Here is a 144,179-nt window from a genome sequence, read left to right on the forward strand (position 1 = left end):
TAATATCTCCCCGGTCTCTTTCTGCCTTGGTTTCCCCATTTCTGTCGCCTCTCATGACTCTTGTATTGTGTCTGAGCAAGGGCCTCCCTCCTTTTCATGTCTTCCCTCTTTATTCCAGTCTTTACTTTGCTGCCAGAATAATCTTCTTCAACACAAGTCTCTTTCTTAAAAACTTTCAATGGCTACCCTTTACTTGGAGAAGGACATCCAGTCTCCATAGCCAAGGAGCAGATACTTTGCCTCATCGGCAGCCTTCCTTCCCACCTTTTTTCAGTGCTCCACCCCCAGGCCTTTATGGGCTGAGTGGGAGGCTTCTGAGGGAATGCAAGTAGGTTTCCAGGTAGGGGTGAGGTGGGCGGGACAATGGGGGTGGGGGTTGCACCTGGGAGAGCAGACTTGGGAGCACAAGGCTGAGGGGAGAAAGGACAGGACAGCCGGAGGCCAGAAGGAGGGCCAGGTGCAGAGAGAACAGGAAGATTAAGGCCGTGGAAGGAAAGGGTAGGAAGGAGGGAGGAGATGGGCAGAGAGGTGGCCTTGGAAGGGATGAGACAAGGCAGTGACTGAAGATCAGCTGGGTGCCGCTGGACATTCCTTTGTGCAGACTGTGACCCTCTCTCGAGACCAGGAAAACATCCCTGCGCCCACCTTCAGCTGCTTCCCTCCATGGGCCTTGTGGTCCAGCCCACTGACGGTGCAAAGCCCTTGTCTGTTCTTTCCATCCCCTGGTCCCGCCTATGGGAACATGAAGCCTTCCTCAAGCCCACCCTCCCCTGAAATACTTGATGGCAAAGCTGTATTGCTTCTCTTTAAGAGAAGTAGACGAGTCCCTGGATCTCCTCACTGCAAACAGAAAATAAACATTTGAGGAGCTGGTCTGCAAGTGGGATGGGGTCGTGGTGTTAGCCTTCAAGGATCGATGGGATGCTCTGGACCCCTCAGCTGACTTCATGAAGTGGCTCCGTTCTAGTTCTGTGCTTCTTCCAACCGGCCAGATGCGTCCTCACCTCTCCCGATCCGGTGAGACCCACTAGATTGATCTTGCCTGGTTTAAGTCAACAAGAAGGAACATAAACGTGTGTCAAGAGGGCATGTGGGTAGACACAAGTCTTTTTCATAGTCTGTTTGGGAGCGACTAGGGAAAAGACGAGGAGGCAGAGGAAGGAGAGGAGGAGGTAGGAGATGAGAGAGAAGAGATGGAGAGTCAGGTAGTGATGGAGAGAAGGGGACACACAGGGGGGAAAATGGACGAACTGGGGCTTGATGGATTTTAAACGGGAGCGATCACATCCTGCTATTTCCCTGGGGCGGGAGATCCGTTTGGAGTCAACCTGGATACTGAGGTATTTGGCTCCCGTTTAACTACTGTTCACAGCTCCCCACACGCTGGGATCCCGAATCCCTCGTCGAGACTCAAGAAGTCTGCAGGTGCCCTTTGCACAGGAGGCATGCCCGCGGTCACTGGAGAGGTGGCCTCAGGCTTGCGGCCCCAGGAACCACATCAAGAACACTTCAAAGATGGATGCAATCAAGCCACACTGCACTGGCTCCCTAGGCCACATCCTCTAACCCTCCACACGGCCTCCAGGTGGGACAATTAACGAGAAGCTTCTGCACAAGTCCTTGGCCGACGCACTGGCATTCCTGGATTAAGTAAATCAGAAATAAAGTCAATATTAATACACAAATAATGATGCAATTGCATTTGATAAGGACAGAAATGAACATTTTTATAATGCTTCGAAATGAACAATGAGCCTATTACTGTCTGTATATTATTTGAAACGGAAATGACATACACTGTTTTTACGTATCCAGTCCATTTCATGTATCTATAGGCTAAATCTCAATTTATATCAATGACTGTGACCTGTAGCTTAATAAGCTTATCATTTTTATCTGCACTGTGGCTAACGGACTGGCGGTCCGTTACAACAGCAGCCGGCAGCTTCCAGGAAAAACAGTTGATTTTCATCATCTGTGCCAAAGACAAGAGTCCTGCTTGGTTCATGGAGAAATCAATATATTCTTTGAGAGTCTCCTCTATAGACAGAAAGCCCTGCGCCTCACTCAGCATTTACTTGTTGGTAGTATTTCCTCTTCTCCAAAACGAGACTGACAATTTTGCCTAAATACATGAACATTCCATGGCCGCAGTCTCATGTCGCAGGAATAGTAAGTGAACACAAACAGTGAGTTCTCATCCATGAGACCCCTCTTGGGACTAGAGCATCATTATTGACAAAAATGATTCTGATCCTTCTCTTCACTCATCGTGCGGCCCCTCCCGCGACTCGATGCCACAACACACGCCAAATAACAGTGTGCAGTCGAGGCAGGGAGGGATGCCCAGGGTGAGGAAGGAAGTCTGGGTTCTCTAGTTGATGAATGTGGCCTTTTTGGCTTTTTTATTTTTTAATCCCTCAGATCTCAAAGTATTAAAATCAATACATGTTAAACAGTGTATGAGTTATTTGCATTTCTTTTACCTGTTTTTTTTTTTTTTTTTTTTTTTTTTTTTTTAATAAAAGCTCACCACAGATTCTGGGAATAAGGGGAGAGGAAAGTTTATCAAAGATCTTGGTATTATGATTACCAACCAGAGAAGTGCTAATATTTTTCTAGGTTGGGTGGGGAATCCGGACACAGGATATTGATGGAAAAGGGGACACGGGGCCTCAGCAAAGACAGAACCTTCCCTAGCAGCTACACATAAATGACTGAGAGCTGGTAGCATAAATGGCACACGGGGAAACCCCACGTGGGGTCAGGAAGCCGCCCTGGATGGTCAGTGGACACCTGCACACTATCCACCGCAACTGATGAAGGCAAGTGTTTGTTCGGAGCCGCACACGCGGGAGTTTCCAAGTAAATGGTCACAGCGTTTGCAGCCAAAGAAATGTTTTATCGTGAAAGTACTCTTGCCTAAAAGAACGGCGCTGTCTCCAGTCAAATCAATAGATGTGCATGCGGCCACCTACTGTGATTCTAGTAACTATTTAATGTTACTTGCTTTTCTTTGCATTTTTGTTGTCATGTTACCACGTGGTCTTGCCAGTTGGTTGCTCCATAAACCATTTTTTGCTGCCACATACGTGTGTGTGTTTGTGTGTGTGCACAACCCTGAAGAGCGGTGTGTTTTCCTTCTGCCGACCCTGCTCCTGGAGGTATGTCAACCTTCCAGAGGCATCTAGGTGAATGTTATTTCAGTTGTTATTTTGTTTCACTGATGCAGGGCTGCTTTGGGACACGAGGGGGCTACACCTGCAGATTCTGTTTCTTATCGTTGGCATACCAGAAATTCTGCAGCTTTTTCAGTCACCTTCTAAGTGATGTGCTGCCTATGCATTAGAACTACATGTTTCTGAGGCTTGGATTTAACAAACATTTTTCGAGAACCTATTCTTTCCAAACAGTCCAAGAACTGGACATCCAAAAACGGAAACGGTGCCTTCTTTAACTGCAGTCTGAAGGGAAGACCGGAGGCACACCCGTGTTATGCCCAGAATTCGTGATCCCCAAAGACCACCAGGGAGCCAAGTCTGATGCAAAAGCAAAAGAGCCTTTATTTGAGCTAGCTGGAGCTCCAATCCCCTACCCGCACCCACGCAGCGGTGAGATGCCGGGGAGAGAGAGTTTCAAAAGCACAAAGGTTTTATAGGGATCATGGCCTTAGCTGATTGGCTGGGGAAGGGTCGTGGCCTCGGCCGATTGGCTGGAGAAGGGTCGTGTCCTCAGCCGATTGGCTGGGGAAGGGTCGTGGCCTCAGCCGATTGGCTGGGGAAGGATAGAACAATGGCTGCCAAGGTGTGGTCCCAGATCAGCAATTATCAGCGTCACCTGGATCTTGTTAAAAATGCAAATGTTGGGCCTGGTGGTCACAGACCTACTAAATCAGAAACTCTAGGGGTGGGGCTCAGCGATCTGTGTTTGAACAAGTCTTCCAGGAGATTCTGATGCACCTGAACTTTAAGAACCACTGTGTCTGAGGATCTCTAACATGCTTGGCCTCAGTGTATACAGAACGTTTCTCACTGGTCACCTATTAACCATTGGCTGTGAGCCTTGGTGTGCTCTATGAATACCTCGCACCAAACACCACCCCCAGAGACTCTGATTAATTGGTTTGGGGAGGGGTAAAATGCTCCCAGGTCATTCTAAGCCTGGGCAGGGTTGAGGGCTCCTGCCTCTGGCCCCTACCTGAGAGAAGCCCTCCCTCTTCTACTCACACTTTCCACGCCTCTCACACTCCCCTTCCTCCCACCTCACACTTCGGGAGAATGCATCAATCGGTAAGTTACTTAAGGGGAGGAGGCGTGTTCTGAGGTTTGAGCAGGAACTTCTTTCTGCGGCCATGTCGGGGACATAGTCACTAGTCAGCCGGCCTAGGTCTCCTCTTTCACCGGTAGCTGCAATATTGTTGAAACACCTTCCACACCGCCTCACAGAATCCCTACAAAAACCGTAGGTAGGAGCATTGCCCTAATTTGAGAGAGGAGCAAACAAGGCTGTAGCGAGGTGAAGACGCACGAAAGGCAACGTGAAGTAATAAACACCCAGGGTTCACTTCCCTGGCTGTGAGGTCACACAAAGCAGATGGCTTTAGCCGACGCTTTTGGTTGCCCCCAGAATGGTGGGTCCCAAAAGCTGTCCGCGTTCGGATCTCAAGTGCATATCATCTTGTAAGGCAAAAGATGTGATTAAGTTAAGGATCTTGGGTTGCTCGGTTCAGCCTTGAACGTGTGGTGTTGAGGACTCAGCCGCCCTGGGTGTCCGTGGGAGGGAGCACGGCGGCCCCGGGCTTCAGGCCCCTGCCGCCGAGGCTTTGTCATGACGTCTCACACTTGAGGGGCCCAGGGTTGACCGGTTTCACGGTGATCACCTCGAGCGGGAAGGAAAGCATTATTTCCTTAGTGGTTCTCCCTCAGTCTGCCACCGACTCCTGTTTTTTGGCATCTAGTCTCTGTCGCATCTGTGCTATGGCGGGCGCTGGGAGGTGAACCCAGTGGGAATCACAGGACGTGGCTTCCATACCCCTCGTGGGTAGCAGCCCCTCACCCTTGCGCCACACAGGTGCACCCAGGAGGCCCTAAAAGACTGAATGCCTGAGTGAGAATTCCTGTTTCTGGTTCCTGGGACTAATGAGGCCCCACACCGCCCATCAGTTAAATGGGAGCCCCTGGTCAGCCCACGTGGCTGTGCGGCCCCAGTGAGATCATGCAGGTAAGGGGTACTTTCGGCTACGCAGACATACGGCCTGCGAATGTGGGGGGGTTGGCTTTTTTGGCACTGCTAAGGGGCGGACATAAAATATGCATTGTGTCCCCAAGGTTTGTGTGGAACTTTATGGAATTCTGTAGATGGTGTCTGAAAACGCTACTGAGGGAAGGAGATATCTTACCCAGTTAAAGTGTAGCCTCCGTAACTGCTTTGGTAAGAGAGGAATGTGCACGTGGCCCAGTGTTAAGAAAATTCCAAGTAGCCGACAATGTTTACCAGCAAAATACACACAAGTCTTAAAAGAACCCATCAGTGACGTGTTTGAACATGAGGATATAAAGAAGTGAGCCCGTGGAGGGGGGCCTGAACAGGGTGGCTGGACCCACGCTGGGGGCGGGGGAACCCATGTAGGGAGCTGGGGAGACTCGGGCACAGCACGGGGGGGGGGGGGGGGCCAGATTTCATCATGAGGGCTTTGCAAAGGAGACTCAGCCTGATCCACAGCTGAGGGTCCCTGAAGGGTGTGGGCAGGGCCAGAGCGCAATCAGATCCGGTTTTAGCGTTTTTTATTTATTTTTGGGACAGAGAGAGACAGAGCATGAACGGGGGAGGGGCAGAGAGAGAGGGAGACACAGAATCGGAAACAGGCTCCAGGCTCCGAGCCGTCAGCACAGAGCCCGACGCGGGGCTCGAACTCACGGACCGCGAGGTCGTGACCTGGCTGAAGTCGGCCGCTTAACCGACTGCGCCACCCAGGCGCCCCAATCAGATCCGGTTTTAGAAAGCCTCACTGCTTGAGCAGCGAGGAGGGGAGATGGGCAGAGACGGTGACTTAGGAGAGGATGCTGACAGCCCCTCGGAGCACCTACCATGGGCAGGGGGTAGGGATGGATTAAACACTAAGGAGGAAAAACAGATGTGTAGCCAAAATTGTAAAATCAGATACAGCTTAGGATACGGAGAAAATAAGTGAAGGAAACAAATACAAAGGTATTACGGGCTTGGGTGTATCTGTCAGCACAGGGAGTCTGGAGAGACCCCAGCATTCGGTGTAACAGGGGAAGTCCAATCTGAGACAAGGCTGAAGGACCCACTTTGGCCTGGAACACGAGCCTGGTGGGGGTAGTGCTCTCACGTTTCCGTCCTGAAACGCCGGACACATCATTTCAGGTAGGGGTGAGTCCGAACCCTGAGGGCCCCAAGTCCTTGGCAGTTTTCGGAGTTTTCTGTAAGAAAGGGGATAATACCCAGTGCAGCACTGGGCTTTGGGGTCTGTGGCAGTGAGGGACCCTGCACTTAATTAAGCTTCGCTGACTTCCGCATAAATTTGCCCATGTGTGGTGGCAGGCGGCCAGCCCTGTCCCCGTCCCCGGCCTGAGATCGTGTCCGCGACCAAGCCCTCGTAGCTTCCCTCCGGCCCGAGGTACCATTTCCCCAGAAGTGGGCTGGTCTTCCCCTGCACTCCTTCACGGAGTCTGTCGCAGAGGTACGCATCTCCAAGCAGTATTTTATTCACTTTTGTGTGTTTCTGGGCTTCCTAAACATGGTGTCACAAGCACGTATTACCTTGCAACTCACCTTCTTTGCACAAAGTATTTGTGAGATTTCAGTGTGCTGATGTATGTGGCTGGCATTGGTTCCTTTTCCTCATCGTCTCCGCTTCGCACGGCACCGCGTCCTCCGCTCACACGGTGCCGCGTTGTCAGTCCGTCCGGGCTGCTCTAACAAAAGGCCACAGACGGACAGGTTTACTGCTCACCTTCCTGCAGGCTGGAGGTGCGGGATCAGGGGGCCTGTGGGGCCCAGGGAGGGGCAGACTTCTCTCTGTCCTCACGTGGTGGACGGTGGACGGGTCTAGGAAGCTGTCTGGGGTCTCTTATAAGAGGGGGTCTAATCCCATCCCTGGGGACCACACCATCACGGCCTAATTGCCTCCAAAGGCCCACAGGCTGCCCAGCAAGTGCTGTTGGACCCTGTCCCAGCGGCGGAGAAGAGCCCCCTGACTCCATTCACCTTCTTTCACCAATCTGGCAGATGGAACCCAGTAACCCACACTGCACGTTCTTCAGCGAGGCCGGAATATTCTCAGAATTTCATTAGCTTCATGTGTTCTCCTGTGTGCTGAGAACCTTCCTGGGCTTCTGCCTGCTTTGGCACTCGCTTGCTGCTTTTCGCTCGCTCGCTCGCTCGCTGGCTGGCTGGGAGATCTTAGTATGTTCTGAAAAGTAATGCTTTCTTTGCTATGTGTGCCAGAACGTTTACTCATGAGTGGCTTTTTTTCTGATTAAGTTCTTCTTCTTAAAATCACCCTTTTCCATCATGGTTTCTAATTTTGTGTCTTGCGAAATCCTGTCCAAAAATGTCACAAGGACCATCTAAGTTGCAAGGTGTTAACCTACCCAATCGGATGCCTGTGTGGTGTGAGGCAGAGATCCCACTCCATCTTCCCACCTGGGTGCCAGGCGCCCCAGAGCTGTTGGATGAACACGGATCCTTCCTGGTGGAGGACCGGCTTCCACATGTGTGGTCCATCTGGGTCCGTGGCTGCACGGAAGCCACACGAAGTCACTCCCTGCAGCTTTCCGGTGAGAGCTGCCATCTGGGCGGACAAGGCTTCCCTGATGGCCTGTGAGGCTCACACTCATCGGGTGGCCCAGCGGCCTCATACTAGTGCATCCAGCTCTCGGCCTTGTCCGTTCCCGAGCTGGCGGATCACACGTGTGTGCAGGGGACCATCTTACACACTTTCTGGGTCTGGTCTCACCTTGGCCACCACCCCCTGCCCAGTCCCCTCTCCTGTCCTCCAGTTGCTATTCCAGACCTTCACCCCCTACCCCACTCTGAGCATTTTGACAACTGCTGGCAGACTTGGGCTGACCAGCTGGGGACACTCCGACCTTTTCCCCGCACAGACTTCCCTGCCTGGGCTGCCATCCTGCCTCCCTCCTTTTCTGCTCTGAATCCAGCCCCAGGGACCTTGCTCTATCCTTGTCCCTTTTCTTCCCTGCACTTCACAGTTTCCTCGCTGGCTTCCCTTTCTAGGTCCCCAGATTTCTTTCATCTTTAACAGTGCAAGAAAAATAGGATGAAACAAGTTCAAAATTCCAAGCAGAAAGAGAAATCCTTCCGGCAGTGTCTGTCAAGAATTCTAGGGAACCAGGGGTGTGGGGTGGCGCGCCCTCCCCTTGCCCCCGCATGCCCCCCTACACAGCCCCCTCACCCCATTGGCCTCAGCTGCTTCCTCCCTGCGGGGCTTTCGAGTTCCTTCTGTAGGCGGGACAGTGTCCTGAGCATCAGACCTAAATGTTCCGTTGCTTCCAGACCTGCCACCTGGCTGCCTCAGGTGCTCATCAAGCTCCATGTGGAACTTCCTATCGTGCACCCCCTCCCCAAATTCTTCCCGTGCTCACTCCAGGCAGACCGGAGGGCTACTCTGGACAATGCCCTCTTCACCCACTTGCTGGCAAAGTCCTGTCCTCCTACCCCCTAAGTATGTCTCCAGATCGCCTGTATATATACTGCAGAAAAAACAGAACCGTCATCACCCAGAAAGGCATTCCACACACGCTTGCTCATTGGTGTCCACGCTCCTCAGGCATTTAAGAGGTGTGCATGTTCTGAAGGGCGTGGGGACACTCCATGATGCCATCTGTGGTCAGGTGCCTGCACCTGCCTCTCCTTCGGTCGTCCTACCAGCCAGGACGGTGGGATCTGACGTGGCTGTGCCATCTGTACAGGCCCATGCACCTGGTGAGGGCCAGTCCCCCAGGTCTGGGGGCGTGGGCTCCTCCCACTGCATACACCGTGAGGAAGCACAGCATATACTAGGTTACTACAAGCCATGCCGCGTGTGCAGCCTTTCCACAGCAATCCTGGAGAGGGTACCTCGTGCATCTGTGAGCTGAACTGCCTTCAGTCCTCAAATGCTTTCATGTGTTCAAGATTCCAAAGTATATGGAAGGAAGCTACTTCTGACACTTTTTGTTCCTTTTCACAGATTTTATATAGTTACGCAACATAAAAGCATAAAATACCGAACTCGTTTTCCTCATTTACATGGTATAAAGCGTTTAATAACAAAAATCTCTTATCGTGAAAGATGATCTTCACTAGAGCAGAAACACTGTCCACGATCGATTCAGAGAGAACGTAAAATACATTCCATTTCACGATTTTGCCGTCTACAGGAAAATCGCCACTTCAGTGTGTCTAAATGCAATTACTACCCTTACGCTCACTTTTATGAGCCGTGTGTTCTTTCCTGTCTTACTCTGCAGACTCGGGAGGAGAGCGGGGAGACCAGCCTGCGGGTGTGCGGGGTTCCACATCCCTCCCCCCCCCACCGGAAGCCGCGCGTGCCTGAGTCCCGCGATGCCCTCAGGATCGATTGTCTTCGATGACAATAGTTCTTCCAGGGAAGGACTCAAGTTCAACAAATATGTATCGAAATTCATATTCGCCACTTTCTGGGTTCTGAAAAACAAACGTATTTCCAGGTGTTACTTCTCTCCCCAGCGCCTACGTCCCACTGCATCCGAGCCCTGAGTCCCCACACAGTCCCCGCCGTGGTCCCCACACCTCTTTCACTTCGAGATGCACTGTTCCTTGCTTCCCAGGCTCGGAGCCTTGGATGTAGAACTTCACACGCATGTGTTTCAGCCCATCCTTGACGTACTCAATGAAACTGCCGGGAAAATGAAAGAGTGCGGCCTGAATGGCCTGCATCTGGAACTCACCCGAGCTCTGCCCATACGGGCGACCGGCGGTACCTGACGTGCTGCCTTCGCCCGCGGCGGGTCGCCTCCCCGTAGCCCTTCACCGGCTCACCGAAGACACTGATCACCTGTGGGACACACCGGCTCTGTAAGGGTGCCTTCTTGTAAGCTTCCCAGGGAAACAGTTTTTGACAAATCAAGTCAGTTTTGCGAAAAAAAAAAAAATCATTAAACCTGCGACCCTTTCAAAATGACAACTCCAACGAGAACACGGGAAAAAATGAAATTACGCAAAACCATCCCACAAAGAGAGGGAAACGGGACTTCACCGTGTGACCTGTAGTTGCAGAGCAGTGGAGGCCGAAGCCACATTGTTCTTTCTTCCCGCAGAAAATCCAAACACCACGAAGTGTTCAAATGGTTGGACGTTTTTAGTGAAATTTATCTAACGGGGTCTAATACTAAAAGCTACAAGAACAAAACATTTCTTGAGTCACTAAACACAGTGAAAGAAAACAAGTACAGGTTTCGGCAGCTACGTGGACGTTCGCTTCACCACTTTGCTTTTGACAAAGGCCTACGTGAACAGCTGTTCTGAGAAAAATCCAAAGGATTCTGGTGCTTACGAAATGGTAGCTGCCTCCTCGCTTGAGGAGAGCAGGGGAAACCCTAACAACGATCTGTTTACAACAAACCAGACCCAGAGGCATGAAAGTGATTCCGAAGGGAAAACTCACAGTCACACGGAAACGTAGTTTTTCCTGAATTTAAGGTGCAAATACTTTGAAGCCTTTCCAGAAAAAGAACCAGAACTGGAACCTTCTGTACTCCCTGCTGCTTTTCCACTTACTCAGCGCTGGGTCTCCCTGCCTCCTCCTCCACCGTTCTCACAGGCCCAGAGTCCAGCTACAAGAAATCCACAGATTTAAGAGAAAGATGCCGGAGACCGTTAGCCTGAGGTCTTCTCCCTGACAGGACTGGAAAACCGGTGGAGCGAGCGGAGCGGGGGCCCCAGGGAAACCGGTCAGGGTGGCTTCACATGTGTCCCCTCCCTGGGCAGTGCGTGGTCTCTCTCGGGCATCACTCCCGGGTCTGTGCACAAAACCGCCCCGGTGGTTATGGTGCCATCTGCCATCTTCCTTCCCAGGACGAGGACCAAGATTTCAGCGAGCAGTATTTTTCAATGCTGAAGCTTTCCGTCCAAGGGGGTAGGAAATCGGGCACCTCACAGGCTTTCTATCTGTGACTGGAAAGCATCACAGAAAGCCCTCTTTCTGGACAGGACCCGTAACAGAATCGAGGCAACTTTTCCACATGTCGGCCGCCTCCAGGAACGCTTTACAGGCTGTGCTTAAGTGCACAGGCTTTGGAGTCAGATAAACTTGGGCTCAGGTCCTGACCGGCCCACTTCCCGCTCAGCGATCTCAGTGGGGCTACCTGATCTCCGAAGTGTGGGTCTCCCCTTCTGCAAACAGCAGAATACTATCTAACACACATGGTTTTTGTGAGATCCAAGAAAGACGCGCTGAGCCTAGTGCCTGGTGTCTAATGTGCCCAAGGGTCAATAATTCTTAGGATCAGGAGGTCGTGAATCAGGCTTTTTAAAAGACTAGAAACGTCACATGAGTTTAAAGGTCTAAGCACTTAACGTCTACAGCAACTAGAAAAGTGCCTCTCTTGCATAATTAGGATGAAATCACCCCTACAGGCCTTTGGGCGACGGGGGTCTTGAAGCTTGTCCAGTATGGAACAGAGAGCTAAAAACAATCACAATCCAACCATTATGCCTTTGTTATCACACAACCACCACTAGCCTCAGAACCAAAGTGGGTTCCGCCCACTTCCACCCACCGAAGTTTTCTCAGCATCCTCAGAGCACGTGTAACTCCATCCCGAGGACTCACCTCTGGATGTGATCTGCATTTTTCTAAGGCTTTCCCATAGATCTTATTAGGACTGGACGAAGAAAACAGTTCTCTGAAAATTGTGTAAAACAGGCCACCTGAAAATTGTAGAGAAAGGAGATCAGGCAAAGCAAGAGCAAGACGAAGAAGGAGTCATAACGATTTTGGGGGTGTTCTACTTGCTGTGTCTGACCTGTGATGCCGATTCCAATAAGAACCACCACCAGGTAGGTAAAATCTCTCCCAGCTTCCTTCACTGTAACGAGAAAGCACCGCCCAGTTACGCATGCGCCCTGCGAGCTCCTGCTCCAGCGCTTTCGGGGGGTGAGCCGACACGCGGGACCCCTGCCTGTGTTCTGGGAAGCCGAACCACCTGAGCAAAGTTTTCAAAAGAACCTCGGCAGAATTCTGGGCCCAGGAATCCGTACTTTTATTGCATTTGTTGCATTATAAAATTTAATACCTCCTTACTTTCCGGGATGAACACACTTTCCCAAGTGATCCAGGCCCTCGGCTGGAACAGGTTAGGCAGCCCTGGACACGTGTGCTGTTCGCAGACCAAGGCAAGTGTCCGCTTTGCGGGCCGCGCGGTCCAAGGGCTCAAACTTGGTCTTGGCTCTTCACGGCCACGTTCCCGCCCGGTGGGCGGGCCAACCTCCTCCCCTGGCCGCGCACGTTAAACACAGAACGGGATTTGCAACAGGAACTCGCCCGGCCACACAGATTTGTGAATCAAATGACTTAGAAAATGGGGAATCTGCACAGATACTGCACTTTGTGTTTTCAACGCTGATAAAGATGAGTGTGTGGACTAAACGGAAGCTCCGAGAGCGAAACGAATCCAAGGTGTCCCCATGGGACGCGGCACACACGTGCACGTATTTGCATGCGCTGATGGAAGGATCTACACGTTTGAGCTGTTTTACCATCACAGTCACAAATGCACCTTCTTCACTGGTGCTGAAAACGTGACTCACGGCCCGATGTTCTATCTATAGGTTAATTTATTGGCCGCAGTAAGAACACAGATTTCTGGAATATAAATTTACAGACTTTTTAGAAAAACAAAATGTTAACAGTGGTTGTTGCTATTGTTTTCTCCACGTTCCCCTTCTGTACACTGAGCTTCCATTACTTCCACAAAATGAAACTTATTTAAAAGCACTCTAGCAAAGAGTAATCCTCAACTCCTCCAGTACAGGTTCCTAACCACAAAGAGGGGATTCAAAAAATAAAAAGACTGCATCGGCCCAAACCTAAGTCATGGCTTGATCCCCACAATCGCTGTCAGCCCACAGTCCATGTCCTCGGGCGTAGAGAGGCCGACAGTGAGAACTTCTCATTTTATTAAGGTCACAAAAGATACTTAACAAATATTAACTGCCAGGTGTGTGCCAGCCCCAAGTTGAGGACATACTAATGGCTATACTGTAAGTTGTCGTATTAGTCCCTGTTCCCAGATCAGGCCTCTGGCCCCAACACCTGAATCCTGACAGCCCATCCAACACTTACACCAGTCTTGCTCAGGGCACCTGGAAGGCCATCTTCTCTATTGATGCAGCCACAAACATCTGTTGTGGGTCTACCGTGTGCAAAGCTATTATCCACAGTCTACACATTTTCCAAGTCTGTTTCAGCATCATTTCACAGTCGTCTTCAACACAAGCTGCTCCTTGCCCACCTTCCTGCGATTCTCTACCCCTCCTGTAGTGGGTGCTGTGGTGAGCCACCCTGATCCTCCCCTCAGGACTGAGGCTCCGGATTCCCCCAGCCGAGCTCCCCACTAGGCAATTCCTTCATCTGGAGGGCACCCTCTCACCAGGGTCAGGGCCGTTCTCACACCGATGCTTGGCTGGTGCTGAAGTAAAAGGTGCAGCCCCCATTGCCTGAGGAGGGAAGGACTGTGATGTGTCAGTCCAGTCCCAGGGCGCCCCGGGGAATAGGCAAATGTGTGACCCAACTTGTCCCTCTGGGTCATCCTGCTTCTCATACCTTCACAGATGTGTTCTCGGAGCACTCCCAACAAGCCTCCTGTATGCAAATCCCACCTACAGCACCTGCTACCAGGAGCGATCCCCGAAAGTAGCTCTGAACTGGGACTTCGGAGCTGGACCAGTGGCCGCTGGCCGCATCGAGGCCCCCATCCCTGGTGGCAGAGCACAGCCGACAGGACCGCATGCGCTGCTGGTGTGCTTGCAGCTGCCCCCACATTTTGGGAACAAACAATCTTATGAACTTGGACTGGATGGCTGTGGTCGGGGGACCACCAATGCACTGGATGAAGAGAGAAGATGAGAATAATTACCAATGAAGATGAAGTGCCAAAAAGGCAGAGTCCTCCTGGGGAGCAAAACGATGCCCCTCTGTTGTACCCAGAGGGCAGAGAAGCTGCAAGGCCCAGGGCATAAAGGGAAGCAGAGAGGTTGGATTCTCAACCCCAACAGGTCTTCATGCCGACTCCCGGGTCCTGATGTGGGAGGAAAGGGGAGCTGAGGCTTGGTGTGGGGACATCTAGGCCGATGCACTTAAAAATCCTGAGTCCTCAGGATCTCCTGAACCTTTTGGCCTTGAAGCATCAGCTCTTTCTCCTCCTTTAAAAGTAGGTGGGGGCTTCCATTTAGCAAGACATGTGCTCTGGCCAGGTTACAGCATAACTGGGAGGAAGGAGGAAAGGACCACGACCAGAGGGAGCTGGAGGCCCCACCGGCAGGTGCTAAGAGAGCACACAGGTGACGGGGTCCTGAGGGACACAGAACAGTATGAAGGGACACAGAACAGACTAGTGAGAGTTGATCAACATGGGAACACTCTCCTGTGGTCACGAACTGAAGTTTGGCAAGCACCCCGGAAGCTGATGCAGTTAGGTTCTACGCTCTTGAAAACATGGAGAGAGGATAGTCCACGCTAAGTGAGGTGAAATGGCAAATTGTGGAGGAAAGGATGAACAGGCTCAGAGAACGGGCATGCTAGAATGGGTATAATAAAGGCTGAAACCCACCAGCCGACTGTCCTGTCAGAGGACCTGGGGACACAGAACGGGGTATCCTGATGGTTGACTGTGACACTTGAACCATCAGAAGCCAGGTGGGTGCCACCACCACAATGAATGGCAAGGGTGGGGTGGCAGCCAGGGGTGTCCGACCTGGTGATGCCACTGCAACGTGGTGTTCCCAAGGGCAAGACTGACGGGCAGCTGACAAGGACATCAATCTGCACAATCCTAAGGAATTAATTATGGGTGACCAGGAAGCTGAAGGCAGATGCCCCAATGCAAAGTCATGAGGACTGGCTCAGTTTCTGGACGTGAGCACCTGAAACTTACCCAGACTCCCACTAGGAGGGACCTGAGCACATACATAGGATTCCCTGGGCCTTCACCAAAGAGCCCTACAGTCGTCAACTTGGTAAGCATACACTGGAAGAAGGGGAACACCCAAACATTTCAGGGTCTGTTGGACAGAGTCTGAGATGACAGCGACGCCCCTGGACCCAAAGTCACATGGCGCCTCTTTTAGGTTTACATAGTGGCCATGTGATATGGAGTGTGACTTGTAATAGGCTCAGAGCTGGGTCCACAGATTTATTTGGTTATCATTTATTTCCAGTGTGTAAACTGAATGGATATACTCGTAACTGACAACAACGATTCCTACTTTGGTTCCTCTGGGGGTGGGTTGAAAGCTACCATAATGGGAAAAGCTGAATGGGAGCCTCTGAAATTGCACTCCCCCTGCCCCTCCCCAGACGGACACAGTAAATCCAAAACAGTATTCCATCCACGGGGGAGCGTCAGCCATAGTGCTACCTTAAGAAGACCCAAAGATACAAAGGCGGTGGTCACCAACATATTCCCATGTAACTTACCAGTCTGCCCCTTATAAAAATCAGGCAGAACCTGGAGTAGGACAGTGACCCACTAGAAATTCAACCACGTAGTCATCCCAATACAGATGCAATGCCAGATATGGTAACCTTACAGGAGCACGTTAACAGACTCATGGCTTTGGCCACTGATCTGGAGAGGGCCTTCGTTTCCAACTCTACTGAGAGGAAGCAGCGGTAGCAGTCTGCAATAACACGAAACAGGTAATAACATGTATATGTACGGTCTTGCCTAGGATTTGTTAGGTCTCTTACTCTGTTATAGTGTAGTTTTAAGGGATCTGGACCTTCTGGATTTTGGCTGTCCTGTACAGTAACCACACACCACACATGGCTATTTGAGTTTAATTTTAAAATCAAGTTAACTTAAAATTAAATAAACATTCAGTTCTTCAATCACACTAACGACATTTTAAGTGCTGAATAGCCACGTGTGGCTGCTGGCCACCATACTGAGACAGCATACATCTGGAATATTTCCATCACTGCATAAAGTTTTATTTGGACAATGCTGTTTGGACATTCTGCATAACATCATATTTATCCATTCTGTCTATGCCATTAGAGACAAGTAATACGGGGACGTGTGTTGCGGAGCTTGACAACACATGTACTATGTGTGTGGGGGGGGATTAGCCTCAAAAATAGATCCAGGGCTCACCAACCACACAAACAAAAGTCTTAGGGGTTCACTCTATGGGGCATGTTGAGACCCCCTATCCCAAATAAACCACTGCATCCCGTATGTCCTACCACAACGTGTGACAGGTCCCTTTGGACTCTACATGCAGCACATTCTGCGTTTGGGAATGCTGCTCCCACTCATTCACTGAGTCATCAGGAAGACTGTCACCTTTGAATGGGGGCCAGATCAGGACCGGACTCTGCAGCAGGACCCGACACATGCTGCTGGAACAGTTCTATGCCTTTGTCCTCTGCATGCGGGCTGTTCCTTCATGCTCAACTTTTAACCACCCCTCACAACCCTGTTCAGGCTATTATGAAGGAATGATTACCTGTTTTACATATTCAGCAGACTGCAAAACAACGGGTAGGATCCAGTTAAGTTTTTCTGTTAATGTTGTTAAAAAGTATATGCATCGAAATGACATAAATATTAACAGTAGTCATGTTTGCATGGTATGATCATGGGCGTCTGAAGGACATCGATCGATCAGCCTTCCTACTTCCTCTTTGGTTCCTACTTATTTTTTCTACAAATTACTTGTGAAATGAAGAAATAAAAATTAAATTCATTACCTCATCTGTGAAAACTTCTCTGACTTTCCCTGGCAGAATTACATTTCGCCTTTCCTATGAAATACGTCCTATTACTTCCCATGTCACCTGCTGGTAAATGATGTTTTGAACATGTTTAACTCTGTAGCAGAAAGAGTCTAACTCAGTATCTGGGCACAGCAGGCATTCAAGGGCAGTGTTGAGTTGACCTACGTGAGCCAAGCCCTATGGATTATGACTCAGTAGTAGCTCCTTTATTTTTTCTACCCAATTACTCTGTATCATATCCTCCCGGGTACTCTCTTTGTGGCACAATTACTGTTTTCACTGTTTTTATCCATTCTCTTCCTCATTAAGTGCTGACCTATTTGTGTAGAGGAGTTCCTGGCACACCCGTGAGCATCCACTCAAGTGTTAAGCACGGAAAACGGAAGCTCAGGAAATACTTGTGAATGGCTTTTCTAAAGAGCATGGGCCTGGGTATCACACAATTAAGATGAGGAAACTTCGGTTTTAACTTCCAGTCGTGGAAATTGAGGAAGTGTGCCTCATACACGAAGAGCTAATGTTTGTCTGAAGGAGCGAATAGGACACTCAAGTGAGATGAAACGACATCTGTGAAATCTACTTACTTACACCCAACAATGGTTAAGTTTTACAGCTCCACACTAAAACTAATAAAAGCTGAAAATTTTTAGCCATAATTCAACAAAGTTACGTCAAAACCAACTTGCAAATCTGAGTTCAAGTCTGTGAAGAAAATTGTAGACCTATATTCTCAAATTCTCAACTGTGTTGAAGGCTCTAGCCTTTAATTCGTGCGAACTGTTCTTCTAGCTTTGGCACCGAATTCGCGCAAAAAGACACTCCTGGCTCTCGGCTCGTGAGTTGAAAGACCGACCATTGCTGTTACCTTTCTGTGACGTTGAGATGATGGTCTCTCCGGTCTCTCTGTGCACAGACACCTGCTTGCTGCTGTCCTCTTTTGCGCTCGGGGGGCTCTGCCCCTGCGTCCAGATGGTTTTCTGGGTGACGTCAGGGGCACATTTAGGGCGCACCGTTTTCTTTGGCTCTCGCAGACCCCAGCTCAACGTGGGCGCAGTCTTCAAGCAAGCTTTGTTAAGCACTAAGTGTGGCAGAAACAGCCGCTTCCCGGAGGACCTGCGCAGCTTCTCCGCACACTGTACAGCTCGTAAAAAGGTACAAATCATGTTCACAGAAAACCGCTCCGCTTTGGAACGGTGACAACTACGAACAGCAAAGTTTCACCGCACAATACACACCCCGCCGAAGTGTACTCAGGTCTACACATTCACACCGCTAATTCTGCATGGCGTGTTCGGCAAAAACGTTAGCTCCCAAAAGAAGTTGCGTCCACCTCCTCTTCTCGTCGGTGCTCTTTTTGCTGGAATTAAAACACTTTAATTACCTTCCATACTGACAGCCACACTCTACCCGCCATGCCTTTGCAAAGTAAGCTGGGAAACCTCGGGGAGTCCTGGGAATAGTAGTCCGAAGAGCTCACTCCTCACCGAGTTACCGCAAGGAGGAAAAGGCGCCAGGACTACAACTCCCACAGTGCAAGGCGGCCAGAGCCAGTGCCGGCCTTTTCGCCCCCTCCCAGAGTTCCCGGCGCATGCGCTGCTCGTATTTGGGACGGTAGGGGTGGGCGGGGCGGTTCGTACAAGTGCCAAGAAAGAAATTAGTGATTACAAACTGGGTGTTCTTGCAACTCTCTAGAGAGAACCATGTAAACTGGTAAATTCTCAGTCTGACCGTGGCCTTGCCGTTCCTTAGCCTTTGCATTTGAGTTTCTAACCAAGGAAACCAGACAGGAAGCATAAATTTCCCCAGACCCAGCAGGTGGGGAGGGACCCGGCCGCCGCAGTGCCCAACGCCAGTGCCCGAAACTCAAAGGCCGCTTGCCGCGCAGCGTCCTCACCATCAGGCCATCGGGTGTGGGAAGAAGCAGGGCCCCAGAAATTTCTAGAACGGCTCCGGGAGCCGGCGTAAAGGCCGTACCGCCAACCGTCCCTGCGCACGCGCGGCGGAGAGCGTGCCGGCGTCGAGTGGGCGTGGCGCGGGGCGGTGCGTTCCTCCCTCCAGCTGCCACTCCGCCTCTGGCGTGTCTGTGGAGTCTCCATGGCGACGGGACGCGGCCGGCTACTGCAACAGCACTGGCGCGGCCTCCAGGCGCTGCGTTTGCCGCCTGGCGGCGTCGGCGCGGCCCCCGGGCCCGCCGGGTTCAGGTGACTCTCGCGGGGCCGTGGGTCGGGTCACTGCTCTGCCACCCTACCCCCCTGTTTTCATTCGTTCGGCTGCGGCGCGTCGCGCGGCTCTTTTTAGTGCGGGAAAGGTCTGAAAAACCGCGGGAGGAAATCTCAACTTGGAAACGGGGGGGGTTACCCTAAGTCCTGATACAAGTAGACCAGTTTCCCCCGGAGACGTTATTCCTCCTTCACTGAATTCTAGGCAGTGTGAGGAACAGGGAACCCTTGAGCGACGCTTGGCGCGGATGCGTTCCGCCTGGGAGGGCAGGTGCACTTCGCTGGTCCGCACCTGCAAGCCGCCGAGAGGGCAGCGTTCCCTCTGCACCTGCGGGCCGCCTAGACTGCAGCCTTCCAGAACGCTCCCCCAAAGTCGCTCGCATCTTCCGTGGCCGGAAATCACCTATAGTCCTTTTTAGGAATTTGTAAGTTAGAGAGGTAGAGTCTACTGAGCAAAACGCTACCCATTTTCTGTCCCGTCCCCACTTCGTGAGTGGAGGGCACAACCCCTAAGCAGATAGTTCTGGCGGGCGGGTTGTTCCAGACGCATCTTTTCCTGGGGCAGAAGTTTCTGCACTGCAGACTTCAAGGCCAGCTCTGCGTTTCTAAGCAAACCCTGAAGGGATGCCTATAGGTAGCCACCCCTTGGTGCTCAGCTCCTAATCCCGTTTTCCCCTAAGTGCTGGGCTTGTGCTATTCTTGTTCCAGTGTCTAGGGACCTGTCTCTCCTCCATGCCTCTTGGGTACCCTGGATCTGAAGGGTGGTCTTCTTCCACCACGACAGATGGCAGGAGAGGGGGCAGGAAGCAGGGGGTGGAGCTACCTTGCATTAGGAGCTTTAGCTTAATTCCAAGGGCAATGCTTCACTTCACAGTGAATGCTCCAGTATGTCAGAGGTACCAACATGCTATCAGGGTACCTTATTAGATCCTTTGTATTTTATGGTGAGTGGTTCCTTCCTAGCTTTGTGCCCATCATCCCAGTTAGTTTGCCAGGTGGAGGGACAATACGAAGAACAATTTGCATTCTTGAGAATTCTTTTTGCTTGCAAGTCTTCATGATTTGTAAAATATAAAAATTCATCCATATTATGCTTCTAATAAACCAGATGTCTATGTTTAAGCATAAAAATGATTCTTTTCCTTCACACTTCAGCAAGTTGAGTTACTTTTTTGTTTCCCTAAATCTCCGAGACTATGTCCCATTTTCCTCCTAGGGTCCATTACCCACTCACCCTGGTTTCTGAAGTGGTGCTCTGAATCTTAGTATTATGGTGATGGTTGGTTCTTGAGAATAGCTGCCATGCTAGGCGTACCACAAGCCTGGTGACAATTAAAGTGGTGACAGTGCCTTCAAAACTTCTGTTATGCAGGAGAGGAAAACTGACGTTTAAGTAGGAAGCTTGAACTTTAAATCAATTTGCCACTATTACAAAAATTAGTCTTTATATATAGAGCTCTGCTGGTGGGCAGCCGAATGATTTTTATGTGATGAATCTTCTGTTACTTTGTAAGTTGAATGAACTTCCTGGTGAAATGATGTAATTAGAGTGCCTGGCATGGGAGCCTGCATGTCAGCCTGTGATTTGGTCAGGTACACATTCTTTATGGAAAAGAAAAAATCAGAATGATTGTGGATGGTCTAAGTAGGTGGTTATTTTTATTGTATCAATGCAGAAAAGTTAGATTTTATAAGAAATCCGTGGTTCCCTTTTAAAGAGTTTTTTTTTTTTTTAATGTTTATTTATTTTGGGGGCAGGGAGGGGCAGAGAGGGAAAGAGAGAAGCCCAAGCAGGCTCTGTGCTGTCAGTGTGGAGCCTGATGCAGGACTCGATCTAATGAACCACAAGATCATGACCTGAGCCGAAATCAAGGGTCCGACACTTAATTGACTGAGCCACCCAGGTGCCCCTCAGTGGTTCCCTTTTTAACACAAAATGTGAACATTTGTAAATGTCATAGACTGTTAGAAATGTAGCAGAAAGCATATCAGGTTGGCTTAATTTCTATTTGATCTAATTTGTTTTGGTTTATCAAATATCACAGTGAGGCTCAGAGGTTAATTTTCTTCCTTTTTTTTTTTTAGAGGGTAAAATTTTCAAATGTATTACTTGAAAACTTTTTAAACTAAATGTCATCTTACTAATTATATCAGCTAAGTGTGCACTTAATTTTGTAGACCTATAGGTCTACCTGAGGACATGCATGGAACTTACAGATTTGTTAATTGTGCGAGCCTTAAAAATGTGCAGTTGGTTTATTTTATGGAGAAATGGAGATGTACTTTCAGTAATGCCAAAAGCCATGTTGATTAAGATGTAGAATGTAATATGGAAGGATGAGCTCTGGAAGGACAGCCAGGGGATGAGGGCCTCTAGCTTGGGACCTTAAATGAGTCACTGTGATTGCCTTGTTAGAACCATAGTCTTCTGATTTGTGAAATAGGGACTCTTGAGATCTCTTTTAATTATGGAAAAGCAAAACAGCAACAGACAGACTGTACTTCTCAGACAGGTGCCAGTAGGCAGGGGATGCATGGGGCATCCTTCTGACATGTAAAATGAATGTAGTGGCTTTGGGGGGAAATGTTAAGTAATGTAACTGGTAAGTACTATAATGCATTTGTATAATTAGATGACAACAGGTAAGTTATCCAATGGAATGCAACATTTGCATTAATTTTTGAGATCAAATAAGAGACTTCAAAGCATTTGTGAGCTTTCCATAGGCTGTGCCCCCCAGATTTCAGGGCAGCTGGTACTCCAGAATGGTATGAATGCCTGTGAGAACCACTGCTCCTGCCTAAAAGGTTGTGCTGTGATTCCAAACCTCCTTCTTATGGGATTCTCAGTTTTGAAATTAAAAAAACAAAAATCCCATAATTTATTGCATATTCAATACATTAAGAAATATTGATACACAGAGTTCTAGTCCTTCAATTCTCTAGCCCCCATTTAAAAACCACCACCACCAGAGGCACCTGGGTGGCTCAGTCTGTTAAGCTTCTGACTAATGATGTTGGATCAGGTCATGATCCTAGGGTCATGGGATCGAGCCCTTCGTTGAGCTCCACATCCAGCTCTGCATTGACAGCCAGGAGCCTGCTTGGGATTCTCTCTCTCCTCTGTCTGCCCCCCACCCCACTCATGGTCTCTCTTTCTCTCAGAATAAATAAACTTAAGAAAAAATCAACCACCACCTCAAAACCTTGTAATCCTTGAGTCATACTTACTACTGGTTAATGCCATTTTGTCTTTCCTTCCAGACCTTTTTTCTTTGTGTGTGTTTACTTTTAAGAGAGAAATATGAAAAATATGATTATGTAGTGTATCTTGATATAACCTGATTTTTTTAAATTGATATGTTGTTAATTTAGCAGGTAGATACCTTCCGTATGCCAGGCATGTTGTGGGAGCTGAAGCGTTGGTAGTGAACAAAACTTATACGAAAGACCTGCCAATATGGAGCTTACAATTCCAGTGATAATGAGCAGAGTGGACAAGTAAAATGTGTAGTGCTGGGTGGTGTTATGTGCCGAGGGAAAAAAATCAGGAGGGGGCCTGAAGTGTACGTGTGTGTGTAGTATGGATTGGAGTTTTTTATTTTATTTTTTTGAGAGGGAGAGACACAGTGGGGGAGAGACACGGGCAGAGAGGGGCAGAGGGAGACCGAGAATATCTCAAGCAGACTCGCAGGCTCCAGGATGTGGGGCTCGATCCCATGACCTTGGGATCCTGACCTGAGCCGAAATCAAGAGTCCAGGCACTCAACCAACCGAGCCACCCAGGCACCCCTGGATTGGGATTTTAGACAGCATGGCCAAAGGAGTTCTCCGGGAAATGGTGACGTGTGTGTGAATACTGGAAGGGGCTGAGGGGACAGGCCGTGCAGACGTCTGGAAGGCCCTGTGAGCCTATTTCTATCTCGGACACTTTCACCTGTGTTGAAACTGCCCATTTTAATTGTCTGGACATTGTTAACTGTATGGAGGCCATGCTATTTAACCAATCTCTGTGCTGTTTCTGGCAGAATTTCAGTGCAGACAACTCTGAGATGGGCTTTGTTGAGTAGCATTTTGGGCTCATCTACTTGCTTTGGGATGTGTTCGTACAAGTGAAATTCCTGGCTTAAAACAATACATGTGCCTTTTAAAGATCTTAATGAACACTACCAGATTTGGCTTTTCATACTGTTTGTGCCAATTTATGCTTCCAGCAGTGAAGGAGACGTTCTCATTTATTTGGTCCTTGCCAATTTGCTAGATTGAAATGGATCGACCCAGCGTATTAATTTACTTCTCTTCAATCCCCTTGGAAAGGACCTAGGGTAATAGGTTCTATTTTATTTTTTCGACATTTGTTGATTGAAGACGTATGTATGGCAAAAAGCTGTTATCAATTCACTAATGCTTTTAAACAAATTTGTATTTGAGTGGCCCCAGCAGTATTCATTGAAGGTAAAGAAGCATTTCTCAGTCTTCACACAGTGTGTGTAAATAGGCCTTCAGACTTCTTGGTGTGACTTTTCATACCGGCAGAGGTCTGAGGGTCACCGGCTGGTGAATCCAGGCAGATAGTACTATTTGATGGCGGGGTAATAGAAATTCCTTTTACTTAAAGCTGTTGTGTTAGAGACTTGTGTCCACTAAAGATATTCGATCTTTGAGTACGTAATACAGGTTGGTATAGAATCATAAGAAGTTAACCACTTAAAATAAGGAGTGCTTTTAAATCATTTTGAAATGTGTATGTTTAAAAATTGTGTATTATGTTGAGTGGTGCCCTCCAAATTCATGTCCGCCCAGAACTCAGGATCTGATTTTATTTGGAAATAGGGTCTTTACAGATGTAATTAGATGAGGACATAGTAGGTTAGGGTGAATCCTAAGTCAAATGTGACTGACGTCCTTACGAGATACACACACACTGGGGAGGTGGCTGGGTAAAGACGGAAGAAAGGTTAGAGTTAGTCATCTTAGTTGCCACAAGCTAAGGGAGGGACACTGAGGATTGTCAGCAGCCACCAGAAGCTGGAAGACGCAAGGAAGTGTTCTTCCCTAGAGACTTTGGACGGAGCATGGCCCTCCCAACACCTTGATTTTGGACTCTCGGCCTCTAGGACTTTAAGACAATAAGTCTGTTGTTTTAAGACACCTATTTGGAGGTAGTTTGTTAAGACAGCCCTAGGAAACTAATACAATTAGGAGATCGTGTTTCACCCCTTATTACTACGTGAGAGCCGGGTCAGTGGAGGTGAAGCTTTTCTGTCGTGGAGATCTTTGCTTAAATAGTACTTTCAACAGAAGTACCAAAATGTATTGCACAGGCAGAATTCTGTGATTAAAGGGGGAGGGTGTTGCAGAGTTTTCCAAATTAGGACCTCTTCTGTCCCTCTCTCTCCCTCTTGTGCAGAGCACAGAGTGGATACCACCGGTCTGCCTAACTTGTTGCGCTCCCAAGAACTCACGGGCTAGAAGTCAGATAAGACAGAAGGCACATTGAATGTGCTTTGCTGAAGCTGGAGTGGGGAGGCTGGGTAGCCAGCATGTTTTCACCTCGGGGAATTTGTCACCGTCCGGGATCTGAAAAGGTTCATAGCATCCACCTCTCCTAGGTTGAGGTGCAGGCATGCGGAAGCTAGCTCGTGTTTGCTGAGGGCTTATCATGTGCCAGCCGTTATGCTGTTTCTGAGGAGAAAAACCTATAAAGGGAAGACAGATGGATTCTTTGGCTGCTCGGAAACGTACGGGGAGTCATCGGGCAGTTTGATGTGCAGGTGTTGGCGCGCCAGCTCCACGGTGGTTCCATCCGAGCGGGCGAGCTGTGGGCAATCCGCCCCCTGTGCCTCCTGGAGCAGGCTGTGCCTGTGGTCTAGAACCCTCCTTTGTTCGGGTCCTTCCATGGGGCTTTCATTCTTCCACTTCCAGAGAGATTATTGGCTTCCCTTCCAAGTTCTGGTGACCCTCATTTTGCCCCCAGTTATTGCCCATATCCTTTTTGATCTTTAATCCACATGTATCCAGGGAACCAGTTGGTAGAAAAATGGGGGTGTTCAACTCTTGGTGAACAAAGTATGTACTGAGAGCAATGGCATTAGTGAACTGAGCATATGGAACGTACACTCTAGACTTGAGTCACATGCTGGGTGGGAGGTGGGCCAATAATTGTGTGTGTGTGTGTGTGTGGTAAAGAAGCAGCTTCCAGACCTTTCCAAGAGAAATAGCAGATCCACCAGTAGCTCTGTCTGTGGGCTGCTGCCTGGAAGCTGAAGGCTGTGGGCTCCATACCTTTCTGGGTGTTTCAGATCCCTGCCAGGCTGCTGTTGAGTAGTGCTCATTTTGAGGGCTGATTTTTTTTAATGTTTTTTTTAAATTTTATTTTTTGAGGTACAGAGACAGAGTGCTAGTTGGGGAGGGGGAGAGAGGGAGGGAGTTACAGAATCCGAAGCAGGCTCCAGGCTCTGAGCTGTCAGCACAGAGCCCGACGTGGGGCTCGAACCCACAAACCACGAGATCATGACCTGAGCCGAAGTCGGATGCTCAACCAACTGAGCCACCCAGGCGCCCCTGGAGGGCTGACTTTAATACAAATTTACATTAGTAACTTCTGAAAAGAACTGTGTGAAATATACCTTATTTCATTGAGTCTTAAAAGCTATTGATTATATTATTTACTATTTTTCATACCACTAAGACAGAAAGATGGCCAGTTAAAATATATTTCACTGGATGTGGGATATTTAAAATGTGGAAAAAATCATGTGCATGAGTATTTGGTGTTTCTGTGGCCGTGGTCGCCAGAGCGAGGGTTGCGGCCAGTCATTGTCCCTCCAAGACCAGCCAAGTTGTAGATGTCTGGGTACTTGTGGTTCACAGACCTAAAGTATTTCTTAACCTGTTGGTGCTATTGTATGGTTGAAACTGGCTTATTGATATGTTTTATTTTTATCCTTTTATTACATTCAATAAGTCTTACAGCCCCTCTTTGATAGGCTGGCAGCCTATAAGAGCAAGTATTGAGTCTTATGTTTAAAACACATCGGAGTAAGTCCGGTTTCCAGGTTTACCCAGGACACTGAATGTTTCACCGCCCTCTCTCCATCCGTGTAGTTGTACAGTGAGTTTGTGTACGAAGTTTATGAATCCCTTACAGTTTTGTAGAGAGGACTGCGCTGTTCACCTCTCATTGGAATTTGACTTTTCCATGCTCTCTCTCGCACGTGCTAGCCTGCGGCAGTGCGCCGGGCGGGGAAGGCTCCGAGCCGAGGCCACGGCTGAGCGGTCTGTGTCCCTGGACAGGTGAGTCGCGGCACGTGGCCGCTTCCCCGGGGCGGGCTCTCGGGGCGGGGCCGTCAGAGACAGTTTCGGTGCATGTGTACCAAGCGGCTGTTCTGAGCTGAGAATAGAATTGCGGAGGACGGAAGCACAACGTGGAGCGTTTGCTGTGAGTCATCAGCCTGTCACCACTGTCATCATTAGGCTGGTTTTATGAAGTGAACTTCTAACAAGTGACAAGGAAATGTTCCTTTTTAAAAAATGTTCTTCAAAATTACTCACTGCTAGTCGGTAAAGACCCTTGGAAAGGGGGAAAGAGGATTAAAGCGTGTTCTTCTAAAAGCTCCAGGGGCCTGGGCTCTGGGGTTCTTCGCCCTCAGTGCTCTGGGAACCCAGGCTGGCAAGGTTCTGCCCGCTCACTTCCGCAAGGAGATCCGTGCAGTCTCTGTTTGGAGCTACTTGTTTGAAATTGCTGCTGAGGTGCCCGTGGATTTGTACTACTGACATGGGCCACCAACTCTGTGCTAAGCATTGTGGCGGGACCGAGGGCGTCACTGTAGATGTTGACAGCGGAGGAGGTAGGGCTGGCATAGTGTGCATATTGCCAAATTCACGTTCAAAGCTAAGTTAGGTGATTGCAAATTTTGGGCTTTTACGTTTATTTATTTTCAGAGAGAGAGAGAAAGCTAGAGAGAGTGAGAGAGTGAGCATGGGGGAGGGCCCGAGAGAAAGAGAATCCCAAGCAGGCTCTGCACTGTCAGCTCGGAGCCTGATGTGAGGCCTGAACTCATGAACTGGGAGGTCATGACCTGAGCGGAAACCAAGAGTTGGACGCTCACCGGACTGAGCCACCCAGGTGCCCCCCAAGTTTTGGGCTTTCAGTAGTATATTACAACTCAGCAAACAGGGAACATACTTTTAGTGTGTTTTAAAAAAGAAGTGAAAACCAAAAAGGATAGTTAATTACAGACGGCAATTTAAGCTTTAAAGCCTGTACTCTGAGAACACAGTCTGTCATACAATAATCTGATACGGAAACAGAACAAATATTCATTCGGTTCATGCATCCATCAAATATTTGAGGACCTTCTCAGTACCAGATGCTATGCTCTGACACTTTGAGCTTCTTTTCCTCTCACCTTCCTCGTCTCCTTCCCCATCCCCCCGCACCTCTGCCCCTGCAGTGTGAAATGATTAGAATCCAGCAGAAAGTGACCCGGTATGGGCATGGACAGTGATTGTACCAGCTTTGAGGAAACCTTATGAACCATAATTGAGAATGGCTTTGATCCCAACTGTGCTAGCTGTAAAGTGGAGGTTTTCTGCTTTCTGGCAGGTACGGGGAGAGCACCCCTTCATTAAGTTTGTCTGCCGGGTAGGAGAGTGACTAGGGTTTTAGTTCAGTTAAATCATTTTTCCTGGATAAGATTTGCTGGGTGCCTCTCTAAGATGTTTTCTTTAAGCCCAAATCTACATTCTTTGAATTATAATTACTTAAAAAATGATAACCATGAATTTTTGTGAAATCACTGAGTCAAAATGTGAAAACTCTGTGCAGTGGGCAATCCAGATGGTCACAGAACGTGTTTTCCTGCAGCTTTGCCTTCTCTCTAAAAGTGTCTAATTTATTGACTCTGAATAGAAGGGGTTTCATTTGGGGGGAGGGATTTAATGAACCCCTGAGCAAAACTGCTTGCTTAAACTCTCAGGGAGTCTCTGAAGCTTCTGAGTAGGGATAGCTCCGGTTAGTGACACGGGCCAGTTATGTCTCGTGCCTGTCCTCTTGCCTCTGAGGACCCCCCCCCCCCCATCCATTCTCAGTATTATCAGGATTTTAGGACTGATTATTTCCCTGTGAAACATTTGATAACGATTTTCATCACAATCTAAAAATTTAAAATAGTTGAGATGACAAGGGCAGAGTATGGGCAGCCATTCTAAATTGTCCAAAGGGTTTCCTGCCTCAGTTCTTTATCCTGAGGTCCCCACCCCTCACCCCAACAGTGTTCGCTAGCTTTCTTTTGGTTTTTGTTGTTGTTTTTTCTGCCTGAGGTCCATACGTGCCCATTCCTGACTTCGTAATATCGGTAAGGCTTTCTAGATAATTTCTGGTTCTCTCAGTGTTTTGTAACAGTGTAAGATCATAGAAATATTGAGAATGGGATATTGAGAATGCACCTCAATGTAATTTATTTAGGCAATAAATGGGAAAAAAGGAAGAGAGAATTCAGAAAATCTTCTGGGGCTTGAACTCTCTGGAAAGCCCCGGAGGAAGGTCTGGAGCATGAGGATATGAAGGAAGAAGGGTGGGTGAGGGGGGTATGGGCTAGGTAGAAAAGAAGCTGGTATTTCCTATTCCAGTCTCTTCTTTGAGGGGGAGGATTCTGTGTTATTTCTTCTTAATAGCTAAGAATGCATTCTTTTTCTCTTGTTTCCTTCTATCTCACCAAGGGATGATGCATACTTTCACGAGGGAGGTAGGGAAACCTGCGTGTTGATTCACAGCGTGTGAATATGGTTAACATGCCAAGGAAGTTAGGTTCCTGTACCCTTGGGTCTCTGGATTCGTTTATGTCACGAGGACTGTGGTAGCCAGAACATTTCAGTTGAGAAAACGGGAAGGCAGGGGTGCAGTTAGCCTCTTGTATGGGACAGGTGCCAGTCACCTTCTGTCTGGAGATGAACAGCCAGTTTTGTGGGTAACTTCTAGCTGATGTGTTTGCCCACCTCTCCGATCTCCTCCCCTCTCTCAGCATGCCTTCAGAAGTGTTGCTGAAGATCTTTTCCAACTTGGATGCTGTGACCCTGCTGTGTACGGGATGTGTGAATAGGCGCTTTTATCATCTGGCCAATGACAAGTAAGGAGAAAACCAAATCTCTCTATCATCTTTTGATGGCATGTTGATGGAAGTCATGAAAACTAGTAAGACCTTTTTAACCATTTTTTGAAATTTAAAGTAATTTCAAAAGTGTGTTTAGACATAGATGGAACATGTCTAATACTGTAAGTGGTCAAATGATATTTGATAAATGAAAAATGAGATTCGCATTTATTTGCTTAAAAAAAAGAGTGTCTTTGCATGAACTGAAAGTGATCAAACTTGCTATTGGGGTAGCTGTTGTCTCCTCTGTGGAAGAATCTCTCTGTCTGTGTCCATACCCACACAAGTGGGTTCAAGGCAAATAAGCATGTTTTTGATAGTAGTTCTAGAATGGACGTAGAGTGATTTTTTGTGTCTCTTTCTTAATGACTCTTTATAAGAGGTGAAGACATTTCACCAAAGCAAAGTGCAGTAAGGCATTTTTCATGAGAGAGATCAAGTATCCCAAACTGTAGCTTTTTGGAGGGTTCTTACTTTATTTAAGGATAGAACTTCAATCGCTTGGATAAGGTGATCGATTACAAATTGCTTAGTATCTCTAAATATCCCCTTTTCCCACTGAACTTCATAGGCCCAGAAGGTACAGGCTCTGGGCGTTCCAGTGGATTTGGGCCACACCTCTAGTAATATTCCTTGCATACTTTTGTTATTAATTACATGCCTGCCCCACTTTCTTGGGGGTTGTCCTTTAAAAATCTGGGCTTCTGATGGAATTATCCTCATGTTTGTTTTCTTTTTAAAGGAAGTACCTTAATTGTGTACATTGAATTTTATTTTTAAGAGAGTCATAGTCTGATTTTATAGTGAGACTTCAAAAAGGGCATGTTGACGACTGAACTGGTAAACAAGTGTTTGTCAACAGTGAATGGTATTTTCTAAGCATTACTTCTGGAGAGGGCAGGAGTGCCTACAGTAGCCAGTTACACTGATGACTTATGGCGAGACCTGTTTGGAGGCTTGGGGTCTCCCCGATGCCCCCCTTACATGGGGGGAGGTTGCTCCCTCCCTGCGGGTATTGTCTCCCTCAACCTGAGCTCCAGGCTCCGCCTGCGTGGGGGTAAGGGGGAAACTTGTTCAGGCTGGATTGGGATCATCACGTGGGGCTTTTATTTTCCAGCACTCTGCGAAACACTTTATCAGAACGTTAAATTGGCCCCATTTTGTCAACAACTTGTCTGATTGAAGTTGTTCTGTGCCTGACTGGTAGTCAGAATAGCTAAATATGCTCTTGTCCTCAAATCCACCTTAGTTTCTTTCTTTCTTTCTTTTTTTTTTCTTTAACAGGACGGGGCATTGGGTGATCAAGAAATGAATGTGTCTGGATTTTGAGTACTTGTTAAAAGCATCTTAGGCCTGACATTTTTGTTTTATAAATGAATAAGCAGTACAGTCTGCACAGTATTTTAATTCTACGGGATGTTCTTTTTGGACTTCGCTACGGTAACTGCAGTAAGATAATGGTGTGTAAGTGGCTCTTCGCACAGATGTCAGGTGTAGCTGTACCTGAAGGTGTGTGGGGCTCCCGCTCTGTGTCCTCTCCAGGCACTGTGTTTTGTAGTTTGCAAGTGCGGGCCCACAGACAAGAATAGAGTCAGCTGCAGTTCATGTGGTGCTGATGTGAGAGATTTGGGAACACTTATGTGGAGTAAAATGATGAGTAAAATAAACTTTGAAGAAAATATGAACAAGTTTTTACGTAAAGGGAGTTTTAAAAATTGCCTACGCAAGGGATTTTGGCAAAACGGTTTCAGATTTACCTAAGATGTACTCAAAGAATTGTCATTTTGCAACTCTTAGCTCACGTACGAAAACTCAGAAATTTCTGAACTGAGAAATACCTTAAGGCAGAAAGCTTGGTGTGAAATGATTTTGTGGGGTGAGAAATGATTTGAAAATGCATACTAGAGAGTGATGTCAGTAGGGATCTGATTATGCGTTTGATAGAAAATGAGTTTGATGGAAAGTCCACGTCCGACCTGGATCAAGGGGACACGTCTGCAGGTCGAATGTCTGAGAAGTGCCCCTTGCCGCTGTGGTTACTGCTGGGTGACCCGAGCACTTAGGAACCTCCAGAGTGCCCTGGCATCTCGTCTGGACCTCCTCTGCAGGGGCATTGCCTTCTCCCAGCTGCCTCTTGGCCATTGGCCATTCCGTCCCACTGCACTAAATAGAAATGTGGAGACATGAATTAGCAAGTAATTACACTTACTTATGTACAGCTCACCTTTTATAGTAGGAAATTGATTTGAGCCCCTGTCTCAGTTTCCCCTAAGAGAAGTTTGTTTCTTCCCCTGAAGAAGAGCATCGAGAGAGGTGCCTTAGGCTCACCTTGGCCCCTGCTAACCGCCACTGCTCCTGTGACGTCTCATCTGGGTGTGATGAGCGGGAGGGACACAGGCTGTGGGTCAGGGCTGAATTTGAATTCAGCCTTGTGGCTGATTGGCTCTCGAATTTGGATAAATTACTTGGTTTCCTTGAGTTCATTTCTCTGTGACTGAGGAGGCTGGGAAGCACAGGGCGTGAGTCCGTGAGCTCTGGTTGAGGCTGCGTCGGTGCAACCCTGGGTCTCCGTCTCCTCGGCACACACGGGCTGGCCCGGGCCAGATCACTTCCCACTGGGCCTCATGACATTATCTGCCGAGGGGGGGGGACAATAATGGTAGCTACTTCATGGGTTTGTTGACGATTAAAGTAGTTAATGTTTACAAAGTGCTCCAGTGATGCTCAACACTGCACAAAAAATATTAACTGGTTTTCTTCATTTTTTGCATCATGCAGGGAATTTTTTCATTTTCTTCTCTTTGTGCAAACGTTGCATGCTCATTGTAGAAAAATTAAAACGTGGAAAAGGAACATACGGTTCCGTTGCTGTTGGCATTTCTCTGTGTGTGTATGTACATATACTTCCTTTCCAACCTTTTAAGAAGTGTACGTATTTAAAATAACACAATAGGAGTCACTTTGTTATTTTTCTGTAATCCCTTATTCAGTGATTACTGTAGGAAGGCAGTGGTTTGGATGATGTCAAATGACATGAGGTCACTCATTTTAACTTGACCGGGGGCAACAAGCTTTTCCTTTTCGTACAGATTTCTGGGGTCAGTGGATCTGGGACACTCCCCTCAAACCACGGTTCGCTCTAACACGTGAATGACTGTCAGTGTTCAGTTTGCTTTGTTCATGGAGTTGGACTAGTTACAAACGATTGTGCATCTCTGATTTAACATGTCACTTCTGCAGGCACATGACTGTGTCTTTTAGTTAACGACGTTCCTCTTCTCCCCCAGTTTTCTTTGGATCAGGATCTATTCAGCGGCCTTTTCACCTAAAAGATCTAATTGGAAAGTTAATTGGGTGGAGAAGACCGCTGGATCTGTGAACGTGCTGTCGGTTAAGGATAAAGAAGCTGGGTACTGGAAGAAAGAGTATATTGCAAAGCAGAGAGCACGTGTGAGAGCGGCGCTCGCCCAGGTGCTCAAGCCTGTGAACCCTTACACGGGCCTGCCGGTGAAGACCAAGGAGGCCGTCAGGTACACAGCTTCCCCCCGAGCTATGGGCACGCCGGGTGCTCGAGGGGGCTGTTAACATCTGCACGTGTGTTGCTTTAGAAACAGTGATGGTGTGAGCTCAGAGTATTGCACATTTAAGGACATACGTGCGGTTTATACCGTGAGGGGACTGTCTCTTGGTATTTTCCTGTGTTTCTGTGCGTCCATGAGTTATATAGTGTTTTCCTATTTCACATAAACGGTCTGATGTGTTCATGAAAAGCAGAAATCACCTAGTCATCTGCTGCAGTAAAGCAAGAGCATCCAATGCGTCCTTCCTTCTGGGAAGAACTTTGTCTCATGTATGTATTGCCAGTTCCGAGAACACAGTAAATGTTCAATGAGTGTTTGTTAGGTGAGGAGAAAAAGTCTAAAGAGAGGACCATTGACGGAATGAAACTTTGTGTCAGGCACTTTCTGAGGACTTTGGCTTTGGCTTTTCAGGAACTAGATACTTTAGAGATGATACATGAAATTGACTTTAGCATTTTTTCTTTCTGCAATGAGGCCAACATTGTTAGCTTTTCTTTCTCCAGAATATCTGGTTTAGGTTGGGTAATTATATTGAGAGAAAAAAATGGAAAAGAATACATCATGGAGCACATTGACCTTTCCATAAATGACTCATCAGTGACGATTATGTGGTATGGCAAAACTTGGCCACGGCTGGCCACATTGTCAACCCTAGATTTGTGTGGTGTGACGCCAGTTTTTATGGACCAGTCTAAAACCCCCTCCAAAAATGGGTAAGTATTAATTCTACAGAAGCTTTGGGTGAGAACATCTTATATGTAAATACTAGTTGTTATTATTCTTTTTTAAAAAAATGTTTATTTATTCATTAGAGCACGTGTGCATGCGCAGGAGGGGCAGACTGGGGCCGAGAGGGAGGGAGAATCCCAAGCAGGCTCTGTGCTGTCACCACAGAGCTCACCGCTAGTCTCCGACTCATGAATTGTGACATCATGACCTGAGCTGAAATCAAGAGTCCGATGCCCGACCAGCTGAGGCACCCGGCTGTCTCAGTTGTTACTATTCTTGCAATTTAAAGATACCGCCAGTGTATTTTAATTTGATTGCATCTTCAAGACTTCTCTTGCATTCTGGATCACTACAGAAGAGAAAAAGAATGGATTCATCACATTTATGATTAGATCTAAATTTAAGTTCCTCATATCTCGGTTGTCTGTAACAGAGAATAATATTCTAGTTAACAAAGAGAATAATGTTCTAGTTAACAGAATTCCTAGGTGATTGATAGCTAACCTTTTGAGCTTTTTAGTTTTAACCATTTTGAATCAAAGTTATATAAAACTATTATATCTGGGGAGCCTGGGTGGCTCAGTCGGTTGAGCGTCCAACTTCGGCTCAGGTCATGGTCTCGTGGTCTGTGAGTTGGAGCCCCACGTCGGGCTCTGTGCTGACAGCTCGGAGCCTGGAGCCTGCTTTGGATTCTGTGTCTCCCTCTCTGCTCCTCTCCCACTCATGCTCTGTCTCTCTCTCTCTCTCTCTCTCTCTCTCAAAAATAAATAAACATTAAAAAAATAAGAAAAACTATTATATCTTTCTTTTAGTAAATGGTACAGTAACCATAGTTTAAACATTAGGACATACAGTACTGCTTAGTTATTTTTATGTGCCTCTCTGTTGAACTGACCAGATGTGTGACCTTGTGCAAGTAGCTCAGCCTTTCTGTGCCTCAGTTTTCTCATGTGTGAAATGGGGTGATGATGACGATGGCGACGAGTATTTAGCACGTGTGGCTGCTGTGAAGACCAGAAGGGGCATCAGTCAGATTTGTGTGTCCTTGTGTTCTGTCCTGAGGGGCTCTGTGCTGCGTCCACGTGTATTCGAAGTCCGTCCTGCTCACTCTTCTCGCCATTAGTCACTTTCTCCTAAGAGCTAGATGCTGCCGGCTGCGGCGTCCTGACTTCCCGAGCGAGCAGGTGCAGCTTTACACCGAACACATGGAAAACACGGGTTGTAGCTGCCTTCTCCAGGCTTGGTTTCCTGCCCTCAGCGGCCCTCTCCACGGCCCTCCATCCTCGACATTGCAGTGCATTTACCACGTCACTGTTCTGCCAGCCCGTGCGCTGTGGCTCTACCTGTGGCTTCTCTCACCCGTGTCCTTGTGATGGCAGGTGTCGTCCATGGCAGGACAGCTTTCCTTAATGGCTTCCCTGGACCCTGGACTCATTTTTGCAGCTTGGTAACCAGGACCTTGTTTTTCTTCTGCAATCTGGGGCTGGTCCTTTGAGGATCGTGTCAGTGATCGTGCTTCTGCTTGTCATGCTGGGAGTGTGAGGGCGTTTCACTTCTTAGTGTTGGTGAAGCCAGGTTTTATCGTATTCTGAAAATAGCCTTAATGCTACGAAGGATAACATGTGAATTATCTTCCCTGATTATATTACTGAAGGTATTTTAGAAGCATGTTTACTTAAAAAAATTTTTTTATGTTTATTTATTTTTAAGAGAGAGAGAAAGAGACAGAGTGTGAGTGGGGAGGGGCTGAGAGAGAGGGAGACACAGAATCCGAAGCAGGCTCTAGGCTCCGAGCCGTCAGCACAGAGCCTGACGTGGGGCTCGAACACACAAACTGCGAGATCATGCCCTGAGCTGAAGTTGGACGCTTAAACGACTGAGCCACCCCGGCACCCTGGAAGCTTGTTTACTTTTTTAAATGGGACCTCTATTTGGATAAATCTCTGAAATTGCATATGGTATCATGATGGACACTAGATGTTTCCAATGCAGTATTTAGGTTTTATGCACTATGAAGTTACGTTTGGAGAATCAGTCTATAATCTCTGTATATATATAATTTGACTGAACAGTATGTCACTTGGCATATCATGAAGTATTGTTTATATGCATTAGGACAACATTGTTAAGCATTGTTTATATGCAATTAAGATGGTCACGGAAGACGCAGTGGATGGTGTTGAACAGTGAGGCTCGGTTACAGATGCTGTGCTCCTGACAACTGACATCCAGGTCGGGAATACTGGATTCTGTGCGGTGACAAATGCTAGAATTCATTGGGAAAATTGGTTTAATGTAATTTGTTTCCATTAAAACTCAGTGGACTTCAGCCAGCATTTGGTAAACTGTGGACAAGAGACACTTAGAAGTGTTTTTTGGGAATTTGTTTTGATGGGCTCTTTTATTGCAAGTTTGAAAGCGAATGTGTTTATCACGCAGAAGTACAAATCGTCGTGTGCATCTGTGTGACAGCAGAGGAAAAACTTGGTTATTTGGGTCTGTTTTGTTTCCTCCATGAGGATTTTTTCAAGAACAGTGAAAGCCTTATTTGTGTAATTTGCAGTTTGAATTTCCCTGTAATTTATACCTTTCTAGTCAGCTCATTAAATTTTCTGTTCTGGAAATGTTCTCCGTTCTGTGGTTTATGCTATACCTCCCCAGATTTGGGAGGAATGTTGAGTAGGTATCAGCCTTAGTTTCTCTCTCTTTAGCCTGTGAGGTCAAGGCATGTGGGGACTTAGCCTGCTCTCTGTGGAGTCTGCTTGAACGGCTCTTGGGCCATGGCGACTGTCCCTACTTAGAACACATTGAAGAGTGTAAGAGGAGGGTTTTCACACCTCAGCCCGACCTTGTCTGTCTGCACTGAGAATCATGGTGGCAAGGACTACCATTTCTGAGCACCTTAGGGTTGGCTTTAAGGTTTCAACTCCGGTTTCCCTGATGCCAGACTCCTGTTCCTAACCGTGTGGCTTCCTCCCAGTGTATTCTGTCTATGCGGAGTATACTTTGAGATCGTATGTCACACGCATGTTCACTGACCACATCCCCCAGCCAGTGTAGTTTTCTGTGCCAAAAGTCCTTTGAAAATTGAGGGAGGAACCAAGGTAGTCTGGAAGCTTCAGGTCTTCCTCCCACCCCCATGCCTCCACTTTGAAACAGCTGAAGTCCTTCGTTTTCTGATTCTTTTACTTAATGAACATTTGAATACCTGTCTCCTGCCAGTGTGTGTCTTGGGTCCTGGAGGAGAACGCTTGGATGCCATGTGGCCGCAGCTCCTTAGGGACTTTCCTCAATGCTGAGCTATGCTAATTGACCATTAAGATCTCATCTCCTTTATAATTTCCTGAACTATCTCTAGGTCCTTGGAAAGGACATCTATGTTTACCATTATAGTGCTTCTAGAATGTTTCATTCGTTTTTTTTTTTTTAAATCTCATGATGAATAGCAGAGTTGTGTTTCCTTACACATCTGAGTTATTACTTACTCTCAGATAGTAATTCTAATATAGAGTTCACAGTGGATCTCCTCCATGAAAATCCTCAGGGTTTTGGACTAAATTCGTTTTCCAGTATTAAAATTTTCACTCTCTCTGAGTTATCCTTGATAATAGCTTTAAAAGGTATATATATCTGCTTCCAAGAGCCTACTGAGACCACCTGCTCTTTTTTGTCACTTAAAAAATATTTCATCTTTGCTTATGCCTTAGTTTCCTTAATTAGGGATACATACAGTTACAATACATATGAGAATCTACTTTTTTTTTTAACGTTTATTTATTTTTGAGACAGAGATAGAGCATGAATGGGGGAGGGTCAGAGAGAGAGGGAGACACAGAAACTGAAACAGGCTCCAGGCTCTGAGCGGTCAGCACAGAGCCCAACGTGGGGCTTGAACTCACGGACCGCGAGATCATGACCTGAGCTGAAGTTGGACGCTTAACCGACTGAGCCACCCAGGCACCCCGAGAATCTACTTTTGACTGTAGCATTGTGCTGGGCTCTGAGGGGAGGAGAGCAGAAGATGATTGTTCCTCACCCTCATGGTTCTTCCACTTCTGACTGGGCCATTGAGTTGACACTAAGAGTGAGGAGCAGGGGAAAGAAACATAGTTGGGCGAGAAATTTGGGTGTATCCATTTTCCTTTTATTTACATGAATGGTTTGCATCCCCTGACCCTCAACACACCGTTCATTAACAAGGTGCACGTTATTAGCATGCTCTTCAAAAGTACTTTTAAATACACTCAAGAGAATTGATAACCGCAGGTGTGAAAGCTCATTTCTCTCCTTCCTTTCTTTGGCATGGATGTTCAAAGACCTCGGTGGCATTCTTTAATTGCAAAGTACAATCTGAGTAACTTAACCGAATCCACCATGATTGGCGGGGACAGACTCCTTCGGATCTTCTGCCTGTGCCCAGGCCTGCTGGTGGGGCTGTGGAAGGTAAGACTTGGGTCCCTGCCTGTGTGATGCCATCTCCCTGCCCATTCCACATTTACTCACTGCTGTGTGTGACACCAGATGTGAGGTCCTGAAGACTCTTCACTAATGGCATTAATTCTCTCTTACCAGTTTTGCTTTTCTAACTAAATGGCCCCTTGTTCTGTGGAGGCGACTCCGTTCTCCTGTTGTAGATGACAAGCTACCTGTTCCTGCCTGGATGCTTTTGTTCACATTAGACCGTTCATATCCAGAGAAATCTCACCCCTTCTCCTTCCAGTCAATCCGTGCTCCTTCCTTCCTCTTTCCCAGCCTGCGTCTGCCCAAGTCTCTCATCCTGCGTGTTTAACCCAGTCTCCCCTGTGTTTCTGATCCTGTAGATGTGGCCTTGAGTGTAACCTGCCTATCCTTTCCCAATTCCTCTGGAGTTATTTTCTGGGCAGTCACTCCAGTGAAAAGCAAACCAGTGTGATGTTTCTCTGTACGCCACACATGTGTTGAAATCTGTGGCTTTGGCCTGCGGGTGTTGTAAGACAGAAGTTCACAAATGTGATTTTGAGGATAACAGCACGCGTGTATAAACAATGACTAGATGGAACCACGATCGACGGCATCATTCTCTTGACATAACTTTGTCTTTCTCAACCTGCTGAGGCAGTCACTGTCTCTGTGGTCGCCGCACGAGGGTGACTTGTGGCCTAGGTGTCAGTTTGCTTGCTGGCTGTTTCCTTGACTGGGATTCATCAGTCTGTGCTGGCCTGCATTGTTACAAGGACCCTGGTCCGTCCGATTGTCCTGGCTGCCTACTGCTGGGTGGTGCCTCAGGTCGACCTTTCTGGGGCAACTACACCAGTTAGTGTCGGCTGTGAGCTTGGAGAGAAATGGATGTCTGTTCCTCTACAGTCATGTTTTCTGCTGCTCAGCCTGGTGGGTGAATGTTTTCATTCCCACTGGCTTTGTCAAGTCAACAGGTTCTCAAGAGAGGAATGTATCCTCATGGAATGCCACTCATGTTACGTATCTGTGGCATCACCCTCGTATGTTTGAGGGTCTTACCAGTATCGTCCCTCTGTAGTTCCAGAACCTGGAACTAACAATGTATGTTGTCACAATCATCCTGGCAGAGAGTTTTGATATTTCACAAGTGCTGGGTTGTTAATCCTTTTGGTATCGCACGCACTGCACGTTTGGGTGAATTGTGGCCCTGCTGTCAGTTGACAAAGAAGTCTTATTGGATAGTAATAAAGTATTAGTAGCAAGAACGCGTTGGTACCGGGGTAATCTTAACAGTTACAAGAAACTGTCTATCTGTGAGATGAATGTGCTGCGATCTTCACAATGACCTGGTGAAAAATTAAAATATTTCTGTTGAAAAATGTCTTCTTTCTAATTAACTTTTCAGAGGGAGGAAGAACTGGCTTTTGTTATGGCAAATCTTCATTTCCATCAGCTTGTGGAGAAGAGCACGTTAGGCTCCGCCACCGTGTATGTATTTCCACGTGGGTCTATTCACGTTTTGTCCAATGTGAAGGATTAGAAGTTGATATCATCTGAACATCCTGAGAATAGCTACAAAGATACTCTGTTTTTAATCAGTAGACACAAGCCAACGGGCATGATTACTTAGCTGTGGCTGAAATAATTGGATTATTCGTGAGTACATATTTGCTTTCTTTGTTCCGGGTTAAGGATTTTGTGCCGAGTGGGGGCAGAATGGGTCCATCACTGCAAGGTTCCGGTGCATCAAGGTGCTTGCCGTGCTTGGCACTCTTGTGCCTTTTCGTATCTTGCAAGGCCTGCAGTTGTGGTTTGCTTAGCCCGGCACTGTGTGTGTGTCTCTCCATGAATCTGCAGGTCTTCAGGTGGGCAATATGCTTTTCATTTCACTACAGCTCTCAGACTCTTTTTTTTTTTTTTTTTTTTATTACCTGAAAAGGTAAAGCTCTGAATGCTTTTGAGTTTGTTACCTTATGTAGTAAGGTTTTTCTTATTGAATAAAACTTGGTTCGTCATAGCATTGGGTCTTCTGCCCGACTTCCTGACCTGTAGGTCTGTTCTTTGGTGCATTTTCCTGCTGAGCAGCTCTGTCCTCTGGTGACCTCTGTCCTCCAGGGACTGAGACCGCTGAGGGGCAGGGGCGCCTCCTAGAGCCGCTGCGCTGGGCAGATCCCAGAAACATTTCCGCCTGTGGCGATCTTGTGGGTACCTATGGAACTCATGCCTTTGTCCATTTTTAGAGACGTTTTAGAGAAGTTGGTGAAAGGAGCACAAAGTGTTTCTTTTGAGTTCCTGGTGTAGACGATGACTGGGAGGAATCTTTTTGAGGATTGACGGGAACTGGTGTTCAAATGGATGCTGATATTTTTAGAGTATTTTCAGTTCAAGCATTTTGTCTCTGGTGTTGACAAACCTGTGTGTATGTTTTGTTTTGCTTTTTAGCCCCTACGAGCTACCTCCTCATACCCCCCTTTTGGATGACAACCCAGAGTATGGACTGCATGGCTACCAACTCCATATTGATATGCACAGCGGTGGGATTTTCTACCTGTGTGGTACATTTCGCAATCTCTTTACCAAGAAAGGTGAAATAATTGAGTTTTTGCTTCAGTATTAAGTTAAAAGATTAGAGACAACAGGGGACCAATTTTTATATCTGAGTTAAGAATAGTTTCTTAACTGATCATCTGTTGGCTCTCTGTCTTCCTAGACCCATACCTCATTCTAGGACTTGTGAAATACCGTGGCTGGATCTAGTCTCTTTAGCTTCTGGCTCCTCATCACCATCTCTCTACCTTCTGGAATATTCTCTACTCAACTTTTCTGCTGATACTTCCCTTACTGTTTTGCCCTGCCATGCCTCTTCCCCTGCCCGAAACTTCTTCCCTTCTTTCTCCGAGGAACTTGGCAAACTTGCCCACAGAGCCAGTGTATCTCCTGCCCAGGGTAAGAATAAAGAGAAACCACCCTTCTGCATGTACTGCCTCCATGATTATCATGCTTACCAACGCTGAGACAGAGACTAGAGTAGGCAGTGAAGGGAGGGGACCTCAGCCAAGTTAAAGGGAAGAAGGAAGTTTGGTGTAAAGAACTGTATGGATTCAAGTTTCACATTTTTGGTAATAAATTTCATAGGGGAAATTTTATACTCCTTTTCTGAATACGCTGTTCCCCAAAATTGTTTCATCCAATAGATTTAGCATCCATTACTAATCCCCTGCCTATGTCAATTTCTTTTAGAGTTTAGAAAATGGTGATTTTCTAATTATGTCAGTATTTCCACATCTATTAGCTGAGGTTTTGTAAAATACTTCCCCGCATCAACTAGTGAACCCCTGGAGTGGCAGGGTAAATGCTTTAATCCTGTCTCTTTTGGCCACCAATGTTCAAATTAAGAAATTGATGTGATCTTTACCTCCTGTGGGTGGAAATTATTTTGGGTGTGCTCCCTCTCTTTCTGTCTTTGTTGTTTAGTGTCATTGTGGATTTTTTTTTTTTTATTAAATAACTTTTTTAAATGTTTGTTTATTTTTGAGAGAGACAGACAGGCAGACAGACAGAGTGGGAGCCAGAGAGGGCCAGAGAGAGAGGCAGACAGAATCTGAAGCAGGCTCCAGGCACTGAGCTGTCAGCACAGAGCCCAGTGTGGCGCTCGAACCCGCAAACCACGGGATCATGACCTGAGCTAAAGTCGGATACTTAACCAACCAAGCCACCCAGGTGCCCCTTTATTTAATAATTTATAGATAATTATAGACATTATTGTTTTTGAGGCTAAAATTGTCCTTAGTTTGATCAGTGGGATCTAATCCAAGCTGGCTGCTGTGTGCTTTTGATACAGCTCCATTAGTCTGAGTCTTTGCTTTTTGACCCAGGGTATCTAGGTTTTTCTATGCTTATTAGCATTTTTATTAGAAATATGTCACATCTATATATTGACCTGAGGTGAATTGACAACCTTTATTGTTGAATTGTCGTATCCAAGTATGTGGTATGTTTTTCATTTTGTTCAGAGATACTTTTATGTCTTTTAGGTGTTTCCGAATTTTCTTCATACTAGTTTTGCTTGGTTTTTATTTAGGTCGTTAGTACTTCATTTTGTTACTTCTTTCCCATTGTATCTTCCAGTTGGTGTGTAATATTTGGTGTGGGTTTGGTCTCAGTCACTCCTGATCTCATAGAATAAGTTGAGAAGTACTCCTGCCTCTTGAATTTTTTGGAGGATTTTGCATAGAATTGGTAGCATTTCCTCCTTAAATGGTTGGTGGAATTTACTCGGGAAGCCATTAAGGCTTGGCGTTTTCTTTGTGGGAATGTTTTTAACTACAGTTTCAGTTTCTTTTATAGACATAGGGGTTACTTAGGTTATCTGTTTCTTCTTGTGTGAGCTTCGGTATTTTGTGTCTTTTAAGAAATTTGTCTGAATGTTAACTATGTTAAGATTGCCCAGTGGGTTAAGCAGTTTTTTTTGGCCTGCTCCTTCTATTACAAATTTCTCCGTGAATGTTGACCAAATGATGGATACCTATATCCATGATCTTATTAGAGATTGCAAAAATGATGTTTCCCTAGTCCTATTATTCCTTCTGTGTCTATTATCTGGAATTCTTCTATAAAGAAGAGTTTTCTCTTATCAACTATTTACTTAGCTGAAGTACAATTAGTACAGATAAGGCAGGGTCCATGTTTGAGCCTTTCTCTTTATTTATAGAATAGTGATTAATGCTCTAACAGTCTTCAAAGATGACTTAGAGGTTTTTGTGGGAGGGGGTAGTGTTACTGTGAACTCATGGATTGAAAAATGTAGTCTATTTTCAGTCATTATTCCTTTTATAGTTATTGTGCTGTGCAAATTGTCCTGTCATGAGTCATCCTCTTCTGTGTTCTTTTGACGTGACTCTAGTCATCTCTGGCAGCTTGCTTGTGTTCTAACATGAGAAGAGACCTCAAGCTCATTTTACCCATTTGTTGCACAGATCTGGAATTATCCATTTTTCCTAGGAGCTCTGGCTCCTTTTAGTTCCCACCACACTATGGTATTTAGAAGCCAAAATCTGGATCCTGGAGATGCACCTTGCTCTCGGGTTTTTATTCCTTTTAGGGTTTTCAGCAGGCAGTGCTAAGAAGTTTGTAGATTTTTGTAATGTGAAGAAGCATATCATGGATATGTTTAAATTAAATATTTTAAGGTTTTTAATTAGCTTCTTTGATTATACTTGTATCTCTTTTCTCACACCAAAAGTCTTTGTTGCAAACAACATCAAAATATATAATAATTTAAAAATAACGATATTGTTACTAGTAATGAACCCATTGAATGTTCTTTTAATTAAGATTTTTTTTATGGTTGTTTATGGGTTTAAGTTACATCATGCCAGAGGGTTCAACCTCCTAAAATAATTATTCTCTGTGTGGCTGTAATGCCACTATGACATAAAATCAAAATGATTTTTTTCAGTTGATTCTTTATTTTTCAGGATTGCTATGCTTCTATTTTTACATTAAAAAATTTACATCCCACATTTACATGGTTTATAGCTGAAACTATAAAACAAGGAAGTTCAGAGGTTTACTTCTATCCTTATCTTTCATCCCTGCTTTCTCCCTTCCCCCAAAGGTGACCCTTCATATCAGCCTATGGCATATCCTTTAAGTGCTCTTTTCTGAATAATGCTATACACCAATGTATTTATATTTCTTCCAGTTTTTTTTAAAGAGGCATATAAGTTCCTTGCTTTTTTCCCGTTAGTAATATATTCTGGAGATTACTCATTAGAATGACAGAGAGATTTTTCTCATTGTCTTTTTAAACCAACTATAGGTAGGTAGTTTGTTAACAGTTTCTTGCTGTGGTTTCTAGTCTCTGCTCTTACAGACAGTGGTAAATTGCCTTGTTCACACATCCTTTTATATTTTGCCAGCTTGTCTTTGGAGTACTTTCTTAGGAATAGGACTGCTAGATCAACGGGCGAATGTACATATAATTTTGAAAGACACCATCACATTCCCCTTTATGAGGGCTTATTTCTAACTTAATAGGGATAGGCAGTTAATAAAATGTTTTATTAATAGGGATGTTTGTTCTAGGTTTGATTGTGTGTTCATTCAAGGCATTTTGGTTCAGGAACTTTCTGTTCGTAAATTAGTTGGATTTTTTTTTTTTTTTTTTTTAATTGGGAATGGTGGTTAAAAGTTGTCAAATCCATCTTTGAGCAACTATCGATGATCATATGGTTCTTCCTCCTTTATGCTGTTAATGTAGCAAATTCCATCAGTGTATCTTCTAATGGTAAACGCCCTGGAGCCCCTGTGATAAGCTTCTCATGTTGTACGTATACTTATTTTTAAGCTACTGGTTTCACTTATTTGGTATTTAGTGTTTTTCCATTTATACTCACAGATTAGAGTATTTATAGTTTCATTTTTTTAAACATGCTTCTGATGTGGTTATAATGAGGTTTTCTACTTTTCATTGAATCATTTTTTAGTATTTATATGATTTCCTAGAAAATCACCTGTTTTCTTTAGGTTTGTTTTGATCTTTTTCAAGCTTTTTGAGTTGGCTGCTTGGGTGGTTTAATTTTCAGAGTTTCTTATTTTTCTTTGGCGCTCTTTCTGCTATGCCCAGAATCTTGGAGTCTCCGAATCAGGAAGGAACTGAAAGGTGATCACGAGCTTGACTTTGCCCTGCAACCTCTGATCTGGGCCCTGCCCCAGGAACAGCCCTCCCAATTTTATGAAGGTGTGAGAGTTCTGCCTCTCTTCTCTCTACTTCAGCCCTTCTAACTTTATTCTGTTATTTGAAATAGAGAATAAAATCTCCTCCCTCTTCCTGGTATGTTCTTTTGAGGGCGCCACTCATGGGCCGCAGTCTGTACCCAGGGGACAGCATATGCCCTCTGGGTGGTGTTAGTGGGGAACTTGGTCTCTCTCCCTCCCATGGCTCCACCCTCATGTCCTCAAGCGCCCTCTCACTTCCAGCCTTTCTTATCTAATACAATGTACACTCTCCTTGAGCGCCTATTGTAACCCCCAGGGATTAGGTCTGCTAGGTCCCATCCGTCTTAGGGGAGAACTTCAGAGAGAGGACTCGCCCTCTCCTACTTCCAAACAGCATAACCTTGATTAAGCTTTGTATGCATTCCTTATACCTAAACTGTGCCCTCAGTAAGGATGATGGTGTACAGAGAACACTTGTGAGTGCTCGTTAGGGGTTCTTTCTGCGCGTTTTATATTTATATTAATTATTCAATTTGATCTTCATAGCGAGCTTGGGAATTGGGTACTGGTTCCACTCCCGTGTTATTGGTGAGGTGGCCGGAGCTGGTCGTGTAGGTCCATCCTCTAAGTCTGTGTAGCTCACGCACAGGCCGGTCTCCAGGGCGTGGGTCTCAAGCACAGGGCTGTGCCGGCTTCTGTGTATTTGTACCTTTCAGTGACATGCTTCTAGAATCCGCGTTCCTATGTGTGTGACTCGTGTGTCTTTTCGAAGTGTTGGCATCACAGGGGTGGTCAGGAAGGGCCCTCTGTGCAGGCTTGCGGGAGCAGCCTTGAACCACTTCCCGTTCATGACAATAACTCGCTGGGGAGGCCGGACAATTAGTACAAGACGCAAGAGACTGAGTAAAACGAAGGAGGGTGGGGAGCTGAGCTTTCATCCGTTTTCACAGTAAGAAGACAAATTTCCTCCTGAAGGAGACCACTCAACGGAGATGCATTTCCTCTGCGTGTGGTTCCGTGACTAGGAACCAGCAGAGGGCGCTGTTGCCATCGGCGTCAGCTTGCAGTTCCGCAAAGTGCAAGCTGGAATGTCCTCTAAGGTTTTTGAGAAACTCTCTTGTGGTACCATGTGGTATATTTAGTAAATTCTGGCTGTGTCATTGCAGCTGGGGATGACAGCACTTTGCCCCTGTTTTTTAAGAACACTGTCTCTCCCTATCAAGGATAAAATGTTTGATCATTGCGTCCCTACCCTTGAGGTGTGTCTGTCCACTGTTTGTCGTCGGTGAGATAGGAGACCTGGCCTGATTTTAACGAGGCCATCTGTAGGGGGTGGCGGGAAGTAAAGGGGACAAGGCCAATTTGTTTATGTGATTCATTCATTGACAAAGAGTTGTTGAAGCAGGAGACGTGCCGGGGCACAGGGCGTAGGCATGTCGGACACGGTGCCTGCCCTTCCCCCAGTTCGGTACAGAGAAGTCTGCTGGGCCAGGTGACAGGCACGTGTGGGGGACTAGGGAGTCCTGGAGGTTGCTGAGGAAGGGCAGACCACGGGGAGCTGGGGTTGGAGTACAGGGACCAGTGCAGCGTGGAGACAGGTTAGTGGAGATGGTCTAGACCAGTTAGCGGGAGTCGTGGGGCAGTGGGAAGGGCTGCCGTCAAATACGACACAGCTTTACAAACAGAGCCTGAATTTGGTCATTTGGTAGGGCGCTTGCCAGAATTCCATCTTTAAATAAGATTTCTGAGGATGTGCCCCTTTAGTCCACAGATTCACCGCAGTTTTATTGAAAAATCCCAGTGGGAATTTATTCAGCTTACAAGGTTGAGTCTAAAATCCATCTAAATACACATATGTGCATAGGGGACGGGTGACAAAATTTTTGTGTTAAAATCTTAATTGTGAGATAATCTGTTCTTCTCTACACATGCTGCATCGTACAGGCTGTGGAAAAACCGTAAAACCCCTGCAGCCACCCCACAGTTTAAGAAATCGACCATTACCAGCAACTTTGGAGCCGCCTGCGTGTCCCTTCCTGCTGGTTCTGTGTGTTGTGTTAACCACCGTTCTGCATATTAACTTACTTTCTTTCTTTCTTTCTTTCTTTCTTTCTTTCTTTCTTTCTTTTTTTCTTTCTTCAATTGAACTTCTTCGTATTGTGAACTGACACAGGGAAATGCATAAAACAGATTCTCATAAAGCAAACGCCTGTGTGATTGCCATCCAGGTCTTGATTAAGTTTTGAAAATGGATAGTTAAAGGGACCGGCCTTTCCTGATGTTAAACACGCTAACCAAGAATGTACAGCGTCACTGGAATGGATCTTCTTTTGTGGTTCCACAGTCTTTTGTCAGAGGATTCGCATACGTGTGGGACTTACAGCGAAGCAACTACTAGCTTTCCATGATATCCCTATGTATCTGAGTTTATCTTCATCCTTCAGAGGATGTGTTGTATCACTTTGCAGTATGAGTATAGAATGTGTTGTATGGAATCGTTTGCCTGAGAGGCTTTCTGGAATTGACTCTTTAGGGACTACGGACAATCAAAGGTTTCACGCCAGGTTAAATTCAGATGGCACAAGCCCAGCGAAGTATCAGACCGGGTAGTGGCCAGTTGAGACGTTCTTCATCTCTGTCAACTGTATTTTCTCTGAGCAAGATACCCCTGTGTTCTGCTTTCTTAACTTTGTCTCATGGACTTTGCTACAGGGTCCTTTGGATTTTTAAAAAATTTTTATTTATTGTCATTATTTTTACAATACATGGTGCTAACTACAGAGCAGAAGACCCTGGTTAGTTCTTGGCGCCTGAAGTGACACCCCTGACACACACAGGTGGGAAGACCAGGCCGGAGCTGGCTCAGCGGAGATGCTGGGTGGGGGGTGGGGGGGTGGGGGGAATGAGCACTGCCTCTGTGGCCCACCGGCAAGGCCCCTGTGCTGTGCTGGGCGCAATGTCCTCATCCACCCGAGGCCGCAGCTGAAGCCTCTTGACTTTGAATCCCAACGTTTGTCCGGGTGGGGCGTGGGGGCTGAGTTCCCAGGCTGGTGATGTACAAGCCCTGCTGTATCCTTCACCCTTCTTTGCCCCTTCAGGTCAGAGCAGGCTCTACTCCCGTGTGCTCAGGGGGAGCCAGGGACGCCATTTTATAAGGCATTGCTCAAGCTTCTAGATGTTATTTTCTCTCAGACGCTGTATGGAGAGGGAGGAGTTTCTGCCTCTCCACACCACCTTGTAGTGAGTAAAAGGATCTGTGTCCTTTCTTGGCTCCCTAAAGGTTTGACCCCTTCCCCTTGGCACTTTGTCCTATTCCTCCCCCACGGAACTGAGATGTTTTCTCTTTGTATTTTTATGTGGGCAGCCACTTTGACAAGTCATGGCTGCGACAAGAGTGTTCTTGAAAGGATCCGTATCATCTCTGTTCAAAGAAAAGTTTATGATTCCTGAGCGTGCACACATTTGCTACCTGCTTCTTTGTGTGTTGTCAGTAAAATCCAGCTAATAGGCAGTTTAGGAGAAGAAACATTTTGTCACCTGAATTGGATATATGAGAGGCAGGGGTGGGAGGGATAAACAGTGAAGGAAATACTGGAGGAGGAGTTCGTGAATGAAAATGTGAGTCAAGCGTATAGAAGTGCCTCGCGTGTTTTTCTATCTTTCTGTGCTCTGTTCTGGATATGTGGGTGCACTGTTGGCACTGGGTCCCCAGGACCAACCCTGGGTTGAGCAGTTTGCTAGGAGGACTCACAGGACTCAGGATGTGTATTATTAATGACCTACATTTGGTGGAGTGGAAGGAAGGGTACAGAGCAAAATCATCAAAGGGCAAAGGCGGGGGTGGGGGGTGGGGAAGCGCCAAGGAAAGCCGGGGAGTCACCGGGATGGGCTTGTTTTCTCCTGCAATGAGTTGTGAAAACACAAGTTGTGAAATGTTGTCTACCCAAGGAGAAGCTCATTTAAAGACTAGTACCTGGGGTTGTGCTTGGGGGCTGGTGAGGCAGACACCCTCTGCCTGGAGCTACCCCGATTCCAGACCCCCAGAGGGAGGGATGTTCCGCACAAACCACGTTGCTGATAAAAACTGTTCGGACGCAGTGAGCCGCTTGTATGGGTTAGGAAAGACGAGGTGGGGATGCTTCCAGAATCAGAGTGCCCAGCAGCCGTGGGCCGGCCGGCCGGCCAGCAGGCCTTCTCAAGAGTAGACATCCCCGGGCTGCTGTGTTAACTCTGCCCTGCACCACTGTCAGTGAGCCCTGTGATGGGAGTGTGGGCAGCCCAGGGAAGGAGCCGGCAGCAAATAGTCCCACTGCTCTTTTGCACTGTAACTGGAGCTTGAAAAACGGCATGTCAGCAATGCAAAGCAGCAAGGAGTGTGTATTTTTTGATCTTTGTATCAAGCTAATTATTGCCAATTTGCAGAAGCTGAAGTAAAAGCGTTTTGCCCGGGACAGTGCGTTGTAACCTTTTTATCGGGATTGAGAGGGAAAGCAAGACCGAAGAAGCAAAGGGACAGGATTCTTCAAGTAGGCCGCTCCTGGCATCTGCCTTGTTGAATTGTTCTAAAAATGCATTTATTTTATTTTATTTTTTAAATTTATTTATTTATTTTTTTTTTAATTTTTTTTTTCAACGTTTTTTATTTATTTTTGGGACAGAGAGAGACAGAGCATGAACGGGGGAGGGGCAGAGAGAGAGGGAGACACAGAAGCGGAAACAGGCTCCAGGCTCCGAGCCATCAGCCCAGAGCCCGACGCGGGGCTCGAACTCACGGACCGCGAGATCGTGACCTGGCTGAAGTCGGACGCTTAACCGAGTGCGCCACCCAGGCGCCCCTAAAAATGCATTTAAAAACTAGTGTCTTATTATAGGATTTGAAAGTTCTGAATAGTAAAAGTTTATAAAGAAGCAAATCGAAATCGCCCAGGACAACTATCGTTTCTATTTTAGTCCATTTTCCAATATACAGCTACGTTTATATCTGTGGACCGCATTACGTGAGCAATGCCACAGTCTGCTCTTTCTCCTTACCGTCACATTGGGGGCATTTTCCCAGGGCACTAAACGGTTTTAGCAGGTTCATTCTTGAAAAGTTGTATGACCTCCCACTGTTTGGTTTTATCATGATGTATTGACCCAGTCTCCTAACGTTGGGCATTTAGGTCTCTGGCGTTCATGATTGTAGCACTATCGTGACGAGCGTTATTTTGAAGAATATTTGATGATTTGAGAACTGAAAGTGACATCCGACTGTTTTAAATTAACCTGTGCCTTTGAATGTTAGCTTGACTGTTTAAACAAGCTGTTGAATACAGCAGAGGGTGGTGGCTATTGTAGTGGCCGCTGGGTGGGCTGTGTGAAGGGAGCTACCTTGGTGCTGCGTGTGGCCATGGACGGTTATCACTGTCCTCTCTTGTAGGGGGCGGCCACGTCAGAACCGGCCTTCCAAGGCTCCTCGAGGCTCAGGGAGGTAATAACGGTCGCCTCCAGGATGCCTGGCCATATGCTGCTGTTGCTGCTGTTTGTATATTTCTCTTCTGATTGAATTTCTATGGGTCTGTTCAGTTTGATTGGTTCCGTAGTTTCTGTGACTTACAGGAGTTCCATTCATTGAAAATATTTTCTCCATTTTGTCTTTTGCCTTTTCATTGAGTGTATGTTGCTTTTGGATCTCTCAAAGGTTTTTGATTGTATGTAAACCCATGCTTCCTTTTGATTAACATGAAATGTATAAAGTCTATAGATTCCCAAGCCCTTCCCTCTAAGGACTCTCTCTCTGTTGAGAATCACCATACCCCTTCTTCTTGTATCCCCAGCAGGCAAGAAGATGTTTCAAGATTTACTTGTGTATTTTCCTTTTAAGTTTTTTTATTTATCTAAGTAATCTCTACCTCCAACATGCGGCTCAAACTCAGGACCCCGAGGTGAAGAGTCGCATGCTCTTCAGATGGAGCCAGCCAGGGGCCCCTCTTGTGTAGTTTGTTATGAAAGTATGTGTCCCTCCCCCCCAATACAAAATTTATTACTGATGATTTTTTATCTAGGTTTTCTTCATTACTTTAATCCATTTATTCTATTAGGTGTATTTAATAATCACTTGGCCAGATTTTTAAAATATCTCATTTGGATTTTGATGAGATTTTCAATAAATGTGTGTGTTAATTTGGAAGGCATCGATCTCTTCTAGTTAGGGTTTCAGACTCTCTTTCTCCTTAAGTCTCTGTCACTGCCCTTGGGAGGAGTGTTCTCTGTGTGGACCCTGCACGTTTCTCCACTCACTGATGCTTCCTTTTTGTGTTGCCCTAGTTAATTCTTTTAGGTTATGTTTCCATGATCTGTTAGATTCAGGCTCTTTCCTACAGTTTCTTCAATATGGTCTTCGTTAAAATACTGATTAAATAATACGTGTTCAGTCCTTACTCTGTAAGACACAGTAGAAAATGTTGAGGGGTTAAAAAGAAGGTATGGGTTTCAGAAACTTCTTTTTTTCTTCCAGAAGAGTGGGTTTCAGCTCTTCAGCAGCAGAACCTGAGAAAGCCCAGATAACCTGTCTTTAAAAGAGCTCTACTTTTAAAGTTTTAATAGTTTGTTTCAGATATTTTTCATATGTAGCATGTTAATCTCATTTTTATTGTTGTGATTCTAAAAATAAATGACTTGTTTTGTTCTCTGTGTTCCTTGATGCTAATTACTTTCTATGTTTCTAGGCCAGATTATTCTCTCTAAGCATTTATCATAACTGGAAGACATTAGAAATAGTACAGTCCTGTCTGGATGGCGATTACCTATGAAAATTAGAACATAATTCTTTACAGCATCTTCCTCATTGGTTGTTAGTACATTTTTCCTATTTTGTCCATCCGTTGATCCCTTATGAAAAATCAGCATTACAGATTACTGTTCACACAAGAGGAGAACCCAGATCTTTATATCTATTATGTCAGAGCTCATCAAGAGTAGGTGCCACTCTACCTGGAAGTGAGACAGGCCACATGGTTTGTGGGACCCAGTGCAAAATGAAGCCACCGGGCTCTTCCTTGGAAATGTAAAGATGTCACAATGGTGGCAGCAGAGCCCAGGGAGGGCCCTTCTCATCTTTTCTTGCTGTTCTGGATTGTGACTTCTGTTTGAGATTTGACCTCCGATTTTGATTTGTTCTTTCTCTCTGGCGATTTGAATTTTTAAAATCATTTAAAGGGAAGGTAATGAGGTCTTTGTTTATATTTTCATCTTCAAGGATATTGTTTAGATAATACATTGTGTTTTTTCCCCTAGATGTTTATTAAGGCAATTGTGAAAAGTAGAATCTCTTACTTAAAACAAGCTATTTGAGGAAGGGAAGTCTAATAAGAAACATAAGTAACGGGTTTTGTAGTTTTCCCGCTGGTATGAATTTAGTCGTTGGTAAAACTTAGATCTTCAGGATGTTGAGCTTAGAGTCACTTCTCAGATCACAAACATGTTACCATCCATGATTCCTGGGTTTTTTACAGACCTCTAGGGGTTTCTCCTGATTTCTTCTGGCTCTCTGTTCCCTTTCTGGCGTCATTTTTCGGGGCCTGGGTTTTACAGATGCAGTCAGACTACTTGGGGACCTTTTCCTTGTTGTCCTGTGGCCTCCCTGCCTCAATAGCTAAAGTATTTCTTCTCACCTTGACGTTGCTTTCCTGACTTGAAGGCTCCCCGGTTCCTTGGGGGAAAATCCCAAGTGCACGTCCGTTGGCGCTCTCAGACTCGACTTACCCCTTTTTGCTACTCAGACATCTTCTAATGAGCTCATAAGTCCCCTTTATATTTCATGTAAGACTCTTTAAGTATGATCACCGTCACCGTCCTGCTCTGTTCCTGGTTCTTGGGCTCACTACCTGCTGTGCTAAGAAAAATCGTCACCTTTGTGCTTCCTCCTGATCTTCCTCTCTCTTCTGCCGTCACATTGTCACTGTATTACGGTCTCTTTGTATTCTTGGGTTTTTTTTTTCCTGTTTCAGAGAAAAAGATGTCCCACTTCTTTCCAAAAAGTACATCCCAATTTCTCTTCCTAAATATATCTGCTCTTACCTGCTCTGGGCCCTGTGTTTAGCCTTTTGTCTCTTAGCATTATCTCAAATCTGTTTTCCCATCATCTTCTTCTTTTTCACTCATTAATATATTCATATTTTCTAACTCAAAAATTATTTTAAAAGAACCAAAACACTTCTGTACAAATAAAGCAAATTTTGGTTTCAAGCTATGGAAAACCTAACCTAAAACTGGCTTAGCAGAAAGGATTCATGTTGTTGAAAAACCCAAGGGGATGTTTTATTTCAGACAGTTTGATGCAAGGGCTTATTGCCTGTCAGGGGGACAGGATGTGTCTAGACAGCTTGTCTGTCCATCTTGGTCTGTCCATTCTCCATCTTCTTACTTCCCTACATTCTGAATTCTGCTTCCTCCTTTCCAGGCAGCTCTGGCTAGCTCGAGAGCTCACGTCCAAGTCTGAGGTTCTCCTCCTGAGCACTCCTCCCTAAGAGTCTCATCGCATCTTCTTGACTCTGGTCGAGTTCTGAACTCGCCCCTGACTCAGCCAGGTGCCAGGTGAATGGGATGCTCCATATCTGGGTCTGGCTGCTACCGTCGGAGGTACTGGGACTGAGCTGGGAGCGCGTCTCAGAGGAATATTAGAACATGCTTAGTGAGGGAAGCAGAACAGTTTCCGGAGAGCCCAAAACAAATATCCATGTACCTTCCCCTTAAACATGTGTGGAAGGACTACCCTAGAAAAAATAGTGTATTTCCAGATCAACTGGACTGATAGAAAATTGGTCCAATGGTATGGAAAGTAGAACCAGGTCTTGTGAAAACAGCGGTCTGAATCTTTATGCACGTCAATGGGAAAAGCTATTTTCAAACGTTATTGAATTAACGAGCAGGGAGCTTTTAAAGAGTCTGCGTGCACACTTTATCCTGTTTTTAATCAAGTTTCTTGTCACCAGTACCAGGGACAACACTCGCAGCAAATGTAGACTGTGAGGGTTCTTGCTGGCGTGAAAGAAATAGAGACTCTGTGGCTCAAAAGACTTAGGAGCTTTTACTAAACTCATCACACTCACCAACTCTGGACTCGGGAGGGAAGTGGTCCTACAGATTTGAAAGTTTTCCTCCTCTGTCACCTTCCAGCACAGCTCTTCTTCCTGTCACTCCTGCGGCCACTGCAGCCGGTGAAATGGAGGGGAAACTTCTGATCCTCAGCACGTTCAGAGGCCTCTCCTTTCATAGTCCGCTGATCTCTGTCTGCGTTCAGCTACGTGAAATTAGCTTAATCTCATGTGCATCAGGGGTTTGGAAAACAGAGGTATCTGGAAACAGCCGAGAAAAGAGAGAAGCTGGGTGTTTGCCATGAGCTTTGTGTTCCATACCTAACAAGGAAAAGGGGGAAATACCAAAGATTCTCTCACCCCAAGAGCATAGTGCCTATTCTATTTGATAGAGTCTAATGACATTTTTTTGGCGTTATTAATTATTCCTTTGTAGCGTTGGTGTCTGTGCAGCTTTCCATTGTTACTACTCGGTGGCAAATGTTTTTGAGATTGTAGGGTCTTCCTTCCTCTTTACCCGAGATTTATCTCCGCGCCCCGAGAGTTGCTCCCCAATGTCCAGATGTCTGGTCCATTTATTCATGTTACCACGTCGGCCTCTCAGATGGCGCTCTAGGGCCTGTCTTACTCGATTTCCGCTCATCCCGTTATGTGTTTAGCGAGCCTGTGTTGCTATTCTAGCTGTAGGCAGTTTTAATCCAATTTAACCCCCTTACCTCTTCTTCCTGTTTGCCATAGGAAGACCATGCAGTCAGACCAATTGGTCAGTCAGTCTCTCTTCCCAACATTCTTTACTCTCCCTGCCTTCTCTGTGTTCTATTTATGGGCCAAAAAATGAATTCTAATCATAGCTGAAAAATGAGAAATGTTATTAGTAGTGCCATTAATCGTGCCATAGGAGACATGACCTTTATTCCCAAAGACTGCAGGTTATTTTAGGAAACATCTAACTTGCAGAAACAATCCACTATAATTAAATCTTCAGGTATATGTGCAGCAGGGTTAGAAAAGGAAGAGATTAGTGTAGGCTGAAAGGTGCTATAACCCATAGAGGTGAATGGTGAAGTTTTGAGGGACTAAATCCCTCAAAGGAAGATCTGAGGACACAGATTTGGTTGGCATCCCCAGAGTTACCGCTTGGGCAGGCAAAGCATAGCTAGTTGCAATAAGCAGAGGAAGGTTGATAAAGCTGCTGATTGTTGACCTTTGTTGAGTGTGGTTTTTTGGTAACGTTTTATTTTGATGTAATTTCCAAGCTAGAAAAAATTACAAGAATACTACAGGAACTCCCTCATATACTTTTCTGATTTTTCTCACCATAGATTAGTAGTTTTCCTTGTTCTAGGACTTTATATCAGTGTGATCATACAGGATCTACTCTTTTGTATCCAGATTCCTTACTTCAGCAAAATGTCTTTGACTTTCATATACTATTGCAAATATAGATAGTCATTCTTATTTATTGATGAGTAGTATTCCATTGAGTGAACATGCCATACTTCATTACCTGTTTTCCCGTTGACGGACAGGTTTGGGTTGTTCCATGTTTTGGGCTATTTTGAATAAAGCTGTTACAGAATTCTTGTGAAAGTCTTTTTTTTTTTTCTTTTTTGTGGATGTAAATTAGTTATTATTTCTCGTGGCAAAATACCTAGGACTAGAATTGTTGGGTCTTAGGGAGGGTTTATGTATTTTTTTAATATGATTTTTTATTTTTAAAAACTTACATCCAAATTAGTTAGCATATAGTGCAACAATGATTTCAGGAGTAGATTCCTTAGTGCCCCTTCCCCATTTAGCCCATCTCCCCTCTCACAACCCCTCCAGTAACCCTCTGTTTGTTCTCCGTATTTATGAGTCTCTTCTGCTTTGTCCGCCTCCCTGTTTTTATATTATTTTTGTTTCCCTTCCCTTATGTTCATCTGTTTTGTCTCTTAAAGTCCTCATATGAGTGAAGTCATATGATTTTTGTCTTTCTCTGACTGATTTCACTTAGCATAATACCCTCCAGTTCCATTCATGTAGTTGCAAATGGCAAGATTTCATTCTTTTTGATTGCTGAGTAATACTCCATTGTATATATATACCACATCTTCTTTATCCATTCATCCATTGGTGGACATTTGGGCTCTTTCTATACTTTGGCTATTGTTGATAGTGCTGCTATAAACATGGGGGTACATGTGTCCCTTCAAAACAACACACCTGTATCTCTTGGATAAATGGCTACTAGTGCAATTGCTGGGTATCAGGGTAGTTCTTTTTTTAGTTTTTTGAAGAACCTCCATACTGTTTTCCAGAGTGGCTGCACCAGCTTGCATTCCCACCAACAATGCAAAAGAGATACTCTCTCTCTGCATCCTTGCCAACATCTGTTGTTGCCTGAGTTGTTAATGTGAGCCATTCTGACAGGTGTCAGGTGGTATCTCATTTGGTTTTGATTTGTATTTCCCTGATGATATGATGATGATGATGATGACGTTGAGCATTTTTTCATGTGTCAGTTGGCCATCTGGATGTCTTCTTTGGAGAAGTGTCTATTCATGTCTTTTGCCCATTTCTTCACTGGATTATTTGTTTTTTGGGTGTTGAGTTTGATAAGTTCTTTATAGATTTTGGATACTAACTCTTTATCTGATATGTCATTCGCAAATATCTTCTCCCATTCTGTTGGTTGCCTTTTAGTTTTGCTGATTGTTTCCTTCACTGTGAAGAAGCTTTTTATTTCGATGAGGTCCCAGTAGTTCATTTCTGCTTTTGTTTTCCTTGCCTCCAGAGATGTGTTGAGTAAAGTTGCTGCGGCCAAGATCAAAGAGGTTTTTGCCTGCTTTCTCCTCGAGGATTTTGATGGCTTCCTGTCTTACATTTAGGTCTTTCATCCATTTTGAGTTTATTTTTGTGTATGGTGTAACAAAGTGGTCCAGGTTCATTCTTCCGCATGTCGCTGACCAGTTTTCCCAGCACCACTTACTGAAGAGAATGTCTTTATTCCATTGGATATTCTTTCCTGCTTTGTCAAAGATTAGTTGGCCATACATTTGTGGGTCCGTTTCTGGGTTCTCTATTCTGTTCCCTTGATCTGAGTGTCTGTTTTTGTGCTAGTACCATACTGTCTTGATGGTTACAGCTTTGTAGTATAGCTTGAAGTCCAGGATTGTGATGCCTGCTGCTATGGTGTTCTTTTTCAAGATTGCTTTGGCTATTTTGGGTCTTTTCTGGTTGCATACAAATTTTAGGATTATTTGTTCTAGGTCTGTGAAGAATGCTGGTGTTATTTTGATAGGGATTGCATTGAATATGTAGATTGCTTTGGGTAGTATTGACATTTTAACAATATTTGTTCTTCCTATCCAGAAGCATGGAATCTTTTTCCATTTTTTTTTTTTTTGTGTCTTCTTCAGTTTCTTTCATAAGCTTTCTATAATTTTCAGCATATAGATTTTTCACCTCTTTGGTTAGATTTATTCCTAGGTATTTTATGGTTTTTTGTGCAACTGTAAATGGGATTGATTCCTTGATTTCTCTTTCTGTCGCTACATTGTTGGTGTGTAGGAATGCAACCGATTTCTGTGCATTGATTTTATATCTTGCAACTTTGCTGAATTCATGAATCAATTCCAGCAGTTTTTTGGTGGAATCTTTCGGGTTTTCTATATAGAGTATCATGTCATCTGCGAAGAGCGAAAGTTTGACCTCCTCCTGGCCGATTTGGATGCCTTTTATTTCTTTGTGTTGTCTGATTGCAGAGGCTAAGACTTCCAATACTATGTTGAATAACAGTGAGGAGAGTGGACATCCCTGTATTGTTCCTGACCTTAGGGGGAAAGCTCTCAGTTTTTCCCCATTGAGGATGATATTAGTGTTGGGTCATTCATATATGGCTTTTATGATCTTGAGGTATGCTCCTTCTATCCCTACTTTCTTGAGGGTTTTTATCAAGAAAGGATGCTGTATTTTGTCAAATGCTTTCTCTGCATCTATTGAGAGGATCATATGGTTCTTGTCCTTTCTTTATTGATGTGATGAATCACATTGATTGGTTTGCGGGTATTGAACCAGCCCTGCATCCTAGGTATAAATCCCACCTGGTTGTGGTGAATAATTTTTTTAATGTATTGTTGGAGCCATTTGGCTAATATCTTGTTGAGGATTTTTGCATCAGTGTTCATCAGGGAAATTGGTCTATAGTTCTCCTTTTTAGTGGGGTCTCTGTCTGGTTTTGGAACCAAGGTAATGCTGGCTTCATAGAAAGAGTTTGGAAGTTTTCCTTCCATTTCTACTTTTTGGAACACCTTCAAGAGAATAGGTGTTAACTCTTCCTTAAATGTTTGGTAGAATTCCCATGGAAAGCCATCTGGCCCTGGACTCTTGTTTTTTGGCAGATTTTTGATTACTAATTCGATTTCCTTACTGGTTTTGTGTCTGTTCAAATTTTCTATTTCTTCCTGTTTCAGTTTTGGTAGTGCATATGTTTCTAGGAATTTGTCCATTTCTTCCAGATTGCCCATTTTATTGGCATATAATTGCTCATAATATTCTTTTATTGTTTTTATTTCTGTTGTGTTGGTTGTCATCTCTCCTCTTACATTCTTGATTTTATTTATTTGGGTCCTTTCCTTTTGATCAGACTGGCTAGTGGTTTATCAATTTTGTTAATTCTTTCAAAGAACCAGCTTCTGGTTTCATTGATCTGTTTTTTTTTTTTTTTTTTTTTTTTTGGTTTCAATAGCATTAATTTCTGCTCTAATCTTTATTATTTCCTGTCTTCTGCTGGCTTTGGGTTGTATTTGCTGTTCTTTTTCCAGCTCCTTAAGCCGTAAGGTTAGGTTTTGTATCTGAGATCTTTCTTCCTTCTTTAGGAAGGCCTGGATTGCTATATACACTCCTCTTATGACCACCTTTGCTGCATCCCAGAGGTTTTGGGTTGTGGTGTCATTTTCATTGACTTCCATATACTTTTTAATTTCCTCTTTAACATCTTGGTTAGCCCATCCATTCTTTAGTAGGATGTTCTTCAGTCTCCAAGTATTTGTTACCTTTCCAAATTTTTTCTTGTGGTTGATTTCGAGTTTCATAGCATGGTCAGAAAATATGCATGGTATGATCTCAATCTTTTTGTACTTACTTAGGGCTGATTTTGTTTCCCAATATATGGTCTATTCTGGAGAATGTTCCATGTGCACTGGAGAAGAATGTATATTCTGCTGCTTTAGGATGAAATATTCTGAATATATCTGTTAAGTCCATCTGGTCCAGTGTGTCATTCAAAGCCATTGTTTCCTTGTTGATATTTTGAGTAAATGATCTGTCCATTGCTGTGAGTGGGGTGTTGAAGTCTCCTACTATTATGGTATTACTATCGATGAGTTTCTTTATGTTTGTGATTAATTGATTTATATATTTGGGTGCTCTCACATTTGACGCATAAATGTTTACAATTGTTAGGTCTTCTTGGTGGATAGACCCCTTGATTATGATATAGCATCCCTCTTCATCTCTTGAGACAGTCTTTATTTTAAAGTCTAGATTGTCTGGTATAAGTATGGCTATTTTGGCTCTTTTGTTGACCATTAGCATGATAGATGGTTCTCCATCCCCTTACTTTCAATCTGAAGGTGTCTTTAGGTCTAAAGTGGGTCTTGTAAACACCATATAGATGGATCTTGTTTTCTTATCCATTCTGTTACCCTATGTCTTTTGATTGGAGCATTGAGTCCATTGATGTTTAGAGTGAGTACTGAAAGATAGGAATTTATTGCCGTTATGATGCTTGTAGAGTTGGAGTTTCTGGTGGTGTTCTCTGGTCCTTTCTAATCTTTGTTGCTTTATTTATTTATTATTAATTAATTAATTTATGTTTTCATCTTTTCTCCCCTCAGAGAGTCCCCCTTAAAATTTCTTGCAGGGCTGGTTTAGTGGTCACAAACTCCTTTAATTTTTGTTTGCCTGGGAAACTTTTTATCTCTCTTTCTATTTTGAATGACGGCCTTGCTGGATAAAGAATTCTTGGCTGCATATTTTTCTGATTCAGCACACTGAATATATCCTGCCACTCCTTTCTGGTCTGCCACATTTCTTTGGATAGGTCTGCTGCTAACCTGATCTGTCTTCCCTTGTAGGTTAAGGACTTTTTTTCCCTTGATGCTTTCATGATTCTCTCCTTGCCTGAGTATTTTGTGAATTTGACTATGATATGCCTTGTTGATGGTCGGTTTTTGTAGAATCTAATGGGGGTCCTGTGTGCTTCCTGGATTTTGATGTCTGTGTCTTTCCCCAGGTTAGGAGAGTTTTCCACTATGATTTGCTCACCTAACCCTTCTACCCCTATTTCTCTCTCTTCCTCTTCTGGGACCCCTATGATTCTGATGTTATTCCCTTTTAATGAGTCACTGATTTCTCTAATTCTTAAATTGTGCTCTCTGCCTTAATCTCCCTCTTTTTTTCTGCTTCATCATTCTCTATAAGTTTGTCCTCCACATCGCTGATTCTCTGTTCTGCCTCCTCCATCCTTGCCACTGCGGCATCCATCCATGATTGCAGCTCATTTATAGCATTTTTAATTTCATTCTGGCTATTTTTTGCTTCTTTTATCTCTGCAGAAAGGGATTCTAATCTATTTTTGACTCCAGCTAGTATTCTTATTATTGTGACTCTAAATTCTGGTTCAGACATCTTGCTTATATCCTGTTGGTTAAATCCCTGGCTGTCGTTTCTTCGTGCTCTTTCTTTTGGGTTGAATTCCTTCGTTTTGTCATTTTGAAGGGAGAAAAGGAATTAATGAGGTAGAAAAATTAAAATAAAAAAATTAAAATAAAAAAATATTAGAATTAAAAAATTAAACACACACACACGCACACACACAAATTGAATAAATTATGCTAGATCCTAGGTGTGCTTTGGTCTGGGTGTTGAAAGTGGTTTGACAGATTAGAGAAAAAGGGGGGGGGAGAAGAAAAAAAAGGGAAGTTGAGAATTTGAAAAAATGAATACACTGAAGTAGACTAAAATGAGATGATGGAGGTAAAATAGAATTTGAAAAAATATACGCAGAAGTAAATATAGTAGAAAAAATTTAAAGAAAAATATTTTTATTAAAAATTAAAAATAAAAATGAATCTTTTCTATGTTCAAGAAATAGAAAAGAAATGAAAAAGAGAAAAAAGAACAAAAAAGGAAAGAAGGAAATCATTTGAAAATTTGAAGAAGTGAATACACTATAGTAGACTAAAATAAAATGATGAAAGTAAAATAGAATTTGAGAAAATTCACACGAAAGCAAAAAATATAGTAAAAAAGTTAATGAAAAATATTTTTAATAGAAATTGAAGGTAAAAATGAAGTTTTTCTCTTTCTGCATTCAAGAAAAAGAAAAATGAAAAAGAAAAAAAGAAAAAGAAAAAAGGAGATCGTTTGAAAATTTGAAAAGGTGAATACATGGAAGTAGACTAAAATAAAATGGCGGAAGTAAAATAGAATTTGAGAAAATTTACACAAAAGTAAAAAATATAGTAATAATTAAAGAAAATATTTTTAATAAAAATTGAAAATAAAAATGAATTTTTTCTTTTTCTGTATTCAAGAAAAAGAAGTGTAAAAGAGAAAAAAGGAAAGTAAGAAAACTGAATAGATGAACCTACTAACAGATTGAAGTAGGACTGAAATTGCTTCGTTTTCCCCTAGAGGTCGGTCCATGTAGCTCTTTATAGTCCGTAGATTAAGCCGGCGGTGAGGTTTGTGTTCTTGAAGAGCGAAGTTGGCCCAGTTGGGCGGGGCTCGGTGTAACGGCTCCGCTCTCCCCTAGATGGCGCTGCCAGCCTCCTGGGGTGGATTCTTGCCGCGCTCGTAGGTGCCCGTGCGTGCGCATGCGTGGGAGCGGTGAAAAATGGCGCCGGCCAGCCACCCAGTCCGTTCTCCGGATCAGCAGTCGTGCACCGGTCCTCCGTCTTCAGCTCTCATCCACTCCCCGCTTTTCCACTCTCCGTGACCAGGCCCCAGGCAGTACCTCTCTCCTGAGGTTTGTCTCAGGTGCGGCTGTTTTCCCCGGCCCCTTGCTTCCCAAGGACCGTGGCTTTGACCCGTTCCGCCCCTCTGCGGGAGGGTCTCTTCCGAGCAGTGGCCGAATGGGCAATGGCCGAATGTCGGCTGCACCCAGGAACGCCCGCTGGACCCTGCTGCTGCCGGTGCCCCGAGACTGCGGTCAGGTGCCAGCCCGCCCCAGAAAAAAGTTCATGAGACGGTGTAGCAGCAGCGTTTCAGGGATTGTGGAAAATCACAACACACGCCTGGCACCGGGCTTCACCCTCAACGACCTTGTTCCAGCACCAGTGAACGTGGCCATCTTCTGGGGTCTGCCGGGTCCAGGTGGCTTCAACAGTCTCTACCAAATGTCCTTCCAGCAGTGGAACCGCTTTTCCCCGTGTGGCCCGAAAACCTCCCGGACCCCACTCTGTTCCTGGGGATTCGCCCTTCCCACCAGAGCACCGCCAGGTAGGGAGCTGCGGAGTTGCAGCCTTTGCGCTCCCCTTGTTTACAGTCTTAACGGAATTGAAACCCTCTCCTTTCTCCTTTCTCCCTTTTTAGTTTAGTCCCTGCAGCTGTTTCCAATTTTCCACTTTCTCTCCAGCTGCCTTTGGGGAGGGGTGCTTTGCCCGTATGCTCCCCTCCCCCTCCCATCTCTCTCCTCTCTCCGCTTGCAAAAGCACCTCCCTTCCTGCGCCTTCTTGCTCCCCAAGTTCACTTCTCTGCACCGCATACCTGCTGAATTCTGTGGTTCAGGTTGTGTAGATTGTTGTGTTAGTCCTCCAGTCAGTTTTCTAGGTGTGAAGGATGGTTTAGTGTTGGTCTGGCTCTATTTCATGGACGCGAGACACACAGAAAATTTCCTTGTTGTTCTGTCATCTTGGCTCCCCCTCTCCAGGGAGAGTTTATGTATTAAAAATTGCCAGACATTTTTCTATGTATAAGAAAATTTTATGTATGAGAAATTACCAAATATTTTTTTACAGTGTTGGTACCATTTTATACCCCCTCCCCCCCAGCAGCATACAGTATGGTTATATGGTTGTTCCATATCCCACCAACATTTGATGTTATTAGTCTTTTAAATTTTAGTCATTCCAGCCTGTGGGAGTAGGATCAGGACTTCGTGGCTTTGATTTGCGTCTCCCTGATGGCCAGTAGTGGTGAGCACCTTTTCGTGTGCCTCTTGGCCATTTTCATATCTTTTTTTTTTTTTTTTTTAATTTTTTTTTCAACGTTTTTTATTTATTTTTGGGACAGAGAGAGACAGAGCATGAACGGGGGAGGGGCAGAGAGAGAGGGAGACACAGAATCGGAAACAGGCTCCAGGCTCCGAGCTGTCAGCCCAGAGCCCGACGCGGGGCTCGAACTCACGGACCGCGAGATCGTGACCTGGCTGAAGTCGGACGCTTAACCGACTGCGCCACCCAGGCGCCCCATTTTCATATCTTTTTGAAGTGTGTGTGAATCCTTTTGCCTTTTTAAAAACAGTTAACTCTTTATTTGTGAATTACATGGCTTTTTTGTGTTTTCTGAATGCCAGTCCCTTGGCGGATAAATGTTCTGCAAGTATCTTTTCACAGTCTGTGGCTTGCTTACTCATTGTCTTCAAGGTATCTTAAAAATTGTGTTCATTAAGGTATAATTGACATATTACATGACTTTCTGGTGTACAGTATAATGATTGGATATTCACACAGTCTGAAATGATTACTACCATAAGTCTAGTTACCATCTGTCACCATATAGAAAATTGTAGGATTTCCTCTTCTGGCAGCTTTCAAGTATTCTCTACCAATATTTGACTATAGTCCCCGTGCTGTACTCACTTATTTTATAACCATTAAGTTTGTGTCTCTTCACCTGCTTCACTCATTTCATCCACTCTTCCCCTCTGGCAGCAATCATTCTGTTCTCTGTATTTATTTCTTTTGTTTTTCAGATTACACATGTAAGTGAAATCCACATATTTGTCTTTCTGTGTCTGGCTTGTGTCACTTAGCATAATGTTCTTTGGGTCCATCCATGTCATTGCAAATAAAGGATTTCCTTCTTTTTTATGGCCGAATATTCCATTTCGTGTGTGTGTGTGTGTGTGTGTGTGTGTGTGTATTACATATTTTTATCCATTCGTCTGTTGATGGACACTTAGGTTGTTTTCATGCCTAGGCTGTTATAAATCATGCCTTAGTGAATAATGCAATGCTAAGATTTGTTTTTTGAGCTAGTGATTATATTTCCTTTGGACAAATATCCAGAAGTGGAATTTCTAGATTACATAGTAATTTTTTAAAAACAATTTTGAGGAACATCTATACTGTTTTCCATGGTGGAGAGGATGAATTAATGTAGCTAATTACCACCAACAGTGCACGAGGGTTCTCCTTTCTCCACATCCTCACCAGTACTTGTTATTTCCTGTTTTTTTTGTTTTTTTTTTAATAATTGCCATTCTGACAGGTGTGAGGAGATACCTCATAGTGGTTTTGATTTGATTCTCTGGTGATGAGTGATGTCGAGCATCTTTCCATGTGTCTGTTGGACATCTGGATGTCTTCTTTGGGAAAATGTCTACCCAGATTCTCTGCCCATTTTTAAATTGGATTTTCTTTTGACATTGAGTTTTAGGAGTTCTTTATGTATTTTGCATGTTAACCCCTTGTTGCCCATATTATTTGCAGATATTTTCTTCCATTCGGTAGGTTGTCTTTTCACTTTGTTGATGGTTTCCTATGCTGTGCGGAAGCTTTTTAGTTCGATGGAGTCCCATTTGTTTATTTTTGCTTTTGTTGCCTTTGCTTTTGGAGTCAGATCCCAAAATGTATCACCAAGACCTATGTCAAGGAGCTTATTATTATTTTTTTTCTAGGAGTTTTATGGTTTCTGGTATGGTTTCTTACACTCAAGTCTGAATCCATTTTGAGTTGATTTTGTATATGGTGTAAGATAAGGGATCCAGTTTTATTTTTTTATTTTTTGCATGTGGCTATCCAGTTTTCCCAACTCCATTCATTGAAGAGACCATCCTTTCCCCATTGTATGTTCTTAACTCTTAATGATATGCTTTAATGACCAGAAGTTTCACATTTGGATGAAATCTAATTTATCAGGTTTTTAAAATTTTGTCTTTTTTTTTTTTTTTTTTTTTTGGTCTTAAAAACTTTTTCTACCCCAGGTTATAGAGGTATGCTTTCTTTCTTCAAGTTGTATTATGGTTTTAACTTTTATATTTAGGTCTGTTATCCAACCCTAATTAATTTTTGTGTAAAGTATAAGGTAAGGGATGAGGTTCATTCTGTTTTTCCATATTGATAAGAAGTTATTTGCACCATTTGTGAAAAGATTTTCTCATAAATTATCTCGATGTCTTTGTCAGAGGTCAACTTCCAGTAAGAGTATTGGTCTATTTTTGGACCCATCTGTTCTGTTCTTGTGTGTCTTCATTGCTGTACATCTATAGTAAGTCTAGAAGTCAACTTTTTTTTTCTTCTTAAGATTTTGTGGCTATTTTAGGTCCTTAGTATTTCCATGTGAATTTTAGAAGCAGCTTGTTAATTTTTATTATTTATTTTTCTATGTTTAATATTTATAAATTATTACCTAAAATGTCTCCTGGGTTTATGATTAGGATTGCATTGAATCTGTAGATCATTTGGGTAAATGGATGTCTCAATAATTATTGAATCTTGCAATCCACGTACATGGTACACATCTTTTGTCTCCTCTGCTGTAGGCTTGACTCTTTAGATAGAGTATTGTTGATATAGTGCATCTAAGGTGCTTAGCACATTTAGCCTGGGAAATATAATAATCTACCCTTTAATGTTAATATATATTATTAGTTACATTAGTGTTCACAAAGCCTTATAAAGTACCTTCTGTGTGTGTTCTTATTTTACTCAGCTTAGACCTTGACCATGGCTGCACAGCTAGTAAATGGCTGGGCAGGGTTTGGAATGAGGCCTTTATGACTCTAAAAGCCATGCCTGTAACTGAATGTCACTGGAAGCCAAGGGCAGTGAGCCTCGAATTTAATTTGTCTGCATTTTGGGGATGGTCTTATGTTTTGGTAGGTTAAAGTTGGAATTTCCAACAACAGAATTTATTCTGAATGATTTAAGCAACACAGGAACTCGCTAAGGGTACATTATCTCACAGAGAAGGAACCCGGGCCACTTATGGCCTCGTTATAGGAAGGTTGGGGAGGGGAGGAGATACGTGAGCACTGGACTCCCAGCTGGAGGGATTACCACAAATTTGGAGGAGGAGCCATAAGTGATTCCCCAGCATATGTTGTCTGCTAATTTATAGGTTTTTCTCTACTGGCAGTAATACGAAAGCAAGATTTCATGAGAATTTAAATCTATATTGTAAATTCTCAGCTAGTGTTTAAGCAAATAGGTGATTATGTTTCCCCCTTTTGTATATGTGTTAATGTGTTATAAGAAAGACTCTAGACACATAACAGCGTTTGAGTCATGTTTCTGCATTTATGACTGACATGACCTTGCGCGAGGTACTGTTAACCTGTGTGTAGTTCTCTCACCTGTGAATTCAAAACATACAATGCCTCATTCATAGTAGTATCTTAAGATGTCTTGAGATACCGTGCATAAAGCGCTTAACATAATGCTTGATGTACACTAAGTACTCAAAAATATTACCTATTTTATAGATACACGTTTTCACATACGTTCTGTGTGCGGATTGTTTAACTGTGGGGAGGGCCTCACCTTTTTCTCCTATAGATACAGGCACTTACAGAGTGTGTAGAAAGAGCCCTGACCTTTCAAGATACGGCAAATGTTAAAGTTGTTCTAAAGTGGGAGAATATTTGGTAATAAAATACCAGCAGCCCTTGCTTCCGCAGAGATTTCATGTTTATTAGCTTAGACAATTGCCACTGAGCTGTTATGGGCTGCTGTACTTCGGGGTGCATTTTCTGCAGTGTCCTGAGGACAAGCCACATGGAAAATGAACTCGCGGTTTTCTGTATGGCGTCGTCTGGCTGCCAGGACACATGCCAGCTGGTCGGAGGTCTCTCTCGATTTTGCACATGGCTGTGCAGTAATACAGAGCAGAGCAGAGCCGCATCTGGTCCATTCCGAATGTCATTACTGCATCTCCTCTGAGGCCCCGCTTCTCGCAGCCCCCCCCCCCCCCCCGCTTGCATGGAGCCCTGCTGAGGTGACAGCAGAGCGTTGCCTGGGAAGGGTCAGTGTCCTGTGGCATACACTCCTGCACCTGGGGAGAAGGTTGGGGGGGGGGGGGACACCGCACGGTTCTTGCTAGTCGCTCAGTGGAGGAGGGGACTGGGGGGGGGCTGTGGGGTGCCTCTGTCCTTGCTGCAGAAGGGCTCCTGGCGCCCTGCTGCAGGACTGGGAGCTCTGCTCCGAGGGGATGTGTCGCCCAGGGGGCCGCTGGCGAAACAGCGCTCAAGCTCCACTCGGTGACCACATGGTCCAGGATGTCTAGGGCAGCGCTTGGGCTCCGCAGACAGCTTCCGTGGGCTTCCTTCTGTCCCCCGCAGTCACCCACCTTGGGCCAAGGAGCGTCCGCTCCCCTCTGTTCTTCCGTCTGCTCTGTCCCAGGACTCACCTCTTACCCCGTGCAGGTGTCTCTCAGAAAGCTTGTGGCCTGTGAAGAAGCGGCACATTCAGCAGTCACTTTCCGGGTGCGGGCAGTGACGTGCCAAGCTGCTTGTCACGGGACACCCAGTGGTACCGGGAGTCCTGAGCACAGAGCACAGGGCCTGGGAGAGTGGGACATGGCAGCGGGATCGTGCGGGGCTCTTGACCGTGACCAGGCTGCTCTTAGCGCCTCGCTGGTCACAGGGGGCTGGGTGTCTGCCCTCCAGCTGCTGTGTGTGCAAGGATGCTCACCCACCAGGAAGCGTGTGCGCGCGGCTCTGAATCTCGTCCGTGGGCCCCAGCTCTCAAAACTCCTCAGTCCGGCCCATTGCCCTCCTTGACCCCCCACGTTCAGTGTCCTTTCTGGACCACTTTGGCATCTGCTATCCTAAGCTGCACAGTTCTCCTTTACCGTTTTTAGCACCGTGGGTGTAATCAAATCAGAAGGACCCCTGCCTCCTTAGCAATCTCCCTCTTGGTGACAGGTGGACATCCAGGTGCACCCCAGGTGTCTCCCTGACTCACCTTTCAGATCATGTCTCCAGCGTACGGGCCACTGGCCTCAGGCCACATGCCCGAACCTGGGCTTCAGCCCCATGAGGCCTTCTTTATGAAGCAGTCTGCCTGAAGAGTCCTGACTTGTCCTGCATGGGCATGTCGTAATTGTAAAACTCTTAAATCTTTTCAGGGTACATTGAAGATGGATATGTGAAGATTGTTGTTATAAGTTTTAAAAATAACACAGAACACCTACCTCTTATTGGAAAAGTTGGCCTCTCTTGGAGAACTGATATTTTTGATGGCTGTATAAAGGTAATTTGTTGTTTAATTTTCTTAATGTAACCTGGTTTCTGTATGATAAAAGAAGTCTGTTGATGTAAATCTATGATCCTGCTTTTGAAGTCCTACTTTGTTCTAATGTCTGAAGATATGTGCACTTTCTCTTGGGCACCGACAGTCGATGCATTCAACAGGTGCCTGTTGAGCGCCTTCTGTTTTTCGTTGAGTGTGGGGAGGGGGGCAAGCTTGCAGCACGTTCTTGCACCCTTGCCCCCCTGAAGCCCCTCTGTCTGTCTGTCTTGCGGAAAAAGAGTGGTGCTCTCGGTCGGACCAGGCAAGTAGCATTTATTCAACATCTTAAATGCTCATACACCACGTTAAAAGTCAGGATACAGATACTTCCGTGAATACCCTTCCTTGAACAGTGACATTAATTGGTGTCTCATCAGAAGTTAGCCACATGGACGGGAGAGTTTATTTAGTGGTTGGGGGTTGGCAGGGATGGAGGGAGTTGGCAGGAGGAGGAGGAGGTGGAGGAGCGTGAGAGCCCTTGTAACTTAGTTTTGTTCTCTTCTGTGATCTTGTGCCCATGGCCGCCCCTGGTTCTCCCTGTTCGCCATCTTTATTTTGTGGGATGAATAGCATTCTCATATTCCAGGTGAGCCAGTGGGATCTGTCTCCAGTAACATGGCTTTTTTCTGCCGTACAAGTTAGAACAATTATTGATGATGACTGAGACCAAGCATTCAGAGCAGTTAATTATCAGGTGTGCCTGGTGGCTCAGTGGGTTAAGCTTCTGACTTCGGCTCAGGTCATGGTCTCACGGTGGTGAGTTCGAGCTCTGCGCCGGGCTCTGTGCTGACCGCTCAGAGCCTGGAACCTGCTTCAGATACTGTGTCTCCCTCTCTCTCTGCCCTTCCCCCGTTCACACTCTATTTCTTTGTCTGTCTCTCTGTCTCTCTGTCTCTCTCTCTCTCTCTCTCTCTCTCTCTCTCTCTCTCTCTCTATATATATATATATATATATATATATATATATATATATTTATTTATTTATTTTGAGAGAGAAAGAGAGCATGAGCATGTGAGAGGCAGAGAGAGAGGGAGAAAGAGAATCCCAACAGGCTCCGGCTGACAGCCCCATGTGGGGCTTGATCCCGTGAACCCTGGGATCGTGACCTGAGCTGAAATCAAGAGTCAGACGCTCAACCCACTGAGCCACCCAGGCGCCCCTCTTTTTCTTTGTTAGAGTCAGATTATGATCTCAAATACATTTTAGAGACGCCTGCAGTGGCTGATGTCAGTCCTGAGTCCCCACACGACAGCTGCTCGGTAACTGGCCGCCATACTGTTTTACAGACCGTTCTGACAGCCAGGGTGGGAGCCCTGCTTCAGTCTTCGGTCTGATTCAGTGACGCTCGGAACGAAACCTGTCCCGCTCTGCCTTCTCTCTGTTCCTCTCAGACGTGCCGGCTGATGGGGTGTCCTTTGCTAAGGCTTTTCTTCTGTCTGTTCCTTTACTTTAGCCTTTCATTGCCTTGGCGTTTTTAATGTTTATCTGAACCTCACTTCTAAATCCATTTTAATTCAAGCTAGAGATTTGAGTATAACCGTGGTTGATGGGTGCGTCACAGGCTCATGTGTGGTGATGGCTGTGCCCCCCTCCCTGCCTCCCACAAGATGCGTTGGCTGGCCAGTTTGCTGACCGTGCTGCAGTGGCCTGGGTGATTGAGGGGGTCGGGCACCTTGGGAGAACCCGACACCCCACGTCTGACCTCAGTCTTTGACGCTGCAGAGTTCTTCGGCAAAGGGGGTGCAGGTGGGGAGAACGGACTTGCCCTGCAGGGAAGGTGGGTTCTGCCTACTGCTTGGATGTGTACATTCTAGAAATTCATGTTGAGAGAGACAGATTTGGGAAAGGGTAATTGGAAACAGTTCTCTTGAGGAGAAAGGCAGAAGGTAGGTAGAGGAAGATTTGAGGGAGGTTATGAAACACTTCCCCCCTCCCCTCCCCCTCCCCAGGAGAGAAGTGATTTGTTATGGAGAAGGAACCAAATGGGAAAGGAGCTGCTTCCTGGGACTGGATGGGGAGTCAAGTGCAGAGGAGAGGAGGAGGGGGCCTCTGTGTCTGTGAAGCGGGGTTTGGGTCTCATCCGCTGAGTCTGGGAAGGGGAGGACCGGTGGAGGCTGTCTGTCCATCTTGAACTTCCCCCGTGTGACTCGGCTGCCTGCAGGGAGTGAACTGGTGCCAGACGAGGGAAGGAGTAGCAGGGGGGGCGTGTAAGGACCACCAACATCCCCGTGCTGCGTCACCGCTCCCACCCCCATTTATTCCTCTGTTGTGCATCGGACACGCATGGTGGGGGTGATGAGGGCGAGCTGGCCCGCCGCCCTCGTGACCCCGTCCCCTGGTGCCCCTCACCCCACCCGCTGCTCGTCCTTCACGCTCTCGGTGTGCACTCTGCCTCCGCCTGCCTGCCGTTCTGTTCCCTTTTCTCGTCTCCCTCCCCTCCCACTCCATCCTTCACGACATGGCTTCATTTGTCCCTGCAGGCACATATCAATCAGACCCGGAAAGCAGGTCTAATTGGCCGTTTTTCCCTTACACTTATGAATGTTTGTGTTTATTTTGTAGAGTTGTTCTATAATGGACATAACTCTTTTGGATGAATATGGGAAACCGTTTTGGTGTTTCAGTTCTCCGGTTTGCATGAGGGCTTTGGGGCCCTCTGACGGTCCCAGCTTCTTGGGACAGACTTCCTGTGTTGACTATGTGGACTCGGAAGGAAAAGTGCACGTGGAGCTGGTGTGGATCAAAGAGACAGAAGAGTACTTCATCGTCAGCCTGGTCCTGTACCTGAGGGTAGCGAAAATAAACCACTGGTTTGGGACGGCATACTGAGTGCTGGCAGCGGTGGCGGACCAGTGTCGCTGTTCGTTTATCTTGGACTAATCGTTCTGTTCTTGGTGTTGGGAGTTAAAATAAAGTAGTAGTCTGTTTGATGCCTTTTTCTTTCACATTAGAAGTTGTGATTCCTGGGTCATTTTCAAGCTAATGTGTAGAGGACCAAGTTAAAATTGAAAAACGTCCCAATGAAAATTCATACAAAATAAGAAACAAGATATCTGCTTCTCTTCTGCCATACAACTTAAAAAGCAAGGAATTCTTCTGACGCATATGATTGTGTGATCACTGTATGTGTAGATCTGTGTGATCACTGTGCATGTATATGTGTGTGTGATCACTCTATGTGCATGTGTGATCACTGTGCATATGTGTGATTACTGTGTATGCACGTGTGTGATCACTGCACGTGTGTATGTGTATGTTTGATCACTCTGTGCATGTGTATATGTGTAAGTGTGTGATCACTGCGTGTGTGTATGTGTGTGCCTGTGTGATCACTGCGTGTGTGTATACATGTGTGATTGCCCTGTGTATATATGTGTGTGTGATCACTCTGTGTGCATGTGTATATGTGCATGTGTGATCACTGCGTGTGCGTGTTTGTGTTGTATAGATAGGTTTTTATTTCCCTTATTGGGTAGAACCTCAAATAAGAAAATGTATACAAATATGAACCTCATTAAACTTAGAAAGTGCTGTGTTCCTGGCATTCAGCAACCATGTTAATATTTGATGAAACAAAGTAAAATACCTACTGCATAGGGGAAGATGTATCTGAAATCATCAGGACAAACTGTTGCTGCTTAAGAGCAAAGTGTGATACAAACGCGGTAACGCCCCCCCACCCCCCCCATGTTAGTGGAGGCGCTAAGTTAGTAGTGAGCACATCCTATGCAGAGATGTCTTCAGAGAACTGACAGGTACTTGGGCTTTAAATAGAGGTAACATGTATTTAAGCATATGTAGCTTTTTTAGGGATTTGGCTCTAAATTAGTTTAAGATTGTATAGATTATTTTTGATCATGTTTTTATCACCCACTTAAGGTTCCTCCCAGCAGTGACTTTTGAAATGCTTTGTTAGTCCTGCTGGGGGGAGCTCCCCCTCCTGTCTGTTTTCTGTTTTTCTCCTCCTGAGCAATCTGATCGGCTCTTTTGAAGTACGTGCGTGTGTGCGTGTGCAATAAAAGATCCGGGACAGATATCAGGTTCTTGGGCAAAGAAATGCGACAGTACAAAAGACTCCCGTCCTGACTCCGTCCCTGCCGTCCCGACCTCAGGGGCCCTGGGAAGGGAGAAACCTGAAATCTGTGTCAGAGCTGAGAGCGACGGATGGTGTCATTTCGTGGCACCACCAGCAGGGTGTGGAGCACCTGCCTCGCCTGGGTGAGCGTTGGGGGGTTGGTGGAGGGGCAGTGGCTTGGACAGTGCGGAGGACCAGATGTCACGAGAGGCAGGTGGCAGAAGTCACGTGTCGCCCGCAGGATGGAACTGGAAAACGAGCACAGAACGGTGTGTGGTGACTCCTGGAACTCACTGGGTTAAATGGTAGAGGGTCCGGGTGTCCTGGAAACACAGGAAGCGAGGTGGAGCCAGAGGAAGGGCACTGTTGCCTTTACCCACAGTGGGACAGTATTGGGATGGGATGGGAAGCCGGGTACTTCTGGGATGGCAGTGCTGCGGGGAAACTCCTAGGCTGGAGCATCTCGTTACAACTCTTGGCCATGTTGAATCGAATGTGTGCGCAGTGTCTGTCTTCCCGCCTGGCTGCTCGTCTCGTGAGCAGGACTGTGCTGTCTGGTTTGCGACTCTTATCTCTAGCACCTAACAGGATGCCAGGCTCATAATACTATTTGTTGGATCAACAGAAATTATTACAGGAAACATAGCAGCAGCTATGGGAGCACGAAGGAGGCAGGGATGAATTCTGACTGGATGAGCCCGGGCGCCCTTCACTCTGAGCTAACTTTGGGCAGTGCTGGGCAAGGAGAAGCGAGGCGGAGGAGGGACGTTCACAGGGCGACTGTGGGTGTCTCATCAGAACAACGTGTGTGTGCCACGGGTCACCAGATGTTGCTGGAAGACTCCTCCCTGACCCCACCTGCCCTTTCATGGGTCTGAGATAATGTTCAGCAAATTTTTAAAGCTGTTTCTTCTGAGATTTGTCTACATTTTTCTAAATAATATTCTTCTCTGGCGGTTTCTGGATTTGTCTGTTGTAGATACCTATTGACCTAAGGTAGATAAAATAGAGCCCTTTTACTCCAGCCATGCCCCCTCTTGCATCATACCAAATACAGCAGGTTTATAACAGTTGTTATGGTTTGTTGATTATGGCTGTGTTACCATTGTCTGCAGAGTCACATAGAGTGACTTCTTCTTTTACAACTTTGTATTTTTCTTGGAAGAATAACTGCTCTCCTATTTTTCTTTTCTTTTTTTTTTTTATTTAAAAATTTTTTTTTCTCAACGTTTTTTATTTATTTTTGGGACAGAGAGAGACAGAGCATGAACGGGGGAGGGGCAGAGAGAGAGGGAGACACAGAATCGGAAACAGGCTCCAGGCTCCGAGCCGTCAGCCCAGAGCCTGACGCGGGGCTCGAACTCACGGACCGCGAGATCGTGACCTGGCTGAAGTCGGACGCTTAACCGACTGCGCCACCCAGGCGCCCCTGCCCTCCTATTTTTCTTACATGGTTTTAGTGAACCGAAAATTTTCTTAAAAGTTCTGTTCAGTCTTTACTATGTTGGTCAGTTTTTTTCAGTGGTTTTTCTTTTCTCTAAATCAATCGTATCAAATAATCTATGAATTCTGTTTTTTTGCCCAGGCTGTTTCATTTTCAGAGTTCTGCCTCTATTTGTTTTTGTTTTTTTTTTTTTTTTAAATTTTTTTCAACATTTTTTATTTATTTTTGGGACAGAGAGACAGAGCATGAACGGGGGAGGGGCAGAGAGAGAGGGAGACACAGAATCGGAAACAGGCTCCAGGCTCCGAGCCGTCAGCCCAGAGCCTGACGCGGGGCTCGAACTCACGGACCGCGAGATCGTGACCTGGCTGAAGTCGGACGCTTAACCGACTGCGCCACCCAGGCGCCCCAACCTCTATTTGTTTTAAACTTCTTTCTAGCCTTGCTAGATGGCTCTCGTCCTGGGAAGTTTCCTGTGAGAATCTTGTTTTATGGAGTCTTTCCTTCCTCTTTCTTGATTTCTGCCCCCTTTTCAGTGGTGCACATTCTCATGCAGCTAAGAAAAGAGACACGGGAGACACATTTTAAATCTACAAATTCCTGAAAACGTCTACTGGATAGTTTAATGGGGTACAAATGGTAGGATAACAAATATTTTCTCTTAGAATGTGAAGACATTTTTTTCGTGGCTTTTTATCTTAACGCTGTTATTGTTAGAGATGATGCCATTTTGATTGTCCTTCCTTCGTGTGTGACCCTTTTTTCTTCCGTCTCTGGAAGTTTTTAGAATTCACTTTTCTTTCTTGGTATTTTAAAATTTCAAGAGAATGTGCCTTGGAGTAAATCTTTTTCATTCATTATGGGTCATTTTAAGAATTTTTGTACTTTAATTCTGGATTAAAAAATTTTGTTATTTTCTCTCTCATCTTTTTCTGTAACTTTTATTAGTCATCATCCTTTTTGGATCCTCTCGTCTTTCCAACCTTCTGTCTTACTCTTGTGTTCTGCTTATGTAATATTGTCTCAATTTGGCTTTTTAATGTTTCCGTTGAATTTTCTTTTTTATTTTGATGATCTGCTCAGGTTTTTATAAGAATCATTTTTCTAGTTGTCAAACCTTCTGTATCTGTCTCACAAACGCAGTATTTTCCTAAAAACAAGGGTTGGCAAACCCTTTTCCACAAAGGGCCCAATAATAGTCTAGCCTTTGCGAGACATACGGCAACCGTTGCCTCCACTCGGCTGAGTCACTGCAGCGTGAAATCAGCTACAGACGGTGCACACGTGAGTGGGCCTGGTATGTTCCAGAAACCTTTATTTACTAGAACAGGCAGCGGGCTGAACTTGGCCCTGCGGCTTTAGTTTCCAAGTCCTGCACAAAAGTCTCTGAGGTTATTTTTAGTTTTCAAAAAGCTTTTCATCCTCACCATTTGGCAAAACTGTGGTAGATTCTTTGAGGCAAAGAATCTTCAATGGATGCTAAATGTGTGGGTGAAGGTAGGAGGAGGAACAAGTTAGGGACGTGGTCTCAGAGCGTCTCGCCACAAGGGACTTGGCTGTTGCAGAGGACAGAACAGTGCGTTCACAGTGGAGGAACCTGGAAAGACAGCACTTTATTTTTTTAAAATGTTCATTTATTTTTGAGAGCGAGCGAGGGAGAGAGCACAGAGCCCTGACGCAGGGCTCGCACTCATGAACTGTGAGATCATGTCCTGAGCTGAAATCAAGAGTCACACACTTAGCTGACTGAGCCCCCCACCCCGCCCCCGGGCGCCCCTGGAATGACAGCACTTGAGCCCATTCTCCGTTGCTGCCCTCTGGCCAGATGCCTCCTTCTCACACTGACTGCACGCTCTGCCAGACCCCGACACGCCGTGCCTCGGCGGCCCCCTCTTCCCACGTGGGTCCAGAGGCATCACGGTATGGCCACCAGTTGGTACGATTTCAGGGTCTCTGGATTCTGGGACACAGCATACTGATGCTCAGATAGGTAAAAGGCCACTCGGCCTGAGGGAGGGCTGCCGGGCAGGGCCCTGCGGGGACCTGTACCTGGGGACAGGTTGACAACAAGCTGGAGCCGGAAGGGCATCTTTTGAATGAAAGGCAGGGTAGGGATAGCTAGGTTTGGAAGGCTCCTCGTGGACTGGCACATTCGAATAATCATCTGACACAGGGGCAGTCCCTGCTTATCTGGTTCCTGGACCGGGGTCACTCGGGCAGGTGCATTGTGACACCGGAGGGTGAGAGCCCTTCTGGTAAAGGAAGTGGGTGGGATGTGGACTTAACCAGTCGCTCAGGAAGGGGACCGATCTGCCTCCAGGCTCAAGACCGGCTCACCGCAGCATTAAGAAAAGCCCCAGACCATGGCAAAACCAACTGCTTACAGCCTCTCCTCAGTGTGGATGTCCTCACCACCCTCCGTACATGCTTCCTCCCTCACCAGGAGCCCTCCCCACCCGTCCTGCTGCAGGTGCCCACTTTGTTCGATCTGACTTCATGGCTGTAGGAATCAACAATGGGCGAAGTGGAGACATTTCTCAAGAGTTAAGACATACTAGTATGTGTCATAAATCTCCCACATCATGCCCAACATAAGTAATAAACCTTTTCAGGGACTGGCCATCTTAGTATTATATGTAGTGACATTAAATTGTCAGACACCTAAGATAAAAGCATTTAGTGATCATACGCCTTTGTCTGAGAGGAAGCCTTTTGTCTGAAAAGCAAGAGGAATTAGGCTGGATGTCTTAAATACAACGAGAGGATCGAGACTCACGGAGCTAAATCAATTCAAGAAAAGTAACAGGTGCAAACTTAATATGCCTACCGCTAGTGTAGAATAAGGGGGGACATATTTTTATGTCAAATGTACTCCAGATGTAAAATCGTGCCTGATTTAAAATCAGACCAGAGATCTGACCAGCCTTCGTAAAGGTGATTTTTGTGTGTGGCTTGACTGCCGTGTCTTTGTCACTCAGCTCTTACAAGTCCAATGACAGTAACCCTGCAGAAAGAAAATGTTCACATGCGAAAATCATCCAAAGCTGGATGTTGAAGTGTGGGTCTCGCACACCAGGGTACATCGTATGTGGGATGTTCCATCATCCAGCTTCAACGTGGTTGAATTGTTTTGTAGCATCCAGTGGCTTCAAGGAGTAAGAAACATCTGGATTTTCTCTGCACTTCCATTACACAAGACCTGGACTGCAGAAGCCACGGGGGCTGAAAGCCACCTGCACTGAGCACAGCTCGGGAGGATTATGCACGGGAAGAGGAAGGGGACAGCAGGATGCCTCTCCTAGGCTCACCCCTGCAAAGTCCGCCAGTCCCCCCGGGAAGGTCCTGGAGAAAAGGGCTGGTGTGGGCACAGCTATAAACAGCGATGGGCCCTGCAGAACAGGAGAAACAAAGGTGCTTAGGCCGGCACTCGGGCTCACACATCCATCATTTCAGGTGCACGCGAAATTGTGTTTTCTTCCTGAACACGACGCACAGGGATGAACGTGTGCTGTGAGAAATGTGCAGCGGTCGGGTTTACCTGTGCGTGTGTCTTACCGAACTGCTTCAGCCCTAGCTTGGACAGCTGGCCTTGGGTACCCCTCTCACTTTACCTTCCGGCCTTTGGGGGTTACAAAATGAACTCTGGGAATTGCCCCAAAGGCAAATGTTTGTTCCCTGGTTGACATAGAGTCCTATGATTGAGTCACAGTGAAATGGGTATAAAAAATATATTCCTTTCTATGTGTCTAACTCAGAAAAGTGCCCATCCACTTGAGATGAAACACCTTTGATCTCTACTGGCTTGCTGTTGGCTGGAGAGAAAGTGAGAAATTCACCATGAAGCAATAACTTTCATTTTTAAAAACTGAGAGCTGATTGTGTGCTGGGCACTTGTAACAGGTTTTACCTGTATCTTTAAAATCTTTAAAAACCCCATGGGGTAGGTGGTGTGCTAACAACATTTTACAATGAGGAGCTGAGGTTCAGAGAGGTTAAATGCCCTGAGATTCACATCTGGTAACAGAGCTAGGGTTCCCCGCTCTTTAAAGCCCATGCCTAACTGTGCTGCATATGGTCACATGTTCTGTGGTCCCCCAGGTGGGAGGACCTTCATGAACATTTAACACTTGAGAAAAAGAACGTTAAGTGAGTATTTAGCATAACATAAATAAACATGTGTACAAAGCCAATTCTGCCTAATAGGGAAGAAAACTTTAAAAGAATTCTGCTTTAAATCACGGAAACTGATATGTATTAATGTAAACAACCGAGAGTAACTAGTCACTTTAAAGAAGCACCAGGAGGCAGGGCCTGCTCTACTGCGTAAGAAGACTTGGTAGGAGCCACAGAAGGCATGTGAGTGCTCCTTGGTGCAAGACAAGAAGAGACTTTGGAGCAGAATGCAGAACTCAGAAACAGACACAGACACGTGTTGTATGATATCAGGGCAGTGACATGGGGGCAGTGGGGAGAAGGGTGGGTTTTAACGGATGATGTTGCACAACTAGATCGCTGTCTGGAAGAAAGACACCACTCCCAGAAAACACATTCCAGGGAGATTATAGACCTCAGTGTCTAAAGCAATGTAAGAAGGCTTCTGGGAGACAATAGGCCATCCTACAACTCAAAAGCAAAAATAACATGATTTGAGAAATGGGCAAAAGACTTGATAGACGTATGGCCAACAGGTGTATGAAAAGGGAGTCGATAGCACCAATCACTAGGGAAATGCAAATCAAAGCCACAGGGAGGTCTTATCTCATACCTGCAAGGATGGCTAAAATGAAAAAAACAGAAGATAGCAAGTGTTGGCGAAGATGTGGACACAGCGGGAGTCTTGGGCACTGTTGGTAGGAATATAAAATGGTGCAGCCACTGTGGAAAACAGTATAGAGGGTCCTCCAAAAATTAAAAATAGAACCTCCATATGCTCCAGAGCTATCATAATCCCACTTGGGGTAGACATGCAAAGGAATTGACATCAGGATCTCGAAGAGGTTTGGACCCCCTCCATGTTCGTTACTCATAACACCCAAGGTATGGACATAACCTAAATATCCACAGACAGATGAATGGAAAGAGAAAATGTGGTGTATACATAAAATGGAATATTTTTCAGTCTTAAAACAGGAGGAAATCCTGCTGTACACGGATGAACGTTGGAGACACTATGCTAAGTGAAGTAAGCCAGTCATAAAAGGACAAATCCTGACGATTCCACTTATAGGAAGTGTCTAAAGCAGTCAAGCTCATGGGACTAGGGATGGAACAGTGGCTTCCAGGGGCTGGGGCGATGGCAGAGGGGAGTTGTTCAGTGGGTATAAAATTCCAGTTATACAAGATGAATAAACTGGAGAGATCTGTACAACACAGTGTCTATAGTTAACGGTATCATACACTTAAACATTTGTTCAGAGGGTAGATCTAAGTGTTCTCACCACAATTAAAAGACAAGACAACATGGGTAGTACTTCCACTTGGTAGCATTTCCAGTGGGGACTCAATTCAAGTTCCTTTCTTTTATTCTTTTAGAAATAGGACCTTCACTTGTTAGGAAGCACACTCCTTCCTTTGATAACTCTAGCCGAGTATTCCTCTCCATGTTGTGCCAACACGTGCCTCTAAATACTGTCAAAAAAAAAAAAAAAGGTGACTTTGGGCCATAGTGCCTCAGACTGGAGGCACACAGTGTGTGTCTGATCCTAGTTGGCTCCCCCTCTGTTCTTTTCTTTCTTTTTTTTTTTAAGTCTATTTATTTTGAGACAGACACCTGGGAGGTGTAGAGAGAGAGGGACAGACAGAATCTAAAGCAGGATCTGCACTATCAATGCAGAGCCCAAGGCAGGGCTCAAACTCATGAACCGTGAGATCATGCCCTGAGATGAAACCAAGAGTCAGATGCTTAACCGACTGAGCCACCCAGGCACCCCTGCACCTCTGTTGTTTTCAGAGCGAAGCTGAGGCAGGTCCTAAAACATCAACTGAGGAACCTGGTGTAGTAATCTCTGTTAACATCCATTCGGGGGATTTTAGCCCATCCTGGGCGATTATAGCTACGAAAACCAAAAGTCTTCTTATGTAACGTATGTATAAATAACGTCGATGTTTGGAGTCTAGCAACATAGCTTCAGTGATGTTTTGGTTGCGTACATTCTTAGGAAGATTTAGACTTGGTGCAAATAGGAAGCACAAAATAAGACTGATGGCTGCTGAAAGCTCACGTAAAAGCAGTAGACCTGGAAGAAATAATGAGCAACTAAGAAAATGCTTAGTGGCAAAAATGTTAATTTGTAAAATTTGACAGGGACCAAAAAATCAATGAATCAGATTTGTGTTGTGAAATTTACGTGGAAAGGGATTGGTGCTATGAAAAAGGAAACGCTGTGCACAGTTCACTTAGGTATCTCGAGAGCCCATCAGAGGTTTGTGTTGCTTTAATGGCATTTAATGTTGCTGTAATTCTGAGGAAAATGTTTTTATTGATAAATAGAGACTACACATCCTCAGGGTCAAAATGGCGGGGTTAAAAACATTCTGTATTGATTTAAAAAGCACACTGCAGTGTGCTTTAAGCTAAGCAAAAATTATCTATTTTTTTTGTAACAGGGACGAGATGGAAAAATGGATGAATGTATGCAATTTGATTTGTTGAAGTCACGAAATTATGAGTACATTTTATGTGCAATCCTATTAATGTCACTATAATGTAATAAAATATTTAAAAATCTGAAATTTAGTTTGGGGCTGCATGAGCTCTGTAAAATTCTGATGTAACTAGACTCTGGAGCCTGCAATAAAAATTATTTGATCTTTTATTCACATCCGGCCCACACCCCAGTAGTCTTCTGTTGCCCCTGGTTCCTGTGTTTTTCCAACATGTACTGATTTCTTGCCTTTGATTAGGGCACGAGAAATCGCAGATGTCATGGAATGAGATACTAAGTGGTATCCCTTACAGATTTATAAACCCTGAGCACCCATCTTCCCAGAACACGATACTTTCTTTCTGTAATAAGATTCTGTTGGCTACGTTTCCACAACTAAATTGCTAATTTGCCCTATTATTTGTTCTGCTCAAGTGGAATGAGTGGTCATGCAAGAGAAATTTGTTTCTGAAGCAGCCCTCTAAAACGGCTATGCTGATGTTTCTATTTACTACGCGCTGTGTGTGCAGCTAAAATAGGGCCGTGTGATGCCCGACCATAAATTGTAGGCTCTTCTCTCTTTTCACAAGGAGATAATTATGGTACATTTATAACTTTTTTTTTTTTTTTTTTTTTTACAGAGATCCTCAAAACTCTCTATAGAAAAAGTCCCCAGATGGCAGAACTTTGTTTCATTGGGGGAGATGGGGCAGGGGAGCAAAATTGGAAACCTTCCACATGGTAATAGGAAAAGGTTACGAGTTTCATTCTGGAGGCAGAGCGCGTAATGTAATCGCATGGGTTTATGTTACCATTTACATTTATTCCTCAAGGGCATTATTAAATTAGGAAGTATAGCCATGCATTTTAATCACTATGATTTATGTTAAAAACCTAACAGCAACAGAGAGCGTTACTTCTGTGTACAGCATCATCCTCGCCAATCTGTAGATGCTGGGCTAGGTGAGGAAGTTGTTCCCTTCATATTCTGTGTGGGCCTGAAACCTGGACAGAAACTGAGGATTGGCTTCAAGTGCTTGAAATATGTTGGATTCCGTGAAAGGGGTGAGATTACTGTGTAGCCGATGAAAGTAAACTCTGTTTCAGACTTCAGTGTGAGCTCGGGGGTGTTTAGCCATGTCCTTTCTCCTTGAGCTCCAGCAAATACTTTACATTCAAGTTCAAGTTCTTGCTCGTACCTTATGGCACTCATTCTAAACCACAGCGAGGAAACCTTTTTTCTCCTTAACAATGACCAGTGATCCTAAGAATGAAAGTCAGCAAACACTGATTGTGCACCTGTTCAGCCCAGAGCCCTGAACTGGGTACTGTGGTTTCTGAGATCACAAGATATGCTCACTACCTGAGAAAGCCGATCGCCCAGCTCACCCAGGCCTGGCTCTGTGCCATGAAAGGGTGGGCGATGAGGTCTGGCTACTGATGGAAAAGGTGCCTAATTTTGTGTCTTTAGTAGCTGTTCAATAACTATTTGTTGACCTCAATTACACGTGTGGGCAGCAAAATCAATCTATCTGACATTACCCTCTAGCTGTGTGATCTCTGGGCTGAGCTCTCAACGCTGAAACTGCAGGTTTTCTGCGTCGGCTGGGACTTTGGTCCCCTGGGAATTGCAGTCTTAGATTGCACTGTCTTATCCGATCCCGGTCCTCAGAAAATCTCACTGCGAGTGAGGTCTGTCTCTGGTGTCTGTGATGGGTAGTCTTACATGTCATGTGGGCCAGGCTGAGTACTAACTGAGGTGCTGCTATGAAGGTCTTTCGTAGAGGTGGGTAACACCTACAGTCTGTTGAGATTAACCTCTGTTATCTTTGTGGGGCTCATCTATCACTGAAAAGTAAAAACTAAGGTTTCCCGCAGGAGAAGGAATTCGGCCTCAAGACTGCACATCACCCCCTACCTGACTTTCTGGTCTGCGGGCCTGCCCTGTGTGTGGATTTTGGACTTACTAGCCCTCACAATGGAGTGAGTCATTTCCTAAAGTTTATCATAAGTATGCCTATCTCCTGTTGGTTCTGTTTCTCTGGGGAATCCTGACTGACCCAGTGTCCCCACTGTCCGCTGATTGGACCCTTTCCTTTCTCTGTCATCACTCTTGCTGCTCAGTGACCTTTTCATGTCCCCCACCCCAGCCCCCCACCGGGAGACACAGCCTCCCGAGGGCTTGTCCTGTGCTCCGGGGCTGTCCTTCTTGTCCAGAGTCACATTGCTCACCTGGGAGGGTCTCAGGAGGGTGTTGGGGGATTAGATGAGAGTGGGGGTTCACACAGTGTTAGCTAATGTCTGAATCAGGGGCCTTGCTCCCAGAGTTTCTGACTCACAACACCTGGAGTGGGGCCATGAATCTGCATTTCTGATTGGCTCCTGGATGAGGACCCCACTTGGAGAAGTCCTGGCCAGTCTCCAGGCAGCCATGCATAGCTGACCATGTCACTAGAGCCTCAGGAACCAAAGGAGAGGACAGGAAAGAACCCTTTCTTTTTATTTTTTTAAAGTTTATTTTTATTTATTTATTAACAAAATTTTTTTTAGTCTTTATTTTTTTATTATTTTTTTTAACGTTTATTTATTTTTGAGACAGAGACAGAGCATGAATGGGGGAGGGGCAGAGAGAGAGGGAGACACAGAATCGGAAGCAGGCTCCAGGCTCTGAGCCATTAGCCCAGAGCCCGACGCGGGGCTCGAACTCACGGACCGTGAGATCATGACCTGAGCTGAAGTCGGACGCTTAACCGACTGAGCCACCCAGGCACCCCTAGTCTTTATTTTTAAGAGAGAAAGAGACAGAGCATGAGTGGGGGAGGAACAGAGAGAGAGGGAGACACAGAATCTGAAGCAGGCTCGAGGCTCTCAGCTGTCAGCACAGAGCCCGACGCAGGGCATGAACTCACAGACCGTGAGATCATGACCTGAGCTGAAGTTGGACGCTCAACTGACTGAGCCAGCTAGGCTCCCCAAGTTTGTTTATATTTATTTTGAGAGAGAGAGAGCGAGCGCACAAGCGGGAAAGGGGCAGAGAGAGAGAGTGAGAGAGAGAATCCCAATCAGGCTCCTTGCTCTGAATGAAGAGCCCAAAGTGGAGCCTTGAACTCACAAACCGTGAGATCATGACCTGAGCCGAAATCAAGAGTTGGATGCTTAACCAACTGAGCTACCTGGGCGTCCCAGGAAATAACTTTCTTAATTCAAGGATAGGGTGAGGGCGGGTGGAGAGGGTAATGGTCAAGAAGATTGGGGGTGAGGGAGCACTGGGGAGACCCAGCATGGGACAGTCCTAAGAAGGCCCAAGAAAGAAAGGTAGAGGCTTGGATGATTTGCACTCGGAGGCATGGCCAGTGCATCTTTTTGTTCATCGTTCTGACTCATGAGACTCAGCAAGTGCTCACTGAATAGACATACAGAGTCCCTCTTGAAAGTCATAACCAGATGTCAGAGTTCTATGTACTAATATTTGGTTAGGACAGGAAGACTTTTCCTTCGCGTATCTGCCTCCAATCCATCAGGTAATATTTGTACATTTCCCCCTGAGAAACTGCTGTTAGCAGAAGGACTCTAAGACGTATTCATTCATTAATCCATTCATTCATTCACTCACTCACAAAACCTACACTCACTCAGCTAATAGTACATGGGAGACATTGTTCTGTATATACAGGGGATATTCCTGTCCTTCCTTGTCTTCCAAACATGCACAGCCTAGCCAGGGGATCCTTAGGATCTGTCTGAGCCAAGGAGTCTACTGACCTGTTCGCAGCCTGATCGAGGGGCACTGGCTGCCCCGGTGGGCCACCCTGGGCTGGGGCATATGCTGCCTCGTTGGGTGGAGAAGGCTGGAAGTAAACATTCCAGGTGCCTGATGCCAAAACGTAAATGCTCACTCAGTCATTCCATAATGAATATACGCCGCTCTCTCAGTGGGCAGTCGGGCGCTTTCTGGATGGTGGGAATCTGCATGCTGTGCGTAACCCAGAATGGAGTTCCCCGAAGAAATAAATGAGTGATGCGAGTAAAAGCCTGTGGTGTAGTACAAGCACAGTGCAACATGGCAGAGGTCATCTCTGTGTAGATTCGATGGGAGGTAGAGGAAACTGCAGACTGAGTAACTTGGAATGACAAACACATAACGCAGCTCTCGCTGCACAAACATATATTGTGTCTGCACACTCCCTCTCCCCTCTCCTACCACCAGACACATTAACAGGGTTCATTTTCCGGGAAAATATTCCCTGAGAGTTCTGAATCATAAATCAAGGCCACCAGGAATTCAGCCTCAGGTAGATAACTGTGTTCTTACTGTCCCATTGGTGCAATATGACAAATCGCGTGGTAATGAGAGTAGAAATTCCTTGTGGAGCTAATGTATGCCCTTAGAAAGTCTGGTAGAGGACGGGGTCCGATTCTGAGAAATACAGGAGAAGCCACAGCTGTGATGGAGTGAAGAGAGCTGCCTTTATTCAGGCTCCTTCTCAGGTTATTAAATCCAGTACGACAAATATTTACTGAGTACATAGCAGGTACAAATTATTACCTGTCTCTACAACATTTACTCTACTGCAGTCTGTAATAAAACTTGCCTATGATTCAACAGTAATTGCCCTGTTTTCAACCTTCAATGTCTATTTAACTTGAAGATAGGCCTAAATTTTCAGAGCTCAAATTAAAGTTCCGGACAAGTGTCAGTGAGGAAATTGAAACTCCCTGTGAATTAAAAATGGGTTCATAACTCTGTTTTCCACTTGCCGTATTGGAATCTTAGAGAATTTGTTCCATATGAAAGGAAGTCAGTTGTGCCCATCCTGGGATCGGAAATCCGGTGTATATATATAGCAACCAGCTGCAGATGCTATCGAAAGCTGTGGTGTTATTCTCTCCCTCCTCCTCAGCAGCGACACTGCGAACGCATCTAGAGGAAGACATTAATGTGTGGATGAGGAAGGCAGGGTGCAGCTGAAAACGTTCAATTTTAGAAAGTTAAGAGCATTGTGATCGCACTGAGGTTATCGTGTTTACTCCAACCATCTGGGCATTGAGGGAGTGGAGGACGTCGTGTCCTGGTCCTAACTTTGCTGTTCACTTTCACAATGACCTCCAGGATGTCATTTAGAAGGGGATCTTGCTGACCGAGACCACATGCTAAAGAAAGCCCACAGAGCAGACGTGCTGAACTGAGAAAGCTTCATTCTTCATTGACGTTTGCCAAAGGAAGAGATTACGGCAATAAACCGATGTCATCCTTTACACGTAGGCGGTCTCGACAAATGTCCAGCCCCAGCGAGTTTGTGGAAGTGAATGCAATTATGCATCTCTTCCTGGCTCGAATCAAACGATTAAACCACTAATATCCATCAGAGAAATGGTGCTTTGTTTATGTGATCAGGCAAGTTATTTTCAGAGGCAAATGAATACTGGAAATTGTGCCCAAGTCTCGCTCACAGCACATTTTACGGCTGTGTGTCCGAAGACGTTCATAGCTTCAGTTTGGGGAATGAGCCGTCTCGAAATCCTCGGCCAGAGTCAACCTCTGGGAGATGTATGTGACTGGGATGGAATTCACCTCAGAAACGTTGGGATAAGTCCTCTTTGAGCAATCCGTGAACCTTACAAATGCTACATCACTGCTCCCGTCATTTGCAGAATCACCTTGCAGTCTAGCAGCTGCAGACTGTGTGGCACAGGGGGGATGGGATTATGAGTTGGAGAGCCTGTCTGCCTTTGAGAAGTGGAAAAGAAATGGGTAGTTAAACACTGACCTATGAGGATGACGTTTTCACTTGTTACACTCTATAGCTTAAAATACAAGGTAAAGCTAAATCGAGATGATGTGGTACTTCTATCTAAAATAAAAGCTTAAGATGCAGCTAAAGGGGCATGGCACATGTGAAGTCATAGTTGAGCCCCAGATGACTCCTGCTTGAACAGAGGGTTGATGGAGGGAGGAGGGTGGGGGATGGGCTAGATGGTGATGGCGATTAAGGAGGGCATTTGTTGGGATGCGTACTGGGTGTCCTGTGTAAGTGATGAATCACTGAGTTCTAATCCTGAAATCAATACCACACTGTATGTTAACTAATGAGAATTTAAATGAAAAATTGAAAATAAAAAAAAAGAAAACGAAATACTTTTCCTGTATGTTGCATTCCAACAATCCCTCAGAACATTAGGGTTTGGTGGAAATAGCTTAGTCTACTTTCTTCCATTGACGGAAGTGACCTTTCTAAGGCTGTTGGCAAAAATTTAATTCTAGTAGACAGTGGTCCCAGAGACAATGAAATACTCATTTGGGGGAGACCAAGAGAGTGAACACTTGAGGTAAACACACTTCTCGTCCTGGAGACAACACAAGGCTGGGGCTTCTCTAGGGCAAGATGCAAATGTGAAGGGGAATCCATTTGCTTTGATAATCATTCCTAGACACGCATTGTTTGTATTTCCAAAAGTGCCATGTGACATCCATTTTCCTGTACCACGGGACACTTTCACAGACCCGACTTGTGACATGCTGGATATTTAATTAGGACACTAGGGTGAAGTGGTTGCCTCATGAGATGCTGCTTCACGTTGTGAAAGAATGCCAGATGCCTGACTTTCCCCTCCCAAAGCTGAAGTAGGCTTCTTAGGCTGTTATGGATTATAAAAGCAATACGTGATTTTTTTGTAAGAAACTTTAACAGTACAAAATGAAGTACAAAGAGGAAAATAAAAATCACCTTCAAAGGGTGTAGATATAAATAATATTAGCAGTGAAAAAAATGGACAAAAGTATGGATATGACAGATTGAAAATATGAGAAGATTATGAACTAATTTATTCAATGGAAAACAAAGCAAACTAATTTTTGTGAAAATATAATCAAGTGATTTAATAAGAAATGGAACATGTGAGTGAATTATAATCATTAAAGAAACTCAGAAATCAAAACCCCATGTATTGAAAAAAATCCACCAAGTTCGAAGAATTTACGACTGTTTTTTCACTCTATTCTCCATAAGGACCAGATCATACCAACATTTGGCCAACTGTTCTGGAGTATGTGAAAACAAAATGGTATCCCATTCATTCTTAAACAATTTAAAAATATTTTAAAAATTTTAAAGTATAACACATATAGAAAAACTGTGTGAAGGAAAGTGTAAGATTGATGAATTACTGTAATTCAAAACCTTGCATAACCCCCCACCCAGTATTCTTCTACCCCTACAAGTCCCCAGCTGCCTTTCCAATGAAAACTCTCTCTTTTCCCTAAAGATAACCACCATTCCAACTTTTTGGTTAACACATCCTTACTTTTTGCCATAATTTAATAATCTGTGCATGCTTGCCTAAATGTTTTAATTTTTTTTCCATTTGTGAACTTTGTGTAACTGTTTTGGATGGAAGTCTGAGGTATTGCAGTAAGGCTGAAAAAAGGGAAAAAAATGAATAACGATTAGAAAGAAGTTCTCAAAATGTTGTTTTCAGATGATATGATTTTTTACATCAAAATCCCAAACCCATTGGGAGAGTATTAAAATTAGAGACTTCAGCAAAGCTTCTGAATAAAATATCTATGTGTGAACATCAGTTTCTTTTAAAAACCAACAAAGTTTAATTAATGTATTATTTGTAGCCAAAATTCCAAAATGCCAAAAATTCCACACAAAACAAAACAACTCTATGGTCCTTGGAAATAAACTCAACAAAGTATACATAAGATCTTCAAGGAAAAATGTACATCTTTCTCAAAAGACATTAAAGAAAATGTAAATAAATAGAGTTACCATTTGTATAAATGGAAAGACTTACTCTAACAATGTCAGTTTCCAAGAAGTTAATCTACAAATGCAATCTAACTGCAACCCAATTGCAAAAATGTTTTACACTTAAGATAATTAAGCCATTTGGAAAACTATATATCTAAGAATGGAGAAGACAATTTTGAAGAAGAAGGTAACAGACATACTTTCAAGACTAATTTTGTAGCCATAGTAATTAAAGCAGTGTGAAATTAGCTCAAGGGCAAAACATTGATTTATAGACACACAAAGTTGGTAACCCAGAAACAAAATCATGCATAATGGAAACAATTTATGGCAAGGTTGCATTGTATGTCAAATGGGAAATGATGGACTCTTCAATAAATGGTGTGGGACAATTGGAGACTCACATGCAAGAAATTAAAATTAGCCTCCCTACTTCACACCATACATAAAAATGCATTCCAGGTAGACTAGTGGCATAAATTTTCAAATCTGAAATAAAAACATTGGAGAATATCTAACCTCAGTGTGGGTTGGGATTTTAAAGAATAAGACGTAAACAACACAAACCATGGAAGAAAATGCACATCAAAACGACTACATGTGAAAGGAACTTCCATTCGTAAACAAATGAAAAGACAAACCATGGACTGAGAGGTTTTTGGAAAACATATAACTGGTGGATGATTAGTATCCAGAATACATTCAAACTCCTTGAAAGCAATAAGCTGAAGACTAGAAACTTGCTAGGAAAATGACACAGGATATGAGCAGACAAGTTGCAGGGTAGGAAGGATGGGTGGGCACTGAACATATGAAGAACAATCCATCTCACTAGTCATCAGAGAAGTTCAAAGTAAAACCTGAGATACCATTTCATACTCTTCAATTGGCAAAACTGTAAAGATCTGACAAGGTTTGGTCAGAATGTGGAGCCTCGAACTCATTTGCCTTACTGGTGGGGGTACAATTGGTACAGCCACTTTGGAAAATAATTTTGTATCCTCCAATAAGTCAAAATTTTGCATACTCTAGGGTATAGTAATTTTACTTCTAACTATGAATGTATCAGTAGGAGATTTGTGCTCATATGTACAAGGAGAGATACTACTATATAATACTACTAAAATACTATAGTATTATAATACTACTTATATAAGTATATATAATACTTACAACATAATACTACTTATAACACTGTTGTTTGTAGTAGCAAGAAATTGGAAAAATCCTGTATGTTCATCAATAAGAAAAGCAATTTTAAAGTTGTGGAATATTTATAAAATGTAAATATTGGGGCACCTGGGTGGTGCGGTCGGTTAAGCGTCCGACTTCAGCCAGGTCGCGATCTCGCGGTCTGTGAGTTCGAGCCCCGCGTCGGGCTCTGGGCTGATGGCTCGGAGCCTGGAGCCTGTTTCCGATTCTGTGTCTCCCTCTCTCTGCCCCTCCCCCGTTCATGCTCTGTCTCTCTCTGTCCCAAAAATAAATAAAAAACGTTGAAAAAAAAAATTAAAAAAAAATGTAAATATTATACAGCAGTTTATAAGAATGAACAGAGTTCCTGAATGCATGTGGATAAATCTCAAAAATGTATGATACAATTTATATAAGGTTTAACACCTTCAAAGCCAACTCTTATATATTTTATGGAAACAAGAATTTGTGGAAAATATATTTAAGGCATTAAAGATGTACACGGGAATGATGAACTTCAAGTGAGTGATTATAAGGGAGGGAAAGAAGGTCAAGAGACTAAGAATACTTAAAAAATTGATATGGGGGCACCTGGGTGACTCAGTGGGTTAAGTGTCTGACTTGGTTTCTGCTCAGGTCATGATCTCACAGGCATGACAGTGAGCCCCATGTTGGGCTCTGTGGTAAGCATGGAGCCTGTTTAAGATTATCTATCTCTCTCCTTCTGCCCCTCTCTCCTGCTCCTATTCTCTCTCTCTCTCTCTCTGTCTCAAAAATTAAAACTGATATTAAGCCAATATTGGAAAAATATTGACTAAATTATATCTAAGGATATGTTCAAAATATTTTATATGGAAGTTAAAACTATAATCAGTATGTATCTTATCTCTATCATTATATACATCCATCTACCCATCCACCCATCAACCCAACATCCATCCATCCATGTCTGTCTGTCTATATCTATCTATCACCTATCTATCTATCTATCTATCTGTCTATCTATCTGTTACATTTTAAGATCTTCAGTGTTCCTTAGTAAGGACATAACATATTCATAGACATATATTAAAAAGTGATTTCCTGATTGTACTTTAATGTATATAAAGTTTGTTTTTACTTAAAATTTTAGAAATCTTTGCAACATCTAAATATACATACACCCGTCATCTCATTTACTGTATCAGTTGGCAATTCTCAAGAAGACTGTGAAAGAGAAAAAGTGGATGGAGGTCACTACCTCTGACTTTCATACAATCTCCTCCTAACCCAGTCGTTCCACGCCAATCCCTCATACCTGAATGCCTAAACAAAGGATTGTGAGCCTAAATGAACCCTCAAATATAAAGGCACACCTTGGAGATGTAGTTCAGTTCCAGACCATCTCGATAAGTCAAGCATCATGATAAAATAAGTCAAATGAATTTTTTGGCTTTCTGGTGCATAGGAAAGTTATGTTTACACTAGAGTCATTTGTAATAAGTGTGCAATAGCTTTATGTCTAAAAACACAACATACATACCTTAATTTCAAAATACTTTATTGCTAAAAAATGCTAACCGTCATCTGAGCTTTCAGCGAGTTGTAATGTTTTTGCTGGTGGAGGGTCTTGCCTCAGTGTTGATGGCTGCTGACTGATCAGGGTGGTGGTTAACGAAATTTGGGTGACAGTGGCAGTTTCTTTAAATAAGATAACAATTAAGTTTGCTGTGTTGATAATCTCTTCCTTTCATGAACAGTATCTCTATAGCATGTGATGCTGTTTGATTGCATTTTATCCACAGAACTTTCAGAATTGGAGTCAATGCTCTCAAACCCTGCTGCTGCTTTATCGACTACGTTTATGGGGACTATTCTAAATCCTTTGCTGTCATTTCCACAATCTTCACAACATCTTCACCAGGAGTAGATTCCTTCTCAAGAAATCACTTTCTTTGCTCATCCACATGAAGCAACTCCTCACCCATTCAGGTTTTATCATGAGCTCATAGCAATCCAGTCTCATCTTCAGGCTTCCCTCCTGATTCTCGTTCTCTTGCTGTTTCCACCACATCTGCAGTTGCTTTCTTCACTCAAGTCTTAAACCCCTCAAGGTCATCCGTGAGGGCTGGAATCAACTCCTTTCCAACTCCTGTTGATGTTGATGTTTCGATGAATCACAAATGTTCTTATTGGCGTCTAGACTGGTGAATCCTTCCAGTAATTTTTCAGTTTACTTTGCCCAGAGGAATCACTATACCTCTGGCAGTTATACCTTAAGAAATGTTTGATTTTTCAAATTTTTATTTCAACTCTAGTTAGTTAACATACAGTACAATATTGGTTTCAGGAGCAAAATTCAGTGACTCATCACTTACATGCAACACCCAGTGCTCATCATAACAAGTGCCCTCCTTAGCACCCATCACCCGTCTAGCCCATATCCCACCCAGCTTTCTCCATTAACCCTCAGTTTGTTCTCTAAGAGTCTTTCACAGTTTCTCTCTCTCTTTTTTCCTCTCTCCTCCCATACATTCATGTGTTTTATTTCTTAAATTCCACATATGAATGATGTCATGTGGTGTTTGTCTTTCTCTTACTGACTTATTTCGCTTAGCGTAATACCCTGTAGTTTCATCCATGTTGTTGTAAATGGCAAGATTTTATTCTTTTTGATGGCTGAGTAATAATCCATCACACACACACACACACACACACACACACACACACACACACACACACACCCCACTTCTTATCTATTCATCATTCAGTGGACATTTGGGCTCTCTCCATAGCTTGGGTATTGTTGATAATGCTGCTATAAACATCAGGATGGATGTACCCCTTGGAATCTGTATTTTTGAGTCCTGGATAAATCTCTAGTAGTGCAATTGCTGGATTGTAGGGTAGTTCTACTTTTAAGTTTTTGAGGAACCTCCATACTATGCTCCAGAGTGTCTGCACAAGTTTGTGTTCCCACCAACAATGCAAGAGGGCTCTCCTTTCTCTGAATCCTTGCCAATACTGTTGTTTTTTGTTTTGTTAATTTTAGCCATTCTGGCAGACATGAGGTAGTATCTCATCATGGCTCAGATTTGTATTTCTCTGATGATGAGTGATGTTTAGCATCTTTTGATGTGTCTGTTAGTTATCTGTATGTCTTCTTTGGAAAAGTGTCTATTCATGTGATCTGCCCAATGCATTTTTTAAAAAGATATTTAAAAATGTTTTAAACATTATTTTGAGAGAGAGAGAAAGAGAGAGAGGGGAAGTATGTTAGTGGGGGAGTGGCAGAGAGAGTGAGAGAGAGAATCCCAAAGAGGCTCCATGCTGTTAGTGCAGAGCCCAATGCATGGCTTGAACTCATAAACCACGAGATCATGACCTGAGCCAAAATCAGGAATCAGATGTTTAACTGACTGAGGTACCCAGGTGCCCCTCACCTGCCCATTCTTAACTGGGTTATTTATTTATTTTTTTGGTTGTTGACTTTGATAAGTTCTTTGTAGATTTTGGATACAACCCCTTTATCAGATATGTAATTTGCAAATATCTTCTCCCATTCATAGGCTGCCTTTTTGTTTTGTTGATTGTTTCCTTTGCTGTGCAGAAGATTTTTATTTTGATGAAGTCCCAATAGTTCATGTTTGCTTTAGTCTCCCTTGCCTCTGGTAATGTGTCTAGTAAGAGGTTGCTGCTTGTGGTCTCCTCTAGGATTTTGATGGTTTCCTCTCACAGTCAGGTCTTTCATCCACTTTGAATTTACTTTTGTATATGGTGTAAGAAAGCGGTCTAGTTTCATTCTTCTGCATGTTGCTGTCCAGTTTTCCCAACACCATTTGTTGAAGAGACTGTCTTCTTTTCTGTTGGATATTCTTTCCTGCTTTGTAAAAGATTTGTTGACCATATAGTTGTGGGTCCATTTCTGGGTTTTCTATTCTGTTCCATTGATCTATGTGTTTTTGTGCCAGCACCATACTGTCTTGATGACTACAGGTTTATAATATAGCTTGAAATCTGGAATCGTGATGCCTCCAGTTTTGTTCTCTTTTTCAGGTTTGCTTTGCCTTTTGGGGGTCTTTTGTGGTCCCGTACAGATTTGAGGATTGTTTGTTCTAGCTCTGGGAAAGATGCTGCTGGCATTTTGATGGGAATTGAATTAAATATGTAGATTGCCTTATGTAGTATAGGCATTTTAACAATGTTCTTCCAATCCATGAGAATGGAATGTTTTCCCATTTTTTTTGTGTCCTCTTTAATTTCTTTCACAAGTGTTCTATAGCTTTCAGAATACAGATAATTTACCTCTTTGGTTAGGTTTATTCCTCAGTATTTTGTTGTTTTTGGTGCAATTGCAAATGAGATCAGTTCCTTGACTTCTCTTTTTGCTGTCTCATTATTACTGTATAGAAATGGCAACCAATTTCTGTACATTGGCTTTATATCCTGCAACTTTACTGAATTCAGGTATTAGTTCTAGCAGTTTTTTGGTGGAGTCTTTCAGGTTTTCTACATAGAATATCATGTCTGCAAATAGGGAAAGTTTGACTTCTTCCTTGCTGATTCTGATGCATTTTATTTCTTTTTGTTGTGTGATTGCTGAGGCTAAGACTCCCAGTACTATGTTAAATAGTAATGGTGAGAGTGGACATCCTTGTCTTGTTTTGTAAGGAAAAGCTCTCAGTTTTTCTTGATTGTGGATGATACTAGCTGTGGGTCTTTTGTGTATGGCCTTCATCATGTTGAAGTATGTTCCATCTATCCCTACTTTGTTGAGGGCTTTCATCAAGAACGGATGCTATATTTTGTCAAATGCTTTTTCTGTACCTGTTAAGAGGATCATATGGTTCTTATCATTCTTTTATTAATGTAGTGTATTATGATGATTGATTTGCAAATATTGAACCAGCCCTGCAGCCCAAGGATAAATCCCACTTGGGTGAATAATTCTCTTAGTATACTATTGAATTCTATTTGCTAGTATCTTATTGAGAATTTTTGCATCCATGTTCATCAGGGATATTGGCCTTTAATTCTCCTTTACATGAAGTAATGTAGGCCTTGTAGAATGAGTTTGGAAATTTTCCTTCTGTTTCTATTTTTTGGAACAGTTTGAGAAGACTAGGTATTAACTCTTCTTTAAATGTCTGGTAGAATTCCCCTGGGAAGCCATCTGGCCCTGTACTTCGTTTGTTGGGAGATTTTTGATTACCATTTCAGTTTCTTTGCTGGTTATGGATCTGTTCGAATTTTATATTTCTTCCTGTTTCAGTTTTGGTAATTTGTATGTTTCTAGTAATTCATCCATTTCTTTGAGGTTGCCCCATTTGTTGGCGTATAATTTTTTATAATATTCTCATTTGAGTCCTTTACCTTTTCTTTATCAATTTTATTAATTCTTTCAAAGGAAGAGCTCTTAGTTTCATTGATCTGTTCTACTATTTTTTCCTTGTTGTTTGTTTCTATAGCATTTATATCTGTCGTAATCTTTATTATTTCCCTTCTTCTGCTGGCTTTAGGCTTTATTTGCTGTTCTTTTTCTAGCTCCTTTAGGTGTAGGGTCAGGTTGTGTAGTTGAGACCTTTTTTTGCTTCTTGAGATAAGCCTGTATGGCAATATACTTTCCTTTTAGGACTGCCTTTTCTGCATCCCAAGGGTTTTGGACTGTCATGTTTTCATGTTCATTTGCTTCCATGTACTTTTTAATTTCCTTTTTAGTTTCCTGGTTAATACATTCATTCTTTAATAGGATGTTCTTTAACCTCCAAGTATTTGTGGTCTTTCCAAATTTTTTCTTGTGGTTGACTTCAAGTTTCATAGCATTGTGGTCTCAAAATATGCATGGTATGATCTTGATCCTTTTTTTACTTGTTGAAGGATGATTTATGATTCAATACATGATCTGTTCTGGAGAATTTTCCATGTGCACTCAAAAAGAATGTATATTCTGTTGCTTTAGGATAGAATGTTATGTATATATTTGTTAAGTCCATCTGGTCCAGTGTGTCCTTCAAAGCCATTGTTTCCTTGTTGATTTTCTTCTTAGATGATCTGTCCATTGCTGTAAGTGGGGCATTAAAATCCCATACTATTATTATATTATTATCAGTGAGTTTCTTTTATTTATTTATTTATTTATTTATTTTTATTTAAAAAATTTTTTTTACATTTATTTATTTTTGAGAGACAGAGAGAGACAGAGCACAAGTGGGGGAGGGGCAGAGATAGGAGACACAGAATCCGAAGCAGGCTCCCACAGAGCCCAATGTGGGGCTCGAACCCACGAACTGTGAGATCATGACCTGAACTGAAGTTGGACGCTTAACCAACTGAGCCACACAGGCACCCCTATCAATGTGTTTCTTTATGTTTGTTTTGTTATAATTGATTTATATGTTTGGGTGCTTCAAAGTTAGGGGCATAAATACTTATGATTGTTAGATCTTCTTGGTGGATAGACCCCTTAATTTGATATAATACCCTCATCATCTCTCCTTTTACAATCTTTGGTTAAAATCTAGTTTTTCTGCTATAAGTATGGCTACTCCAGCCTTCTTTTGGAGTCCAATAGCCTGATAGATGGTTTTCCTTCTCCTCACTTTCAATCTTCTGATGTCTTTTAGGTCTCTTGTAGGCAGTAGATAGATGGGTCTTGGTTTTTTATCCATTTTGATACCCTCTTTCTTTTGATTGAAGCATTTCGTCCGTTTACATTCAGGGTGATTATTGAAAGATACAAGTTTAGTGCCATTGTGTTACCTGTAGAGTTGGTGTTTCTGGTGATGTTCTCTTTTCCTTTCTAGTCTTTGTTGCTTTTGGTCCCCCCCACCTCAAAGAGTCCCCCTTAATATTTCTTGCATGGCTGGTTTAGTGGTCACAAACTCTTTTAGGTTTTATTTGTCTGGGAAACTCTTTATCTTTCTATTCAGAATTCCTGCCTTGCTGGATAGAATATTCTTGGCTTCATATTCTTCCCACTCAGCACTTTGAATATATCCTGCCACTCTCTTCTGGACTGCCAAGTTTCTGTGGACATATCTGCTGGGAACCTGATCTGTCTTCCTTGGAGGTTAAGGACTTTTTTCCCTTGCTGCTTTCAGAATTCTTTCCTTGTCTGTGTATTTTGTGAATTTGCCTTGGTGGTAGCTGGCTTTTATTGACTTCAGTGGGAATTCTCTGTGCTTTTTGGATTTTGATGCCTGTGTCCTTCCCCAGATTAGGGAAGTTTTCAGCTATAATTTGTTCAGATAAACCTTCTGCCCTTTTTCCTCTCTCTTAATCTTATGGGACTCCTATGATATGAATGTTATTCCATCTTAATAAGTTGCTGGATTCCCTAAGTCTAGCTTGTTACCCATTACTTTTGTTTCCCTCTTTTTCAGACTCACTATTTTCCATAATTATATCTTCTGTGTCACTAATTTGTTCCTCTGCTTTGTCCATCCTCACTGTTATGGCATCCATTCAGGTTTGCATCTTGGTTATAGCATTTTTAATTTTGGCCTGACTAGATTTTAGCTCTTTTATCTCTGTAGTGAAGGATTCTCTAATGTCTTCTATGCTTTTTTCAAGCCCAGCTAAAATCCTTATAATTGTTTTAAATTCTACTTCGGACATCTTATTTATATCTGTATTGATTAAATCCTTGGTCGTCATTTCTTCCTGTTTTTTTTCTTTTGGGGTGAATTGCTTCATCTTGTCATTTTGGAGGAAGAAAAAAGTAATAGTATACAGTAACAATTTTAAAAATTAAAAAAGATCAAATATAGAAAGCTAGATCCTTGGTGTGTTTTTCTCTGCTTGTTAAGAGAATCTTGATAGAAAAAGGAAAAAGAGAAAAAGAGAAAAAAAATAAAAATTTAAAAAATGAAATTAAAAATTTGTACTTCCTGTATCCAAGGGAAAACAACAACAACAACAACAAAAGTAGAAGTATAAAAAAATGAACAAACAAACCAAGAACATCCAAATGAAGCTAGATCCTGTTTCCCCCTAGAGCCAAAGCTTTGCAGTACTCTATGATCCATAGGCTAAGTATATGGAAAGCATCTGTGCTGGTCTTCCGGGGGTGGAGCCTGCTGCTCTGATTCTCAGGTGGACTTGCCCTAGTGGAGATGTGCCTGGAAGGGAAAGATAGCCTGGGCTTGGTGTAATGGCTCTCTTCTCCACTTGGTGGCACTGCTTAGCTCATTGGTGTCATTTAGTGTGGGTGGGCTAGTGGCAAAAATGGCTTCTCCTCACTCCCTAGTCGTCAGAGCAGGAAGTTTGCACCTTCACAGACATGTGGTCATTTACCCCTTCTGTGTCCCTGGCTTCCATCAGCTCCCCGCCTTTCCCTGGTCAGTGTCTGAGCTGTCTGCCTGCCAGGGGGCTGCCCCCCTCCAGAGTTTTATCTCAGGCATAGCTGTGTTTCAGAACCCCACACTTCAGAGACTCCTGGGGCTCAGACCTGCAGTGATCTTCTGGGGGAGGGTCTCACTGCACTGAGACCAGTACAGTTTGTCCAGAAAATGTTTGCATGACTATGCAGTGGCAGCAGCTCAGAGTTTATGGTAAATCACCACACAGAGCTGGCGCCAGGGTTTGCTGTCCTCAGCTGGCATCTTTATTCCTATACCAGTGAGTGGAGCAGCTGTATGGCACCTGCTGAGTCCTTTGCCCTTGGGGAGGCATATTGCCTCTACCAAATGCACTCCAAACAGGGGAACTGTTTCTCTTCATGTGACCAGGGGATCCTCAGACCGTAAGGTCCCCTCATGGGGCTCCATCCTGCTTCCTCGCCAGAGCACTGCCAGGCACTGACCTCTGAGACTTCAGTCTCTGTGATCTGCTCTTCATAAAAAATAGGCAGTATTGAAACCCTCTCCTTTTTCCACCGTCAATGGTTTTGGAGGAACAGTTTTCTTGTTCAGTCCCCTGTGTGTGTTTTCACACTCTCGTTCTCTCTAGCTACTTGGAGGAGGAGTGCTTTTCTTGTGCCATGCGAGCATGCTGCTGAATCTACCCCCCTCTCTCCCCTCTCCGCAAAAATGGTTCCTTCCCCTCTGTGGCACCGCACAACTCTCCTTTCCCCTTACTCACCTCTCTGCATCGCATACTGCCATACTCTCTCCCTGAAATGATGCACATTGTTCTGTTCATCCCCGGATCGATTTCCTAGGTGTTCGAAGTGGTTTGATGTTCATCTAGCTGTGTTTGAGGGCTGAGACGAGCCCAGGGTCCCCTTACTATTCCACCATCTTAACAACTCTCCCTGAAATGTATTCCTTAAATAAAAAGACTTGAAAGTTGAAATTACTCCTTGATCAATGGGCTACTGAATGGATGTTGTGTTAGTGAGCAGGAAGACATTAATCTCTTTGTGCATCTCCATCAGAGCTCTTAGGTAACCAGGCACATGGTCAATGAGCAGTAAAATTTTGAAAGGAATCTTTTCTTCTGAGCAGTAGGTCTCAACAGTGGCCTTAAAATATTCAGTAAATCATGTTGTAAACAGATGTGCCATCATCCAGCCTTTGTTGTTTTATTTGTAGAGCACAGGCAGAGTAGATCTGGCATAATTCTTAGGGGCCCTAGGAATTTTGGAATGGTAAATGAGCATTGACTTTAAAGTCATAGCTGCATTGATCCCTGACAAGAGAGTCAGCCTGTCCTTTGAAGTTTGAAGCCAAGCAGTGACCCCCCCCCCTCTAGCTGGGAAGGTCCTGGATGGCGTCTTCTTCCGATTGAAGGCCGTTTCATCGGCACTGAGCATCTGTCGGTGAGCATAGCCACCTTCATCTGTGATCTTAGCCAGATCTTCTGGATAACTTGCCGAAGCTTCTATGTCAACACTTGCTGCTTCACCTTGTCCTTTTTCATGTTACGGAGACGGCTTCTTAGGCCTCAGGAACCAACCTCTGCTAGCTTCCAGATGTTCTCCTGCAGTTCCTCACCTCTCTCAGCCTTCACAGAAGCGAGGAGCCAAAGCTTCTCTCCGGATTAGGCTTCGACCTACGGGACTACCGTGGCTGCTTTCGTCTTCTATCCAGACCACGAAAACTTTCTCCATGTCAGCAGTAAGGGCTTTTTGCTTTCTTATCGGCAGTGTGTTCGCCGGAGGAACTCTTTTGATTTTCTTCAAGAACTTTTCCTTTGCATTCACAACTCCTACTTTTGGCACAAGAGGCCTGCCTTTCAGCCTGTCTCAGCCTGTCTCAGCCTTCCTCACTGAGCTTAGTCATTTCTAGCTTTGGATTTAAAGTGAGAGATGCTTGGGGTGCCTGGGTGGCTCAGTCCGTTGAGCGTCCGACTTCGGCTCGGGTCATGATCTTACAGCTCGTGAGTTCGATCCCCATGTCGGGCTCTGTGCTGGCAGCTCAGAGCCTGGAGCCTCTTCAGATTCTGTGTCTCCCTCTCTCTCTGTCCCTAACCACTCGCATTCTGTCTCTGTCTCTCTCAAAAAAATAAACAAACATTAAAGTGAGAGATGCTTGGGGCGCCTGGGTGGCTCAGTCGGTTAAGCGTCCGACTTCGGTCTGTGATCTCACGGTCTGTGAGTTCAAGCCCCGCGTCAGGCTCTGGGCTGATGGCTCAGAGCCTGGAGCCTGCTTCTGGTTCTGTGTCTCCCTCTCTCTCTGCCCCTCCCCCGTTCATGCTCTGTCTCTCTCTGTCTCAAAAATAAATAAACGTTAAAAAAAAATTAAAAAAAAAAAAGTGAGAGATGCTTGACTCTTCCTTTCACTTGAACACTTAGAAGCCATTGTAGGGTTATTCACTGTCCTAATTTCCGTACTGTGGCATCTCAGGGAACTGGGAGGCCTGAACAGAGAAAGAGAGACAGGGGAACGACCGGTTGGTGGGACAGTCAGAACACACACCATACTTATTAAGTTCTCATTTATGTGGGTGTGGTTCACGGTGCCCCCAAGCACTTACAATAGCAACATCAGCGGTCACTGATCACAGGTCACCATAACAAATATAACAATAACAAATGGATTTGAAATATTGTGAGAATGACCAAACTGTGACACAGAGACACCAAGGGAGCAAATGCTGTTGGAAAGGTGGCACCAATAGAGTTTACTGACGTGGGACTGCCACAGACACTTAGTTTGTAAAAAGCACATTATCTGTGAGACGCAAGAAAGCCAAGTGTGGTAAAACAAGGCAAAAACTGGACTGAGGAAGTATCTCTGATTTGAGTTTTAAGATACAAATTTATCGGGCCAACAAGAGCACAACACGATTGTAAACCTTTCCATCACATGCTCTGATGTCTTTTTCTTCGTACGTTAGATTACCACACATTAGGCTACACTAGAAGTCACTTATTCAGTCCCCTGACTCCTTGATTTGAAGAGAACTTCTCTGTGTAGCTTTAGAACTGATGCAAAATGAGGAGTGATCTCTGCTAGGAGCAAGGAACTGGTGATGCACAGCTGAGTCCTTAGTTCTCATAATCAGAGCTCTGCTGTCGCTTCCAGATTTGACTAGGAGGAACTACAAAATCTCATTAAGACAACGATGGCCCTTGAGTCGCCTTGGGGCTGATTGTGACTATGTACCAATTTGCAAAGTCGTTGTAGGCGATGGGCAAGTCAAGTGGGCTTGTTGTGAAGGCTACACCGTGGCTTACCTCCTGCTGCTCTCTTGTTAGAAATGTACTTCAAGGGCATTAGCATCAACTTTGGACTCTCAGAAAGAAGCCTAAAAAGAGGACTGTGCTATCTTGCAGCAGAAAGATGGGAATTTAGGTGAAAATACTAGAACATCTGCTATTAGCTTTTGAAAGCTTCCGAAGATTCTTCTCTTAGTCACCTGTGCATGGAGAGAGCTGCAGTTACAGCACAGGCTGATTCCTGCACCGGGGTGTTCAGCCACTCAGAGAGAGGTGTCCACTGCATCTGTTTCTGGGTACAGCTGGGCGGTTCAGTCCTCTTGGATGGAGGGGGATGCTGATGAGTGTTGGCACACAGGATGTTTGGGCTTCTTTTCCTCCCAGAACGCTGATCAACCACAGTGCCTGGCACACAGTCAAGACCCAATAAAAATGTAATTTACTTAATGAAAAAATGAATGAAAATCCATCATTTGTCTGCCATCATAGTCTGACTTGGTGCAGGGACATGTTAGTGGCTTTTAGTTCTGAACATATGCGGCCCGTTTTACCAAGCTTGGCAAGTTCTTTCACACTCTTGTACTTTATGTAGGTCAAGGAGATAATTGCTACTTAATATTTGAAAAGCAAATAGATGTCATGGATAGTGAAGAACGGTCTGACGCTTTGCATTTATAGCCTTATTATCCTACGTCCCCATTTTATTCTTTGACTTGTCCTTTTGGTTCTGACCATGTTTTGCTCAGTGTCAATCAGAAGGCCCTAAAGAGCCTGGAGAGAACCCTACAATTATGTCTGTAATAGGCAGGTGCTTTAAAGATAAAAACATTTTATAAATAAAAGGTTTTGGCCTTCTCATTTTGATCACGTATTTTATTAGGAGCCGTACGAAAGGGAGAATCGCCATCATTTGCTTTTGGTTGCCAAGACCTACAAGATGGCGGGCATGAGGATAAGAAGGGGCTTCCACTGGGGCCAGGCATGGACAGAGGTCCACTGGAAGCTGGGGCAGAGTAAGATCTGCTAAGGGAAAGATTCTAACTTAGGGTCCAAAATGAGGAGCTGTAGACATCAGAGGAAACCGTCTTTACCCAACCTTCTGGCCTTCACATTTTAGCTACGTCTGTTGGGTATATTGAAATAAGTCACTTCATTATAATTTTTTTTTTGTTTCATTATTTACTTTGAGAGGAGGGGGGAAAGGCAGAGAGAGAGGGAGAAAGAATCCGAATCAAGAATGTGCGGCTTGAACTCATGAACTGTGAGATGACCTGAGCTGAGAGCAACAGTTGGACACTCAACCAACTGAGCCCCCCAGGCGCCCTGAAATAAGTCACTCTAAAACCCTGAATTTCTTAGAGAAGCTGCGCTTTATAAACCCGCAAACTTAGGAGGCTGAAGTGGAAAGTGCAAGCAAGCGCTTTGGAGTTCAACAAATTCAGATTCAAATCACAACCTTGTCAGTTACCAGGATGCGATCTGAGCCACATCCTTCGCTTCTCCCATTCCCTGTGTGTCATCTGCCAAATGGACATACCGCCTGCTGCTCAGTCGTGGGTCGCTGTCACCTCCATCACGTGGGAGGTTGCCTCTGGGAGGTGCCTTCTCTCTGTTCATTCTCTTCCCCAGGGAGCGTAGGAAATCTGAATGGATGTGAGGCCTAAAAGTGAGCTAAAGTGGAAACAAAGACCTGTGTGTGTGACCTGCTGACTACCCAGTGTTTGGGCTTCATGTTCGGATGAGTTGTGTGTGTTTCTGTGCTGGGAGAGTGGAGGGGGGCACCTTTGCACTTTGACTTTGGCTCTGTCGCTTATATTAAAACAAGCTGATGGCGTTGTGTCTTTGTTATACGTGCGGGACTTCTAGGTGCTGTGTTGTGTGATGTGGACGTGAGGAGCCAGCCTGCCTGGCTCCTCAGGTGCCCTCAGGTGCAGGAGGAAACGGTGATCCCTTTGTGCCCCCAGGTTCCAGGGACACTGAGGACAACGCTGCGTTGATGTGACTGAATCACGCAACTGTCTGGTTCAGCCAAGCTCTGTAATTAGCACCCTGAGAATTTTAGGAGGCATATTTTCATGAGACTACGTTTCTTAAAATATATTTTATGACTGCTGTTTGTATGGGGGTGTTTGGAGTGGTCTGTCATTGTTTGATGCAGTGAGCTTCTTGTTTCTTCTTAGGAGACAAGGAAGTGAAAATATGGAGACGTCTACTGGGCTGATGAAGGAAAAGAGAAAGAAGGAAGACAAGTAGGAAGGATAGGTCTGTGTGCTGCGCTTGTGTGTATGTGAAGGTGTGTGTACACGTGTATGTACATACGTGTGCGTGTAATAGAAAACACACAGACACCTTTGGAGAACAGAAGGAGATAAATAAGGGAAAAGACAGGGGTGCCTGGGTGACTCAGTTGGTTAAGCGTCCAACTCTTGATTTCAGCTCAGGTCATGATCTCATGGTTCATGACTTCAAGCCCTGCATAGGGCTCCATGCAAACAGTGCAGAGCCTGCTTGGGATTCTCTGTCTCCCCCTCTCTCTGTTCCTCCACTGCTCATGCTCTCTCTCTGTCTCAAAATAAATAAACTTAAAAAAGAGAGAGAGGGAAAAGACAGCACGATAAAATCCAAAGGGTTGTTCAGTTTTCTCACCAAACATTTTCTCCCTGAGTTTTTAGAAAAAAATTTTTTTATTATTTTTTTGAGATAACTGTTCATTTTGAGGTCTTGATGTAATGATCTGAATAGGAAAGACTGGAGAAGAAATTGTGATAGAGATGAGATCCTTTTTATTTTTATTTATTTATTTATTTTTTTAACATTTATTTATTTTTGAGACAGAGAGAGAGCATGAACAGGGAGGGTCAGAGAAAGAGGGAGACACAGAATCTGAAACAGGCTCCAGGCTCTGAGCGGTCAGCACAGAGCCTGACACGGGGCTCGAACCCACGGACCGTGAGATCATGACCTGAGCCGAAGTCGGACGCTTAACCGACTGAGCCACCCAGGCGCCCCATGAGATCCTTTTTAAAGTTGGAGAGTATTGGGGCGCCTGGGTGGCGCAGTCAGTTAAGCGTCCGACTTCAGCCAGGTCACGATCTCGCGGTCCGTGAGTTCGAGCCCCGCGTCGGGCTCTGGGCTGATGGCTCGGAGCCTGGAGCCTGTTTCCGATTCTGTGTCTCCCTCTCTCTCTGCCCCTCCCCCGTTCATGCTCTGTCTCTCTCTGTCCCAAAAATAAGTAAAAAACGTTGAAAAAAAAAATAAAGTTGGAGAGTATTCATCACGTTTGGGAGAAATCACCAGTATCTTTCAAGTGTGGTTTTCCCTGTACGTGACCTTCGGCTCGGAGGCAGGCTGGTAGAAGGGCCAAAGCATTGATTTTGGCATCACTGCTCTTCCGCACCTTAAAGGAGCCTGGTGTATATGATTTAAATGAGTCTCACTTTGTCACTTGTAAGATGTCATCTTATAACAACAGTGGATTCTTCACAGGATTGCTGTATTAAATGGGATGGGAGGAACCTGGTCCATAATAAATGTCCAACTAATACAGTTATTCTGTGTGTTTCGCCGGGCAGCTTATCACAATGAATTGTGTCTGTGCATCAGGACTTAGCAGCAACATGGGCTAATGCAAACGGTGAGCAGAACTGGGGACATTTGGGTAACATAGGCTTGAGAAGCTGACAGAAACCTTATCCTAAAGTTTGGAAGCTGCTGGTGAAATATACATAAAATACACGCTTTTCTCTTCCTTTGCATTCTTTCTGATTTAAACAGTTCTTTTTTTTTTTTTTAACGTTTATTTATTTTTGAGACAGAGAGAGACAGAGCATGAATGGGGGAGGGTCAGAGAGAGGGAGACACAGAATCTGAAGCATTCTTTCTGATTTAAAATGTTGTCATTTAAAGATGTGTTTTCTTCATTTATTGGGTCATTTCAGCCAATGCTTTCTGAGGGCCGGGTGCTGTGCTGAATGCCGGTGGGCTGGAAACAGGGGAGGAGAAATATAAAGGGGAACCAGATGGAAGGGAGGTGCCTGGCTTCCCCCCAGACACTGGAGACCAGGGCCCGTCTCCTCGGTGGTCACGTATCAAAGGGCTGGCTCCCAGGTCTTCAAGAAAGACATTCCTGGAACCGTACAGATGGCAAGCAGCTGGGAGAAGATTGACATCTCGGAGGGGTGGATGAAGGATTTACAATGACACGTCCTCTAAAGTAAATGCTCTAAGGAAAGGGAGGTCAGGGGCTGCAGTCAGGAGCAAGCCTGTCAGAACGTCACCGGGCTGAGGGTCTGTGGGTGGCGGGGGGGACAGGGAGGGTGGGGAAGGACAGCCATGAGAGGAACCGTAGAGCACAATGGCTCAGAGGAACTTAAAGCCACAGCTTCTGAAAGGGGCCAGTGGCTTCACTTTCTCCTCCACCATTTCCTAAATGTGTGACCTGGACCAAGTTACTTAAGCTCTGAGACTCATCTCTCTAGTGGGTCAACTGGGGACATTGTTTGAAGGATTCAAGAGTGATGCACGGAGGGGCGCCTGGGTGGCGCAGTCGGTTAAGCGTCCGACTTCAGCCAGGTCACGATCTCGCGGTCCGTGAGTTCGAGCCCCGCGTCGGGCTCTGGGCCGATGGCTCGGAGCCTGGAGCCTGCTTCCGATTCTGTGTCTCCCTCTCTCTCTGCCCCTCCCCCGTTCATGCTCTGTCTCTCTCTGTCCCCAAAATAAATAAAAAATGTTGAAAAAAAATTAAAAAAAAAAAAAGAGTGATGCATGGAAATGCTCCATGGCAAGTGATCATGTGAAGGCTTCTTACCTGTGCAGAGAGAAGGCGAATGGTTCAGCCTTCTTAGCCACATGGCTGGCAGCCGGCTGTCTGCCCTGGGCCCGCTGGTGGAGGGCTGGGTGTGTCCTTCTAAGGAGTTTGGCCTCAGGGGCTGCCTGTGAGACCTTGGAGCAGGGAGGTGACATGGTGACAGGGAGGTAACTTAGAACAGGCGGGCGTCCCTGAAGAGGGTACATAACATACACAAAGCAGGAAGTTAATTTTTTGCTTTTACTTTTGAGAATGACAATTTTTTAAATGTTTATTTATTTATTTTTTTGAAAGAGAGCATGAGGGGGAGGCGCAGAGAGGGAGGGAGAGAGAGAATCCCAAGCAGGCTCTGCACTGTCAGCACAGAGCCCCATGTGGGGCTGGATCCCATGAACCGTGAGACCATGACCTGAGCCAAAATCAGGAGTCAGATCTTAACCGACTGAGTCACCCAGGCACCACCGATTTTTATTATTATTTTTTTTTAATTTAAAAATGTTTATTTATTTTTGAGAGAGAGAGAGCAAGTGGGGTAGGGGCAGAGAGGGAGACACAGAATCTGAAGAGGCTCCAGGCTCTGAGCTGTCAGCACAGATCCTGACACAGGGCTCAGACTCACGAGCCACGAGATCATGACCTGAGTCAAAGTCGGACGCTCAACCGACTGAGCCACCCAGGTGCCCCTAGTATTTTTAATTTCCCTACATGATGTTGATCTGTAAATCTCACTCTTTTTCTTCTTTTCCTCTCCACTTCTTTTTTTTTTTTTTTTGCCATCCATTCATACTGCTGAATATATACTTAGCTTGTTGCTTTTAACTAGAGTGTCATGATCCACAGTATGTATTTTCCCACATATTTCTTATTTATTCCCCTAGTGATAGATAGCACATCAGTTATCTCATGCTACATGACAAGATGCCCCAAAGTTTGTGCCTTACAACAGCTGCTTTGCTTGCTTGTGATTCTGGGGGACAAGCAGTCTCAGCAGTCTGGTCTTCCTGAGGGTTCCTCATGTGGCCGCAGCCATCTGGTTGCTCCCGTGGGGCTGGATGGCCTATGACAGCCTCCCAACCACGTTGACAGTCCACTGGGCTACGTGTTCCAACAGGCTGGCCAAACCTGACACTATGTAAGGGCCATGGATGCATTATTGCCACGAAGTGTCATATGATAATTGTGTAGTAGGATCACCAGACTCAAAAACTTAGAATTTTCTGTAAAAGAAAACTTAAACATTACTTATTTTTTAATTGTTGGAAATGGCTCGTACTTACACCCAACACATAATTTTCTGAATTGTCGCCAAAATAGTCACTCTTGGCAAAAAGAAATTATTCTCACTTTCCGAACTTCTGTGGTGACTGCTTAAGTCCATAAGGAAAGATGAACGTATCTATAGGAGACTTACTCTGAGTATGACATTACTCTTTGAAGGAGAAAATATGAAGAATTTGAGCTTCTTCCTTCTTTCCTTGCTGGACCATTTGTTTACTCACCAAATTCACCCTCTTGGCAAACATTTATCTAATGCTGTTTTCTACTGGACTATAGGAAAAATGTAGTTGAATGAAACAATGTGTTCTCCTGAGGAAATAATCATCCAGATGGAAGATGTGACATGTTCATAAAAAAATACCACGTAGTGCCAGATGAGTGTCCTATGGGAGTTTTGGACCAGGTACTATAAGACTTGGGGGAGCATTTTCCTCTAGCTGGGAAGGAAGGAACTAAAATGAATGAATGAATGAATTTATTTTAAGTTTATGTATCTTGAGTTGGAGGGAGGGGCAGAGAGAGGGAGAGAGAGAATCCCAAGCAGGCTGTGTGCTGTCAGTGCAGAACCTGATGCTGGGCTCGCACCCATGAACCATGAGATTGTGACCTGAGCCCAAATCAAGAGTCAAATGCTTAATCGACTGAGCTACCCAGGTGCCCTAAGGAACTAATATTTATTAAGCAGAGAACAGGTGTCACAACCCATTATCCGTGTAATGGATGACTCTGTGCCCACAGGAAGGTCAGAGCGAGTTAAGAGGGGACTTTTCTGGGGGATGGAGTGAATGAAGGCAGGGGTGCCCCAGAAATGGACAGTGGGCAGGCACATCCATGGATTAAGAGGATGGGAGGGTGTGCGTGAGCTGAGAACAAACTGCAGAGACCTTGGACACTGGTAAGCCATTTGGACATTGCTTTGTAGGAAATGGGAGAACAACAGCGCTTGTTAAGCAGGAGGATGTGATCAAAATTCTGTTTTAAGAAAATAAATTTGAGTGAATTCAGAGTTTGTTTAAAGCTCCTTCCTGAGATGGGAGAGACTGAAAATGAGCCAAGAATATACTGGAAAAACACACAAGTGGGGAGATCTCCTAGTGGGGAAGGTGGTGCTATTTAATATAGTCCCTGCTCCAAGATGACCCTGCTTGGTTTTCTTCCCAGTTCCCATCACTACTGGTGACCACCTTGCCTGTTTATGCATTTATGTGTTTAAAGTTTGCCCCACCCCTACTAGAATCTACATCATTTACCCTCAGGGCCAGGAACCCTTGCTTACATTTAGAGTTAATCAAAAATAGGTTAATGTTAATGGAAAACAGGTTAGAAACACTTAAGTCCCAGTTTGACTTGATTTTCTCCAGTAAGATTGGGTTTGGGCACGAATATGGAGAAATATTTAATTTCTGTATAGAGTTGCACGATTTTCAAGTACTCACACGTTTTATTTTTATGCCTCCCAACACCCACAAAAGCCAATCTGAAAGGCAGACATTCATTCACTCAACGTTTATTGAGCACTTACTCTCTGCCTGATGTTGTACTGTGTCGTGCTTACAAAGATGCATTTGAGGTAGTTCTTGCAACTTTAGGTCTTATGTTGTGGTGAAGAAAACCAATACACTCAGAGAATTATAATGCAATACGTCTGTGTTAGCTAGGGCTCTCCAGAGAGACAGAACCAATAAGATGTGCATATATATAGAAAGAGATTTATTGTAAGGAATCGACTTACATGATTATGGAGGCTGAGATATCCCAAGATCTGCAGTCAGCAAGCTGGAGACCCAGGAGAGCTGATGATGTACTTCTAGTCTGAGTCGGACAGGCTTGAGATGCAGGGATAGCTGATGCTTCAGTTTGAGTCTGAAGGCAGGAAAAAACCAGTGTCCCAGTTTGAAGGCATTCAGGCAGGAGGAGTTTCCTTTTACTCCAAGGAGAATCCGTCTTTTTGTTCTTTTCAGACCTTCAACTGATTGGACGAGGCCCACCCACCTGGGAAGGGCAATCTGCTTTACTCACTGTATTGATTTAAATATTCATCTCATCTCACCTTTACAGACATAACCAGAATTATGTTTAACCAAGTGTCTTTTCACCTCATGGCTCAGTCCAGTTGACACATAAAATTAGCTATTACAATGTCCATTGTTATTATAGAGATATAATCCAAGTTCCATTCAAACTAATTCCATCTTGGGCAATTAGAGAAGGCTTCATAAAGGAGGTACCATAGAAATAGTTGATGGATATTACTGTCATCTCTATTTTTTAAATATATATATATATATATATATATACATATATATATACATATATATATATATATATTAATGTTTATTTTTGAAAGAGACAGAGAGGGAGACAGAGAGAGACAGAGACAGCATGAGTGAGGGAGGGGCAGAGAAAGAGGGAGACATAGAATCCGAGGCAGGCTCCAGGCACAGAGCCTGATGTAGGGCTCGAACCCATAGACTGTGAGATCATGACCTGAGCCAAAGTCAGACACTTAACTGACTGAGCCCTCTAGGCACCCAAATCATCTCTATTTTTTCAAAGAAGGAAATAGACATTCAGGGAGATTAAATAATTTCCCATCATACATGGACAGGAAGTAATAAGGCCAGGAGTTGAGCCCACGTGTTTCTGATTCCAGTTTTGTATTTTTGCATTAGGTAGAATAAGCAATTGGAAGAAAGAATTATATTTTAAGACAGTGAAAGAACATCCAATTTTAAAAAATTATTTTCAATTCAGGTCTTAGTTCAGTTATACCCTAAGCTGCCAGAAGGGCTTGTGAGGGTCATTTTAGGGTCATGGTAGAGAGTCTTCCTCCCCCTGTCCCCTGTGTTCCTCAGCATTCCCTGTGCTGGTTGTGGGATGGGCAGTGGTGGCCTTTGGCTTTGGTACTTGGGGTTTCCCAGTCATCGTCCTGGTTTTGGGGTAGGTGAGGGTCTCTCGTAATGGTAGAGCAGAGTCTTGTAGCTCCCAGTTGTGCGAGCCTTGGGGGTGTTGGAACATGTCCTGTGCATTCGTCCCCCCAGAAGTTCATTTCTCATGTGCACCTGCTTTGGACTGGTTTCCCTATGGGCTTTAACTCTTGCCCCCTCCTGACATCAATAAACAAGTGGCTATTGAGTGTGAGGCATGTCCACAACTGTGTGTGAGCTTGCGTGGTCAATGCCTGGCACAATCCAGTGCGGGTGGATTGTTTTTAACTTTCAATTCAAAGTCTTCAGGTAGAAGTAAAATCCTGTTGGTCTACCCTGGGTCAAGTGCCCACTCTGGCACAATGCTGGGTATCTCCTAGAGCCACCCCCTAGCACAGAATGCAGATAGTATTTTAGAAGAGATGGGCTACACAGGCATCTCCGATGTATTTCTACAAAAGTCCCACCTCTGACTCCCACCTGGGACTCCAGTATGCTTATCTCAGCAGTGACTGATTGTGTCTGGGCATTCATCATTCTCCGCCTGGGAACACAGCAATTATGACTCGTCTTTCTGGCCACTCACAGGGTCCTCGAGAAACCACACTGGCTTACAGGTGGTTAAGTCCATCCTGCTTAACTACTGTTGAACTATGGAAGGAAAAACCTCCCCTCCCCTTAAATCTGCAGTCGAATCACTTTCAAGGCTGTTCTTGCTGTGGATTTTCAACTGCCATCTGAAAGGGTGTTAGTCATCTTAATAACGTGAATTAATCATAACCCAGCCTGCCGGACAATATTGCAATCAAAACAACAGAGACTGAAATGTTCCAGCCAGAATGAGAACATATGAACATAGCTTAACTCAGAAATATTGCAGCTGCATTCAACAGGGTTCCAATCAAAAGAGACTTACAAGCCATATCTAAGATGTTTTGGCTGTTAAAAGTGCTTTTGTCACTAAAGGGATGTCAGCTCTGTAATTTCAGGCTCAAATAATGAAGAGAATGACAGTAATTATGGACATTTTGTGACCAGGACACTTCCAACCAAATGATACAGTTGCAGTTGTATCTTTTTGAAGCAGCTGAATTCTGTTGGTTCTCATATGTCAATTTCTGAAGAATGGGATTGTTATTAATAAGACATTAACAGGATATCATTTCCTTCAACGATAACTTGATCTCTCTGTAAAAGTGAGTTATTAGAACAATTAAGAACTGTATTAGAGTCTACGGTCCAGACATGATTCAGTGTTTTCTCCCCTTGCTGGCATATTTGATGCTTTTGAAAAATGTGCCTTCTCTTTTTTTTTTTCCCCCCGCCAATCTGCTTTAAATTGTATGGGAGTTAAAACTCCTTTGTTCTTTTTGAAGATTTTTACAAATTGCTTTTTGGAATGACTGAGCGACTTTAGAATTCTCTTTATTATCGACCCAATCGTAAAGCCTAGCAGAACAGAACAGAAGACACCGTGGATCGCACGTCAGGCACTGTGTAGACGCATTCAGATCATTCAGTTTATCCTCACAGCACCCTCCGGAAAGTAGGTACTTCTCTTCCCACTTTTAAAAATGAGACTACTGAAGGTCACATGACTGGCCACGACACTGCGTAACACTCAGGTTATCTGATGGCAAGGACCAGCTTCTGCCTTCTAGAACATTCCTCTCCCTCTACCCCCTTCGCTAAGCCCCCTACACTAACCAGCTGAAGTCTGCCTTAGGCCCACTTATGCTGTTGTGCCCAAACACAGAGCATGCTGGCTACAGACGGGGCAGGCGGCGTGGGCATCCTGCCCCTCTGATCCCAAACCCCCTCCTCTGTGGACTCAACCTGAGCTGAGGCCTTCCAGTAACAAAGCAGCCTCTAGACATCAGCGGCCGGGAGAGCTCTTCGGGGACACTGCAGGATGCAGCAGAGCAGCGGGGTCCTTGGACACTGGGGTAGAGCCCATGCCACAATAGCTGGGCTCTCCCCTCCTCGTGTCTCAGCTGCGCTGTCTCTGAGGGAGACGTGCTGATGTGGGGGCTCGGCCAGCAAGGGTCTGCGGAGACGGTTCCCTGGTGAGAACACAGGAAGGGCAGCTCCTATGCAGAAGGCGCTTCAGGAGAGTTGCCTGCGGGACTGGAATCCACCTTCCATGCCTTTATGGCTCACCCAGCAGGTTGCAGAGACAGGCCACGAACGCCAGTGCCACGGGGCTGACATTGCAGTGTCACAGGAGTTGGGAAGGGTCCTGGAGTGCACTCTCTCCCTGAGGAAACGGGTCACTGTGGGGTGGGGGCTTTAAGCATTTGTGCAAAACTCTGTAGGCACGTGAGTTACGTCTGTGTGTGTGTGAGCACGCGTGTCCCAAAGAAGCCTTTATTCAGTGTCCCTTTTGTATGAGGACTAGTGTCACTTCTATGCTGTTTTTCCTTCGAAATTGCCTTTATCCTCAGCGACAAGATCTGCCCCTTCCAGCCCAGTTAGGGACATTCATCCTGTGACAGGGGGGCACACAGATGTGTTCTCACACCTCCTGACTCCCAGCCTCAAGCGGGGACTGACGTGAGCCTGTGGGGAGTCCTGGCCTCGGGTTCTAGGCGATGCATAAGCATACGAGAACACAGCCTCAACAGAAGCCTCAGGCAGTGGCGAGAGCCTATTCTCCACCAGCCGGGAGATGGTGAGGCCAGCCCTTCTCCTATTGCCCCAGGGGCGGGAGAAGGAGAAAAGGAGAGTGCTGGTGAGCTCCAGGACACCATGGGGGACTGTGCGGAGCCAGGTGGCCAGCCAGGGAGCACCGTGGAGGGACGGCGACACTCCTCTCCTCCCTTTCATCTTCTGGCAGCCGCTCTGTCTGGGGCAGGTTGTGTGTCTGAGTCCCCCCACCCAGACCCACGCTCATTCTTTAAGCCCTCTCAGGGCTCATCTGAGAGCCAGGGGACTTGTGTTCTTTTAGTTCTTGAAACACAGTGGGCTGCATTCGGGTCCCCTCTCCTGCACCCCGGTGCGTGCCCGCTCTTTCTCCCTTTCTGAATAAAGCCGAACACGGCCTAGACTGGCTGAGCTCGCAAGAAGAGCAGGGTGTCTACCCAGAATTGTCCTGGGAAAGGGTAACCTGTCTGCCCTGCCATTCCTAGAGTGGACATGAGTACGTTCAAGTTTGTTTACAACGCACGCTCTTCTAGGCAGGAATTGAAAGCAGGTTAAATCTTCGTTCATTTAAAAACGCCTGCGTTATAATCAGTTTTTTTTTTGTGATGGGGAAGGACTTACCTCTTGTTTCCTGGAACTGGCTGCCAGTCCCCACTGTGGGTTCACCATCCAGCAGGGGGCGCTCACTGCAAAGGCAGGAGCCTGGCTGGGTGGGGGTGGGGGGTAGACCAGAGACCCGGTGAGGCTTGTCTTTATTGTGCCCCCCCCGCAGTGGTCCTTCAGCCCCCCATGACAGCTCGACAGCTCGGAGGAGGATCCCTGGCTTCTTGGCTTGGAGGTTTGTTGACAGACTAGATTTGTAGACGTATTCTTTTCTGAAATGGTGCCTGTGGAAATCATAAGTAATTAGAGAGAAGTGCACCCGGTGGTAGGTAGGTAGATGAGTGGAAAGACAGTGGGACTCCGGGGGGGACCCTGAGGAAAACCCTAAGGGCAAGGAGGGGCACCCCACCGAGGAATGGGCTGGTGTGACCCTTTGCCTGGAGCAGCGGTCTGGCAGGAGGAGCTGAGCTGAACTGGCAGCCATGGGGAGCCTCCAAAGGCTTTGAGCAGGGACTTGATCAGCTGTGTGGTTTTACGAAAAGGACTCCTTCAGCAGTGTTGAGGGTGACTGAAGGAGAGAATGGAAGGGAAGAAGCAAGTCAGCAAGCTGTGCCCACACTCCAGACGGAGAGGAGACAGTAGCTTTGGAAGACACTTGGGAGGGAGAGTGGACAGAATTTTAAAATCTGGCTTCTGCTCCCTTGTTTCTGTCCACTGCTTCCTCCCTGCAGGCGGGCACTCCGTCAGCCTCTCTGCCCTTCCCTCCTGCCCATGCTGTTCCATCTACTCTGGCTTTACCCACCTTCCCTTTCCTGCCCCCTCGGACACCTCCTCTCCCCACTGCGCCCTGACCTGACCTCAGTCTGTGGCCTGCCCTGTCATTTTACACCATTTACTCTCATCGTAACGACTTTGGTTTCAACTCCACTGGGTTCGTCCATCTTCCCACCGGAATATGAGTGAGTGGCAGGGCCTCTGTGCACAGAGTCTTGTCTGCTGTTGAATCTTCAAGGTGCAGCAGTGACCGCGGGCACAAGTGAGCAGGAAGAGAGCTCGGAGGTCAGGGGGACTCCCGGGAGTGTCTAGTGATGCCCCACAGCATGAGGACATGTGGCATGAGCAGCAGGTTCAGGAGGAAAGACCACGGTTGCATATCAGTTGTGTCATTTTGGCAGTGCTGTCTGTGGGACGTGGAGGGAGCAGTGTTGATCACGTGGCTTGCTGTGTGGTGCCGGCTCTCAGAGACAACTGGGGACCAAAGATACAGACCTGGGAGCTCTCTGGCCTCACGCTGGCATTCACATTAGCTGATGACACTGGGAGAATATTCTCAGGGAGAGCATACTTTTGTGACTCGGGCAAGTTTCTTAACCTCTTTAACTTTGACTTTCCCTGTGTGTCGGCTGAGGCTAATCCTACCCATCTCTAGCTCTCGTGATCATTAAAGACTGATGTCTACACGGAGCTCAACCCCATGACAAGTGCACAGCACGCAAGCAATGAACAGTAGCTAAAAGGAGGGAAAAAATGGAACTCGGGGAATACGTAGTGGGGCAGGGGAAGAGTTTACATGAAAAAACAGAAAGGTAGGAGCGAAACTAGCAAAAGCTTAGTTGCTTTTCTTTTTAATAATAATGTGAAAATTCAGCATAATTCTAGAGTTGTATTTGCAGCATTCTCCCAAACGAGAGCTTTAAGTCAAACAAGTATGTAAAGGTTTTCATTTTTTTGGTTCTGTATGGTATTTCAAATAAGTAAAACTAAAGAAACATTTTCGATGAAGTAGTTTTGAAAAATTGTTTGTACAGCACGTCACATTATAAATGACGTTTGTTCAGATCTGGTTTTTATTTGATTATATTTACTTATCTTTAGTGTCAAGACTAACGTTTCTCCTCGTTAAAACTTCTCCTACATGGCTGCTGAAGGCTAGTCAGATTTTATTTAATTAAAGTTTAACTTGTGTAGAGGAGGAATTTCAGAATTAATTCCTATTGCCAAAAGTTAAGAGTATAAATTAATGGTTTTAGAAGTTTTATCAGGCTGAAATGTATTTTCTCAGTTAATGGCTTCCCGAGAAGTGATTTACAGTTCTCTACAAATGTAGGTAACAAGTGTAAGTGGCGGGTGCAAATGCTTTAGAAACGTCAGCATCCATCCATGTGATTTTAAATCAATGGGTTGTGAAATTTTTCTGTCAGAACAATGGATTATGAGTCTTTAGGCCCCACTACAAAATTATTCCTGTCATTCACGAATTAAAAATAATCTTTCCGCCATGTCTTTTCCCAGTAGCCTTGTCCACTTACCCTTGAACGTCAGACATTGTGTTCGACGTCGTCACGCGGTGGAGGCAGCAGAACGTGGTGGGCTTGGGCGTCTCACACTCGGGAAGAAAGGTCTCACCCTCTATTAATGAAAGACAAATTAGAACAGCAACGAGAGACCAACCGTCTTTCATCTACCAAGTTGGAAGCAGGTAATAAAATGCATACCTGGTGGTGTTAGATTGTGGGCCCAGAGGTGACCATCCTCTTTCACAGCTGGTATGAGTGGAATTAGGATGATTTTTGTTCAGGACAGTTTGACCAGAACCATAAAGAACATTTAGCCCTTGGAGGCTCTGATTACGCACCCAGAATTCATCCAGAGAAAGTGAAATATTTGGGCACAGATTTGTACACAGGACTGCTCACTATGGATGCCGTGTATCCTAGTGAAAATGTGCAAGCCACCTGCCTGCCCGTCACATACAAACCACGAGAGCCACACAAGGAGATCTATGTAGACATTAAAACAGTCACATTATGGAAGAACGTGAATATTTAGTGAAAACGGAAAGAGTTTCTAAGTGACGAAAGCAGAGTACAACATAGGTTTAGAGTATGCACATAAACATATACTCATGCATACAAGAGAATATGAGGATGAAGTCTTAGTGATCTTTTGCTGTAAAACAGCAATAATTTATTGCTTCTTGTGATTCTCTAGCTTGACTAGGCCTAGCTGGTGCTTGGGTTGGGGTTCCTTCCTCCTGGGTTTGGCTGGGGTCGCTCACATGACTCTATCTCGCTGGGGGTTGGACGTGGCTGGTGGGACCAAGGAGGCTTCTCTCCCAGGCCTGGGGCTTCAGCTTTCCTCCGCGCGGCCGATCCATGTGGCTAGCTTAGGCTTGCTCACAGCAAGGTGGTCTGGGGTAATTGGGCTTTCTACCTGGTGGTCGGCTTCTCTTCAGATAAAAGGCAGAAACTGCCGGATCTTTAAAGGCTAGACCAAAAGCCAGCATTGCGTTGCCTCTGCCCAGTCCATTGGTCAAGATGCGTCACGAGGCCAAGTTCAACGGGAGGGTGGAGTGTAGGAACCTTTAGGGAGAGAAGGAATGATGGCAGCCATCTTTGGGTCCTGTCCAATGCAATGTATACCGAATTTTATTTTATTTTTTTATTTTTTCAAATTTTATTTATTTTGAGGTGGGGAGGGGTAGAGAGAGTGGGAGAGAGAGAGAGAATCCCCAGCAGGCTCTGCACTGTCAGCGCAGAGCCCAACGCGTGGCTTGAACTCATGCACCATGAGATCATGACCTGAGCTAAAATCAAGAGTCCGATGCTTAACTGACTGAGCCACCGAGACACCCCTGTACACCTGAATTTTAAAAGCAGTTTTCTCCAGGTGATGTGATGATACGCTTATTAACATCTCTCTGTATATTTATATCTGTCCATCTATCTGTATATTATCTATATCTATCTAATCTATCTGTCTGTCTATCTAGATATAGATCTGTTTCTGTGTACTTTCAGTTTTCTTCGTAATTGCTTACGCTGAATTTCTACTTCATCGTCATCAAAAACAAAAACCAAAAAGCAAAAATCCTGACTGCCCCAAATTGTAGTTGTGTGTATAGGGCATTATAATAGAGTTGGAATTATAACTGTTACTTGCTTTATTTGGGCCAGTTACTTACATCTGTGAAGCCACAGTTATGTCATATGTTAAGTGGGGATAATAAGACCTTATGCGAAGCAAGTAAGACGAAGTCTGTAAAGTGACCAGTACAGTGCCCACCTAGAAAGTGCCCAAGAAATAGTATTTTTTTCGCTATGTGACATCTTTTCTTAAGGTTTTTATATGCAACTGGTAGCGCATGACTATGTTCATATTTTTTTGTTCTTTTCCCCCCGAGCTTTGTGATTTTGCACATCATTTTATTTATATCAGCAATACAAACTCAGATTCCTTTCCCAAGCAGAAAAAATAAAATTCCTTGGTCACGTAGTATTTCTTGCCTGGAGAGAAACCCCTGCATCTCCAATCTCCGTCCTTAGCTGCTATTCGTTCAGGTCTGTAGACGTGCCCAGAGAACCGAGGTTTTCTCTCACAGATGCTGACTGCAAAATGCCGGGCCTCTCAGGATACAGTGTGAATCGTCTGGGTGTCCTGTGGAAGGGGCTCAGTTCTGGGATGCAGAGAATCCAGGATCCTTATTTTTGTTTTATAGCTAAACAGGCGTGTGGTTTTAAGAATGTCATTTCCTCTGTTTTGTTTTTGAAATGTTCAAGAGGGGAGAGATTGGGCGAGGGTGATTTCTAAAGCTCCTTTCAGCTTTAAAATATTGATTCTACTAGTTTAAGCTTATGTCAGGAAGACCAGATGAAGTGTCCAAAAGTTCTGCTTCTTCTGAGCAAGAACTGAAGGCCAGTGCTTGCCAAGGGACTGGCATCGTTTAATGGATGGGGCAGCAATGGGGCATTGGACACTCAGTCTCTGTTTTAAATATTACCGCTGACCTGCAGGTTGGCACTTGGGAAATTAAATCCTACCCGCGTGCTTTACTCACTTATGGATCTAAGAGCAATTTTTCTTCTTACCTCTAGAGGTTGTTATGAGATGACTCTATCCAAGGAATGACATTTTCCCCCCAAAAGGTGAGATTTTTATGGCCAGGTGATGATATTTTACTATTAATGAAGACTCTATAGGAAAGTAACCAAAAATTACAGGCACTAACACAGACCTAGAAAGACACCAGCACAGCACTTGTTTCCGAAACCGCTCTGAACTTATAATTAGACGTGGAAACAAACATTTTGGGGGGAGGGGGTCACTGGGGGTGAACAGTGTTGGAAAGGCTGCCGATGAATTCTCTCATTAGGAACTATGCTCCCGTCATAAACTGACTACTTTTGAGACGTAAGATATTAACATCAAATCACGTCTCATGGTTTTTTACAAGTTGAAAAATCAATTAATGCAAGACATAAGTAGTCATGCTGATAATAGTAAATGGAAATCAATCAGTGAATCTATCTACCTATCTCTGCAATACGATACAATTTCACACCCAGCAGATAGGTAAAAATGAGTGATGGTATCAAGCTTTGGCAGATTAGAGGAGTGGAAGGATCCCATTTTACACTGGTAATACGTATGGAAATTGGCACATACACTTTCCAAACCACCTCCACAGAAGAAACATGCAGTTTTTGATCTGGCGATTCTAGTTCTGGGCTTTCTAGAGAAACCTTGTCCATGCACACTGAGAGGCATGTATTATCGTGTTTATAACAGCATCACTCCATGCTGGAAAACTTTGGAAACAGTCCACCAAAAGCAGATTGGATAAATAAATCCTGGTATGTTCAGACAGCAGTGACACGAACTATAGGTACACATATCAACATGAAGGAATCTCATGAAATTATAGTATTAGTTTGCTAAGGCTGCCCTAATAGAGTACCACTGGCTGTGTAGCTTAAACAGAAGAGTTTTATTGTCTCACGCTTCTGGAAGCCAGAAGTCCAAAATCAAGGTTCTGGAGGACTGGTTCCTTTTGAGGCTGGGAGGGAAGACTCTGTCCCAGGCCCCTTTCATTAGACGGTAGATGGCTGTCTTCTCCTGTGTCTCTTCTCATCATCTTTCCTGTTATGTATGTCTCTGTGTCCAAATTTACCTTTTCTATAAAGAAATTAGTCATATTGGATTGAGGTTCATCCTAATGTCCCCATTTTAGCTTGCTTACATCTGTGAAGACCCTCTCTCCAAATAAGGTCACATTCTGAGGTTCTGGGGATCAGCACCTGAGTTTTGAGAAGACACAATTCAGTTCTTTGAGAAGACACATATGTTACTCCTATCCACCGGAAGGGATGTCCCTGGCTTTCAGAAGATTCTCAATAAGGCCTGTGACCTTCAAAAAGTTCAGAAACCCTTGCAAATTAAAAGGAACCTTCTACTATTATTACTTTTATTTACCGCTGCTCTATTAAAAGTAGAACCAGGAATCGGGAGCCTGGGTGGCTCAGTCAGTTAGGCGTCTGACTTCGGCTCAGGTCATGATCTCGCCGTTCGTGAGTTCAGGCCCTGTGTTGGGCTCTGTGCTGACAGTTCAGAGCCTGGAGCCTGTTTTGGATTCTGTGTCTCCCTCTCTCTCTTCCCGTCCCCCACTCACACTCTGTCTCCTCTCTCTCTCTCTTTCTCAAAAATAAGTAAACATTAAAAAAAAAAAAAGTAGAGCCTGGAAGGGTTGTTAAATGTTACAGAAGCTCATAAGAAAGGCATGTAGAAGCCTTTTCTGTAGGGCATCTGAAAATCAGAACACAGCTCTTTGAAATGGTTTATATACATTACTGTGGGAATTTACTTGGCTAAATAGTCACCTTCCTGTCTTTGAGAAGGATTAAATAGTTGTCCAGTTTTCCACGAGAAATCTCCTCGTATCTCTTCACCTATCACCTTACATATTTCCTTAGTGCGTACTTTTGGATGTAGGAAACGTTTAAGAGACTCCAAGGGGAATCACGTGGTTCACACACTTCCTACCAAATCCTCGCAGGCAGGAGTCTGTCTTCAGGGTCATTCTTTGCAGCTTTAATGACTCGCAAATCCAGGGAGAGTCACCCTGCCAAGTGCTGCTGCTCTTTCTCTGGGCCAGGGCTGAGTATCTCTGCTCTCACAGGCGGGAAGGGCCCTACTGGGTGCAGGCCTCCGCCGGTTAGCAGTACCGAGATGAAGGCTGCACACCGAGACTTTATAAAAAAGGCAACAAAGATTTGTCGAGACTGACTGAGCTCATATCCCAAAGTTGGAGCCATCTAAATTTACTATATATTAGCTAAAGTATATAAAGCAAACACTAGAGAGATTTCCACCGTGCTCTGATGTACCTAGAGTATCATTGCCCTAAGTGCCATGAATTAGGGCTGATGACAATAGTGTAGGGTGGGGGTGGGTCACTGAATGTGCAGCTCCAGGCGGCGGGGTGTGGAGAGCCCTGGAAAAGGAGGAAACGCAGTGGAGCATCCAAGGCCCTCGTGTCAGAGCTGAGTGTTCCCAAAGGTGCCCACGTGGCATCGTGGGTGCCACGTGTCTTATATGGACATCCCTACATGAACCGCACTTAGCAGTTAGGAGTTGTTTTAATTGACGCACAAAGACCTTTGGAGAATTCTGGCCTCTTTATTTCATATTTATCGGGTGGAAATGCACTCGATTCCATCGGGAAGGACTGGGAACCTACATTTGGAACTTTGCAGAGGTCAGCAGCATCATCAGGAAAACTAAATTCTGTGGGGAGGCCTGGGCAAGATGTCGGGACTCCGAGGGGGGAGCCCACACAGGCAGCAGCCTCAGCCCTCGCTCACAGAGCATGATGTCGGCCCAGAGAAACATTGGGGAGTGAGAAGAAACCAGGAGGGGATTAAGGGGGAGCCCAGGAGGAAGGGGTGTACCCCTCTCCTCTGGTTTGCCCTACATTTAATAATCTCTCAGCTTTATGCAGATGGCTCTTTAAATTCTTGTTAAATTCATGGAAAGTTCCAGTGCCCTTGCTGAATTCATGGAAAGTTGCTACTTTGAAAAATTGTGCACATTCTCATACAATATAGTTAAAAAATAAATTTCCTTGTTTTATGGTTGCAGAAGCTGTATTTCAGACAAGGAAGCCCTTTCTCAGCTGTGGAGGAGAAGGAAAATTTAAGAAGTATTGTTGAAAAAATGAAGGAATTATATTCTTTGTTTTAAGCCAGAGGAGAAAACTGAATGTTTTAAACATATGCAGTACTGAAAAGCACTGTATTTTAAAATAGACCACAGTGTGACTTAATCATCACTAATCTAGAGTAGAATAAATTTTGAGCAGCTCCCTGCTGCTGACTGTGTTTAGTTGAGGATTTACTACCTTTTATTAAATCCTCGGAGAGTATGAAGTCGGAATAAATTACCTCTAGACCCTAGCCCTCTGCCTTCTAACTTGTTTTGCTTCCTTATAATTGCTCGTAGAAGAAAGATAAATAAATTAGTTGGATGTTTCACGTTGCATGGAATGTGTGTCTCATTCACAGGAGGGAGGTACAGGATGGCATCTCACTGAGCTGCCTCACTGTGACCTTCAGTGGATTCCACGTTTGTACTTGTCAAAAACCGCGCCTGGCATCTTGGGCATCACAGAGTAGGTGGTCATTAAACGTTGCTGACCCAATGGTGGCTTTGGCTAAATAACCTTTTAGAGGTGATGTCACTGGGGCTCTATGTAAGCAAGGGTAACGATTCATGGCGTGAGTCTCTGTGCTGGTGACAACCTCTGATGGCAGAAGAGAAATGTTTTAATACGGTGTTTTGAGGAAAGCCAGGAAGCTACAAGCCGATGCCTGAAATCCTGCTGTTACATTAGTCAAGAATTGTTTCTTAATATTTCTACAAATGCATTTCGGTGGTAAATCGCTTTGCCCTTACCAGCACTAGCACCTTGGTGTGAATTAGTTGTCAGATCCTTTATTTATTTATTTTTTAAATTTTACTTTGCTGTGATGAGAACCCAACATGGGATCTTGCCTCTTGAAAGGTTTTTGAGTGTGCAGTGCAGGACTGCTGATTATAGGCGCAGTGATGGTCAGCGGGCTTCTAGGGCTCATTCATTGTGCTTAACTGAAACTATATGCCCATTGACTGGGACTCCCCAGTCCCCGCTCCCCCCAGCCCCTGGTGACCACCAATCTACCCTTTGATTCTACTTTAGATACCTCATATAAGTGGAATCATGCTTCCTCAAAAAATCAAAACCAGAACTACCATAGGATCCAATGATCCTGTGTCTGGCTATGTCTCCAAAGGAATTGAACTCAGGGTATTGAGGAGATATTAGCATTCTCATGTTCACTGCAGCACTAATCACTATAGCTGAGATACAGAAACCACCTAAAGACCACTGATGGCTGAATGGGTAAAGAAAATGCTTCATGTACGTTCATACAGTGGAATACTACAATGTACGTTCATACAGTGGAATACTACTCAGCCTTCAAGAAGAAGGAGTCCCCATGATCTGTGACAGCACCCAGGGAGGTGAGTCCTGAGCACCCCATCCTGAGGGGTCCAACCCCACACCCACGACACTGTAAGGACCCCTCGCCCTGCTTAGCTGGTTGCTGGCTGGTGTGCGCTCCTGCTTTATTTGCTTTCATCTTCGTGAGCTACGTCTTTCCAGTGGGACGCAGTAGGAACTGCGTGTCTGGCTTGTTTCTGGGTCTCTAGTACCTGGCACAGGGCTGACCCCACGGCCCCCACGTTGCCCGAAGGATTTGTTACTCTGTTAGCTGAGCCACAGAGCCTCCCAGGGTGAAGGAGACGCCTGCCTGGTCTGCACTGACGAGACAAGATCAGGACACAGCGCATCCCAGGCCAGCATGCCCTGACCTTGGCCTTGAGTGTGACGATGGTTTCCCCTGCAAAGGGAGCCCCCAGCAGATGGAAAGCCCCCCCACCTGCCCACCGGCTCCACTGTGGCTGCCTCACGTGACAGTTCGTGTCTTCATCCCAGAGAAATGACGCCTGCCTTCTCCTATTTCTTTTAATGGAAACTCCTTACGTGCTCTGAAATGAAGGGCTGTTTTGTGAGTAACCAGCTTGATGGGCTCTCTCTCTCTCTCTCTCTCTCTCTCTAAGAAAGAAACCCTAGTGACTGAAAGAAGGAGCTGTGCCACTTACTGGCCCTGCAGTGAGGCGGGGGCTGTGTGGGGGATGTGCCACAAACCCAGAATAGGAAGCTCTGGGAGACGAAATCATTACACTCTTGGTCTGAGGATAACACCCACCAGTGAAGAAGAAAACCGTGACACGAGGAAATTTCGCAGTGAATCTTTTTTTACTATTCAAACAACGGATTTCAGCTTTTTGTTTCCTCAAAAGTGTCCATATAAAAGGAGGGATTCTTAAAAAGTATATTTACACTTACTGTGTGTGGACTGTCCCAATACTGAAAACCATAGGAGTGAGCTTTCCATGGATGAGGAAATCACCATGATTTTATTTTATTATTATTATTTTTTTCGTTTTTAATGTTTACTTATTTTTGAGAGACACAGAGAGACAGAGAACGAGCAGGGGAGGAACAGAGAGAGAGGGAGACACAGAATCTGAAGCAGGCTCCAGGCTCTGAGCTGTCAGCACAGAGCCTGGCACGGGGCACGAACCCACGAACCACGAGATCGTGACCAGAGCCTAAGTCAGTTGCTTAACTGACTGAACCATCCAGGTGCCCCTATTTTTTTTCTTTTTTTTTTTTTTTTTAGTTTTTATAAAGATTTTAAGTAATCTCTAGACCCAACATGGAGCTCGAACTCACAACCCTGAGATCACGAGTTGTGTGTTCCTCTGACTGAGCTAGCCAGATGCCCCGTCCATGATTTTAATCTGCATGAAAAGTAACATTTGGGGCGTCCCTCCCTTGGGTCCAGGAGACATCGTACCTGTGTCGACGTTAGTGCCCATGGCTTCTGCACAGAGTGCGTCAGACCTCATCAGCACGTGCGGCCAAACCACTGCTCTGATTCATCTCATGAGACTGTGAGCTTTACGTTCGAACTTACACGAAGTTTCTGAATTGGAATCCTTTGCGGCCAGAATTTGCTGTTGAACTTGCTGATACTGCCTAGTGGCACAAGTGGTGGGTCTGCTGTGACCTCCCCCACGTAAGAAGACAGACAAGCGTCGGGGTTCACTGTCACAGCGAGTGCTTTGCAGAGCTCTGTGGAGGTGGTGGGAGGGAAGAGCTTGGAATATTTATGAAGCCTCTTGATTGATTCTTTTACATTTGTTCTCAAGTGACAATTCCAGCTATGTACTGAGACAGGCAGATAGCTATTTAAGGGAGCTCCTTATTTGGGAATTTTTTTTTCCTAAAAGGGTAAGAGACTTTAGTGACATTTTTGTTGTTGTTGTTCCTAGAGAACTTTGTCAACTTGATGGGTTGACAGAGAGGAAAGTCTCAATGAGTGTTGTACAGTGTCATTGGATGTGGAGTCCAAAGGGCTCTCGGAATCGTTCATGCCAGCTGCCGATATCTTGGAGACAGAAGAAGAGTTGGTGCAGGGAAGTGAGGTGGTCTCTCCAGGGTCCCGCTGTGTGCTTGGCAGATGGAGACACCGGGCCGATGGTTTCTGGTGCCTGGGCTGCTCGAATTGTCTCTCCTTCGTTTTCCAAATCTTAGACTCCTCATTCCCTCCCTCCCTCCTGCGTAGCTCCCTCCTTCAGAGACTTTCCGTGTTGGTTAAGTCTGGGCTGTGGGTTCTTAACCCAGGTCTGAGGACTTCTAGGGACTCCAGGAACTTGCTTCCGACGGACCACGGCAGCACTGATATTGTGCAAAAATATCATCCAAGTCAGCACATATGCGCTTCCCAGGAGTAGGGTCTATAGCATTCATTATGGCCCCTCAGAGGAAATTGTGACCTAAAAAAACTTAAGGACCCTAAACATAGGGAGAGGTAGATGAGCTCTGTGTTCTTATTCATTTGTCAGTGCCTGTTTCTTAGTACTGACCATATGTCTGGCTCTGTGCTGGTCACTTGGCTCTCTGTAGCTCTGGTAAAACAGCTGAGTATTGTCCCCAGTTGGGTAGCCTTGAGTTTCTTTCTATTATTGAATTTCTCTCTTTCTCTCTTTTGGTCTCATTTCCAATTCATCTATTGGAGGCAGAATACTTTATCTCATTGGATGGAAGAATCCTTAGCAATGGGTGTAGTTCTTTTTTTTTTAAATTTAAGTTTTTATTTTTTTAAATTTACATCCAAATTAGTATATAGTGCAACAATGATTTCAGGAGTAGATTCCTCAGCGCCCCTTACCCATTTAGACCATCCCCCCTCCCACGACCCCTCCAGTAACCCTCAGTCTGTTCTCCATATTTATAAGTCTCTTCTGTTTGGTCCCCCTCCCTGTTTTTATGTTATTTTTGTTTCCCTTCCCTTCTGTTCATCTGTTTTGTCTCTTGAAGTCCTCATACGAGTGAAGTCATATGATACTTGTCTTTCTCTGACTGACTCATTTCACTTAGCATAATAGGAATGGGTGTAGTTCTAAACCTACTGGTCTTCCAGGTATGCACAAAGGTGGAAAGTCCTAGAAAAGCCAGGAGGAAGAGGGCACATGGAACCACTGTGCCTGGTGCACACTGGACAGATTAGGGGCTCACCATCAATCCTGGTCCCGATCTTCCTCAGATGCTAGTCAGTGTGTGACGATCACTGGGAACAAGTGTACAGGAGCCTTATTATGGTGGAATTCGGTCTTTGCCCCAGGAAAGGACACTGCAAACAGGGCTTTGTCCTAGAGGCCTTGAGGGGCATGTCATATGTGGACGTGATTGCTGAGTGGCCTGCACCCACAAGGTATTAGGTAGCTTCACAGCTACCAGATTTGTAGTTCGTTTTAGATACTTCTGGCTTGAATTCAAATGGATGAATCAGAGATATGTAGCATTTGGTCTTGGCATCAGTGTCTTTACCATCTCAAAATCTCTTCAAAACTTTTTTTTTAATCTTACTTTTTCCAGAATTTAAATATAAATTGGTGACTTTCTTTTTAAATCTGCAGGAGTGTCTTTGAGGCTATAAGGGAGAATATAAAATACAGAATATTTCTGTTCATAAGAGGCTTAGACTCACTTCAATCAGGTGACCAATATTTATTGAGAACCTACTAAGTACTAGGCTCACACTGGTGAAGAAGGCACGTTTTCTGCACCGACTCTACCTTTTAGAAGGGAAGATGGATAGAAAACATGTAAAAAAAAAAATACACAAAGAAATTAATTTTGGATAGTGGAGAGTATGAACCAGTCAGAGTTCTTAGTGGCAAATAGCACAAATTGGTCAACTGAAACAGAAAAGGAGTTTTGGACGTGTGTTTGGCTGCTTCCAGAATCCACCAGAAGGCTTGGCCAGGAGTAAGGAGAGGCGAGGCGCCGCCGAGGCCTTGTCATAGAAACACGTGCCTTCCCTCTGCTGTCCGCACAGCGCTGGGGAGGCTGGAAGCAGGCCACCCCTCGACTCTCAGCTCCGCCCTCTCCGCCGACTTCTGGCCCCTCAGCTGAGGGCAGAGTCCCTCGTGGGGGCAGGGGTCCCGGGTAGACTCTGTTTAGGTCACGGGGACAATGTTGCAGCTCCTGGAGGATGGGAGAGAGACTGCCTCCTTCTTCACGCCTTCGGCTTTGCAGTGGGGCACCTTGTGATCTCTCTGCACTCGGTAGGGGTCCTTGGAGATGCCAGGTGATGGCTCAGAAGGTCGCTGGGGGAGGCTGAGGGCGCCGGGGGGCCTCCCTGAGTGGGTGACCTTTGAGTTGAGATCCACACGATGAGAGGAGGCAGCGAGATGGCCCAGGAGGGAACATTTCGGCAAGAATTCCCAGAGACAGAGGGGAGCCCAGCACCGAAAGACAGGGAGGCAGGCGAGAGCTGGTGGCTGTCTGAGGCGGAGGCGGGTGGAGGGATGAAGTCAGGCGTTTGCAGGGGCCCTTTTCACGGGACCTTGCAGATCCCAGCAAGAGCTTTAGCCTTCTCTCTTCTTGTGGTGCAGACCGCCGCGAGTCTCACTCTGTTTGCGAGGGGGACCAGTAACCAGAGGATGCCCTGAACCAGACAGTGGCTTGAATGCAGACCGCGCCGTCGCAGCTGTCCGTCTGAATGCTGGTCAGCTCGCGGGAGGAGCGAGTCTGGCAGCGGTCGGAGGTGGCCTAAGGTGAGAATCGGGAGCTGAGTTTTAGCCGCGCCGAATTGAAAACGAGTCTCACCTTCTCGAGTGGAAATATTAAGGACCCAGATGGATACGCGAATCGGGCGCTGGGGGGAGAAGTTGGCGACTCAGCTTTGCGAGTCCCGGCCGTGTGCGTGGTATGTCAAGCCACAAACCGGGACCCCCCCCCCCCCCCCCGAGAAGAGGATACAGAAGGGCAAGAGGCGTGAGAGAGGAGCTTGCAGCAGACGAGGGTCTCGGAGGGGCCTGGGAAGCAGGTGCCGGCAGGTGGGAGCATTTGGGGGCGAGCGTGGAGCCACGCCAGCCTGGAGCAGGGCGTTTGCGCTGGGTCTCCGGGGCGCCACGTTTAAAACGAGGAATTCGGTTCGGTCTGCGTTATTTCAAATAGGCATCGCTGAAGCACCCTGTGTTTTTTATAGCGCCCAGTTGTTTTCCTTCAGTGAATTTTATTTATTTATTTATATGTACGTGACATTTGCTTCCCAAAAAGCCTTTGAGGCAATTTGGTATGAAGTGATAGTTGAGGAAAACCATTAAAATGCAAAATCAAACCAATACGGAAGGCAGAGGAAGGGAAATGCCGTCAGTGCTAATGTGCCATATACGTGGTTATCTTGACTGAATATTACATTTAACTCAGTCTCCCAGCAGCCAGTGTCGAAAGGAGCGGGTTAGGTTATATAACTGTCTTCAGCTCTTTGGGAGGATGCCCGAATGTAAGGGAGACAGATGATTTCCTCTTACCAAACGCTGTCAAAAGTAAGTTGATTCTGATCATCCCATACCTGATGGTACACAACGTGTCTCCCAGATAACAGCACCCATCGTTATTTTATTCTCACGCAAGCTCTTTAAGGGGGACTTCACGGTCATCCCCATTTCATAGATGAGGCTGGGAGAGGGTAGGAGCTGAGAGGTGGGGGGGCTTGGATTTGAACTCCGTCTGATGCCGGTGCTTGGGTGCTTAGCCACTGAGCCACCCTGCTATCCCGGTGGTGCCAACCTGCTGTCCTACCACGGTGATGTGCTGGCAGTCACCATGCCGGACTACCATCTGTAGGGCGGACCGCTTTCCTTGAACCTCTGTTTGCAATTGCCAGCTGGATATCTTCAATTAAATGATTATAAGCATCCCACATTCAACTTCTCCCTAACTTGTACGCCTGATCTATTCCGATCTGCCCTTCTTGTATTCTTGTGTTATGGGCCCACATCCTGGAAAGTCATCGTTGCATCTTAATAAATGGGTCCGATGAAGATGAATTACTGGGTGAAATAATCGCACTCCCTCACTAGACAGTGAACTCTTGGTAGTGACCACATCTGTCCATGTAATTGCGGGCCCTGAGACAGTGTTTCCTTGTCGAGCAAACGCTGTGACTGCATACTTGGTTGTGTGTAACTGTAGCCTAGGAAGGGCATGGAGAGAATAAGGACAAAGTAAAGCTGGAGGATAAGGGCAGCGTTCAACGGCGAAGGTGCCTGGATGTGTACTTCTTCCCTCTCTGCCGCCCTCCTCCACCACTCCTTATCTTTCGAGTCTCAGTGTAGACATTCCTGTCCCTGGAGTGAAACAGTTTTCTCTGGAAAACTTCTCTCACCCCCCTTGGAAACTCCTCTGACTACCCTCTCCCACCCCCATGTCTCCCATGTTAGGCTAGGAGTCCCTCCTGTGCTCCCTTTGCCCTCGGTGATCTCCCTCCCATGGTGTTCATCACTCAGCCATGTCAATACATTTCTTTTCCTTGTCTTCCCACATAAGAGTGAACAACCCTTAAGGAAGGATGTCTGGTGGTCAGTGCTGTCAACTGGGATGTCAGCTGGGGTTGCCCCCCCCCCCCATGTCCTTCTGCTGTGGTCTGGACTTCCTCGCAGCATGGTGGCTGTGTGCTGAGGGTGAGAACCCTGGGGGAGGGAGGGATAGAGGGCTCATGCGCTGTATCGCCCTTTGTGACTCACCTTAGAAGTCACGTAGTGCCACTTCTCTGTACTCTAGCAGTGGAGACAGTGACGAAAGTCATCCCAGTTCGTGGGGAAGGGGCATCGACCCCGCCTCTTAATGTGGCTGGGACAAGGGGATAAGATCATATTGTTAGAACAGGAGATGTCTTTGTGGTTCTTTTCAAGAAACCAGCTGCCACTCCAGCAGAGCTTAAACAGGATGCAAATCCAGTAGGCGTGAACAGGTGAACCTGAAGTGTTCTCAGAACAGTGGGAGCAGGGTGGACTTGAGAATTAAGCTAGGGGACAGGAGTTAGGGCCACATGCAAGGATTATCCGTGGGGGAGTTTGGCAAGAGGGAAGAGATGGGACCACGTGCCTATTATAGAATGTTTTTACATAGGTGTATTTCATAATTTCTCAGTGTGTCCACTGGGTTAACCATTGCTAATCTGGTTTTGGTTGATGGATGTACCTGACATCATTAAAAAATAAAAATTCTGAGCTTTTAAGGATTCATATGGCTATGAAATGCTTCCCCCATTTCACTAAATTCGTGAGATTTTTGTGATGTTAACTTTCTTTTTAGGTTCCCTGCAGGAACCAAAAAGAGCTATATCTATCATGTCCAATTGCTGATTGCTTTTCTATGTTACATTGAGCTGGCCGGTTCTTTGGGGAATAACAGTAAACTGCTTTGGAACAAAACAGATCAGACTGCTTTTAGATTTTTAACATGTCTTTCATGTCAAGTGTTAGAATGTGGAAGAGGGTCAGTAATGCATTCTCCAGACTGAGAAAGACACTTTACTGAAAAGCAAAAGCAAGTTATTCCATACCATTTACTCAGTTTCATTCAGGGTGACTTACTGACAAGATCTATTGGGCAGGTGTGGGGGGAGGACCATCCAGGGCACACACAGCTGCCCCTGTTCTCTGCCCCTACGTGGACCATAATCCCCAGCTTTTATGGAGCGAGAGACATGGTGAGGTGACAGCATGGTTATCTCATGTGGCGCCATCTTTGTGCCAGAGGGGAGAACGAGCTGGAAGGCCAAAGATGGGGTCAGCTCCTTCATCAGGCTGCCAGGATTCATACAGACCCTTGAGCAAATGTTTATATCATGGATAATTTAAGGCAGCATGCTGAGGTTTTTACCCATCCAAGAGACTTTGTGGATAGTTTCACATCTTAAAAGCGTCCACATTTCCTACCTAAGCCAGTGCTCAGGTGAGGGGCTGAAGGACGTCGCTTTATCTGACAATCCCAGGTCCCAGTTCTTGCCCCCCGCTCCACTGTCAGCCACTCCCCAGGGTACGGCATTCCCTGACGGCACGGGCTGCTTTACCCGCACCTCTCTGGGCCTGGTGATGTCCTTCCCTTTTCCTGTCCCTTCCCACTGTGCCAAATAAAGGCCTGTAAGACCTGATCCCAGTGGTGCTTCTCATTGCCAGGGCTGATTTTGTTTTCCTCCGCACCCTCACCGGACCCGTGGGGGTTCTGAGCACATTTACTTCGATCTCTGGGCTCATTTACTACTACTGGTGGACTATGAAGCCGTTAGGATGGAATTCTACCTTATTTATCTTTGCTGCTCTGCCACCAGCATGGTTCCTGGCCACGGACAAGTAGTATTCAACACGTCTTGTGGCACACGTAAAGACAACATTAATTATGTTAGAAACATTTGGTGCATTAAATTGTAATTTTGGGCAATTGGTAATCTGAGGAAGGTAGCCACTTTCCAGCATTCAGAATATTTAATTTTGCAACGTGCAAAATGTGAAGCGGAATAGGTCAATTTTTCTTCAAAAGTTGACAACACTCAGGGCACCTGGGTGGCTTACTCGGTTAAGCATCCAGCTCTTGGTTTCAGCTCAGGTCATCACCTCAGGGTTCGTGGGATCGAGCCCCATGTCGGGCTCTGTTCTGACAGCTCAGAGCGTGCTTGGGATTCTCTCTCCCTCCCTTTCTGCCCCTCTCCCACTTGCTCTCTATCTCTCAAAATAAGTACGTTTTAAAAAAGTTGACAACACTTATTAAGTTCACATACTTAATATTCAGACATGCACTATTTACTTTTTGGTTTGTTTTGCGTGTGTGTTCAATACTGAGAATCTGTCTTATTTCAAATTCTCTTCTCAGAAATATATATATTTTAGACCCGTGCGGGAAAAAAAAATTGGCTTCTGTGGCCGTGAAAAAGGTTGGCCATGACTGTGTCAGTGGTCAGGTAACGAGGAAGATGGAAGAATTGAAATCGGGGAATGTTTACCAGCCATTAACTCACCAGCCTGAATCTTGCTAGGTGAATGATGCACTAATTAAGAATGCTTTTCTGGGGTGCCTGGGTGACTCAGTCATCTGAGCATCCGAATTTGGCTCGGTCATCATCTAGCCGTTCGTGAGCTTGAGCCCCGCGTCGGGCTGTGTGCTGACAGCTCAGAGCCTGGAGCCGGCTTCGGATTCTGTGTCTCCCTCTCTCTCTAACCACTACCCCCCCCCCCGCCCCCGCCCATACTCTCTCTCTGTCAAAAATAAATAAACATTAAAAAAAGAAAAAAGAAAGAATGCTTTTTTAATAATATCTTTTTTTAAACGTGGCAGTGAACTATGTGTATGTAATATAGCTGGGTGAAATCCTAAAAGCAGGAAATGTATTTCACGTGCATCCCTACAATAGTCAACCAGCATGAGGCAGGCATAGTTCATGTCGAACAAGGCAAGAGGACCTCTACATGAAATGAAAAATTGTAGATCTGCTGGTCTTTCCTTCTTTCTTCTTATTATTTTAGATTATTGATGCAGCTCAAGTAAATAGACCTTTATTGCAGAGGATTTTCAGATGCCTGGAAATAAGACAAACTCATCTATTTTAGCATTAATGGAATAAAACTTGACACGATGGCCATACTGTCATAAATATCTTCAGCATGATCAATAAGAGACATTGCTTTTTGTGGTGTCTCTCTGGATTTCTATTAAGCCACAGTGACAGGTAGAATATTGTACCCAGCATGTCTGCTATCCAGATGAAGGAGAGGGTTAGCAGAAGGTATATAATAAGAAAAAGACAATTTCTAATTTCTTTCTCAGATAACTTTTCAGCAACCTTGACACAAATTATTTGCAGGATGTTTTATGTTGAGCGTAAGGAACTCTTTTTGGCAGTCAGGAATCTTTTTCCTTCTTGTGTCAGAGAAAAATGAAACTTCAGGAGATCTTGGGCTGAGAGATTTAGATTGACAAGAAAGTTTACTTCCATTTCCAAGAGGATTGAGTAACTTGGAAGCGTTTTACAATTCGTAGGAGCGGACACAAACAATTCTGGGAAGATGGCAGACAAAAAGGGGTAGGTAATAAAAGCCAGGAAAAAAAGTGTGTTCCAAACACGTCTAGCCCATTTTGAAAAGCAGTACAGTTTATTCTTGTTGTATTTTTTGTTTCAATTTTTAAAAATTTGGAACAATCTTAAATTTATAAAGAAGTTGGAAACCCAGCATGAAGAAGACCTTTTATTTTCCTGATCTATATGAGAGTCCGTTGGCAACCTGATGCCCCATCACTCTGGAATATTTCAGGTGTGTTTCATACATGACACAGTCATCACAGTCAGGAAATTATCATCAATACGTGATCACTGCTCCATTCAAACATCACCGGTTGTCCTAGTAATGCCCTTTGTGGGAAAACAGTCCCCATCAGAATCACAGGGTGCACGTATGTGTCCCCTGTCTTGAGGCTCCTTCGAAAACCGGAATGGTTTTCAGACTTTCTTTGCTTTTTACTCCCCTGACGCTTTTGAAGATCACAGGGCAGTTGTCTTAGAGAGTATTCCTCAGTTTGGGATTGACTGCTGTTTCATCATGATTACATTCAGGCTATCTGTCTTTGGCAGGGACACCCCCAAAGTGTTGCTGTGTCCTCACCACGTCCCATGGGGTGGCATGCAATTTCAAATTGCCCCATTTCTGACGGTGTTCCCTCGGATCACTTGGTGAAAGTGGTGTCTGCCAAGATTCTCTCCCCGTCCCTCTCAAGTTGGAAACTCCTCTGTCTTGTGTGCTGGAGCCTTGATAAAGAATAAATCTCTCTGTGTTTTAGTGATTGTAGGCCACAGTGTGAAAGTCAGATCCAGAAATCTGCCCAGCTTGTCTTATGGAGCCTCCCTGCCTCAAAGCCTGACCCCCATGGAAAGAGGGGGCTGCCCACAGAAGCTAAAAGGGCTGCCATCACATGAGGCTGCGTGAGGTGGGTGGCCTGGCCTTGGGGACTAAGGGCATCAGCTTACTGGGGAAAGGACATTCTCCCCAGTTCTGTAAGGAGCACCATGGACAACTGTGAAGCTTGGGGAGGGCTGGAGGACGAGTGTCAGGCAGGCAGAATTCTCACAGAAGACGCTAGAAGCAGTGCTCCTAGTGGGGGTCATCCTGGTGTGGCTGTTCTGTAAGCAGATGTGAGTGAGGACCTCAGAGACTTGCCCTCCAGAACGTATGGGTACTTTCTGAGGATTCCCAGAAATAATGGAAATTGATTTTGATGGAGGGGATTATACTGATAGGGGCCAAGGGTTTGATATTTCTGGAGATAAATGATAATGTGGCCTTATCATGCTTATAGCCTGAAGAGGTTTGGTAAAATTCAGATGTTTTGTATTTCAGACCCTAAATCATGCTCATAAAATGTACTTGTACCAAAGGAAAATCCTAGTCCAAATATACATCCAAACAGATACAACAATTCTCTGTAACACCTTAACATGTATAATCCACACTGGAAGAGTAATATGCTGTCCCAAGTACACAGAGCTAATGTATCACATTAATACTAATACAGTAAAACCTTGGTTTGTGAGTGTAATTCGTTCCAGAGACATATTTGTAATCCAAAGCACTCATATATCAAAGCGAATTTCAAGAACCATTGGCTCAGTTGTGATCATGTGACATTCAGCATCACGTTCTACTCATTACAAGACATGGCTCATTTATCAAGTTAAAACGTATTAGAAATGTTTGCTTGTCTTGCAGAACATTTGCCTAACAGGTTACTTGTGATGTAAGGTTTTCCTGTACTTGCAAAAATAATACAGTTTAACACCTACTGATACCTGCTGGTATTTAACAAGTCAAGGGAGTACAACCTGGGTGTGAGACCAGGATTCAAAGTCATCCAGCATGTGTGAGCGACAAATTCGTCTCTGCCTTTGTATGTAGTGATTGAGAGGTATGGGTTGTCAGGGAAGATCGTTTCTATTGATACAGAATCTACATCCTGAGAAACTAAAAGTGTAAGGAAAAAATGTAACTGGACATAAAAGTGAACTATCATTTGTGCCTAGTTAACCCCGAGGCAGAAAGAAGAGTCAGAATGCGAGTTATCACCTTTGTTCCATGCTTTGTTGATTACACTCTTACTTGCCAATGCATGCAGCGTGCTGGTCGACTCACAACTTTATATAAATTAAAGGAAATAATGTGTACTGTTATTGAAATGACATGTCTTACTGACAGTGAATTAATAGCATCATCATTTCATAAGAAGAAATTTTATATAGCCGTATTGTATATAATACGTCACCTATAAATAATTGATGTATCATATTAATATAGACTCAGCCTCCCCATAAATTTGACATTAATAAATTTTCCTACTCCCATGACTAGCGGCCAGAACAAAAAAAATGCAGCTAGGAGAATGAGAAAGGAATCTATAAGTACCAATAAGGTCACTTATTCGGGGCTTATAAATGTTTTCTGTGTGTGATTTTTTTAATTTAAGTCAAGATGTGGGCAAGTTTCAAAATGCAAAAATGCTAGAGCAAGTTTTATTTTTAATTAAAAGTGTAATCTGTCCATAGTAAATTATAGAGATTTTAAAGTATAAACTTGAGGAATTTTGAGACTACTCTATCAACATGTAAAATAATTTCACAACCCCAGAAAGTTCCCTCATGTTTCTTTCCAGACAGTTGTCACCCCACTTGAAGCAACCACATACATTTTTATCACAATAGCTCAGTTTGTGTAATTGTACAGCTTCACACACATGGGACAGAGAGTATGTACTCTTCCGTGCGTGGCTTTGCCCAACAGCGTCTGTCAGAGTCATCTCAGTTGCCTGTATCAGCAGTATGTTCTTTCTTCAAAAACTCAGTGAGCGGTGTGCCGTTGTGGGAAAATACACCTTGTTTATCCATTCACATGTTGATGGATATTTGGGTTTTTCCTCACTTTGGGGCTATGATGAATAAAACTACTATAAACATTCAGGTACAAGCCTTTTTGTGGACACGTTTTCCCTCTTTTTGAGTAAATGCCAAGAAATGGAATTGTTGAGACTGGATAGTAAGTGTGTATTGAACTTCAGGAGAAATTGCCAAATAGTTTTCCGCAGTGGTGGAGCCCACCGTCTGCTCCCATCAGCAGGTGCACGACAGTTGGGCTGCTCCACGTCCTTGGCAGCAGGAGGTAATGGCAGCCTTTTAAATTTTGGTCATTGTAGCGTGCGTCATCCTGAGGGTGAAAACCTACTACAGTCTTAAAAGAATGGAAGTCAGAAGCTGGGCTCAGATTGTGGCACTGCCATTTATTAGTTACTGAAACTCAGTTAAATTTTTAAAACGTTTTAATTCCAGTATAGTTAACATACAGTATTATATTACTTTCAGGGGTACCATGTAGTGATCCAACAATTCCACATATTACTCAGTGCTCCTCATGATAAGTGTACTTTTTTAAAAAGTTTATTTATTTTGAGAGAGAGAGAGAGACAGAGAGAGACAGAGAGAGACAGACAGAGAGAGACAGAGAGAGAGAGAGAGAAAACCCCAAGCAGACTCTGAGCTGTCAGCACAGAGCCCAACCTGGGGCTTGATCCTATGAACCATGAGATCATGACCTGAGCTGAAATCAAGAGCTACCCAGGTGCCCCACGGTAAGTGTAATCTTAATCCCCATCACCTATTTCACCCATTCCCCACCGACCACCCCTCTGGTAACCATCAGTTTGTTCTCCATAATTAAGAGTCTGTTTTTTGATTTGTCTCTTTCCCCCCCTTTGTTTGCTTGTATTGTTTCTTAAATTCCACATATGAGTATTTTTCTCTCTCTGACTGACTTATTTAACTTACCATTATACCCTCTAGATCCAACCATGTTGTTGCAAGTGACAAGATTTCATTCTTTTTACGGCTGAGTAATTTTCCATTGTGTGTGTGTGTGTGTGTGTGTGCGCGCGCGCGCCACATCTTTATCCATTCATCAATAGATGGGCATATGGGTTGGTTCCATACTTTGGCTATTGTAAATAATGCTGCAATATACATAAGCATGCATATATCTTTTCAAATTAGTATTTACCTAATTTCATTAGGTAATTTTTATTACCTAATTTACTAATTTCAGATTAGTATTGGTATTTACCCAAAGAATACCCCGTAATGGAATTACTAGATCATATGGTAATTCAATTTTTAATATTTTGAGGAAACTCCATACTGTCTTTCAAGGTGGCTACACAAGTTTTCATTCCCACCAACAGTTTATGAGTGTTCCTTTTTCTCTGCATCCTCACCAACACTCGTCTCTTGTGCCTTTGATTTTAGCCATTCTGAAAGACATGAGGTGATACCTCGTAGTGGTTTTGATTTGCATTTCCCTTATGATGAGTGATGTTGAACATTCAGTGTCTGTTGCCATCTGTATGTCTTCTTTGGAGAAATGTCTGCTCATGTCCTCTGCCCATTTTTTAATATATTTTTAAAGTATATTTATTTATTTTGAGAGAGACAGAAAGTGTGAGCAGGGGAGTGGGGAGAGCTAGAGAGAGAGTGAGAGAGACAGAGAGAGAGAGAAGACAGAAGAGAAAATCCCAAACAGACTCTGCAGGGTCAGTGCAGAGCCCGACGTGGGGCTTGAACTCATGAAACTGTGCGATCATGGCCTGAACTGAAATCAAGAGTAGGATGCTTAACTGATTGAGGCACCCCATCTTCTGTCCATTTTTAATTGGATTCTTTGTGGGTTTTTTTTTTTTCTTTTGGTGTTGAGTTGTATTAAGTTCTTTATATATTTTAGATACTAACCCTTTTTTGGATATGCCATTTGCAAATATCTTCTCCCATTCAGTAGGTTGTCTTTTAGTTTTGTTGATTGTTTCCTTTGCTCTTCAGAAGCTTTTTATTTTTATGTAGTCCCAATAGTTTATTTTTGCTTTTGTTTGCCCTGCCTTAGGAGATGTATCTAGAAAAATGTTCCTGCCTCTGATGTCAGAGAAATTACTGCCTGTGCTCTCTTCTGGAATTTTTATGGTTTCAGGTCTCACAGTTAGGTCTTTCATCCATTTTGAATTTATTTTTGTGCATGGTGTAAAAAAGTGGTCCAGTCTCATTCTTTTGCATGTAGCTGTCCAGTTTTGCCAATGCCATTTGTGAAGAGACTGTCCTTTTTTTACTGCATATTCTTGCCTCCTTTGTCAAAGGTTAATTGAGCATATAATCATTAGTTTATGTCTGGGCTTTCTTTTCCGTCCTATTGATAAGAACAGATCATTGTGTCTATTTTTGTGCCAGTACTATACTTCTTTGGTTACTACAGCTTTGTAGTATAACTTGAAATCTGGAATTGTGATACCTTCAGCTTTGTTTTTCTTTTCCAAGATTACTTTGGCTATTTGGGGTCTTTTGTGGTTCCATACAAATTTTAGGATTGTTTGTTCTAGTTCTGTTAAAAATGCTGTTGGTATTTTAATTGGAATTGCATTAAATCTGTAGATTACTTTGGGTAATATAGACATGTAACAATATTTGTTCTCCCAATCCATGAGCATGGAATATCTTTCCATTTGTTTATGTCATCTTCAATTTCTTTCATCAGCATTTTATAGTTTTCAGAGTACAGGACTTTCACCTCCTTGGTTAAGTTTATTTTTAGGTATTTTATTATTTCTGGTGCAGTTGTAAATGGCATTGTTTTCTTAATTTCTCTTTATGCTACTTCATTATTAGTATATAGAAATGCAACAAATTTCTATGTGTTGACTTTGCATCCTGAGACCTTACTGAATTCTTTTATTGGCTCTAGTAGTTTTTTTTTTGGTGGCCTGCAAGTAGTGAAAGTTTCATTTCTTCCTTACCAATTTGGATGCCTTTTCTTTCTTTCTTCTTCTTTTCTTTTCTTTTCTTTTCTTTTCTTTTCTTTTCTTTTCTTTTCTTTTCTTTTCTTTTCTTTTCTTTCTCTTTCCTTCCTCCCTTCCTTCCTCCCTTCCTTCCTCCCTCCCTCCCTTCCTTCCTCCCTCCCTTCCTTCCTTCCTTCCTTCCTTCCTTCCTTCCTTCCTTCCTTCCTTCCTTCCTTCCTTCCAACTGCTTGCTGTGTTAGGACTTCCAGTACTATGTTGGATGAAAGTAGTGAGGGGTGAAAGTAGTGAGGGTAGACAACCTTGTCTTGTTCTTGATTTTAGGGGAAAAGCTCTTAGTTTTTCACCACTGAGTATGATGTTAGCTGTGGGTTTTTCATATATGGACTTTATTATGTTAAGGTATGTACCCTCTAAACCTACGTGATGGTTTTTGTCATGAGTGGATACTGTACTTTGTCCAGTGTTTTTTCTGTATCTATTGAAATGACCGTGTGTTTTTTATCCTGTCTCTTGTTGATATGATGTAGCATGTTGATTGATTTTGATTGAATTGACTATTGGGCCACTCTTGTATCCCAGGAATAAATCCCACTTGAGTGTGGTGAATGATTTTTTTAATGTATTGTTTGATTTGGCTTGCTAATATTTTGTTGAGGATTATTTCATCTATGTTCATTAGAGATATTGGCCTATAGTTCCTCTTTTTTTTGTACTGTCTATCTGTCTTTATCTGCTGGCCTTATAGAATGAATTTGGAAGGTTTTCTCCCTCTTCTATTCTTTGGATACTTTGAGAAGAATAGATATTAACTCTTCTGTAAGTGTTTGGTAGAATTCATCTGTGAAGCTGCCTGGTCCTGGAGTTAGTTGGATGGGAATTTTTTGATTACCGATTCAATTTTATTGCTGGTGATTGGACTGTTCAAATTTTCTATTTCATCTTGATTCAGTTTTGGAAGGTTATATGTTTCTAGGAATGTATCCATTTCTTCCAGGTTGTCCAATCTGTTGGCATGTAATGTTGCATAATATTCTCATAATATAATCTTTTGTATTTCTGTAGTATTGGTTGTTATTTCTCCTCTGATTTTGAGTCTCCCCACCCTCCCTCTCTGTCTGTCTGTCTGTCTGTTTCTCTCTTTTTTTTTCGATGAGACTGGCTAAAGGTTTATCCATTTTGTTGACCTTTTCAAAGAGCCAGCTCCTGGTTTCATTGATATGTTCTATTGTTTTTTAAGTTTCTTTATCATTTATTTCTACTCTAATCTTTATTATTTCCTTCCTTCTGCTGGCTTTAGGTTTTGTTTGTTGTTCTTTTTCTAGCTCCATTAGGTATAGAGTTAGGTTGTTTATGTGAGATTTTTTTCTTGCTTCTTGATGTAAGCCTGTATTGCTGTGAACTTCCCTCTTAGAACAGCTTTTGCTATATCCCAGAATTTTGGACTATTGTGTTTTTATTTATTTGTCTCCATGATTTTTTGATTTCCTCTTTGATTTCTTCATTGCCTTATTCATTGTTTAGTAGCCTGTTATTTAACCTCATATATTTATGTTCTTTCCAGATTTTTTTTCCTGTGGTTGATTTCTAATTTTGCAGCATTGTGCATGGAAAAATACATAGTATGACTTCAATGTTTTTGAATTTGTCAAGACTTTTTTTTGTGGCTTAATATGTGATTCATTGTGGAGAATGTCCCATGTGCACTTGAGAAGAATGTGTATTCTTCTGTTAATGTCCCTTACTATTATTGTATTACTATTGATTACTTACTTTATGTTTGTTATTACCTGCTTTATGTATTTGGGTTTCTCCATGTTGGGTGCATAAGTATTTACAATTGTCTTATTTTCTTCTTGGATTATTCCCATTATTATCATGTAATGTCCTTCTTTGCCTCTTGTTACAGTCATTGTTTTAAAGTCTATTTTTTCTGATATAAGCATCGCTACTCCAGCTTTCTTTTCACTTCCATTTGCGTGATAAATGCTTTCCTATCCCTTCACTTTCAATATGCATGTGTCTTTAGATCTGAAATGAGAATCTTGTAGGCAACATATAGATGGGTCTTGCTTTTTTAAATCTATTCTGTCACCTTATGTCTTGTTATTTTGTTCCTTATGGTTGTTTTTGTAGTTCTCTGTTCATTTCTTCTCTTGCTTTCTTCTCCCACAGTTTTCTGGCTATCTTTAGTGATATACTTGGATTTCTTTATCTTTACTTTCTGCATATTTCTTACTGGTTTTTGATTTATGATTACCATTAGGTTTATATATAACATCTTATGCATATAGCAGATTATATAAAGTTGATGGTCACTTAAGTTTGAACCAATTCTAAAAACACTAAAGTTTTACTCCTCTTCCCCCTCCCCCACATTTTAGGTACATGGTATCATAATTTACATCATTTTGTTTTGTGAGCCCCTTGAGTGATGTCCACTGAAAGAGTCCCTTTAACATTTTTTTTTTAGGGCTGGTTTAGTGGTAATGAATTCCTTTAATTTTTATTTGTCTGGGAAACTCTATATTTATATCTATTCTGAATGATCGCCTTGGTGGATATAGTATTCTTGGTTGTAGACTTTTTTCTTTCATCACTTTGAATATATCATGCCATATCTGGCCTGCAATGTTTCTGCTGAAAAATCAGCTGATAGCCTTTATGAAGTTTCTCTCATATATAATGGTTTTCTTTTCTCTTGCTGCTTTTAAAATTACTTCTTTATTGGGGTGCCTGGGTGGCTCAGTACGTTAAGCATCTGACTTCAGCTCAGGTCATGATCTTGCAGTTTGTGAGTTCGAGCCCCATGTCGGGCTCTGTGCTGACAGCTCAGAGCCTGGAGCTAGCTTCAGATTCTGTGTCTGCCCCTCCCATGCTCATGCTCTCTCTCTCAATAATAAATAAACGTTAAAAAATTTAAAATTATTTCTTTATCATTACTTTTTGCCATTTTAATCACTATGTGTCTTAGTGTGGGCCTCCTTGGGTTGATTTTGTTGGGGGCTCTCTGTGCCTCCTGGATCTGGATGTCTGTTTCCTTCCCCAGATTTGGGAAGTTTCCAGCTATTATTTCTTCAAATAAATTTTCTGCTCCCTTTTTTCTCTCTTCTCCTTCTGGGATCCTTATAATATGAATGTTATTACAATTAATATCACTGAGTTACCTTAATATATTTTTATTTTTTATTAGTATTTTTTTTCTTTCTCCCGTTCACTTTGATTGCTTCCCGTTTCTCTGTCCTCCACATCACTGATCCATTATGCTTCCTCTAGTCTACTATTTATCCCATTTGGTGTATTTTTCATTTTAGTTGTTGAGTTTTTCATCTCTGATTGGTTTTTATGCTCTCTGTTTATTTTGTTGAGGGTCTCATTGAGGTCCTCCACTCTTTTCTCAAGGCCACTGAGTATCTTTATGACCATTATCTTAAATTATCTATCAGAAAGATTGCTTATCTCTGTTTCGTTTAGCTCTTTTGCTGTGCTTTTGTCCTGTTCTTTCATTTGGGACATATTCCTCTGTCTACTCATTTTGCCTAACTCTTTGTGTCCCTTTCTATGTGTTAGGATAGTCAGCTGTATCTCTGACTCTTGAAAGTAGTGGCCTAATGAAGAAGAGGTCTTGTAGTGCCCTGCAGTGCAGTGTCCCCTGTTCTCCAGAACCTGGCACTTCAGAGGCGTCTCCTGTGTGTTGCATTTGCTCTGCTGTTGTCTCTGAGTTGCCTTCAGTCTAGTTGTCTGCAGTGGCTCTGTGTGTTGTGGGCAGGGCTTATTCCTGTGTTGTTAGTAGGCCACTCTGTAGTTTCTTCAGGCTTGAGTTGAGTCAGACCAGGTGATCACCAGAGATGCAGTAGCACCAAACAATAGGGACTTTTCATGTGTTGTGCCCTAAGATGTCATTGGTTAGTGAGGCCTATAGTCAGACCAGCTGTCTGTCCCCAACCCACTATTGGGACTGTAGTTGGATTGGTGTATGTGGTTATCTTACCTTCTCCCCCAAGCAGGAGCAACTTTGAAGTGGCTCTGGCCCGTGCTGGGGCTGCTTGCACACTGTCACACTTGTGGTGCCGATTTGGATGGATTCCTGCTGAGGATGGGTCTGCAGGAGAACATGGGGGTAGGGCGTGCTGTTGGCAAGCTAGGTGGAGAGTGTTCATGTTTTGCTGGTTTCTGCAGGTGTCCATATATCTAGGCTGGGGAGCAGGGGAGGGAAATGGTGCCTGCTGGCTCTTTTGTTCTTGGAAAAGTCTCCCAAAGATCTCTGCCCCTCCGGCACAGGCTCTGAGATTGGTAAACAAATATCCCCCCCATATACTCCAGGAGTTTTTCCAACTGCTTATTCTGTGCTGTGTGGGGCTGTTTGTTGTGCTATTTCTTTAAGAATGGGGGCTCAGTTTCCTATTGTCCTCTCAGCTCTCCCAGAGCAAAGCCCACTGATTTTAAAGTTCTGGGTGTTAAGCTCCACTGATTGTAAGAACACTTGAAGTTAGACATCTCTGGTTTTCAAACCCAAATGTTATAGGGATTTGTCACCCCAGTGTGGTTTCTCCATACCTAGGGTGCCTGGGGTGTCTGGCATGGGGTTCTGTTCCTCTCTCCTCTCCACACCCATAGGATCCCTCCCTCCTGAGGACAGTTCCACATGTCCATTTGGCTCCTGCGTGTATCTCCACCCTTCCTATTCTCTCTGATGTGGCCTTTTCTCTACATTTAGTTGTGGAGAGTGTGCTCTGTCAGTCTTTGGGTCATATTCTGTGTTATTTACACTGATATGGGTGCTTTCTAGGTGTGTCAGTGGGATGAGGTGAGCCTAGGATCCTCCTTCACCATCCTCCCCCTCGTTAAGTTTTAATTTTCTCAACTGTGAAGTGGGAGTAGTAGCTGTTTCATAGGTTGGTCCTGAGATGACCTATGGAAGATGCACATGAACCACACTTGACAAATGCCAGTTTCCTGAGGTTTCTCCTGCACTTTCTGGATCGCATGGATTGATACTAGGAACTACTAAAATATTGAAATGGCAGAAAGCAGGAGAACTACAGGTGAATAATTATGGTTGGTTTATGTTGGAGGGCTTTAATTAAAGTGATAAACTCTGAACTGTTCATAATGGAAAGCTCTCTAGAACGAGCACATCATTTTGAGCAACAAACCTGGAATGGATTAGCATGGAGCAGCTTGAGGAAGCCAAGGGAACAAGTCCATTAGTGATAAAATAGTAAAGAAGAAGATCTGGAGGAAGGCAAGGGTAAAAGATATTATCCTAGCAATTCCTGACTAAGAGCTTGGCCAGTGCTTCATGGAGAGACAGAATGGAGGCAAGGCACCTACTTGCCAAATGCTTACAGCGCAGCCTGGGTTTGGACAGGAAAATAAAGCCACTTAATACATGTGCATTTAGTATAGGATTTCTGTTTATACAAATGTGGGAAGAATCCAGGACTTAAGGGCAGTAAGGGTAGGGCCAGAAGGTTGGAAAATAGTCAGTAAAGACCTCAGCCAGAAGCACCAACATGGCTGCTTCTCATAACTTTGCCAGGAAGTTTCTGGGAGAGTTGCCACCAACTGAAACTCACTGCAGTGACCTGGTGGGCTAAAGGAAGCCCAAGAAGCCTTAATCAACCTGTAGTTGTCCATGTCGGTGGCCGCCAGGAGCCCCAGGAACACTGGTCTGCCCACTATCACTCTCTGCTTATCCTCAGGA

General features: G+C 44.5%; 2 protein-coding genes across 6 annotated transcripts; one reads left to right on the plus strand and one right to left on the minus strand.

Moving 5' to 3' along the window:
* Positions 1-9,268: 9,268 nt before the first annotated feature.
* Positions 9,269-19,014, minus strand: TIMM21 (translocase of inner mitochondrial membrane 21). Its single transcript, XM_058691816.1, has 7 exons — positions 18,900-19,014; positions 17,871-18,362; positions 12,030-12,092; positions 11,837-11,934; positions 9,987-10,060; positions 9,796-9,901; positions 9,269-9,690 (listed from the first exon to the last, which is right to left on the minus strand). Exons 2-7 carry the CDS (start codon positions 18,166-18,168, stop codon positions 9,595-9,597), a joined length of 735 nt encoding a protein of 244 aa, XP_058547799.1. The 5' UTR covers positions 18,169-18,362; positions 18,900-19,014; the 3' UTR covers positions 9,269-9,594.
* FBXO15 (F-box protein 15) lies at positions 18,917-71,365 on the plus strand. Of its 5 annotated transcripts, none has more exons than XM_058691811.1 (10): positions 18,917-19,206; positions 26,449-26,520; positions 29,250-29,354; positions 32,666-32,908; positions 33,463-33,672; positions 38,005-38,131; positions 39,531-39,613; positions 40,568-40,710; positions 68,257-68,381; positions 70,983-71,365. In XM_058691811.1, exons 1-10 carry the CDS (start codon positions 19,100-19,102, stop codon positions 71,247-71,249), a joined length of 1,482 nt encoding a protein of 493 aa, XP_058547794.1. In that variant the 5' UTR covers positions 18,917-19,099; the 3' UTR covers positions 71,250-71,365. The 5 variants fall into 5 exon arrangements, with proteins under 5 accessions (XP_058547794.1, XP_058547798.1, XP_058547797.1 ...); XM_058691815.1 differs by having other exon boundaries at positions 71,045-71,184; XM_058691814.1 differs by lacking the exon at positions 33,463-33,672.
* Positions 71,366-144,179: the final 72,814 nt, after the last annotated feature.

This window comes from Neofelis nebulosa, chromosome 11 (assembly GCF_028018385.1).
Source record: "Neofelis nebulosa isolate mNeoNeb1 chromosome 11, mNeoNeb1.pri, whole genome shotgun sequence".
Classification (NCBI taxonomy): Eukaryota; Metazoa; Chordata; class Mammalia; order Carnivora; family Felidae; genus Neofelis; species Neofelis nebulosa.

Bases quoted from the DNA above. Each gene is read 5' to 3' on its own strand.
- TIMM21 (XM_058691816.1), bottom strand. From the start codon at position 18,168: ATGATTTGTACCTTTTTACGAGCTGTACAGTGTGCGGAGAAGCTGCGC. The intron at 11,935-12,029 runs GTCAGACACAGC...TACAATTTTCAG, and splicing joins TATTGGAATCGGCATCACAG to GTGGCCTGTTTTACACAATT. The intron at 10,061-11,836 runs GTGAGTCCTCGG...TGTGTCCCACAG, and splicing joins AATGCAGATCACATCCAGAG to GTGATCAGTGTCTTCGGTGA.
- FBXO15 (XM_058691811.1), top strand. From the start codon at position 19,100: ATGGCGACGGGACGCGGCCGGCTACTGCAACAGCACTGGCGCGGCCTC. The intron at 40,711-68,256 runs GTGAAATAATTG...AAATCTTTTCAG, and splicing joins CAATCTCTTTACCAAGAAAG to GGTACATTGAAGATGGATAT. The intron at 68,382-70,982 runs GTAATTTGTTGT...TTTATTTTGTAG, and splicing joins TTTTTGATGGCTGTATAAAG to AGTTGTTCTATAATGGACAT.